Source organism: Salvelinus fontinalis, chromosome 35 (assembly GCF_029448725.1).
Source record: "Salvelinus fontinalis isolate EN_2023a chromosome 35, ASM2944872v1, whole genome shotgun sequence".
Classification (NCBI taxonomy): Eukaryota; Metazoa; Chordata; class Actinopteri; order Salmoniformes; family Salmonidae; genus Salvelinus; species Salvelinus fontinalis.
The window spans coordinates 2,336,701-2,479,930 of record NC_074699.1 but is presented as its reverse complement, the minus strand read 5'-3'; the positions used below and the strand labels follow the sequence as shown (position 1 = coordinate 2,479,930).

At 43.0% G+C, this 143,230-nt stretch overlaps 4 protein-coding genes across 9 annotated transcripts; 2 read left to right on the top strand and 2 right to left on the bottom strand.

The window, feature by feature from the left end:
* Window positions 1–9,008: 9,008 nt before the first annotated feature.
* LOC129834212 (high choriolytic enzyme 1-like) lies at window positions 9,009–12,798 on the top strand. Of its 2 annotated transcripts, XM_055898957.1 has the most exons (10): window positions 9,009–9,688; window positions 10,105–10,204; window positions 10,308–10,347; window positions 10,553–10,630; window positions 10,716–10,868; window positions 11,014–11,131; window positions 11,299–11,477; window positions 11,852–11,933; window positions 12,100–12,224; window positions 12,501–12,798. In XM_055898957.1, exons 2-10 carry the CDS (start codon window positions 10,136–10,138, stop codon window positions 12,518–12,520), a joined length of 864 nt encoding a protein of 287 aa, XP_055754932.1. In that variant the 5' UTR covers window positions 9,009–9,688; window positions 10,105–10,135; the 3' UTR covers window positions 12,521–12,798. The 2 variants fall into 2 exon arrangements, with proteins under 2 accessions (XP_055754932.1, XP_055754933.1); XM_055898958.1 differs by lacking the exon at window positions 9,009–9,688 and having other exon boundaries at window positions 10,091–10,204.
* Window positions 12,799–38,256: 25,458 nt separating this feature from the next.
* On the top strand, window positions 38,257–45,641 carry LOC129834104 (low choriolytic enzyme-like). Its single transcript, XM_055898861.1, has 7 exons — window positions 38,257–38,338; window positions 39,320–39,394; window positions 39,491–39,652; window positions 39,739–39,856; window positions 40,120–40,298; window positions 40,575–40,644; window positions 45,470–45,641. Exons 1-7 carry the CDS (start codon window positions 38,257–38,259, stop codon window positions 45,639–45,641), a joined length of 858 nt encoding a protein of 285 aa, XP_055754836.1.
* Window positions 45,642–46,761: 1,120 nt separating this feature from the next.
* LOC129834210 (FAS-associated death domain protein-like) lies at window positions 46,762–48,858 on the bottom strand. The gene is made up of 2 exons (XM_055898955.1): window positions 48,350–48,858; window positions 46,762–47,911 (listed from the first exon to the last, which is right to left on the bottom strand). The coding sequence occupies exons 1-2, from the start codon at window positions 48,648–48,650 to the stop codon at window positions 47,622–47,624; spliced, it is 591 nt and encodes a 196-aa protein (XP_055754930.1). The 5' UTR covers window positions 48,651–48,858; the 3' UTR covers window positions 46,762–47,621.
* Window positions 48,859–49,809: 951 nt separating this feature from the next.
* LOC129834209 (anoctamin-1-like) lies at window positions 49,810–110,405 on the bottom strand. 5 transcript variants are annotated; one of them, XM_055898953.1, is made up of 25 exons: window positions 110,385–110,405; window positions 106,210–106,382; window positions 85,916–86,260; window positions 81,567–81,665; window positions 80,906–81,057; window positions 78,440–78,494; window positions 77,983–78,034; window positions 77,746–77,801; window positions 77,611–77,652; window positions 74,315–74,379; window positions 73,998–74,132; window positions 73,015–73,175; window positions 71,081–71,163; window positions 69,564–69,635; window positions 68,434–68,508; window positions 62,446–62,647; window positions 62,058–62,169; window positions 61,809–61,866; window positions 61,310–61,410; window positions 60,978–61,120; window positions 58,855–59,007; window positions 58,262–58,314; window positions 57,934–58,118; window positions 52,711–52,816; window positions 49,810–52,550 (listed from the first exon to the last, which is right to left on the bottom strand). In XM_055898953.1, the coding sequence occupies exons 2-25, from the start codon at window positions 106,315–106,317 to the stop codon at window positions 52,338–52,340; spliced, it is 2,826 nt and encodes a 941-aa protein (XP_055754928.1). In that variant the 5' UTR covers window positions 106,318–106,382; window positions 110,385–110,405; the 3' UTR covers window positions 49,810–52,337. The 5 variants fall into 5 exon arrangements, with proteins under 5 accessions (XP_055754928.1, XP_055754927.1, XP_055754926.1 ...); XM_055898952.1 differs by lacking the exon at window positions 110,385–110,405 and adding an exon at window positions 110,287–110,378; XM_055898951.1 differs by lacking the exon at window positions 110,385–110,405 and adding an exon at window positions 109,654–109,885.
* Window positions 110,406–143,230: the final 32,825 nt, after the last annotated feature.

Genomic DNA, 143,230 nt, shown 5'->3' with positions numbered 1-143,230 from the left:
GACCAGTCGACCAGACCAGTTGGCTAACCAGCTGACCGTCAACCAGACCAGCGTTGACCAGCTGACCGTCGAACAGACTAGCGTTGACCAGCCGACCAGACCAGCGTTGACCTGTTAACCAGACCAGCGCTGAGACACCCGACCAGACCAGCATTGACCAGCAGACCGTTGACTAGCTGACCTTCGACCAGACCAGCGTTGACCAGCTGACCGTTGACCAGACTAGTGCTGAGCCACCTGACAAGACCAGAGCTGAGCCACCTGACCAGACCAGCCTGGACCAGACCAGCGTTAACCACCTGTTGACCAGACCAGTGCAGACCAGCCGACTGCGACCAGGCCAACATTGACCTGCTCACGGGGATGATGCTCGCTACTTCAATGAAGAAGTCAAATCAATCTTTGCCAGCATAGATGGGGGAATTTGGCCTCAATACGATGTGCAAGTGACTTCATCCTACATCATACTTCTGGGTTCTGTCCCCTAATCTTTTGAATGGGCTTGATGATTATATCCTAATATTTTAGAAAATGCAGTCATTTATTAAGATATGCAGTACCAGTCAAGGCCTTTTCTTTATTTTTACTATTTTAACATTGTAGAATAGTGAATACATCAAAACTATGATATGGAATGATATGGAATCATGTAGTAACCAAAAAACTGTTAAACAAATCAAAATATATTTTAGATTATTTTAAGTAGCCACCCTTTGCCTCGATGACAGCATTGCACACTATTGGCATTCTCTCAACTAGCTTCACCTGGAATGATTTTTCAACAGTCTTGAAGGAGTTCCCACATATGCTGAGCACTTGTTAGCTGCTTTTCCTTCACTCTGTGGTCCAGCTCATTCCAAACCATCTCAATTAGGTTGAGGTCGGGTGATTGTGGAGGCCAGGTCATCTGATGCAGCACTCCATCACTCTCCTTCTAGGTCAAATAGCCCTTACACTGCCTGGAGATGTGTTTGGTCATTGTCCTGTTGAAAAACAAATGCTAGTCCCACTAAGCGCAAACCAGATGGGATGGGGTATCGCTGCAGAATGCTGTGGTAGCCATGCTGGTTAAGTGTGCCTTGAATTCTAAATAAATCACTGACAGTATCACCAGCAAAGCACCCCCACACCATCACACCTCCTCCTGCATTCTTCACGGTGGGAACCTAACACGCAGAGATCATCCGTCCACCTACTCTGCATCTCACAAAGGCGGTTGGAAACAAAAATCTCAAATTTGGACTCATCAGACCAAAGGACAGATTTCCACCGGTCTAATGTCCATTGCTCGTGTTTCTTGGCCCAAGCAAGTCTCTTCTTATTATTGGTGTCCTTTAGTAGTTGTTTCTTTGCAGCAATTCAACCACGAAAGCTTGATTCACGCAGTCTCCTCTGAACAGTTGATGTTGTGATGTGTCTGTTACTTGAACTCTGTGAAGAATATATTTGGGTTGCCATTTCTGACGCTGGTAACTCTAATGAATTTATCCTCTGCAGCAGAGGTAACTGGGTCTTCCTTTCCTGTGGTGGTCCTCATGAGATCCAGTTTAATCATAGCGCTTGATGGTTTTTGCGACTGCACTTGAAGAAACTTTCAATGATGTACTGTCGTTTCTCTTTGCTTATTTGAGTTGTTCTTGACATAATATGGACTTGGTCTTTTACCAAATAAGGCTATGTTCTGTATACCACCCCTACCTTGTCACAACACAACTGATTGGCTCAAATGCATTAAGAAGGAAAGAAATGAACTTTTAACAAGGCACACCTGTTAATTGAAATGCATTCCAGGTGACTACGTCATGAAGATTTTTGAGAGAATGCCAAGAGTGTGCAAAGCTGTCATCAAGGCAAAGGGTGGCTGCTTTAGAGAATCTCCAATATAACATTTATTTCATTTGTTTATTTTTTTTGTTTCTACATGATTCCATATGTGTTATTTCATAGTTTTGATGTCTTCACTATTATTCGACAATGTAGAAAATAGTCAAAAGAAAGAAAACCCCTTGAATGAGTAGGTGTGTCCAATCTTTTGACTGGTACTGTATATACAATTACACTGAAGAAAAATATAATCAAATCAACGTTTATTTGTCACGTGCGCCGAATACAACAGATGTAAACCTTACAGTGAAATGCTTACTTACAGGCTCTAACCAATAGTGTGAAAAAAAGGTGTATGTAGGTAAGTAAAGAAATAAAACAACAGTAAAAATACATTTGAAAATAAGAGTAGCAAGGCTATATACAGACACCTGTTAGTCAGGCTTATTGAGGTAGTATGTACATGTAGGTATGGTTAAAGTGACTATGCATATAAGATAAACAGAGAGTAGCAGCAGCGTAAAAGAGGGGTTGGGGGGGCACACAATGCAAATAGTCCGGGTAACCATTGGTTACCTGTTCAGAAGTCTTATGGCTTGGGGGTAAAAACTGTTGAGAAGCCTTTTTGTCCTAGACTTGGCACTCCGGTACCACTTGCCATGTGGTAGTAGAGAGAACAGTCTATGGCTGGGGTGGCTGGGGTCTTTGACAATTTTTAGGCCCTTCCTCTGACACCGCCTGGTGTAGAGGTCTTGTATGGCAGGCAGCTTTGCCCCAGTGATGTATTGGGCCGTACGCACTACCCTCTGAAGTGCCTTGCGGTCAGAGGCCGAGCAATTGCCGTACCAGGCAGTGATGCAACCGGTCAGGATGCTCTCGATGTTGCAGCTATAGAACCTTTTGAGGATCTCAGGACCCATGCCAAATCTTTTTAGTTTCCTGAGGGGGAATAGGCTTTGTCGTGCCCTCTTCACGACTGTCTTGGTGTGTTTGGACCATTCTAGTTTGTTGTTGATGTGGACACCAAGGAATTTGAAGCTCTCAACCTGCTCCCGTCGATGAGTATGGGGACGTGCTCAGTGCTCCTTTTCCTGTAGTCCACAATCATCTCCTTAGTCTTGGTTACGTTGAGGGATAGGTTGTTATTCTGGCACCACCCGGCCAGGTCTCTGACCTCCTCGCTATAGGCTGTCTCGTCGTTGTCGGTGATCAGGCCTACCACTGTTGTGTTGTCTGCAAACTTAATGATGGTGTTGGACTCGAGCCTGGCCATGCAGTCGTGGGTGAACAGGGAGTACAGGAGGGGACTGAGCACGCACCCCTGGGGAGCTCCAGTGTTGAGGATCAGTGTGGCAGATGTGTTGCTACCTACCCTCACCACCTGGGGGCGACCCAGCTGGAAGCCCACGATCCAGTTGCAGAGAGGTGTTTAGTCCCAGGTTTCTTAGCTTAGTGATGAGCTTTGAGGGTACTATGGTGTTAAACGCTGAGCTGTAGTCAATGAATAGCATTCTCACATAGGTGTTCCTTTTGTCCAGGTGGGAAAGGGCAGTGTGGAGTGCATTAGAGATTGCATCATCTGTGGATCTGTTTGGACGGTATGCAAATTTGAGTGAGTCTAGGGTTTCTGGGATAATGGTGTTGATATGAGCCATGACCAGCCTTTCAAAGTACTTCATGGCTACAGACGTGAGTGCTACGGGTTTGTAGTCATTTAGGCAGGTTGCCTTTGTGTTCTTGGGCACAGGGACTATGGTGGTCTTCTTGAAGCATGTTGGTATTACAGACTCAATCAGGGACATGTTGAAAATGTCAGTGATGACACCTGCCAGTTGGTCAGCACATGCCCGGAGCACACGTCCTGGTAATCCGTCTGGCCCCACAGCCTTGTGTATGTTGACCTGTTTAAACGTCTTACTCACGTCGGCTACGGAGAGCGTGATCACACAGTCGTCCGGAACAGCTGATGCTCTCATGCATGCCTCAGTGTTGCTTGCCTCGAAGCGAGCATAGAAGTGATTTATCTCGTCTGGTAGGCTCGTGTCACTGGGCAGCTCACGGCTGTGCTTCCCTTTGTAGTCTGTAATAGTTTGCAAGCCCTGCCACATCCGACGAGCGTCAGAGCCGGTGTAGTATGATTCAATCTTATCCCTGTATTGACGCTTTGCCTGTTTGATGGTTCGTCTCAGGGCATAGCGGGATTTCTTGTAAGCTTCCGGGTTAGAGTCCCGCACCTTTTGTCTGCCCTGACATCGAGCCTGTCTGACACTCTTTACCTCTTGGACTCAGAATCTGGTTTTGACCTTTTGCTGTCTTGCCTACTCCTTTTGGATTATAAATAAACTACAAAAACTCTACCACCTGCATCTTGTGTCTGCATCTGGGTCTCGCCTTGTTCCCTTATATGATCATAACGCAGGGGCACCTTGTGCTGGGGAAAAAAGGCCACTCTCAAATGTGCAGTTTTGTCACACAACACAATGCCACAGATGTTTTGAGGGACCCAGATAATTGAATGTTAATTTCTTTACCGTAAGCTGCCTCCAACATCGTTTTCGAGTATTTGGCAGTACGTCTAACTGGCCTCACAACCCAGGACCTCCACATCCGGCTTCTTAACCTGCGGGATTGTCTGATGAAGCTGTGGGTTTGCACAACCAAAGAATATCTGAAAAACTGTCAGAAACCGTCTCAGGGAAGCTCATCTGCGTGCTCGTCGTCTTCACCAGGGTCTTGACCCGACTGCAGTTCGGCGTCGTAACTAACTTACTCACCTTCGATGTCCGCTGGAGAAGTGTGCTCTTCACGGATGAATCCCAGTTTCAACTACCTGGCAGATGGCAGACAGCGTCGTGTGGGCGAGCGGTTTTCTGATGGGGGTATGGGTGGGGAACATCACATCCACCGTGCTGACCCTTAACACAGGGGTGTGTGCTTAGTCCCCTCCTGTACTCCCTGTTCACCCACGACTGTGGCCACACACGACTCCAACACCATTTTCAAGTTCGCTGACGACACGGCAGTGGTAGGCCTGATCACCAGTGATGATGAGTCAGCCTACAGAGAGGAGGTCACTAACCTGGCAGTGTGGTGCCAGAGCAACAACCTCTCCCTCAACGTCAGCAAGACCAAGGAGCTGATCGTGGACTACAGGAAATGGGGGGACAAGCACGCCCCCATCCACATCGACGGGGCGGCAGTGCAGCAGGTAGACCGCTTCAAGTTCCTCAGGGTCCAAATCACTAAAGACTTCAAATGGTCCAAACACACACGCACAGTCGTGAAGAAGGCGTGACAGTGCCTCTTCCCCCTCAGGAGGTTGAAAAAGTTTGGCATGGGCCCTCAAATCCTGAAAAGGTTATTCAGCTGTACCATTGAGAGCATGTTGACTGGCTGCATCACTGCTTAGTATGGCAATAGCACCACCCTTGATTGCATGGTGCTACATAGGTTTGTGCAGACAGCCCAGTACATCACTGGGGCAGAGCTCCCTGCCATCCAGGACCTCTATATCAGGCGGTGTGATTAGAAGGCCTGGAAAATTGTCTAAGACCGCAACCAACCAAGCGATAGACTATTTTCTCTGCTGCTGCGTGGCAAGAGTTACCGGTGCATCAAGTCTGACACCAACAGGCTCTTGAACAGCTTCTATCCCCAAGCAATACAACTGATCAATAGCTAACAAAATAGCTACACAGACTGAGTTTACCTTGTATCTTTATTGACCTTTTATTTCAATATTTGCACTGTTTCTATGCACATTCACAGGGCCCCACAGACTCACACACACTGTCACTCCAACACAGTATCATTTGCTCACTCACACATATGCACATACAATTTATACTTACTCAACACACCCGCACACCCTGCTGCTACTCTGTTTATCTTATATCATGTTGTCTAGTCCCCTTACCCCTGTACATATCTACCTCCATTAATCCAGTATCCCTGCACATGTCAATTTGATATTGGAACGGACTTTTAAATACGTTCTATATATAATATGCTTGGTTACTTACTTACTTTATTGTGTGTTTCATATTTCCTATTCTTATTTCTCCAGTTTGTTTTTTGGAATATGTTGTTATTGATTATTGCATTGTTAGGTTATGAGTTTGCAAGAAAGGCATTTCACTGTACTTGTGCATGTGACATTAAAACTTACAATATCCAGCAACTTCACACATCCATTGAAGAGGAGTGGGACAACATTCCACAGGCCACAATCAACAGCCTGATCAACTCTATGTGAAATAGATGTGTCGCGCTGCAGGAGGCAAATGGTGGACACACTAGATACTGACTGGTTTTCTGATTCACACACCTACTTTTTTTTAAGGTATCTGTGAATAACAGATGCATATCTGTACTCCCAGTCATGTGAAATCCATAGAATAGGGCCTAAGGAATTTATGACTGATTTCCTTATATGAACTGTTCTCAGTAAAATCATTGAAATTGTTGCATGTACATTTTTGTTCAGTGTATATTTGTGTTTGTGGATGAATTTACTACTGCCAGATGCCTTTGAAACAAAAATTGCGCTGAAGACCATTGCTCTATGTTTTTACCCGTTGAATACCACTCAAAAAGCCTTCAAAAGTTCAAAAACTATAAGGCTACTTCCTGGATATCGACGTGTTACTTTCATACGGTATAGTCCCTAATATGGTTTCCAGTTATGGTGCCCAATGTGGAAGAAAATTTGACTTTGTGATGTTTGAGATTAGTGTGGGAAACGCTGGGCTAATGATATTTTTGGCCATCTCTGCAGATGAGAGTAAAGTACAAAAGCAATACAATTATGTTGGGCAGCCTGCTGCAGAATATTGCTTCGTTATTGGACAAATTCCGCCCCCCCCCCCCCCCCACTTCACACTGTTTCAAAACTTTTTCTCCATACTGAACACAACCCTGTTCTCAATTGGTCCAGTAGGTGGTAGTGTTGGAACTAACATAAGTCTAGGGGTGGGATCCCCAGATGGGTGACAGGATTTTCTCTATGCAGATTTTTTCTTAACCCTTAATAGTTATTATTATACTGTGCTCTATTCAAGAATTTCTGCTACTCTACACTGTAGGATACATTTATTTTATTGGCTACAATGACTCTACACATCTTATGAACCATAATCCAATCCGGACAGTAGCCTCAGCAAGCACTGTAAACATTTAATTAACAGAACAAGTTGAGGAGACTAAATGACTTGGTGTTTCCTTAGATTGTAAACTGTCATGCATGGTCAAAACATAGATTCCATGGTTGTAAAGATGGGTTGAGGTTTGTCCGTAATAAAGAGATGCTCTGCTTTTTTGACACCACTCTCCACAAAGCAAGTCCTGCAGGCTCTAGTTTTATCTTATCTCGATTATTGTCCAGTCATATGGTTAAGTGCTGCTAAGAAAGACCCAGTTAAGCTGCAGCTGGCCCAGAACAGAGCAGCACATCTGATTGTATTCAGAGGGCTAATATTAATATTATGCAGGCCAGTCTCTCTTGGCTAAGAGTTGAGGAAAGACTGACTGTGTCACTTCTTGTTTTTATAAGAAACATTAATGTGTGGGAAATTCTAAATTGTTTGCATAGTCAACTTACACACAGCACAGACACACACACTTACCCCACCAGACATGCCACCAGGGGTCTTTTCACAGTCCCAAGGTCCAGAACAAATTTAACGAAACGTACAGTATTATACAGACAGCAAACCTGGTTTCAAAAAACAAATAAAGCAACATCTCACGGCACAATGCCTCTCCCCCATGTTTTTTTTATATTTAACCAGACAAGTCAGTTAAGAAGAAATTCTTATTTACAATGACGACCTATACCGGCCAAACCCAGACAATGGTGGGCCAATTGTGCACCGCCCTATGGAACTCCCAATCACAGCCGGTTGTGATACGGCCTGGATTCAAACCAGGGTGTCTGTAGTAATGCCTCTAGCACTAAGATGCAGTGCCTTAAAGTTCATGTGACCTACTTGTTGTGTGTATGTACTGACATGTATGTGTAACTGATAGATGCACACACACACTACATGTTCATGTTTTTAAATGTATGTCAATTGTAAAGTCTTTGGTCTGTAATGTATTTTATGTGTCAGACCCCAGTAAGACTAGCTGTTGCCATTGGCGTCGGCTAAATGTAATGCAAAAATGTAACAGAAGGTCATTCAAATGGAAATGGTTATTTTAACCACAGTGACATCATTTACATAATTATCTACTTTACTTTGCATAATGAAAGAAAACTCAGACATGATGCAATTGTGGCTTTGATAGGCTTATGGTTTAATTGCCAATCCAAATGTGTGTAGTTGTGCAGATACATTTCCAACACAAAGACAAGCAAGTTATGAACATTGAAAACTAGCTTCAAATATGCATTTTTGTTGACTATTACTTTATGTACAGTTCTGTTTATTTTTTACATTTATACTCAACACTTTAGGTTTCAGCATTATTTAACAAGCTAAACTTAACTGTTTTCAATAGATTTTTTATTTGATCTTTAATGTATCTTCTATCTTTTATTTGAAAAATTTAATGTATATTTTTTGTGCAAGATCAAGAGAATCTCGGGACAGTAAAGCCTGAGTTTTGTCTGAATTAGTTTATTCATGTGGGTGTGCAATGAAACCACAACAATGTGCAATTAACTGAAGACATTCACTTGCATTTTTTTGCTATCTCTCACATGGTAGATGACACCATAATGTGCAATATATTTTCCCTTCTGTATTTTTAACTTGAAAATACCCATGGCCAGATTGTATGCCTTTGCAACTAGTTGTTCAAACGTGAAGTCTGTTAACATTAGGCAACAGTTTCCACAGACAAACATTAAGGGTAGTATTTCAACAGTGATTTCATAACATAAACCACTTTCTGGGAGTTTGCATAACACTCTCGACCTGCCAAATGCTACATCTGCATCTGTCATTTCTGTGTAACGTTCACTGATACCTATGTAACCTCCAAACTGGACTGCAATAGAGTTTATATATGGTGTTACTGACCAAGTTCTCAAGTGACCGTATAATGAGACCCCATAATTAGTTCTTGAAAACGAATATGGCTGACAGTAAAACATAGAATCCAAATATACTACAAAATATTTGTAATCACATACAAGGCTAAACTTCTGACCTACTGGAATTGTGATAACAGTGAATTATAAGTGAAATAATCTGTCTGTAAACAATTGTTGGAAAAATTACTTGTGTCATGCACAAAGTAGATGTTTGACAGGATTTGCCAACTTGCCAAAACTATAGTTTGTTAACAAGAAATTTGTGGAGGGGTTGAAAAACGAGTTTTAATTACTCCAACCTAAGTGTATGTAAACTTCTGACTTCAACTGTATCTGGTGTACTGTGTGAATTTAAGTATGCTCCCTCTAATTCTCTCACTCTCCCTCTCTCCTTCCCCTCCTGGAGGGCCTGAGCCCTAGGACCATGCCCCAGGACTACCTGGTCTGATGACCCCTTGCTGTCCCCAGTCCACCTGGTCATGCTGCTGCTCCCGTTTCAACTGTTCTGCCTGCAGCTATGGAACCCTGACCTGTTCACCTGATGTGCTACCTTGACCCAAACCTGCTGTTTTAAACTCTCTCTCTCTACCGCACCTGCTGATTTGACCTCTGAATTCCTGGCTATGGAAAGCCAAGGAACAATTACTCCTGATGTATTGACCTGTTGCACCCTCTACAACCACTGTGATTATTATTTGACCTTGCTGGTCCTCTATGAACGTTTGAACATCTTGGAGAACAATCTGGCCTTAATGGCCATGTACTGTTATATTCTGCACCCGGTACAGCCAGAAGAGGACTGGTCACCCCTCAGAGCCTGAATTTGTAAGTATTTTAAGTATTTTTCCTAGCCACCGTGCTTCTACATCTGCATTGCTCGCTGTTTGAGGTATAGCACTTTTAGCTAAAAAAGGCTTTATAAATAAAAAGTGCTCTTATTCCTTTATGGAAGCTCTTATTTAGTTGTTTTCAATATTTTAGTTCAATGGCAACCTTCCGTTATAGTACAGTTGTATAGTATTTATCTTATTAATTACCCATAACATGTAGGAGTATGCAAGACATCACAAAACCACAGTCCCCAAAATTTGAGAAGCATTTCCTTTTAAACCTCTTGAAGCAAGACTTTGGTTGAATTGGTCAACATCTACGGCTATTTTGCAATTTACCAGTATTCTGAGCAACGACAGCATCTGCCAGCCTACATTATATAATCTGCAGGTCTATCGTGTTCACAACAGACTGATCCTGGGCATCCTGCAGTCCTTCACCATGGCACCTGTCTTTGTGCTGTCGATTTTCATCGCTGTTCTCTGCTCAGTTCAGGGCCGATCTATAGGGGTAAGGGTCTATCTTAGACTATTGAGAAACAGCTGTGCATGATGCTTAATTATGTGCGTTGTAAACAAATATGAACATATTTCCTTCTGCTGTTGCCATACAGAAAGCTTCATTTGAAAGGAGTGAAGAGGACATGGAATATGGTATGCTCATCCTGTATTTATAAACGTTGAGCTGTTACATGACATTGTATTGGACATTGTATCATCTAAATATCATGTTTCATAAACTAAATCTAGTTGTATTAATCATTCATTGTTATAATGTAAATTACATATATTATCTTATTAAAATATGAGTTATTAGGGACACAGTTGCATTTAAGCAAATTTTTATTCCATTCCACAGACGGCACCAGCACCAACAGCATTGAGGAGGATGAATATTCTGCGTCAACGCTCATTGAGAAGGCCAACAGAAATCTTGGTAAGGCAGCCTGTACATTCCTACTCTATATTTAATGACATCAAGAATGGATCGCAGATAACCTTCACTTGGTGTTGTTTTCTAGGACAAAGACTTGATGAGCCACTAGTCATGTTTGGGGACATTGCAGTAGATACTGGGTTCATGAACGCTGACCCCTGCACAGCTCGCGGATGCAAGTGGCAGAAGTCCTCTGATGGGAACGTTTACGTGCCCTTTGTGATCTCTAATGAATACTGTAAGTATTTTGTTCTCTGAAACGATTTTATGCTGAGCCAAATGGTTTGGTTTTACTATAGTATATGAGTCTGTGTGTGTGTGCGTCTGTTTGTGTGTGCGTGTGTGTATAGAGTTTCTGACTTTCTTATTGCTCCATTGAGCAGCGGCCCGGGAGAGGGCCGTAATTGAAGGCGGGCTGCAAACCTTTGCTGCATCAACCTGCATCCGATTCTTTGCCCGAACCAATCAGAGGGACTTTGTGGACATCCAGTCTCAGTCAGGGTACGACCACTGCACATTACATTACTAGGCCTGTTATACTTGTCTTTTGCCACTCTTATTTACCTAGTATTTACATGACAATTTACTTTACTGTTTTATTGCATAAAAATAATACTTTATCACTTTTAGAAATGACCTTTGTCTTCCGTATACACCCTTGTTTGTAGCTGTTTCTCGTTTATTGGACGCCGGGGCAATGGCCAGGTGGTGTCTCTGAGTAGGCAAGGATGTGTCTTTCTGTCTGTGGTGCAGCATGAACTGCTGCATGCCTTGGGCTTCAACCATGAGCAAACACGCAGTGACCGGGATAGCAATGTTCAAATCCTGATTCAGAACGTTATTCCTGGTTAGTGCTTTATAATGCTTTATAATACTTATTTTTTACATAATTTCATAGGAAAATAATATTATTGATTGTGCATAATAATATTCCTGCCCATTTTCAGTAAGAAATCTTAGTAACACTTTTATAACTTTAATGGGAAAGCCTTATTAAACTATTTATAGTGTACTACTATTCGATTATAATAATAATACTTTAGTATTTCATTATTTGTGAACATGTAGAAACATTGAGAAGGATTGATAAGAATGATCAGCTTTACAATGAATAAGCATTTACAACATTATAATTATAATAATCTGTAAAACATTTCTTTACAAGCGTGAAAGTTATTATACTGTGTAAGAAAATTATTTATCATATATTTTCCATCCTAGGAATGGAATTCAATTTCAGAAAGATCAACACGATTAACTTGGGGACTCCTTATGACTATAATTCTGTCATGCACTACTCAAGGTAAATTAAGGAAATTCATATAAAGGTTTCCTTTACCGCAATAACAGCTGGAATGTTACATGGCTAAAATAAGAGAAATCATTTCCCCTTTCATAGTCTACTCATGTCATCCTCTAATTTCAATTGATAGCTTCAGAGCTTTCTGCTCTATGTTGTCTGGTTCCAGGTTTGCCTTCTCCAGGAACAGGCAGCCTACCATTCTTCCAATCCCTGACAATAATGCAGTTATTGGCAGGGCAACTCAGATGAGCCCCGTTGATATTCTGCGGATCAATCGTCTCTACAACTGCAGTAAGTGCTATTTTAGGAGTACCTGTTTATTATAACTGTGAAGGATAAAAGTTGTGATTATTGTACCTGCCTGTAATCTTCACCCCACCGTTGCTCAATCAATTACAAATATTTGGGAATATAGTATTTGAATTGAAGTAGTGATATTCTGTTTTTATACTGTTATAAATTGGTGTACAGCTTATTTTTTTAAGCCTTGAGCACCATCAACTCAAAAGGTGGAAATACAGTATGTTAATTATAATTGTATTTTCTCTTTCCCTTCTCTTTTACTAGCGGGGCAGCAGTTAGACTGATTTGAGAAGTGCGACGGTAGAGCGTTTGCTGAGGATTGGAACTGCAGTTATAGCTTGCTTTTCAACTTTGAACATGAACTCAATAAACAAACTATTTGTTATGCTGAAAGAATGAATTGAGACGCAGATAGCCATTTTTTGAGAAAGTATAGCTTTACGTTTGTATATCAGATCTGGTATAGCTTATCATAGATAGAACATTGGTATGGCAAAACAATGAAACAATGTACTGTAGACTACTGAAACATTATCACAATAAACATATGTAGTAATGTGTATTTGATAGCCTGCTCTATGTTTTTGGGGGGTTTATGTTTATTTTTCTGATTGCAAATGGTACATTGATGGTGATTATCATATAATGTGCATAGGTGTCTAAGTGGTTTAGTGAGTAAAACTAAAACCTTTTGTATTTTTTAGGCGAGTTAACAAGGCTATCTCACCAAAGCCTACAGTAATACCACTCGTCCAAACTCCCACATGCACAGAAAATATTTTATTATACAGGATAAAAATAATTTGACATTCTCTTACTTTTATATTTCAGAAGTTTGAAAAAATTAATGAGCTTAAAAACATTGTAGAGGGAGTGTCCAGTACAGTCAAGGATAGTAGCCTATACATTTTTTCAGTAACACTTTACAATGAGGTTCCAATTGTAAAAGGTTTATAAAGGGTTTATAATTACATTATTAATCATTTGTAAATGAATTTATAAACCATTAATAAACAGTTATACCGCATTGGTCAAAATAGTGCAACAACTAGTCAGTGTTTGCCAAATAGTGAGCCAATATCTACCTACAGTTATTAACACTTTATAAATGCACTTACACATGCTTATAAGATGAACCCTTATGTATCATCTTGCAACCTTATTTTCAATAGTTGCACAGTTGAACAATAGTTATTTTCTCACTGTTGGGTGTGATGCATTGATGCTCTGTCCCAGGAACAGAAGAGGTTGGTTTAAATGATGACCTGGCCAAATGTACATCCAGGACATTATTCAATTATCATTCCTAATATATTACCCCTTAGCAGATTATATCAACACATTTACCACTGCTCAGTGATAGTCCAAGTATGGTGAACGCTCTGGTGTGAAATGGTAACCGTAATCCCTTTGGTTGGTGAAACAGCGGAGGAGGTATCTTCTCACGTTGAATGTTTTGGTCTTCATACCCACCATTCATTGACTAAATATGTTGAACAAAGTGTTGAATCTTTTCTCATTTAGAGTACCAGTCAAAAGTTTGGACACACTTACACATTCAAGGGTTTTTCTTTATTTTTACTATTTTCTACATTGCAGAATAATAGTGAAGACATCAAAACTATGAAATAACACATATGGAATCATGTAGTAACCAAAAAGTGTTAAACAAATAAAAATATTTGTTACATTTGAGATTCTTCAAAGTAGCCACCCTTTGCCTTGATGACATCTTTGCACACTCTTGGCATTCTCTCAACCAGCTTCACCTGGAATGCTTTTCCAACAGTCTTGAAGGAGTTCCCACATATGCTGAGCACTTGTTGGCTGCTTTTCCTTCACTCTGCGGTGCAACTCATCCCAAACCATCTCAATTGGGTTAAGGTCGGGTGATTGTGGAGGCCAGGACATCTGAGGAAGCATCCCATCACTCTCCTTCTAGGTCAAATAGCCCTTACACTGCCTGGAGTCCAAATCGCAGCCAGGAGTCCAAATCTCAAATTTGGTCTCATCAGACCAAAGGACAGATTTCCACTGGTTTAATGTCCATTGCTCATGTTTCTTGGCCCATTATTATTAGTGTCCTTTAGTAGTAGTTTCTTTGCAGCAATTTGACCATGAAGGTCTGATTCATGCAGTCTCCTCTGAACAATTGATGTTGAGATGTGTCTGTTACTTGAACTCTGTGAAGCATTTATTTGGGCTGCAATTTCTGAGGCTGGTAACTCTAATGAACTTATCCTCTGCAGCAGAAGTAACTCTGGGACTTCCTTTCCTGTTTCGGTCCTCATGAGAGCCAGTTTCATCATAGTGCTCGATGGTTTTTGCGACTGCACTTGAAGAAACTTTCAAAGGTCTTGAAATTTTCCAGATTGATGTCTTAAAATATTGATGGACTGTCATTTCTCTTTGCTTATTTGAGTTGTTCTTGCTATAAAATAACTTGGTATTTTAGCAAATAGGGCTATCTTCTGTATACCAGCACTACCTTGTCACAACACAACTGATTGGCTCAAACGCATAAAGAAGGAAATTCCACAAATTAACTTTTAACAAGGCACAACAAGGCTCAACCAACCTCATGAGGTTGGTTGAGAGAATGCCAAGAGTGTGCAAAGCTATCGTCAAGGCAAAGGGTGGCTACTTTGAAGAATCTTCACTACTATTATGCAATGTAGAAATTAGTAAAGATAAAGAAAAAACCCTTGAATGTGTAAGTGTGTCCAATCTTTTGACTGGTACTGTCTGTAGTGACGATTACCCAATACTGCCTATAAGTACTGTATGTCTTAGCTCTGGTGAACTCTCAAATCATCTGTAAAGGATTTACCCACATGAATAACTGCTAAAAGTATACCTTCTTTGAAAGTGACAGCCCTACAAACATGTATAACTGAGTTATCAACATTTATAACTGCTAAAATTATACCATATTTTAAAGTGGCAATCCACTGACCATTAACAAGTAAGTTACCAACATTTATAACTACTGAAAAGATACTTTTAAAGAAAGTGGAAACCTGCTGACCATTTATTAATGAGATGCAAATATTTATAACAGCATATAATCTCCCCAATCATGCAATACATAGTAAGAACAAAATATAATTTAATAGAAGGATACATTGTGAAAACAATTTCAATTGCAATCTGTAGCCTGTCATTGGTAGTGAGTAGTTTAGCTAATTCAGATAAACATGGGGTGTCTTTTTCTCCCCTTTTTAACATTACAAATCAGACTATAAATTGACAACAGATGAACTATTTAAAAATACAACACTAACATAGGTTCTCATGGTCCCCTTCTGTGTCTTCATCTGTTTCTTTCTTGTTAAGCATTTTCCCATCCTGGAGTCTGAGACCTTATGGGAATCTGTGGGAGAGAAGAGGAATATATGACAACTTAGCATAGCATAGCTACACATAACTGTAACGGCTCTCTTTCGGTGAGTGAGTTGACCAAGGCGCAGCGGATGATGAATACATAATGTTTTAATGACAAGACGGAAAAACACGAAACGAAATACACTTGAAATGATTTACAAAATAACAAAACGAACTAGACAGACCTAAACTATGAACTTACATGAAACGAGGAACACAATAAACAGGAACGACCGAACGAACGAGACGAGACAGTACCGCGTGGTGCAAAATACACAGACACAGCGACAACCACCCACAACGAACACTGTGAAAACGCCTACCTAAATATGACTCTTAATTAGAGGAACGCCAAACACCTGCCTCTAATTAAGAGCCATACCAGGCAACCCAATAAACCAACATAGAAACAGAAAACATAGAATGCCCACCCAAACTCACGTCCTGACCAACTAACACATATAACAAACTAACAGAAATAGGTCAGGAACGTGACATAACCCCCCCCATAAGGTGCGAACTCGGGGCGCACCAGCACAAAGTCTAGGGGAGGGTCTGGTTGGGCATCTGACCACGGTGGTGGCTCAGGCTCCGGGCGAGGTCCCCACCCCACCATAGTCAATCCCAGCTTCCATCTCCCCCTATGAATGTCCACCCTCATCTTACCCCCACAAAATCCTTTTTGTAACATCGACAACAAGGGCAGCACCGGGACAGAGGGATAGATCAGGACAGAGGGATAGCTCAAGACAGAGGGATAGATCAGGATAGAGAGGTAGCTCAGAATAGAGAGGTAGCTCAGAATAGAGGGGCAACTCCGGACTGAAAAGCAGCTCCGGACAGAGAGACAGCTCTGGACTGAGGGGCAGTTCTGGGTAAATAGCCGCTCTGGGCTAAGGGACAGCTCATGGCTGGCTGACGGCTCTCGACGCTCATGGCTGGCTGACGGCTCTCGACGCTCATGGCTTTCTGACGGCTCTCGATGCTCATGGCTGGCTGGCGGCTCTCGACGCTCATGGCTGGCTGGCGGCTCTCGACGCTCATGGCTGGCTGGCGGCTCTGGCAGATCCTGTCTGGTTGGCGGCTCTGGCAGATCCTGTCTGGTTGGCGGCTCTGGCAGATCCTGTCTGGTTGGCGGCTCTGGCAGATCCTGTCTGGTTGGCGGCTCTGGCAGATCCTGTCTGGTTGGAGGCTCTGGCAGATCCTGTCTGGTTGGCGGCTCTGGCAGATCCTGTCTGGTTGGCGGCTCTGGCAGATCCTGTCTGGTTGGCGGCTCTGGCAGATCCCGTCTGCCATGAGCCTGCAAAGCCGCCCGTCTGCCATGAGCCTGCAAAGCCGCCCGTCTGCCATGAGCCTACAGAGCCGTCCGCCAGACAGGAGCCGCTAGAGCCGCCCGCCAGACAGGAGCCGCTAGAGCCGCCCGCCAGACAGGATCCGCCAGAGCCGCCAACCAGACAGGATCTGCCAGAGCCGCCAACCAGACAGGATCTGCCAGAGCCGCCAACCAGACAGGATCTGCCAGAGCTGCCAGCGAGCCATGAGCGTCGAGAGCCGTCAGCCCGCCATGAGCGTCGAGAGCCGTCAGCCCGCCATGAGCGTCGAGAGCCGTCAGCCCGCCATGAGCGTCGAGAGCCGTCAGCCTGCCATGAGCGTCGAGAGCCGTCAGCCTGCCATGAGCGTCGAGAGCCGTCAGCCTGCCATGAGCGTCGAGAGCCGTCAGCCTGCCATGAGCGTCGAGAGCCGTCAGCCAGCCATGAGCGTCGAGAGCCGTTCAGTCAGGATCTGCCTGAGTATATCAGCCGGGACCTGCCCCTTGTCCCGGTGTTGCCCCTTGTCCCGGTGCTGCCCCTTATCCCGGTGCTGCCCCTTGTACCGGTGCTGCCCCTTGTCCCGGTGCTGCCCCTTGTCCCGGTGCTGCCCCTTGTTCCGGTGCTGCCCCTTATCCCGGTGCTGCCCCTTATCCCGGTGCTGCCCCTTATCCTGGTGCTGCCCCTTATCCTGGTGCTGCCCCTTGTCCCGGTGCTGCCCCTTGTCCCGGTGCTGCCCCTTGTCCCGGTGCTGCCCCTTGTCCCGGTGCTGCCCCTTGTCCCGGTGCTGCCCCTTGTCCCGGTGCTGCCCCTTGTCCCGGTGCTGCCCCTTGTCCCGGTGCTGCCCCTTGTCCCGGTGCTGCCCCTTCTCCCGGTGCTGGCCATTCATTTAGGGGATGTTAGTTTTAGGGTGGTCATTGGGAGGGGAAGACAGAAACGGGGAGTGACTATGGTGGTGTGGGGACAGCGTCCAGAGCCGGAGCCACCACCGTGGTCAACTGCCCACCCAGACCCTCCCCTGGACTTTGTGCTGGTGCGCCCGGCGTTCGCACCTTGAGGGGGGGGTTCTGTAACGGTCCTGACCTGTTTTATGTTGTTTTTGTATGTGTTTAGGTCAGGGCATGTGTTTTGGGTGGGCAGTCTATGTTATCTGTTTCTATGTTGGTTTTGGTTGCCTGGTATGGCTCTTAATTAGAGGCAGGTGTTTTGCGTTCTCCTCTAATTAACCTCTACAGAGTACCTAACCCGGATCCGGGAGCACCCCCCACCCCACCCACACTGATTAGCATCGCTAGCATAGCGTCACAATTAAATAGTAGCATCTAAATATCATTAAATCACAAGTCCAAGACACCCAATGAAAGACACAGATCTTGTGAATAAAACCACCATTTCAGATTTTTTAAATGTTTTACAGGGAAGACACAATATGTAAATCTATTAGCTAAACACGTTAGCAAAAGACACCATTTTCTTACTCCAACAGTTTCTTACTCCATCAGGTGCTATCACCAATTCGGCTAAACTAAGATATTGATAGCCACTAACCAACAAACAAATTCATAAGATGACAGTCTGATAACATATTTATGGTATAGCATAGTTTTTTTTTTTTAAATGTGCATTTTTCAGGTATAAATCACAGTTCTACATTGCAGCTGCAATCTGATATAGTGCTGATGCAGCTAGAACAATTACAGAGACCAACGTTATATAACTAATTACTTGTCTTAAAACATTTCAGAAAAAATACACAGCGTACAGACATTGAAAGCCCAACATCTGGTGAATCCAAACAATATTTCAGATTTTTTAAATGTTTTATAGCGAAAACAAAATGTAGCGCTAAATTAGCATAACCAGGCCAGCCAGAACCAGCTGGACGCGCCCGACCAGTTCACATGCACGACAGATATATGAAATAACATCGTAAATTGGCTCTTACTATTGCTGATCTTTCATCAGAATGTTGATCAAGGTGTCCTTAGTCCTGATGAGTCGTTCAATCCATTCACAATGGCAACTTCCCCTCTTCATTTAGCCTGGGTACTGGTCGACTGGCACGGTCCCTGTCCAAAGTTAAAAAACTCAAAGAACGGAACACGGCAAAACTCCCGAAAAAATTCTAATAATCTGATTAAACTATATTGAAAAAACATACATTACGGTGATATGGTCACATGTATCAAACAAACTTCGAGACGGAGATAGTTTTCATCCGTAACGTCAGCATAACAAAAGACAATGGCACCTCTACAACGCGCATTTCAGAAAACCGGAAGTTGTCGGTCACGCTAAAGAAATAGGTCTTATTTCACGTCAGTACAAGATAAACAAAAAAATTCTCCTCTGACAACTTCCTGACACCCAGAGGAAGAAGAATGAAGTGTGTTTCGGGTCATAGGTGGCATGACCATATATAGGCAGAGCGTTGAAGCGAGCATACACATCTTGCAATCTTCTTCTGGCTCAGGGAAAGTGCTGTGAAATGACCTGTGTTTCACTCAGAGACAAAATTGGAACGGTTTTAGAAACCATAGCTTGTTTTCTATCCAATGGTATATGGTTATATGCATATAGTAACAGCAATAATTGAATAAGAGGCAGTTTAATCTGTAGAGGCAATTATGCTAATGCGAAACAGCACCCCCTGTATTCTCAAGAAGTCAAGAGTCATATTTAGGTAGGGTGTTCTCACTGTTTGTTTGTGGGTGATTGTCTTCCGTGTTTGTGTATGTCGTTGCACCACACGGGACTGTTTTCGGTTTGTTTTGTTCATCGTTGTTTTTGTGTAGCCTGTTTTCTCTATTCGTGCGTTCTTCTTGTTTCATGTAAGTTCGTCGTCTAGGTCTGTCTACACCGTTTGTTGTTTTGTTAGTTTATTCAAGTTTGTGTTTTTTCGTTAATAAATATGTGTTCAAACTCCACTGCGCCTTGGTTCGATCAATACTCCTCCTTTTCTGATGAAGAGAAGGAGGACCGCCGTTACAATAACTCTATCCTCATGATCAGGATTTATACAATTTAGTCTTAGCTAGTTATGTTATCCACTGCTAGCTAATAATAATAATATTAATAACAATATCTAGCTAGTGTTTAACTTTACTTGCTAACACTAATATCTAGATACCACAGATTAAAGGGGTTAGCTAGTTATCACAATTTTTGCTAATACACTAGCTAGTAAGTTAGTGTTAAAATTGGAACCACTAGTGTACTGTAGTGCTGAGCGATTAAGCAAAACGTTGGTTATTTTTTGTTTTTTAAACAACTTATTGACTGACATAGGTTACATTTTTTTCAGTGAGCTTGATGTGCAGTTTCTGTATAGATAAATCAGATGAAGCCTGAACTGTGCAATGTAGTATGAACTTGCTTGTTTACCTACCCGTGGGACAGACTATCACACTCGGAACTCTGACTCTCTATTGGTTACACGGACTCTTGGCCTCCCATCCTATTCCAACCACCTCTCCCCGGCTTTGTATTCATCTTACCTGATGAAATTTCTGTACAATATGATCTTGTTGCCATCTAATGCACATTCAAATGTGCATAAATCAACACTGCAGAGCTCTCCCTGTCCTATGCCGTGCTGATGATATCTGTGCATGTAAACCCTAGCCCATCTACTGTTGCTAGCCCAACTTCTGACTTGTGATCTGATATCTGCTTCACTTATTTCTGCTCTCGTAAAAGCCTGGGGTTTCTGCAATAGAAGATTATTACCTAAAATGGATCAATTGAAAATGTGGTTTCACAGCTCCAATCCAGATGTGTTGGTCATTACTGAGACGTGGTTAAGGAAGAGTGTTTTGAACACTAATGTTAACCTTTCTGGTTATAACCTTTTTCGGTAAGACAGATCTTCCAAAGGTGGTGGAGTGGCAATCTTTACCAAGGAACACCTTCAGTGCTCGGTTGTCTCCACCTGTAACGGTTCTCCTCTTCGTCTGAAGAGGAGTAGCAAGGATCGGACCAATGTGCAGCGTGGTAAGTGTTCGTCATTTTATTAAACCGAACTGAACACTACAATACAAAGTAAACAAAAAGAACAACCGAAACAGTTCCGTCTGGTAACTAATACTAAGACAGAAAACAACTACCCACAAATCATAGTAGGAAAACAGGCTACCTAAGTATGATTCTCAATCAGAGACAACGATCGACAGCTGCCTCTGATTGAGAACCATACCAGGCCAAACACAGAAATACAACAACATAGAAAAAGAACATAGACTGCCCACCCCAACTCACGCCCTGACCAAACTAAAATAGAGACATAAAAAAGGAACTAAGGTCAGGACGTGACACCACCAAAACAATTTGATTTGCTGGTTTTAAGCATTAAACTTTCAAATAGCTCTTTGTTGATGTTGCTGGGTGTTATCGTCCTCCATCAGCACCGGCCTGTACCCCACCTGCCCTAATCTCTCTCCTGGCCCCATACACTAAGTCTGAATTTGTCCTGCTAGGTGACATAAACTGGGACATGCTTAAACCACCTGAACAAGTCCTAAAGCAATGGGACTCCCTAAATCTTTCTCTGGTTATTACCAATCCCACAAGGTATGACTCCAAACACCCAGAAAAGGCTACTCTCCTTGATGTTATCCTCTCAAATAATCACAAGTTATCCTCACAAATAAGACTTGTCCTGATTTGTAATAGACACTTGCTAAAAACTTTGATGAGCAAGCCTTCCTTCATGACCTGGCCTCTGTAAATTGGTATAGAATCAGCTTGATCCCCTTTGTCGAAGATGCTTGTACCTTCTTGTTTGATATTTTCAGTGGTATTGTTAACAAACACGGCCCATAAAGAAAATGAGAATTAAAAACAGGTTCAGCCCCTGGTTCGACCGTGATCTTGCAGAGTTACTTCACCTCAAGAATTCCATTTGGCCCGGGACACGCACACTCAAGCTGACTGGCTCTCACTCAGGCAAATGAGAAATAAGTGCACTCAGGCTATCCGGAAGGCCAAAGTTAGTTACTTTATGGAGCAGTTATATCTCTGTGGGTCTAACCCCAAGAAGCTCTGGAAAACGGTTAAAGACCTGGAGAATAAACCCTTCTTCTCACAGCTGGCCATATCCCTTCTGTGGCGTGCCGTGGGCCTGGGGCCTGGGCCTTCAGTGAGGTACTACACAGTCCCACCCGAATTAATCCATCTCTTATTACCATCATTATGATGCCATGGCTCTAGACACTATACATTTAGACAGAAACGCAGTATAACCAGGCGTTGCGTCACCTTGAAATTGACAAATTGACATTTTTGGGTTAACAGTGTTTACCCAAAAACATGACACAATCAATGAGTCTTTTCAATATTTCCCTTCACCTTTTCATTGTGCAGCTCCGTTGCCCTGCGCGCATGTTCTTTGAGCTGTAGATCCACTCCGGTGTCCCCAAAAGTTTTCAAAAGCACCATTGCTTTTTTAGTGCCCAGCCGTACTTTGGTGTCTCGTTGCTGCCTTGGTTAGATAACTCAAGTTTGCAAAGCCAGTGTGGCTCCAAACACCAAATCGATCACTTGCAAATAATAGGCATTCCCAGCAGTTCAGTTTGCAGTGCTTCTCGGAGCCAAGGAGCCTGTGAGCCATTGATAGCGCTCGTAGTTGAAACTTTGAAAGTGGCGAGTGAACGAACCTGTCATGTTTTGTCTTTGATCTTCATGTCTTGTCCCTGTGCTTCCCTCTGCTGGTCTTATTAGGTTCTTTCCCTCTTTCTATTCCTCTCTCTCCTCCTCCCTTTTTTCCCTCTCCCGCTCTCTCTCTCTATCGTTCCGTTCTTGCTCCCAGCTGGTTCTCATTCTCCTAACGAACTTATTTACTCTTTCACACCTGTCCCCTATTTTGCCCTCTGATTTGAGTCCCTATTTCTCCCTCTGTTTTCTGCTTCTGTCTTTGTCGGATTCTTGTTTGAGGTTAGCTGCTCTGTGTCCTTGTTCCGCCCTGTTGTGTTTTTGCATTTGTCAGATGTTGCGTGTGAGCAGGTGTCTATGTCAGCTACGGTCTGTGCCTTCCTGAAGCGACCTGCAGTCGGTGGTCGCGTCTCCAGTCGTTCCTCTCTACTGACAAGAGGTTTTCAGTTTCCTGTTTTGGATTACCTTTGGATTATATCCAGGAACATCATTGTTTGTTTAAGACTGGAATAAAGACTCTGTTTCTATTACGTCGCTTTTGGGTCCTCCTTCATCAGCATAACAGAAGAATCCGACCAAGAATGGACCCAGCGACTATGGATTCTCTCAACACTACCGTCAAGTTCCAGGGAGCAATGCTCGGCAGACACGAGCAGGAATTGTCTGCTGCTCGTCATGCCGTTGAGACCCTGGCCGCTCAGGTCTCCGATCTCTCAGGACAGTTTCAGAGTCTTCGTCTCGTACCACAAGCTACTTCCTGGTCTTCCGAGTCTCCGGAACCTAGGGTTAATAATCCACCATGTTACTCTGGGCAGCCCACTGAGTGTCGCTCCTTTCTCACCCAGTGTGATATTGTGTTCTCTCTCCAGCCCAACACATACTCTGGAGAGAGAGCTCGGATCGCGTACGTCATATCACTCCTTACTGGGCGGGCTCGGGAGTGGGGCACAGCTATCTGGGAGGCAAGGGCTGAGTGTTCTAACGTTTATCAGAACTTTAAGGAGGAGATGATACGGGTCTTTGATCGTTCAGTTTTTGGGAAGGAGGCTTCCAGGGGTCTGGCTTCCCTATGTCAAGGTGATCGATCCATAACGGATTACTCTATAGAGTTTCGTACTCTTGCTGCATCCAGTGACTGGAACGAGCCGGCGTTGCTCGCCCGTTTTCTGGAGGGACTCCACGCTGAGGTTAAGGATGAGATTCTCTCCCGGGAGGTTCCTTCCAGCGTGGACTCTTTGATTGCACTCGCCATCCGCATAGAACGACGGGTAGATCTTCGTCACCGAGCTCGTGGAAGAGAGCTCGCGTTAACGGGGTTTCCCTTCTCCGCATCTCAACCATCTCCTTCCATCGGCTCAGAGACTGAGCCCATGCAGCTGGGAGGTATTCACATCTCGACTAAGGAGAGGGAACGGAGAATCACCAACCGCCTTTGCTTCTATTGCGGTTCTGCTGGACATTTTGTCATGTCATGTCCAGTTAAAGGCCAGAGCTCATCAGTAAGCGGAGTAGCTACTGGTGAGCGCTACTACTCAGGTCTCTCCATCAAGATCCTGTACTACTTTGTCGGTCCATCTACGCTGGACCGGGTCGGCTGCTTCCTGCAGTGCCTTGATAGACTCTGGGGCTGAGGGTTGTTTTATGGACGAAGCATGGGCTCGGAAACATGACATTCCTCTCAGAGAGTTAGGGAGGCTCACACCCATGTTCGCCTTAGATGGTAGTCCTCTCCCCAGTATCAGATGTGAGACACTACCTTTAACCCTCACAGTATGTGGTAACCACAGTGAGACCATTTCTTTTTTGATTTTTTGTTCACCTGTTACACCTGTTGTTTTGGGTCATCCCTGGCTAGTATGTCATAATCCTTCTATTAATTGGTCTAGTAATTCTATCCTATCCTGGAACGTTTCTTGTCATGTGAAGTGTTTAATGTCTGCTATCCCTCCTGTTTCTTCTGTCCCCTCTACTCAGGAGGAGCCTGGTGATGTGACAGGAGTGCCGGAGGAATATCATGATCTACGCACGGTCTTCAGTCGGTCCAGAGCCAGCTCTCTTCTTCCTCACCGGTCGTATGATTGTTGTATTGATCTCCTTCCGGGGACCACTTCCCCTCGGGGTAGATTATTCTCTCTGTCGGCTTCCGAACGTAAGGCTCTCGAGGATTATCTGTCTGCTGAAGGCATTCAGATGGATCCCGCTAAGGTCCAGGACGTCAGCGATTGGCCCGTTCCTAAGTCACGTGTCGAGTTACAGCGCTTTCTCGGTTTCGCTAATTTCTTTCGGCGTTTCATTCGTAATTTCGGTCAAGTGGCTGCCCCTCTCACAGTTCTGACTTCTGTCAAGTCTTGCTTTAAGTGGTCCGGTTCCGCCCAGGGAGCTTTTGATTTCCTCAAGAAGCGTTTTACATCCGCCCCTATCCTTGTTACTCCTGACGTCACTAAACAATTCATTGTCGAGGTTGACGTTTCAGAGGTGGGCGTGGGAGCCATTCTGTCCCAGCGCTTCCAGTCTGACGATAAGGTCCATCCTTGCGCTTACTTTTCTCATCGCTTGTCGCCATCGGAGCGCAACTATGATGTGGGTAACCGCGAACTGCTCGCCATCCGCTTAGCCTTAGGCGAATGGCGACAGTGGTTGGAGGGGGCGACCGTTCCTTTTGTCGTTTGGACTGACCATAAGAACCTTGAGTACATCCATTCTGCCAAACGACTTAATGCACGTCAAGCTCGTTGGGCGTTGTTTTTCGCTCGTTTCGAGTTCGAGATTTCCTATCGTCCGGGAAATAAGAACACCAAGCCTGATGCTTTATCCCGTCTCTTTAGTTCTCCTGTGGTTTCTACCGAACCCGAGGGGATTCTCCCTGAAGGGTGTGTTGTCGGGTTGACTGTCTGGGGAATTGAGAGACAGGTAAAGCAAGCACTCACTCACACTGCGTCGCCGCGCGCTTGTCCTAGTAACCTTCTGTTCGTTCCTGTCTCTACTCGTCTGGCTGTTCTTCAGTGGGCTCATTCTGCCAAGTTAGCTGGTCACCCCGGTGTTCGGGGTACGCTTGCTTCTATTCGCCAGCGGTTTTGGTGGCCTACTCAGGAGCGGGACACGCGCCGTTTCGTGGCTGCTTGTTCGGACTGCGCGCAGACTAAGTCAGGTAACTCTCCTCCTGCCGGTCGTCTTAGACCGCTTCCCATTCCTTCTCGACCATGGTCTCAGATCGCCTTAGACTTTAGTACCGGTCTGCCTTCGTCTGCGGGGAGGACTGTGAGAGCCGCCAATAAACGTAGGATTAAGAGTCCTAGGTATTGTCGCGGTCAGAGAGTGTGGCTTTCCACTCGTAACCTTTCCCTTACGACAGCTTCTCGCAAGTTGACTCCGCGGTTCATTGGTCCGTTTCGTGTCTCTCAGGTCGTTAATCCTGTCGCTGTGCGACTGCTTCTTCCGCGACATCTTCGTCGCGTCCACCCTGTCTTCCATGTCTCTTGTGTCAAGCCTTTTCTTCGCGCCCCCGTTCGTCTTCCCTCCCGTCCTTGTCGAGGGCGCACCTATTTACAAGGAACGGAGGATCATGGACATGCGTTCTCAGGGACGTGGTCAACAGTACTTAGTGGATGGGGAGGGTTTCGGTCCTGAGGAGAGGAGTTGGGTTCCATCTCGGGACGTGCTGGACCGTTCGTTGATTGATGATTTCCTTCGTCGCCGCCAGGGTTCCTCCTCGAGTGCGCCAGGAGGCGCTTGGTGAGTGGGGGGGTACTGTCATGTTTTGTCTTTGATCTTCATGTCTTGTCCCTGTGCTTCCCTCTGCTGGTCTTATTAGGTTCTTTCCCTCTTTCTATTCCTCTCTCTCCTCCTCCCTTTTTTCCCTCTCCCTCTCTCTCTCTCTATCGTTCCGTTCTTGCTCCCAGCTGGTTCTCATTCTCCTAACGAACTTATTTACTCTTTCACACCTGTCCCCTATTTTGCCCTCTGATTTGAGTCCCTATTTCTCCCTCTGTTTTCTGCTTCTGTCTTTGTCGGATTCTTGTTTGAGGTTAGCTGCTCTGTGTCCTTGTTCCGCCCTGTTGTGTTTTTGCATTTGTCAGATGTTGCGTGTGAGCAGGTGTCTATGTCAGCTACGGTCTGTGCCTTCCTGAAGCGACCTGCAGTCGGTGGTCGCGTCTCCAGTCGTTCCTCTCTACTGACAAGAGGTTTTCAGTTTCCTGTTTTGGATTACCTTTGGATTATATCCAGGAACATCATTGTTTGTTTAAGACTGGAATAAAGACTCTGTTTCTATTACGTCGCTTTTGGGTCCTCCTTCATCAGCATAACAGAACCCCTTTCCCGCCTGTGACAGGCTTTGTGGCGTCGGGCGACCTCTCCTTACAATGTCTAACTTTTCTTGAAAAGTTCGTCTTGAGAATGGCGTTATAATTATATCCTCGACCAAATCGATATCTTCTACTCCTTCCGCCATTGTAGGTTGAAAAAACAGCTTAGTAGTACGCAAATTAATTTGTTTATCAAATTCAGTTTCCTAGATCTCCATAGGACCTGCCTCTCAATATTGGTAATCCAATCAAAAGACGTGCACGCACTACGCCTGCTAGCTGGCTCCTGTGTAACACTGGAGCCAGCCAGCAGGCGTACAATAGCCAACTCTAAAGCTGATTGATTGACACTAAATTTTCATTTCCATTCACTATAAGCTACAAGCGCCCGCACTGTTGATTCTGAAGGCCTGAGGGCAGATTTTAGACCCCTGGCAACACATGATGGCTGAATATCAATCAAGTTTATTTTATATAACCCTTCGTACATCAGCTAATATCTCGAAGTGCTGTACAGAAACCCAGCCTAAAACCCCAAACAGCAAGCAATACAGGTGTAGAAGCATATGATTGGATAAAAGATCTAACATAAAGACCAGCCCTCCAAATCTCAACCTGGGGCTGGAAGCAGTGCAACCAAGAGGAAAGCTATGAAATGAAGAGTATAACTCTTACTCTGGGGAATAATTTAATACATATTTGTGGGAAAATATATTTAAAAAAAAATTATATTCTGATGTTTAGGCCAGCAGAGAAGGCCTTGCAGGCCCTGACGGCCCACCACTGTATCCCTTAATGTTTTTTTTATATATATTTTTTAATTGAATATTTAAACATACAATATACTTGCAGTAAAGCCGCTCAACAACTACATCACATTAGTCATCTAACAGACTCCCATCCAGAGAGACACACAGAAGCAACCAGGGTCAATGCCCTGCTCAAGGGTACGTCGACAGATCTCCCACAATGTCAAAAACGGAGACCCGAACCAGCAATCCATCAGCCCTAACGTTGTTGATGTGGTTGTTACTGACAAGGAGCACAAGACTGAGCTCTTTAATCACCACTTCATTAAGTCAGGATTCCTATTTGACTCAGCCATGCCTCCTTGCCCGTCCAAAATGTCCTAATCCCCCATCCCTTCTAATGTGACTAGCCCCGATGCTCCTCCCTCTTTTTCCCCTGCCCCGCTACAAAGTTTCTCCCTGCAGGCCGTCACTGAGTCCGAGGTGCTAAAGGAGCTCCCTAAACTTAACCCCCAAAAAACATCTGAGTCAGATGATTTAGACCCTTTCTTCTTGTTGGTTCCGTTTTCTGTGCTCCGTTTTATTTACTTAACAAATAAGGAACACTCAAAATGTGCACTTATAAATCATAACAATTTTAATCAAATACAGCTGTAGCCAGAAGTCAAAGATCAAACATCACACATACAACTGATGTCTCTCCTGAGTTCTGCCCCATAGGAATAGTCCCAAGTTATTTTATTAAGCCCGAAGTCCAGCCCCATTGATGTCACAGTAATAATAATTTACCTTCTACTCATCAGACCAATCCCATGCATACCAAGCTATACAAACTTGCAAGAGAGATAGAATAGTTCCAGTGTTTTCTAAGGGCTCAGCAAAAAATGTCCACTCCCCCAAGTTAATTTATGGAGGTATGTCTGACTAGTCTCTTATCTATTTTACTCCTCTGCAGGGTTCAGTATTTATCTTTGAAGTGCTTTCTCACAGACCCCATGCAATAATTCACACATCTCTCAGACCGTTTCTTTATAAGAGGCAGAGACCAGAAAAGACTGTGGAACAATATTAAACCTTTATAATTAATATATATATTGTTAATGTGTAGTCTAGGACCCTATAAATGTAGTGGGGGATGGGTCTTATAACCCTTCCCCTTCTATTAATACAACATAAGCATAATCAATTATTATAATACATCAAACATTTGGTGCAGCCCCTATCACGACCCCAATTTGACCCCGTCATTCTTTAAGGTTGCTGCCCCTATCATCGCCAAGCCTATCTCCAACCTTTTAAACCTGTCTCTCCTTTCTGGGGAGGTTTCCATTGCTTGGAAGGCAGCCACAGTTCGTCCTTTATTTATTTAAGGGGGAGATCAAGCTGATCCTAACTGTTATAGGCCTATTTCTACACTGCTCAAAAAAATAAAGGGAACACTTAAACAACACAATGTAACTCCAAGTCAATCACACTTCTGTGAAATCAAACTGTCCACTTAGGAAGCAACACTGATTGACAATAAATTTCACATGCTGTTGTGCAAATGGAATAGACAAAAGGTGGAAATTATAGGCAATTAGCAAGACACCCCCCAAAACAGGAGTGATTCTGCAGGTGGTGACCACAGACCACTTCTCAGTTCCTATGCTTCCTGGCTGATGTTTTAGTCACTTTTGAATGCTGGCGGTGCTCTCACTCTAGTGGTAGCATGAGACAGAGTCTACAACCCACACAAGTGGCTCAGGTAATGCAGTTCATCCAGGATGGCACATCAATGCGAACTGTGGCAAAAAGGTTTGCTGTGTCTGTCAGCGTAGTGTCCAGAGCATGCAGGCGCTACCTGGAGACAGGCCAGTACATCAGGAGACGTTGAGGAGGCCGTAGGAGGGCAACAACCCAGCAGCAGGACCGCTACCTCCGCCTTTGTGCAAGGAGGTGCACTGCCAGCACCCTGCAAAATGACCTCCAGCAGGCCACAAATGTGCATGTGTCAGCATATGGTCTCACAAGGGGTCTGAGGATCTCATCTCGGTATCTAATGGCAGTCAGGCTACCTCTGGCGAGCACATGGAGGGCTGTGCGGCCCCACAAAGAAATGCCACCCCACACCATGACTGACCCATCGCCAAACCGGTCATGCTGGAGGATGTTGCAGGCAGCAGAACGTTCTCCACGGCGTCTCCAGACTCTGTCACGTCTGTCACATGTGCTCATGTGCTCAGTGTGAACCTGCTTTCATCTGTGAAGAGCACAGTGGCAAATTTGCCAATCTTGGTGTTCTCTGGCAAATGCCAAACGTCCTGCACGGTGTTGGGCTGTAAGCACAACCCCCACCTGTGGACGTCGGGCCCTCATTCCACCCTCATGGAGTCTGTTTCTGACCGTTTGAGCAGACACATGCACATTTGTGGCCTGCTGGAGATCATTTTGCAGGGCGCTGGCAGTGCACCTCCTTGCACAAAGTCGGAGGTAGCGGTCCTGCTGCTGGGTTGTTGCCCTCCTACGGCATCCTCCACGTCTCCTGATGTACTGGCCTGTCTCCAGGTAGCGCCTGCATGCTCTGGACACTACGCTGACAGACACAGCAAACCTTTTTGCCACAGTTCGCATTGATGTGCCATCCTGGATGAACTGCACTACCTGAGCCACTTGTGTGGGTTGTAGACTCCGTCTCATGCTACCACTAGAGTGAGAGCACCGCCAGCATTCAAAAGTGACCAAAACATCAGCCAGGAACTGAGAAGTGGTCTGTGGTCACCACCTGCAGAATCACTCCTGTTTTGGGGGGTGTCTTGCTAATTGCCTATAATTTCCACCTTTTGTCTATTCCATTTGCACAACAGCATGTGAAATTTATTGTCAATCAGTGTTGCTTCCTAAGTGGACAGTTTGATTTCACAGAAGTGTGATTGACTTGGAGTTACATTGTGTTGTTTAAGTGTTCCCTTTATTTTTTTGAGCAGTGTATTTTGCTCTGTTTATCAAAAGTGTTAGAAAAACTAGTGTCAAAAATCAACTGACTGGCTAGTGTCAAAAATCAACTGACTGGCTTTCTTTATGTCTATAGTATTCTCTCTGGTATGCAATCTGGTTTCCGCTCAGGTTATGGATCCTTAAACCTTAAAGGTCCTCAATGATGTCACCCTTGCTCTTCGAAGCAATGTTGTGCTGCTATTTTTTATTGACTTGGTCAAAGCTTTGATACGGTAGACCGTTCCATTCTCGTGGGCCGGCTAAGGAGTATTAGTTTCTCTGATGGTTCTTTGGCCTGGTTTGCTAACTACCTCTCTCAAAGAATGCAGTGTATAAAGTCAGAACATCTGCTGTCTCAGCCACTGCCTGTCACCAAGGGAGTACCCCAAGGCTCAATCCTAGGCCCCACGCTCTCATCCATTTACATGCAGATGATACAGTCTTATACTCAACAGGCCCCTCCCCGGATTTTGTGTTAAACGCTCTTCAACAAATCTTTCTTAGTGTCCAACAAGCTTTCTCTGCCCTTAACCTTGTTCTGAACACCTACAAAACAAAGGTCATGTGGTCTGGTAAGAAGAATGCCCCTCTCCCCACGGGTGTGACTACTACCTCTGAGGGTTTAAAGCTTTAGGTAGTAACCTCATACAAGTATTGGGAGTATGGCTAGATGGTACACTGTCCTTCTCTCAGCACATATCAAAGCTGCAGGCTAAGGTTAAATCTAGACTTGGTTTCTTCTATCGTAATCGCTCCTCTTTCACCACAGCTGCCAAACTAACCGTGATTCAGATGACCATTTTACCCATGCTAGATTACGGAGACATAATTTATAAATCGGCAGGTAAGGGTGCTCTCGAGCGGCTAGATGTTCTTTACCATTCGGCCATCAGATTTGCCACCAATGCTCCTTATAGGACACGTCACTGCACTCTATACTTATCTGTAAACTGGTCATCTCTGTATACCTATCGCAAGACCCATTGGTTGATGCTTATTTATTAAACCCTCTTAGGCCTCACTCCCCCCTATCTGAGATATCTACTGCAGCCCTCATCCTCCACATACAACACCCGTTCTGCCAGTCACATTCTGTTAAAGGTCCCCAAAGCACACACATCTCTGGGTCGCTCTTCTTTTCAGTTTGCTGCAGCTAATGACTGGAATGAGCTGCAACAAACACTCAATCTGGACAGTTTAACCTCCATCTCTTCATTCAAAGGCTCAGTCATGGACACTCTAACTGACAGTTGTGGCTGCTTTGCATGATGTATTGTTGTTTCTACCTTCTTGCCCTTTGTGCTGTTGTCTGTGCCGAATAATGTTTGTACCATGTTTTTGTACTGCGACCACGTTGGGCTGCTGCCATGTTGTGTTGCTAGCATGTTGTTGTCATATTGTGTTGCTACCATGTGGTGTTGTCATGTGCTGCTGCCATGCTGTGTAAGATATTAGGTCTCTCTTTATGTAGTGTTGCGGTGTATTTTATTTTTTATTTTTAATCCCAGCCCCGTCCATGCAGGAGGCCTTTTGGCTTTTGGTAGGCCGTTATTGTAAATAAGAATTTTTTCTTAACTGACTTGCCTAGTTAAACAAAGATTAAATAAAAAAAGACATTAAAAAAAGTACGGAGTTGTAATTTCCATCAGGCCAATATTCTACATAGTTTAGAACAGAAAATGTGGTAATTAACTACAATGACCATAATCCACGTTTAAACTTGTCCTGTCTTTGCGGAGCAAACACAGAGACTGAGAGAAGAAAGAACAGGTGATTGAGAGTGATAGAAAACAGTTGCTCCCTGAGCCTGAAAATGCCTGATCTAAATGATTGATAGTTGATATTCAGCAGTCATATACAGTACCTTCAGAAGTATTAAGACCCATTGTCTTTATCCACAATTGGATAGGTTAAAACTGTATTCTAAAATTGATTAAATAGTTTTTTCCCCTAATCAATCTACAGACAATACCCCACAATGACAAAGCAAAAACAGGTTTTTAGAATGTTTGCTAATTTATAAAAAATAAAAAACTGAAATATCACATTTACATAAATATTCAGACCCTTTACTCAGTACTTTGTTGAAGCACCTTTGGCAGTGATTACAGCCTCAAGTCTTCTTGGGTATGACGTTACAAGCTTGGCACACATATATTTGGGGAGTTTCTTCCATTCTTCTCTGGAGATCCTCTCAAGCTCTGTCAGGTTGGATGGGAAGCATTGCTGCATAGCTTTTTGCAGGTCTCTCCAGAGATGTTCGATCAGGTTTAAGTCCGGGCTCTGGCTGGGCCACTCAAGGACATTCAAAGACTTGTCCCCGAAGCCACTCCTGCGTTGTCTTGGCTGTGTGCTTAGGGTCGTTGTCCTGTTAAAAAGTAAACCTTCACACCAGTCTGAGGTCCTGAGAGCTCTGGAGGACGTTTTCATCAAGGAACTCTCTGTACTTTGTTCCGTTCATCTTTGCCTCGATCCTGACTAGTCCCCCAGTCCCTGCCACTGAAAACATCCCCACAGCATGATTCTGCCACCACCATGCGTCATCCTGCAGCACAAACTCCAAAAAGTTCTGGGACACTGTAAAGTCCATGGAGAATAAGAGCACCTCCTCCCAGCTGCCCACTGCTCTGAGGCTAGGAAACACTGTCACCACCGATAAATCCACAATAATTGAGAACTTCAATAAGCATTTTTCTACGGCTGGCCATGCTGTCCACCTGGCCACCCCTACCCTGGTCAACAGCCCTGCACCCCCCACAGCAACTTGCACAAGCCTCCCTCATTTATCCTTCACCCAAAACCAGATATCTGATGTTCTGAAAGAGCTGCAAAATCTGGACCCCTACAAATCAGCAGGACTAGACAATCTGGACCGTCTCTTTCTAAAATTATCAGCCGGAATTGTTGCAACCCCTATTACTAACCTGTTCAACCTCTCTTTCGTATCATCTGAGATCCCCAAAGATTGGAAAGCTGCCGCGGTCATCCCTCTTCAAAGGGGGAGACACTCTAGACCCAAACTGCTACAGACCTATATCTATCCTACCCTGCCTTTCTAAGGTCTTCAAAAGTCAAGTTAACAAACAGATCACCGACCATTTTGAATCCCACCGTACCAGCATCACTACTCAGGACGGTTCTGACTTAGAATATGTGGACATCTACAAATACCTAGGTGTCTGGTTAGACTGCAAACTCTCCTTCCAGACTCACATTAAGCATCTCCAATCCAAAATGTAATCTAGAATCGGCTTCCTATTTCGTAACAAAGCATCCTTCACTCATGCTGCCAAACATACCCTCGTAAAACTGACTATCCTACTGATCCTTGACTTCGGCGATGTCATTTGCAAAATAGCCTCCAACACTCTACTCAGCAAATTGGATGCAGTCTATCACAGTGCCATCCACTTTGTCACCAAAGACCCATACAGTACCCACCACTGCGACCTGTATGCTCTCATTGGCTGGCCCTCGCTTCACTCTCGTCGCCAAACCCATTGGCTCCAGGTCATCTATAAGTCTCTGCTAGGTAAAGCCCCGCCTTATCTCAGCTCACTGGTCACCATAGCAGCACCCACTCGTAGCATGCACTCCAGCAGGTATATTTCACTGGTCACCCCCAAAGCCAATTATTTCCTCCTTTCGCCACCTTTCCTTCCAGTTCTTTGCTGCCAATGACTGGAACGAACTGCAAAAATCACTGAAGCTGGAGACTCATATCTCCATCACTAACTTTAAGCAGCAGCTGTCAGAGCAGCTCACAAATCACTGCACATGTACATAGCACATCTGTAAATAGCCCATCCAACTACCTCATCCCCATACTGTTATTTATTTTTTTGCTCCTTTGTACCCCAGTATCTCTACTTGCACATTAATCTTCTGCACATCTATCACTCCAGTCTCTATCACTCCAGTGTTTAATCGCTAAATTGCAATTATTTCACCACACTGGCCTATTTATTGCCTTTACCTCCCTCCTCTTACCTCATTTGCACACACTGTCTATAGACTTTTTCTATTGCGTTTTGACTGTATGTTTTGTTTATTCCATGTGTAACTCTGTGTTGTTGTTTGTGTCGCACTGCGTTGCTTTTTCTTGGCCAGGTTGCAGTTGTAAATGAGAACTTGTTCTCAACTTGCCTACATGGTTAAATAAAGGTGAAATAAAATAAATAAAAAATCGTAGGGATGGTGTCAGGTTTCCTCCAGATGTGATATTTGGCATTCAGGCCAAAGAGTTAAATCTTGACTTCATCAGACCAAAAAATCCTGTTTCTCATGGTCTGAGAGTCATTAGGTGCCTTTTGGCAACTCCAAGCGGGCTGTCATGTGCCTTTTACTGACGAGTGGCTCCCGTCTGGCCACTCTACCATAAAGGCCTGATAGGTGGAGTGCTGCAGAGATGGTTGTACTTATGGAAGGTTTTCCCATCTCCACAGAGGAACTCTGGAGCTCTGTCAGAGTGATCATCGGGTTCTTGGTCACCTTCCTGACGAAGGCCCTTCTCCCTCGATTGCTCAGTTTGGCCGGGCGGCCAGCTCTAGGAAGAGTCTTGGTGGTCCCAAACTTCTTCAATTTAATAATGATGGAGGCCACTGTGCTCGTGGGGACCTTCAGTGTTGCAGAAATATTTTGGTACCTTTCCCCAGATCTGTGCCTCGACACAATCCTGTCTCGGAGCTCTACGTACAATTCCTTCAACCTCATGGCTGGGTGTTTTGTCTGACATGCACTGTCAACTATGGGAACTTATATAGACAGGTATGTGCCTTTCCAAATCATGTCCAATCAATTGAATTTACAGGTGGACTCCAATCAAGTTGTAGAAACATCTCAAGGATGATCAATGGAAACAGGATGCACCTGAGCTCAATTTTGAGTCTCACAGCAAAGGGTCTGGATACATTCTAAAAACCTGTTTTCGCTTTGTCATTATCGTGTATTATGTGTAGATTGCTGAGGATTTGTATTTATTTAATCCATTTTAGAATAAGGCTGTAACGTAACAAAATGTGGAGTCAAGGGGTCTGAATACTTTCTGAAGGCACTGTAAGTATGCCTTATTTACTTTGAAGAACTACTAAAATAGTGATTTTGTCAGCAAGCATAAGCAGCAGCTCTATAGAGATGAGATGACTTGGAATGAATTAATAAAGTAATCAAATAAAACAACTAAAGTAATGTGAATAAATTATGGTGATAAGCAGTAATGGGCAGTCACTACCATCATGGGACTTGTATTAATTGTTTGATTCAGTGTTGTTACAGCATTCAACACACATAATGCATAGTGCATTAAATGTCTAAAAAAGAATCGAAACCTAAATCGAAAAACCGTGATTCTTTTGTAATAATCGAACCAAAACCGAACCGACCTCAAAAAGCACTCATCGCTCAGCACTAGTGTGCTGACAAAAGATGCAAGCTAGCTAATTTACCATCTACCTAGCTAGACAGTACCTGAGTTCAAAGGTTAGATAACTAGCTAGCTAGTGTGCTAATCCCAAAAACTAGATAAACAAATTGCATGGAAATTCTGTCATGTTGATGTTAGCTAGCGAAGCTACCTAGCCACTAAACGTGATCTACTTAGCTAGCTAACTATATCATGCCAAAGATTATCTCATGCTAAATCGTCTATCAGAATTTCTATATTCAAAAAGACGTTTTAGGTTTTACCTAATGCTAGCTAGCTAGCTAACATTTCCTAGCTAGCTCAGTAGTTTCTTTCGCACAAACTCTTCTGTCTGGCCTCTGCACACATCTCTCCATCCTTTCACGACACACTGTCACATTTATTTTTATTTTTTAAATGTAACCTTTATTTAACATGATGTCAGTACAACATTTTGGGCACGTTCCAGATCATCTTTATTTCAAGGGTGTTTCACAGATGGGCAGATCTCACAAATTCGGGGGAATTTCTCCGAAACCAGCGAACCACACCAATAATACGGCTTGAAATCTTCAGCTGAAGCCTTCATTCCTGGAATAAATAGGTGTACCAATGCATCATCAGAGTTTCAAACGTGAGGCAAGACACATCATGGGAGTTGACCATTGGTCTGAAAACCAACCATTTCTGTTCCTGGGACAGCAACAATTCATCACACACAAAAGTGAGAAAATAACTTTTGTTTAACTGTGCAACCATTAAAAAACAAGGTTGCATGATGATACACAAGGTTTCAATATTATACGTATTTGTAAGTGTATTTATAAATGATTAATAGCTGGAGGTAAATAGTGGCTCACTATTTGGCAAGCTCTATTTCGCTTTCGCACTATTTTGACCAATTATAACCCATTTATATAACCCATTTATTAATGGTTTATAATGCATTTACAAATGATTAAATAACCGTTAATAAAGGAATTACAAACCCTTGATAAACCCGTTATAAATGGAATCTTATTGTAAAGTGTTACAATTTTTTTCACTACTTAGGTCAATTTCTTAAAAACCTCTGATAATTGTGTCGGTTGCCCTTCTAGGACCTTGCTGGAAACCTTCACAATCCAGTCTGTTCTTGTTGCACACATTCAAATGACTAAACCAGGCCACCATAGAGATAGAGTGAGTATATACACACAACAGTAAGGAGATATAGCTACTTTCAGCCCCCATCCATACTTTATAAACCCTATTCTGATCTGCACAACATTTGCCTCTTTCATGAAGCTATGTGCACAAGAGTAATGTAATATCTATGTTGAATGAGAGAACCCACTGACAAGTAATGAAGTTTGTGGGCTGCCAACAAAGATTTCAGAGCAGCAGATATTCCATGAGAAGATTTCACAGTATGTTATTGTGGCTCAGTTGGTTTTTCTGCCACTTGCAACACTAGGGTTGTGGGTTGGATTCCCACAGGGGACCATTGCGAACGAAAACGTATTCACTCACTTCTGTAACTTGCTTTGGATAAGAGCGTCTGCTAAATTACTCAAATGTAAAAAAGTAATTTTAGATGCCTTTTGAAGATTGTCAACGTGTATTAGATTATTTTTTATTCTGTTCAATGAGAGAATTACAAAAAACTCCATCAATCCATTTTAACACTTGTAACACACCTGTCACACCTCAATGTATAGCTACTCTTTCTGAATATGAAAAATGCAATGGAAGAAAAAAAATCTAACTTTAAATAAGAGGCTTCATTAATTGAATTACTTATATGCATCCTGAAAAGGTAGAATGACACACAGAGAAGGGCACACCTGTTTGGAAAACCTCAAGGTCAACCATATTTAGCCATGATATGATGTCATGGTACAAAATGTTTACATGCACACCTCACACATGTCATGTTTCACACACGTTTCAAGGATTTCCTGCAGAATTTCCACATGACGTGCAGCAACCTCGAGTCAATGTGACATTTCCTTACCTGTCAGCATATATTTGTGCCCATATTCACTTATTTGGGGGTCTGTTATCTATATCTACGTGTATATTCCTGAAGAAAGAGTATAAAACTACTACTAACTACTTCCATTTCACCCATTCCTTCTCAGAGCTCTAAGGTAAGCACCGTGCTCAGTGTTCATACTGTATGTGTGTGAGCTTCAATGACTAACACTATGGCTGGTTTTAAGGATTGTCCCTATATGGTTGTATTTATCCTACAGTCCTTTTGCTGCCATGTTTGTGTTGAAGTTCACTGTGGGTCTCCTGACCCTGGCGCTGGTGTCCTCTGCCTGGGTTGAGGAACTGACCGAGGTGAGTGACACAGGATACGAAGCTACCATGCCATAAGATCGCTGCTTTGCTAAACTCAATCGAACAGTCAACGCATATTCAAAGTAACACTAGGACCTACTTGGACCCCAGTAACATTGGGACCTTAAAAATACTTCACACAATAAAGCTCCAATGGTATTATAGTTTTGGCTATATACTCCAGCATTTTGAATGTGAAATTATACAATGTCTATGAGGTTAGCATGCATATTGTCCGCTTTCATTTTAGGGTATTTTCATTCATATCGGGAGAACTGTTTAGAAATTACAGCACTTTTTGTCTAAACGTCTATTATGTGTATTAAATAAGTATTTGGTCCCATATTCCTAGCACACTGTGAAACGTGTGACTCTACACATTTGTTGCATGCATTTGCTGTTTGTTTTGGTTGTGTTTCAGATTATTTTGTGCCCAATAGAAATTAATGGTAAATAATGTATTGTGTCATTTTGGAGTCACTTCTATTGTAAATAAGAATAGAATATGTTTCTAAACACTTCTACATTAATGTCGATGCTACCATGATTACAGATAATCCTGAATGAATCGTGAATAATGATGAGTAAGAAAGTTAGACGCACAAATATCATAACCCCCCCCCCCCCCAAAATGCTAGCCTCACGTTATTGTAATGGTGAGACGTTAGCATGTCTTGGGGATATACTATTTGTGACATGGATGAAAATACCCTAAATAAAAGCTGACAGTCTGCACTTTAACCTCATAGTCATGGTATCATTTCAAATCTAAAGTGCTGGAGTACAGAGCCAAAACAAGAAGAAATGTGTCACTGTCCCAATACTTTTGGAGCTCAATGTATATTCATGTATTGTGTTCTTCATGAGTTCATATACTCTATGTTAATTGTATATGTATATCTCACATTACCAAGTATATAAATAATAAAAACAATGTCATGTCATGATTTAGCAGACTTAACAGATCCAATGTTCTTTCTTACAGAGAATGTTGTGGAAGAAGACACCTCTACTGAGCTCTCTGTTGGTGAGCTGCTGACCAGAGCCGACAGGGACCTCAGTAAATTGGTTCAATGCTCAAGGAATAAAGAGAATGCAGATTCATTATTTGGGACTAGCACCCAGAGTAACCTGTTCTCCATGTTCTTTACCCAAGCCCCCGAGGCCGATGAGCCTCCTCTGATGGTTGACATTGCCATGCCCTCTGAGAAGAATGCTAACCCCTGCACCGCCACCGGGTGTCTGTGGAAAAAGTACAGTGATGGAAGAATCTGGATGGCCTATGTCATTGCCAACACTTCTGTAAGTGTTTGCTTTTGTATGTTGAGATATTGTACAAGCAATACAATCATTTCACTACAATCATTTCCCTATCTCTTGTTGTTAATTTGATCTCTATAACAGCATCTCGTGAGATGGCCATTATCCAGCGTGGTCTTGACTCCTTCGCCGAAACCACCTGCGTCCGCTTCTTCCAGCGCCAGAACGAGAGGGACTACCTCAGCATTGAGTCTCGCAGCGGGTGAGCCTAAATTTCAATAACATGATTAAACAATTCAAATATCACATCAATACATACGTAGTTGAATTTCCCTTTGAGGATCATAATCCATGCAATATTTGTTTTTGCAAACCTGCACTGTCAGGTGATCCCCACCACTTTTATCTCTTATGAACACATTACCCTGAGGTTTCCTAAAACCCTTACAATGAACTAGATGATTAGGGTAGGCCCTACTTCTGGCATTGGATTGGTGCACCTTGACCCTCTGCTCTTCTCCCAAGATGCTACTCCTATGTTGGCCGTCAGGGTAACACCCAGACTGTGTCTCTAGCCTGCCAGGGCTGCCTGTACCACAGCACTGTCCAGCATGAGCTCCTTCATGCCCTGGGCTTTAACCACGAGCAGACCCGCAGCGACCTTGACAACCACATCCATGTCTACTGGGAGAACATAATTGATGGTCGATACCATGCATTTATCCTGTTTCCCTTTAATTGACTTTCACTTTACATGATAAGAAACTGCCTCTATCTCTAACGGCTAATTCTAACAAAAGACAATGGATTTGTTAAATTGTATATTTTGGGGGCTGCGTAATACTTGTCAGCCAACCTGCTTTTTGTTTTATGAGCTGTTGAGTCATCTATAGATATAGAGTTGTTCATTTCCGTTATCTATTGTAACTGATTGATCTTGCTCATAAAGTGGGGTGAAACACAGCCTATCAGCTCTATGAACATGAAGTACCACTTCCACAAGATCGCCAACCTTAACCAAGGTGTTAAGAGCCTCCTTAAAGGCGGGAGGTGCAGGAATCAGGTGCAGGAGAACAAGGAAGTCCCAGTGGCACAATCTTTTATTTAAGACATCCCTACTCAGCAACAACATGGGGGAGAATACGCCCAAACGAGGTCGCCACCCACAGGGAAATAAACTTCATACACGGAGGAGAAACCTCTACTCCTAAACACATACCAAACGGTACAAACTGCCGTGAAAAGAAAACCCCGTGGTGCAGACACGCACCACTAACAAAGATTCCACAGCAAACAATCCCGCACAAAGACTAGCAGGCAGCGGAGGTAAATAAACCCCCCGAAATCAACTAATAGGACACAGGTGTAAACAATACAGACAGACACAAACAAAAAAGGAAAAATGGATCGGTGGCAGTTAGTAGGCCGGCAGAGACGACCGCCGAGCACCGCCCGAACAGGGAAAGGAGCCACCTTTGGTGGAAGTCGTGACAGTACCCCATCCCTGATGCACGGCTCCCGCAGCGCGCCGACGCTGGCCTCGAGGACGACCCGGAGGACGAGGCGCAGGGCGATCCGGATGGAGGCGGTGAAACTCACTTAGCAGAGATGGGTCCAAGACGTCCTCCACCGGCACCCAGCATCTCTCCTCCAGACCGTACCTCTCCCAATCCACGAGGTACTGCAGGCCCCTCACCCGACGCCTGGAATCCAGTATGGATCGCACTGTGTACGCCGGGGCACCTTCGATGTCCAGAGAGGGCTGAGGGACCTCCCGCACCTCAGCTCCTTGAAGCGGACCAGCTACCACCGGCCTGAGGAGAGACACATGAAACGACGGGTTAAAACTGTAATAAGGGGGAGCTGTAACCTATAACACACCTCATTTATTCTCCTCAGGACTTTAAATGGCCCCACAAACCGCGGTCCCAGCTTCCGGCAGGGCAGGCGGAGAGGCAGGTTCCGGGTCGAGAGCCAGACCCGGTCCCCCGGTGCGAACACCGGGGCCTCACTGCGGTGGCGGTCAGCGCTCGCTTCTTCAGCCCGTTTCAGTTGCTCGTGGACGGCCTCCCAGGTCTCCTTCGAGCGCTTCACCCAGTCCTCCACCACAGGAGCCTCGGTCTGGCTCGGATGCCACGGTACCAGGATCGGCTGATACCCCAACACGCACTGGAAGGGCGAAAGGTTAGTTGAGGAGTGGCGGAGTGAGTTCTGGACCATCTCTGCCCATGTTACGTACCTCTCCCACTCCCCTGGCCGGTCCTGGAAATACGACCACAGAAACCTACCCACATCCTGGTTTACTCTCTCCACCTGCCCATTACTCTCTGGGTGAAAACCAGAGGTCAGGCTGACCGAGACTCCCAGATGCTCCATGAACGCCCTCCAAACCCGGGACGTGAACTGGGGACCCCGATCAGAAGCTGTCTACCGACAGGTTTGACCAAGGCCGCTGTGGAATGGGGAGGGGTTGTAACTTCCCTCTGGGCAGGTGTCTAGGAGCCTTGCACTGAGCGCACACTGAACAGGAGGAGACATAAACCCTCACGTCCTTAGCTAAAGTGGGCCACCAGTACTTCCCCTTAAGGCTTCGCACCGTCCTATCGATACCCGGATGACCAGAGGAGGGTAACGTGTGTGCCCACCGAATCAACCTATTACGAACACCAAGCGGGACGTACCTCCGTCCAGCTGGACACTGAGGTGGAGTAGGGTCTGACCGAGTTGCCCGCTCGATGTCCGCGTCCAGCTCCCACACCACCGGCGCCACCAGACAAGAGGCCGGAAGTATGGGGGTGGGATTGATGGACCGCTCCTCTGTATCATACAGACGGGACGGTGCGTCTGCCTTAGCTTTCTGGGAACCTGGTCTATACGATATCGTAAATCTGAATCTGGTGAAAAACATGGCCCACCTTGCCTGCCGAGGGTTCAGTCTCATCGCCTCCCGGATGTACTCCAGATTACGGTGGTCAGTCCAGATGAGGAAAGGGTGTTGAGTCCCCTCAAGCCAATGTCTCCACACCTTCAGAGCTTTTACAACAACCAGCAACTCCCGGCCCCCCACGTCATAGTTTCGCTCCGCCGGGCTGAGCTTCCTCGAAAAGAAGGCGCAGGGGCGGAGCTTCAGTGGCGCGCCCGAGCGCTGTGAGAGCACGGCTCCAAACCCAGCCTCGGACGCGTCCACCTCCACTATGAATGCCAAAGAGGGATCCGGATGAGCATCTGAGCTCCTAGAGTGTGCGGCTCTCCTTTATTTTCAAGTTTTCTACTCTGCTAGCCAGCACCTTGCCTAAATAGGTGTGCATTTCTTTTTCTTCTAGATAGATCCGGATGAGCCAACAAGGGAGCGTCGGTAAACAGAGTCCTCAAGCGACAAAATGCTCTGTCCGCCTCAGCCGACCACCGCAGACGCACCGGTCCCCCCTTCAGCAGTGAGGTAATGGGAGCAGCCACCTGCCCAAAACCCCGGATAAACCTGGTAGTAATTGGCAAACCCTAAAAACCGCAGCACCTCCTTTACCGTGGTGGGAGTCGGCCAATTACGCACGGCTGCAATGCCGTCACACTCCATCACCAACCCTGATGTGGAAATGCGATAACCCAGGAAGGAGACGGCCTGTTGGGAAAACACGCATTTCTCAGCCTTGACGTATAGGTCATGCTCCAACTGTCGCCCAAGTACTCTGCGCACCAGAGACACATGCGCAGCGCGTGTGGCGGAATATATCAAAATGTCATCGATATATGCCACCACACCCTGCCCGTGCAGGTCCCTGAGAATCTCGTCTACAAAGGATTGGAAGACTGCTGGGGCATTCTTCAACCCATACAGAATGACGAGGTACTCATAATGGCCGGATGTGGTACTAAATGCTGTCTTCCACTCATCTCCCTCCCAGATACACACTCCTAAGATCCAGTTTTGTGAAGAGGTGTGCTCCGTGAAATGACTCAGTCGCCGTAGCGATGAGAGGTAGTGGGTAACTCTACCGCACCGTAATAGAATTTAGACCTCTATAGTCAATGCACGGACGCAGATCTCCCTCCTTCTTCTTCACAAAAAATAAACTCGAGGAGGCGGGTGATGTGGAGGGCCGAATGTACCCCTGCCTCAGAGATTCAGAGACATATGTTTCCATAGCCACCGTCTCCTTCTGTGACAGGGGATACACGTGACTCCTGGGAAGTGCGGCGTTTACCTGGAGGTTTATCGCACAATCCCCTCATGGATGAGGTGGTAATTGGGTCGCCCTCTTTTTACAGAAGGCGATTGCCAAATCGGCATATTCGGGGGGAATGCGCACAGTGGATATTTGGTCTGGACTCTCCACCGTCGTTGCACCTATGGAAACCCACACACCTACCTGAGCACTCCTCTGACCACCCCTTTAGAGCCCTCTGTTGCCACAAAATAGTGGGATTGTGAAAGGCCAACCAGGGAATATCCAGCACCACTGGAAACGCAGGAGAATCTATGAGGAAGAGACTAATTCTCTCCTCATGACCCCCCTGCGTAACTATGTCCAGTGGAGCCGTGGCCTCCCTGACCCTAATGGTTGACTATCTAGGGAGTACACATGGAATTGTTTGTCCATCTGAACAAGGGTAATCCCTAACCTATGCGCGAAACCGAGGTCCATAAAATTCCCTGCTGCGCCTGGATCTACTAGCGCCTCATGCTGGGAATGAGGGAAAAACTCAGGGAAAGAAATTAACACATACATGTGAACAACAGGGGGCTCTGGGTTAGCCTGGTGCTGACTCACCTGGGGTGCCCGAACAGTACTCGGCCTGCCTCCAGCACCGGGTCGGCAGTGTGCCCTTTCCGACCACATCCAGTGCAGGAGGAGGCTCCTCCTCCAATCGCCCTCGCTGCAGCACCCTCTAACTATGGGGATTGGAGCAGAGGAGCTGGGGGGCGGAACCAACAGGACCCAATCCGGACGCCCGCGCGTAGCCAGCAGGTTGTCCAACCTGATGGACATGTCCACTAGCTGGTCCAGGGTGAGGGTAGCGTATCTGCATGCTAGCTCCCTGCGGACGTCCTCACGTAAGCTGCACCTATAGTGGTCAATCAGGGCCCTGTCGTTCCACCCTGCGCCGGCGGCCAAGGTCCTGAACTCCAGAGTGAAGTCTTGTGTGCTCCTTGTCTCCTGCCGTAGATGGAACAGAAGCTCACCCACCGCTCAACCCTCAGGGGGATGGTCGAACAAGGTCCGGAAGTGGAGGGTGAACTCTGGGTAGTGGTCCCTCGCCGAGTCTGGTCCATCCCAGACCGCGTTGGTCCACTCCAGAGCTTTGCCTGACAGGCAGGAGACGAGGGCGTTCACGCTCTCACCTCCCGATGGAGCCGGGTGCACGGTTGCCAGGTAAAGCTCCAGCTGGAGCAGGAAACCCTTGCACCCGGCAGCTGTCCCATCATACTCCCACGGGAGCACGAGCTGAATACCGCTGGGGCCGGATGACGCCGGAGAAGGTGGTGGTGCTGGTTGGAGTGTGGCTGGTGGAGGGGTAGGCAGGCCACCCCTCTCCCATCTCTCCATCGTCACCATCACTTGATCCATGGCGGTCCCGAGACGGTGGAGAACGGTGGTGTGGTGTTGCATGCGCTCCTCCATGGACGTGGAGAGCATGTCAGCTCCTGCTGATTCCATAAGTGGTGCGGGATTCTGTTAAGAGCCTCCTTAAAAGGAGGGAGGTGCAGGAATCAGGAGCAGGAGAACAAGGAAGTCCCAGTGGCACAATCGTTTATTTAAGACGTCCCATACCTTCCTCAGTGTCCTTTCATTCAGGCCAAGATATACTGTAGCTTCAGCAGTGACATTGTTGAGTAGGCCTAAATTGTGTTGCATTGTGATTTGTGTGGTTACAGGTATGCCTTCTCCAAGAACAACCACCCCACCATGGAGCCCATCCCCAACAACAATATGTCTTTCAGCGAGGCCACCCAGATGAGCAAGAACGACATTGACAGGCTGAACAGGCTGTATGGCTGCTGTGAGTACTGCCACACTGAACAATGTACTGTTCATGGGTTTGGATGATTAAAATCTAGGCCAAGGCTGCGTGACCGGATCAAACCTCCTCGTTCCACCCCCTTGGATGCCTCTTCCCCAGAGCTAACATAGCTCTAATATATCTAGAGCTTAATAACAATGTAAGAATTGTGACATTGAGGGTGGGAGGATATATCACATTGTACATAGCTTTATGTGTATGATTAAATAATCACTATTTTTTTCTCTTTTCCCCCCAATAGAAACAGTTGGATACCTGTGGTCTCACTTCCGATGGACTCAAGATCATTACGCTGAAGGAGTAGAGTGACCTCTAGTGGTAGAACTATTAATGTAATTTGTCTCTAATAATCACAATAAAAATCTGATCAATTGAAATCAAAAGCTTCATCTGTATCTATAATTCCATTTCAATACAGTTCTCCAATTTTTTTTATTTTTTTTATTTTACCGTTATTTTACCAGGTAAGTTGACTGAGAACACGTTCTCATTTGCAGCAACGACCTGGGGAATAGTTACAGGGGAGAGGAGGGGGATGAATGAGCCAATTGTAAACTGGGGATTATTAGGTGACCATGATGGTTTGAGGGCCAGATTGGGAATTTAGCCAGGACACCGGGGTTAACACCCCTACTCTTACGATAAGTGCCATGGGATCTTTAATGACCTCAGAGAGTCAGGACACCCGTTTAACGTCCCATCCGAAAGACGGCACCCTACACAGGGCAGTGTCCCCAATCAAGTGTCCATACAACACGCTTTACTCAACATAAGTATTCTAACATGCTGACCAGACACGTCGCGTGTGCGAGCGTCGCAAAATACATTTTGAAATCCATGTTATTCAATTATTGCACCCACTGCTCGCGTGCGCCAACGAGCGTCTGCGATGCCAAGGGCTTAAATAGAACTCCTTTCTATTTCTGAAGCAGATCGCGCTGCAAGTCCCGCCTCTCCCTTCTCCTCATTGGTTTATAGAAGCAGGTACCCACGTGCCATCTACTCATTGGTTATACCCACATGGGGGATTGAAAGACAAACTGTTTTGCCGGTCGTCGTGGTAATACTATGAAAGTTTAGATGCCAATCACATATATACGTTCAAAGATGAAAAAGCCTGGAAGGAGGAGAGATGACTAGAAACGATTCGGTTGGCCGTTTTATGTGTGGATTAATTGTCAGAGTAGAGGACCTTGTGCATTTCAGGTAAAATAACAACTCAATGTTTATATCCCAGGACAAATTAGCTAACAACAGCAAGCTAGCTAAATAGGACAAATTAGCTAGCAAGAGCAAGCTAACTAGCTAAATTGCCATACATGTTTAATGCTTTTTGACCTGTCCCCAAATTAATGTAATTGGTTCAGAGTTTGTTTTGATATTTTAACCTGTGTGTCTTGATCGCGTTTGTTGTAGTGGGACAAAATACATTTATGCACGATAGCGCACGATGGCGCATGCACACAGTCGGTTTGGGTTCCGTGTAATGCTTTGGACAAGTATTACAGCAACTATGGAACATGTTCACAGTAACCCCAAACATAAACATTTGTGGGTTTTGTTGAACTTGGAATGGCATGACTACAATCATAAACAAATCCATTTTTGACATTAACATTAAATAATTAGAAAAGTATTTTTACCAGCTTGAGGGAAACAACTTCTTCAGATTTGTTTTTATACTAATCTCAACAGTGGATACATCAATATCACATTTAAATGCACATTATCTATACAATTTTATAATATCCATAGTTTAATCAAGTTTCTCCCAAATTCCCTTACAATATGTAGTAGGAATGTATGTACCCAGAAAGCACTGGGCTACTCTCCATAAAATTATACTGGCCCATGAATATACTGGTATACCAATATTGCCAACAAATTGTGGTGATTTACTGAATCTTATAAAAGCACCAAACTCATTGTGAAAGCAATGAATAAATAATCCATTGAGTAAACAACATAAGAGGCATAAGAAAAGATGAAGATTGTTTGCCACACTTTCACTGTCCACCATTGGCATTACGTTTTTCAAGTTCTGTCTGTATCAGATCAGCAGTGTAGTTCTTATCACAGGAGCGAAGGGCCTTTATCAAAGTGTCTGTTTTGGCCTCAGCTTTCTGCATTGTCCGCCATTCCTTTAAAAGTTCCACCACTTGCTCTTCCAGGTTATTCGGGTGCTTCTGCGTGATATGGTCCAGTTTGGCCTCTGGCAGACCAAGTTTACGACCATATGTTCGCCACTTCCTTCCAATTTGGTTAGTGATCACTTCTGTTGCAATGTCAAGTTTTGCTGGGAAAAGAGAAGATGCCATGGAATGTAAATAAGTCAACTACAAAAGTCATATTTCCAACACAATGCACTATATACAGTAGGCTACACATTATCTGAGGCATACAGTTGCTTTTCATATTTGCCCTCAGAGGAAATACAATACACTGGCAAACATTTACTGTATGGGAGAGCACGTCAGAAACATAGTGACAATGTAGCCTAATATCTTCCATAGCAGTTGTGACAGGGTTCCCCAGTTAACATGTAGCCATGATCTCTGATACATTCTTACATACATTCAACAAGACATTGACCCTCTGTAGAATGACTAAGCAACACCTCCACTTTACAGTAACTGTTGAAACAGGCGTCACAGCCCAAGAACAAATTGCCTATGTTATGGTATTTCAACAATTTTCCATTAATATTCGGGAGTGGGGAAACCACTTAATTTACCTTGCTCCTCGTCGTTAGGAAGATAATTCGGTGATCCAGCATATTGACTTTCACAGTTGGTAAATTTGTCCGCAAGATCTAGGCGACCAATGTCTCTCAAAAGCGAAACTAGAAATACTGTGTTGTCAGGTCCAAGTTTATTTCTTTCCATTAGGACCATGAAAAGTTGTAAACCACTGGTCATCTTCTCGAGACGATTTTTTCCTATTTCGTTAATACACAGGAACTTCATTTTCTCCAATTGATCACCAACAAGTTCACCTGAAATCTTCAGCAAAAGGCTGTTATTAAACGTACTCATCTTGACTGTTGTGAACCAAGTAGATATCTCACGCGACAGGTCTTCTTCTTCTTTGGGATTGGGTTGGCGGGTCGCATTCAACTTTCAAGGTGCATACACTGCCACCTACTGTACTGTAGTGGGAGGCCAGGCACGGCCTAACTACTTTCAATTCTCTTAATTAGTCCTGTTCCTCTAAGAAAGTGAAATAGATCAATAGACACCACTTCCCTCCTGTTGTCTCCCCCCACTACACCACCCAAACCCCAACCCCGTCCTGCCTCTCTAACCCTTTCACACAATCTCTCCCTATCTACGTCATACAATTCACAAAATAAGCAACACATGTTCCACTGTTTCCTTCACTAAACACTCATCACACATACCTGTTTCATGTCTCCCTATCATTCACAACGTGGCATTCAAACCTCAATGCTCAAACCATAGTCTACTCCACACAACTTCCTCTCTCCTACATCCCATACTCCCCACATCATCCTTTACTGACTGATTGCATGCAGTAAAATTGCCTCACCTTACTACTAGCATCCCACTCCCTTTGCCAAAGATCCAGCCCTTTTACCCGGATCAAGGACTTGACTTCTCTGCGGCCCAGCGGGACCTGAATATCTACCCCCCCCCCCTTCTCATTACCCTCCACACCCACATGGGTGGGAACCCTACAAAAGACGATCACCACTCCCACCCTCTCCAATCCCATTAACTTCACCATCATCTCCCATCTCAAACCTACAATCATGACCATCATCTCTGCGCCATAAACTGACACAATCAGTTAACCGCTTACATGCTCCAACATTAAAATCTGGGATATACACCCCAGCCCCCACCCTTCCACTGACTGGATCCTTTGAACCATCTGTATATCCTTAAAAACAAATAAAATGGATTATCTCTACATCTCTCCACACACCTTCTCACATCCTCACCCCATCCTCTCCTAGACTCAGTCATGTCCACGTACGCCCTCTGCTTACCCCCTCCTTGCCGCACGCACGCACACACACACACAGACGACAGCTCTTGCCAATGTTTCGCTTTTGATTTACACTGGGGGTGCTTTTGTTCCATGTTCAGCGTGAAAACGTTGTATTGCATTGCTAACAGTAGACATCAATTCTATAACGAACACATGTAACAAATACATATACACTTCTCATAACTTGTATTATTTTATTGTAATTAAAATATCCTAAAACTTGTACTTTAGGCTGACAGACCTCTAGTGGAAATATAAGCCTGAAATATGAAATAAATGTAGTACTATCCTATTCAAATATAGTTGTAATGTTGCTGTACAATTCAGGCAAATATTTAAACACCAAGTTTTTCTCTACTGCTCTAGTATATCAAGATGAATATCAAGGATTGAAATATCTAAGTATCAGTTGGGAATAAGATGCCACTAGCTCAAAAGCAAGGTATTGTGGCTGCTATTCAGCATTGGCCTATAAGTCATACAATGAACATAAAATATTAGTAGTTGAAAAAAAACAAGAACATGTCCTTGCATCCGAAATTAAAATATGAGGTGATGCAATATTCTGCAATGGCCTAACAAATACATTTTAGACTATGTTAATGGCCATCAGAGTTCTTTCCATAAGCAAAATGAAAGACATCTCATATAACCAGTAGCCAGGAGTAATGTAATATTCCAAACATATTATATTGCAAGAGGTCAATGTTGATACATTTCAATACCGTAGACACATAAAATAGAAGTTGAAGACAGTTAAATATCATACATATCATTGAAAATATAAGATATATAATAATTGTTAATTGTGAATAATGTAATACATTCCAACAGTCTGGGTGGCAGGTTCCATGTCATTCCATTAAAGTGAAGTATCTACATTTATTTTCTGTTTGATCAGAAGTCTCATGGCACAAAAGAGACTATATCAAAGGTCTGTCACATTCCTAAACACAGACATAGAATTACAGATCCTACTGTATAAGAAACAGTGGTCACAAACAAGCAAAACATGACATGGTACCACAAAGGATATATATTTTTTTTCCTTTCTAGTTTGCTTTTGTGCTTCATTTGTAAATATGTCCTTGGTTTGATCATGAGGTTTTAAAAATGCTTTTAATGATGTTGATTTTCTTGTGTTAAGAAAAAATGTATGAAAGTTTCTCCTGTTTTACAAACCATATACACTGAGTGTACAAAACATTAGGAACACCTTCTCTTTCCACAACATAGACTGACCAGGTGAATCTAGGTGAAAGATATGGTCCGTTATGGATGTCACCTGATAAATCCATTTCCATCAGTGTAGATGAATGGGAGTAGACAGGTCACAGAATCATTTTTAAGCCTTGAGACAATTGAGACATGGATAGTTTGTGTGCCATTTAGAGGATGAACTGGCAAAACAATCGATTTAAGTCCCTTTGAACGGGGATGGTAGTAAGTTCCAGGCGCACAGGTTTGAGTGTTTCAAGAATTGCAACGCTGCGTTTTTTTTAATGCTCAACAGTTTCTCTTGTGAATCAAGAATGGTTCAGCACCCAAAGGACATCCAGCCAATTTGACACAACTGTGGGAAGCATTGGAGTCAACATGGGCCAGTAACCCTGTGGAATGCTTTCCACACCTTGTTGAGTCCATACCCTGATGAATTGAGGCTGTTCTGAGGGCGAAAGGGGTGCAAGTCAATAATGTTTTGTAGACTGTGTATATTGATAGGATTCAATATTGACTATGTATTGGATATGCATTAAATAGTACAGTTTACTTACAATTTAAATACAAAATGAGCTGACAAAATACCTTCTTCCTTTCCTTGAAATAGTCGTTGACATGATCATCGATGCTTGGCTACTGTTTGACAAATAAAAGTAATCTCGCTCTTTTTTCCATAATAATATCATCACGTAGACTATATACGCAGTCTAGCCAACAGCGCGCAGATACGTTGTCTAGAGCGCACTTGCCAGTACCAGAATTGGCACACTCGCTATATAAAGTATAAAACATTTTTGTGAGAAAACATCAGTAAATTTGAAAATGTGATGGAAACCTTTAACTTGTAGGCTATTTTGTGTTCGGTATGTTGGAATTTAACCACAAAATATATTCTTATGTGCACTAAGTCATCATGCACATACTTTCATCTGCAACATGTACATTTGATGGAAACATCTCTGGTGGGAAAATGTGCATATTGTTTTTATGCAGATTGTAGAATATTTGCATGAAAATCTGTCGCCAATATGATGGAAACCTAGCCCATGATAGATATGATTTAGTATAATAACAAACAGGACATAAAACACATGACAGAAGGGAAAATTGGCATGGTAAACAAGCAGAATGGCAAGCTCCTTTACCTGATCTCAGTGTCTTAAAAAGGCAAAAGTTACAAAATAAAAACATTAGCTAGCAAAATTGCATATTCAAAAAAGATCTACATCTTTTCCTGCATTGTATAATTTTTGTGCAAAAGAGAAAAAGAGCCCTCTGAGCCTTCTGCCTGATACCTGGTTCACCAAAGGTTGGGCAATAATTTGTTATAAGTCAGAAGGGGTGCACGTGCAGAAGCCTGCCAATAACTGCCTCCCTCTTTTCTTGAGTAGGTCACTGTGTATGTGGAGTGTCCAAGTCCAGACAGGGGGGCTGAAGGTTTTTGAACAGACCAGATGAACGGGCAGATGGAGCCGCCCACCAGGGCACTAGCAGTTAGAAGGTGTATGTGAGGCAGGGCGAGATCGGGGCTGAAGAGGACTTTGGTTGGCGTGGCTGTCTCGGAGGAGCTTTTTGCCCTCTTCCTCCTTCATGAAGAGCTCCACCATGAGGATCTTCTCCTTGTGGATCTGCAGACTTATGTCCTTGGGGATGTCTGGGATCAGCCAGTCAACAAAGTCACTCATCAGCATCACCACATTCTAGAAGGAGAAAAGATGGTACGGATCGAGGCATTTCTTTCACAATTCCTTCAATAACATTCCAAAAACAGTCATTCAAAAGGATATGACAAAATGCTTTCATCATAAAAAGATTGAACCCTCAATGACTCATATGTTTGTTTTTGTTTAGGCATCTGACCTGAAAAACAACGACAAAGGCCAGCCGGCAAGCCAGTATAGCCCAGAACTCCTTGGAGAGGTCATAGGGTGTGTTGGACCACGGTGTCTCTCTGTAGTCCTTGTATCTGGAGAGGGGATAGAATTGGCAAAATGATTTACTATAAATGACAACGCATCCAACCAGTATGATAGACTTCACACACATTCTCATGATGTAACACCTATTTGAAACAAGGCACAGTAAACATGTCGTCCCCCCACGAATGATGCAGCGCCCCCCACTTGGGACAATTAATGGCAACAATTTCAAACGGGGGAGATTATACGGACACGCCTGGTGCCCAAATTGATGATGAAAGTCGACTGGAGACAAATGGATTCGGTTCAGTCAGTTGTCCTGATGAGCCCTTCCCAGCTAGCTAGTTGATGCTGGCTAGCTGGCAACAACAGCAGCATGGCTCTAGTTAAAACTTGTAAAAGAAAGTTGTGTTTTTTTTTGATGGGCGAGGGAGAAAACACTTGCAGTATTGGTTACCATCTGGATGTCATCGTGACATGCCAATAAGCTAACGTAATGACAAGTCGGTGTGAATGACAAGAGCAACAGTGTTATATCGAGGTATTTCCCAGTTACCAATGTTGCTTCACCGGTCAGCTGTATCACATGTCGCTGGCGGTAGCTACGTTAGCTACTTTAAGGAAAATATTTTTCATGTATTTTTATTTTATGTTTAGCTCAAATAATATAATTAAAAAATATGCATTAAGGTGTCATGTCAGAAACATGGCAAAAGAAATTGTAGACATTAATAAATGCTTATTTTTTACAATGGTGGGGTAGCGTCAAGACGGATGTGCGGGGGCTTCAAAACAGCGCACTCTGTCAGTCATCTATATATATGCACTGAACAAAAATATAAACGCAACATGCAACAATATCAAAGATTTTACTGAGTTACAGTTCATGTAAGGAAATCAGTCAATTTAAATAAATTCATTAGGCCCTAATCTATGGATTCCACAACTGGGAATACAGATATGCATTTGTTGGTCAAAGATACCTTAAAAAAAATGTAGGGGCGTGGATCAGAGAACCAGTCAGCATCTTGTGTGCCTCATGCAGCGCGACACATCTCCTTCACATAGAGTTGATCAGGCTGTTGATTGTGGCCTGTGGAATGTTGTCCCACTCCTCTTCAATGGCTGTGGGAAGTTGCTGGATATTGGCGGGAACTGGAACACGCTGTCGTAAATGTAGGTCCAGAGCATCCCAAACGTGCTCAATGGGTGACATGTCTGATGAGTATGCAGGCCATGGAAGACCTGGGACATTTCCAGCTTCCAGGAATTGTTTACAGATCCTTGCGATATCGGGCTGTATATAAACATGCTGAATCATGAGGTGATGGCGGCAGATGAATGGCACAACAATGGGCCTCAGGATCTTGTCACGGTATCTCTGTGCATTCAAATTGCCATCGATAAAATGCAATTTGTTACTTGTCCGTAGCTTATGCCTGCCCCTACCATAACCCCACTGCCACCATGGAGCAATCTGTTCACAATGTTGACATCAGCAAACCGCTCGCCCACACGACGCTATACACACTGTCTGCCATCTGCCAGGTACTGTTGAAACTGGGATTCATAATTTGTCCACTGAAGTAGGTTATGACGCCGAACTGCAGTCAAGTCAAGACCCTGGCGAGGACTACGAGTACGCAAATGAGCTTCCCTAAAACGTTTCTGACAGTTTGTGCTGAATTTTTTTGTTTTTGTGAACCCCCAGTTTCATTACCTGTCCAGGTGGCTGGTCTCAGATAATCCTGCAGGTGAAGAAGCTGGATGTGGAGGTCCTGGGCTAGCATGGTTACACATGGTTTTCCGTTTGTGAGGCCGGTTGGACTTACTGCCAAATTCTTTAAAATGACGGCTTTTGGTAGAGAAATGAACATTCAAATGAATGGCAACATCTCTGGTGGACATTCATGCAATATGCATGACAATTGCGCCCTTCCTCAAAACTTGAGACATCTGTGACATTGTGTTTTGTGACAACACTGCACCTTTTAGAGTGACCTTTAATTGTCCCCAGCACAAGGTGCACCTGTTTAAGGATCATGGTGTTTAATCAGCTTCTTGATATGCCACACCTGTCAGGTGGATGGATTATCTTGGCAAAGGAGAATTGCTCACTAACAGGGATGTAAACACATTTTTTGCACATAATTTGAGAGAAATAAGCTTTTTGTGCATATGAAAAATGTCTAGGATTTTTTATTTCAGCTCATGAAACATGGGACCAAAACTTTACATGTTGCGTTTATATTTTTGTTCAGAGTATATAGATCATTGTGCACAGTGTTTCCTTCTCTCCCGCTTGCCGACTGCCAAGCACTGCTGAGGGAAGTAGCTTGACAGTGTAGCCAATATCATTATGCCAGTATGACAGCTAAAACACATTTATTGGAGTGATTTTCACCCAAAATGTACAAAATGTACATTAACATCTATATTTTGGGAAGGGAAAAACAAACAATTACTCTGAAAAAACAGAATGATTCTGGACACTCTCCCAAGTCCCCACTATGGCAGACAAGTTTTAAATGATCACTGAATTTTCTAGCCACAAGCATAAACTAGCTAGCTGGGGAAGGATCATTAGGATTACTGACTGAACTGACTGAACCCAATCTGTTCGTCCCTGCTCAACTCTCACTGAACACTCTCACTGCGTTACATACGTGTCTGTATATCCTCTCCCAATTCAACCTAGACTAACTGAAAGTAACAAAACACGTGGCCGTTATAGTGCCACCGTGTGGTTGATATGAATGTTCTTGAGTCTTGAGAAGGGTTGCAAAGGGACAATATATTACTGGAAACTTGTGAAGTTTACCAGTATACAACCAGAATGTTGGTTTCATTCAAGGATTATATGTAATCTATCACAAGACAGACTATTACAGGTGTCTGTAGTTATCTTTGGCCCTCTGTGCCCTCTGTGTGGTGAAATATATGAAATAATGATTCTTTTTTTATAGAACAACAAAGCTGTTAAACATTATCCTAAACCATCCTAAACCATCAAGTGAATACCATTGGTATTTAATATGAGGGTTTCAGCATGATCCCTTTTATTACATGTATTTATTCTGTATTTATTTTTCACTGAAGCTGGAGACTCATATCTCCCTCACTAGCTTTAAGGACCAGCTGTCAGAGCAGCTCGCAGATCACTGCACCTGTACATAGCTCATCTGTAAACAGCCCATCTACCTACCTCATCCCCATACTGTATTTATTTATTTATCTTGCTCCTTTGCACCCCAATATTTCTACTTGCACATTAATCTTCTGCACATCTACCATTCCAGTGTTTAATTGCTATATTGTAATTTACTTCGCCACCATGGCCTATTTATTGCCTTACCTCCCTTATCTTACCTCATTTGCACTCACTGTATGTAGACTTTTTGTTTTATTTTTTTCTAATGTATTATTGACTGTATGTTTTGTTTATTCCATGCGTAACTCTGTGTTGTTGTATGTGTCGAACTGCTATGCTTTATCTTGGCCAGGTCGTAGTTGTAAATGAGAACTAGTTATCAACTAGCCTACCTGGTTAAATAAAGGTTAAATAAATAAAATAAATAAATAAAATAAAAATACTATGTCAATATGTACACTATATATAAAAAAGTATGTAGACACTGCTTCAAATGAGTGGATTCGGCTTTTTCAGCCACACCCGTTGCTGACAGGTGTATAAAATCAAGCACACAGCCATCCAATCTCCATAGACAAGCATTGGCAGTAGAATGGCCTTACTGAAGAGCTCAGTGACTTTCAACATGGCACCGTCATAAGATGCCACCTTTCGAAAAAGTCAGTTCGTCAAATTTATGCCCTGCTAGAGCTGCACCGGTCAAATGTCAGTGGTGTTATTGTGAAGTGAAAACGTCTAGGAGCAACAACGTCTCAGCCGCAAAGTGGTAGGCCTCACAAACTCACAGAATAGGACCGCCGAGTGCTGAAAATCGTCTGTCCTCAGTTGCAACACTCACTACCGAGTTCCAAACTGCCTCTGGAAGCAATGTCAGCACAAGAACTGTTCATCAGAGCTTCATGAAATGGGTTTCCATGGCCGAGCAGCTGCATACAAGCCTAAGATCACTATGCAATGCAAAGCGTCGTCTGAAAGTGTGTAAAGCTCGCTGTCATTGGACTCTGGAGCAGTGGAAACGCGTTCTCTGGAGTGATGAATCACGCTTCACCATCTGGTAGTCTGACGGACGAATCTGAGTTTGACGGATGCCAGGAGAACGCTACCTGCCCGAATGCATAGTGCCAACTGTAAAGTTTGGGGGAGGTGGTATAATGGTCTGGGGCTGTTTGCCATGGTTAGGGATAGGCCCCTTAGTTCCAGGGAAGGGAAATCTTAACACCACAGCATACAATGACATTCTAGACGATTCTGTGCTTCTAACTTTGTGGCAACAGTTTGGGGAAGGCCCTTTCAGGTTTTAGCATGACAATTCCCCCAGGCTCAAAGTGTGGTCCATACAGAAATGGTTTGTCGAGATCGGTGTGGAAGAACTTGACTGGCCTGCACAGAGCCCTAACCTCAACTCCATCGAACACATTTGGGAGGAATTGGAACGCCGACTGCGAGTCAGGCCTAATCGCCCAACACCAGTGCCCGACCTCACTAATGTTCTTGTGGCTGAATGGAAGCAAGTGCCCGCAGCAATGTTCCAGCATCTAGTGGAAAGCCTTCCCAGAAGAGTGGAGGCTGTTATAGCAGCAAAGGGGGGACCAACTCTATATTAATGCCCATGATCTTGGAATGAGATGTTCAACATTATCAAACTGGTGGCAGTTGTGAAAAAAGTCAGTAGTTGGAAGACTTGCAGAGTTTACTGAAAATAATGCCATTGTTGATTAGATGCTTTTTTCATTAATTGAGCTATTTTTCTCTTGAACCATCTGGTCTATCTAAAATAAACTCATGGACAATATGGACATAGATACACTACCGGTCAAAAGTTTTAGAACACCTACTCATTCAAGGGTTTTCCTTTATTTTGACTATTTTCTACATGGCAAGACATCATTCACCCAAGTTTCATAAAAAGTGGTGTCTGAGATGTCTGAGATACACACACGTACGGACGGAGACAGATTCATAGTCCCCTTCCTGATTTCATCGAGGGGGACAATAATATTTTGAATGTCTTACCTGCATATCTGCACTTCATACCCCAGGTGCATAGGCTGCAGAGGGGCAGTGCCAGGCTGGAAGTCACTGACGTTGAAGTAGGACAGAGTGTGGTTGACAAAGCCATGCATGGAGCCATCAGGGCTGTACATGTACTGGTAGACTAGTCGAGGGATGAAGTCTGACGTAAAGGAAATCACAAACGCCTGGAGAGAGCAGACAGAGGAGAGGGGAGAGGTGTTATGACCAAAATTATCTTCAAATGTCAACATTGTATAATCTTGATGACAGACCTGGAAATAATGAGCACTTTTTAAATGTTTTTATTCCTGTGAAGGTATGTACTTACATTTACAATGACTGCTACTTTGCTGAGCCCTCTCAGAAGATTATACCAGATGCCTGAGAGAAGAAATAAGATATGGATATTTGCCCGAAACACCAATAACTGGGTAGACAAGCGGGCTTTATATGTACCTACTTTAATTAAACATGGTAGGTGCAATGGTTTATTAATTGGTTGACAAAATGTATTATGGTCACACCATAAATGTGCACCCCTAGAAAAACATTGACAAAAATAAATGTATATCCCATTGATAGTCACTGAATGGATATAATGATAAGGGGTTTTAAGGATCATTCGATTTTACTGCATTATTGTAGTATAAAAAAGAATTGCATTCAAACCAAATAGCCACAGTATTTGGTCAAAGTCAGAGACTGACTCAATGATGTAATCACACAAACAATACCAAAACATTTGTGAGGGACCTGTGTTTTCAGATGGGAAACTCCTGCTACCTATTTCAATTTGGTATCTATCATGTATTGCCAATTCTGGGAATCTCCAATTAAGTCAAATTCAATTTGAAAAGTGGAAGAAATTTTATTATAACATCAATGGACCAGTGCTGTTAAAGTGTGGAGATGGAAACCTACCAATGTCTTTGGCTCTGGCTGCAATGGGCCTCCTGACCTCTGTGACAAACTTCTTAGCATCAAGACGGATCTCGATGATGTTGTTGAGCAGAGCAAAGAGTGGCGCCAGGGGAAAGGAGGCCACAAACAGGGTCACCATCCCAAACTGGATGACTGCGAGTTAAAAAACAAAACAGATATATTCAAATGGACATTATGACCACAAGGAAATCAACACAAAGCATGCTGGGTAGATTAACTCTCAAATTAGATGACTGGAGCACGAGTATAGAGGGAAGTGGAAAGAGGAGCACAAGCCTAAAATAATCTACTTCTAATACCATACTACGCTATATATGTGTTTCCATTTTTTTCCATTTGAAATACACAGTACATACTACAAGGAGAACATATGAGAGATGTCTAAGCAAAGATTAATGAGATGGTGGAATGAGGGCACGCCATGTTCCTGCACTTGCTTTCGGATGGCCAGTCAGAAACTTTACTGAAATGTATTGGGTAAAACTTCCAGAGATCCAATCCAAAAACTTTTTTTTTTTTTTTTATGTGCCCACTTCACACTCTGAATGGGTTCAAACACTCTGGCCTTTTGTGCCTGCATCCATATATTAATCCTAGCTGGTTTTCAGTTGAGTACCCTTGAAAAAGCCACTTAAACAGGCATGCCTAAAAACCGAAAGATGGACTGAATCTTTGAGTCGGTGTAGATAGGATTGCTATGCCACAACAATATGACTGTGCTTCTATAGCTGCTACTGAGACATGAACAATTTCTAGTTGATAAAGTTGTACGGTATAACTAGTATAAATAACAACTAGACATACTGAACTAACCCTGGAATCATCACCATAATCCTTCTTTATGGTTTCTGTGTATCAGGGTATGGTCATGGAACTGCATTATCAACACTTTAGTTCAAAATACTGTGAATGAATTCCATACAGTAATTATTCATGGTTTATCCACTGCACGGATAGTGAGAGGGAGCAGTAATATTTCTAATGACTGATGTGGTGTGGGAAAGGGAAAAGGTATACCTAGTCAGTTTTACAACTGAAATGTGTCTTTCGCAATGCCTTAATCGACATCTACGTCATCGGCGCCCGGGGAACAATGAGTGAACTGCCTTGCTCAGGGGCAGAACGACAGATTTTTACCTTGTCAGCTCAGGGATTCGATCCAGCAACCTTTTTGTTACTGGCCCAACGCTCCTGGTATACAGTAAGTAATGTAGTAGTATAAGTACGTTATGGCACAGATGTACAGACGTTTGAGGTTTGCCCCCATCTTCGTCTTATACAATGTCTCTTTGCAATGTACACGCTGTAGGGATTGTCCGGTTATTCAGTCTGATGCTGCAAGGAAAGAAGCCGCTGATAAAGACATCTAAGGACTAAAGTAAAATCAGGTCAACTAAATCCACTTATGCTGATTACGTGGGCATTATAGACAGAATGGTTCACTGCTTCTCCACTGAAGATTATCTCATGCAGAGAATATGCATTTTTAGAAAGGGTTCCACATCGGAGGTTTTACAACTAATCAGGCTCTAACACCGTGAGCGGCATGAAGTAACATGTCTTATCGTTAAATCAAATGTCACGCTCTGCTGTCGATGAAGGGATTACTGCGTAAAGAGAAGTGGTTACTGAGGATAACATTTTCTGGCTTGCTAATTCCAGTAATCAGTGACATTTATAAAAATTGCCAATTTCATACAAACATGGTTGTATCGTCCCTGCCTAAAAAACCCCCACAAAGACCTGACCTCAATAGCAAGAGCTTAAAAGATAAAAATAATTGGTAAACTAATGTACACGCTACATTAGCTGACTAATTATGTATGTCGTGCACAGTACATTAGAAGTAATTCATTGGCAGCAATTAGTTGACCTTAAAAGGGAAAAGCCAATCAGACGTGCTTATCACACCCCTAGAATTAAATAGTATATCTATGATCTCTATGATCCTTTGCGCCAAATCTCTACTCACGGCACACTGCAGTAGTTAATTTTCCTTCTGTCTAATGTGATAAGGAGAATTTGGAATAGGGTGGCCTGAGGGCGGCTGATCCTCAGGAAGCTGTCAGGAGCTTTACTGGACAGACTGACATATGACTCACTCATCTCCATGTACTCTGGGCTGAGGCCCACGAAGGGACCCAAGAAGTGGTCCTTCTCATGACGCTGTAGGGTCATGTTATAGTCCTCCTGCTGCTGAGAGTCCATTTCAGACTTCCGTTGCCTGATCAGCTTCTTGATTTTACTGTAGCGAGCAGAGAAAAAAAATGGTAGTAAAATGAGCCTGAGCATCTTTCTTTTAGTGCTTGTGTGTTTGTGTGTGTGTATGTGTGCCCGCATGTGTGTGTGAGTGGGTGTGGTGTGTGTGAGTGGGTGTGTGATTATGTCCTAGTTTCATCCAGACAGTATGGCACCTGCTCTGTACTGTACTTACGGGATGCCGATTTCAAACAGATTGTTCTGGATGAGCTGTTTGCCCAGCATGGTGATGCAGAGCTGAATACACAGCTCCATCAGACAACCTGCGTGGGCACACTGGTGTACAGACGAGACAGCAGTCAACCCAGTCAGACACACAGATAACAGAGGTAATCTCCATCTAACAGACTGGAAGGGCTAGCCTATAATTGTTACACTTCTGCTTTCTCTGATAGGTTGGTGAGCTTTGATGCTATCTACAATGCCAATTGTCTTTAGGATAGGGCTCAAGGGAACCAGGCCTGGAACCTATACAACTGCCCTGGGATACCTAAAGAGGATCTTGCCCCTGTTACTTCGTAAATAAGGGAGGGTTATAACCATTACAGCATGTGGTAATATTTCCATTGATTATCCAGCATTGAATCATGAAGCATTTGGACTTATTTTGGTCAACATTTAAAAGCATTCTGGTCAATGTTTAAAGACAAGCAAAGACGAACACAGTTGATTACCTCCTCCATCCTGTATGACCCGATAACATACACATAGTCCCCAGGACGCCCAACCATTCTGTGGACATACAGGTTGAAAAAAGGCAACATTCATTGGCCACTATCCTTAAGAGGTGTAAAACACAATAAAAAACAAATGATTAAACATAATCAGGTTTTATGGTGAAAGTGTATCAATGGCGGATATCTGCTAAGATGTTTGAGTTGTGGAGAAGCTTATTAGTCAAATAGAGTAGAAGAAAGTTCAACCTGCCCCTGAAGAAGGCCAGGTAGACGATGGGGGAGAAGGCATTGGCAAACTTCAGAACAAAGGTCTTGATTATCAGCCTCTCCTCAAAACTCTTGTCAGTCTTTGGCACCTCTGAGAATACAAACACAATGAGTTTATATCACCTGATTGATAAAAAACTGAAGAGGATTCAGTGATCAAGGGGGTTATAATCCAGAACTGTAGTTTTTGTAACCGACACCGAAAAGTAGTTGAGAAAGGTAGTTATAAATGTATTAAAACTGGGTAAATACTGTCAATACAGATAGCACTCCCGGATAGACTGCAGGGCCTAATACACAGGGTGAGCTTTGCTAATATGGTATGGTTGTGTGATCACAGCATCCTTTTCATAGTTGAGGGACTAACCAAGAAGAGTGAGCCAGCGAGCTAAGGCACCGTAGACCTCATCCATGATGATGATAATCACCAGGTTGATGACAGCAGCCGTGCCCTTGACAGTTGCCCGGATGTTGGTGCGAGCCGTGGGATTGGAGCTCATGTGTAAGGCAGCCCTGATGGAGATTCTGTACAGGATGACCCCGAACACTACGACAAAGGTCACACCAACCTGCAGAGGAGACAAGAGAAGACAAACTTCGACTTCATGAGCTGTTTAAGACCAGCACCACACCCTAATAAGGTATATATTTTTTTTTTATCTTAATCATATCACAAATCAACTTTTACCAGTTGAATGTAAACACAAATAAAATACATTTTTGTATTTCAATGTTTCTGAAATATTGTGTTAAAATATTGTAACGGTCCTGACCTGTTTTATGTTGTTTTTTATGTGTTTATGGTCAGGGCATGTGTTTTGGGTGGGCAGTCTATGTTATCTGTTTCTATGTTGGTTTTGGGTTGCCTGGTATGGCTCTTGATTAGAGGCAGGTGGTTTGCATTTTCCTCTAATTAAGAGTCATATTTAGGTAGGGCGTTCTCACTGTTTGTTGGTGGGTGATTGTCTTCCGTGTCTGTGTCGTGTCGATACCATACGGGACTGTTTGGCTGTTCGTTCATATTGATGTCGTCTGTTTCCTGTCCGTGAGTTTATGTTTAGTTATGTAAGTTTATGTTCAGGTTTCGTCGACGTCGTTTTCTTGTTTTGTAAATTTGAAAGTGTTTTGTGTTTCGTGTTGCCATCGTCGTGTAAATAAAAGGATGGCTTATTTCCCTGAAGCTGCATTTTGGTCTGATGATCCTTCTCTCCTCTCCTCGTCCGAGGATGAGGAGAGCGACAGCCCTTACAGAATCACCCACCTCGCTAAGACCAAGCGGCAAGGGAAAACTCAATGGAGTAAGGGACAGGTAAACCAGGACTCATGGACATGGGAGGAAATATTGGATGGAAAGGGACCATGGACTCAACCAGGAGAATATCGCCGCCCTAAAGCTGAGCTGGAGGCAGCGAAGGCAGAGAGGCGGAGATATGAAGAGGCAGCAAGGAGACGTGGCTGGAAGCCCGAAAAGCCATGGGAGCAGCAGGAGGCACTGAGGAGAGCAGAGGCTACCGGAGAGAGGAACCGGAGCTATGAGGGAACGCGTCTGGCACGGAAGCCCAAAAAGCCCGTAAGTAATTCCCAAAAAATTATTGGGGGGGGGCTAGGAGGTAGTGGGCCAAGGGCAGGTAGGAGACCTGCGCCCACTTCCCAGGCTTACCGTGGAGAGCGGGAGTACGGGCAGGCGCCGTGTTACGCAGTAGAGCGCACGGTGTCTCCTGTACGAGTGCATAGCCCAGTGCGGGTTATTCCACCTCCCCGCACTGGTAGGGCTAGATTGGGTATTGAGCCAGGTGTCATGAGGCCGGCTCAACGCGTCTGGTCTCCAGTGCGTCTCCTCGGGCCGGCATACATGGCACCTGCCTTACGCATGGTTTCCCCGGTTCGCCTACATAGTCCGGTGCGGGTTATTCCACCTCCCCGCACTGGTCGGGCGACCGGGAGCATTCAACCAGGTAAGGTTGGGCAGGCTCAATGCTCAAGAGTGCCAGTACTCTCCACGGTCCGGTATTTCCGGCGCCACCTCCCCGCCCCAGCCTAGTACCTACAGTGCCTACACTACGCACTAGGCTACCAGTGCGTCTCCTGAGCCCAGTTCCTCCTCCACGCACTCTCTCTGTAGTGCGTGTATCTAGCCCGGTGCCTCCAGTTCCGGCACCACGCACTAAGCCACCTGTGCGTCTCCAGAGCCCTGTACACACTGTATCTTCTCCCCCTACTAATCCTGATGTGCTTGTCCTCAGCCCGGTGTCACCAGTGCCGGTGCCTCGCATCAGTTACAGAGTGGGCTTTGAGAATACAGTGTGCCCTGTCCCTGCTCCCCGCACTAGTAGGAAGGTGCTTATCCTTAGCCCGGTGCCTCCAGTTCCGGCACCACGCACCAGGTCTACAGTGCGCCGTATCCGGCCAGAGCCATCCGTCTCCCCAGCGCCATCTGAGCCATCCGTCTCCCCAGCGCCATCTGAGCCATCCGTCTCCCCAGCGCCATCTGAGCCATCCGTCAGCCCGCCATGAGCGTCGAGAGCCGTCAGCCTGCCATGAGCGTCGAGAGCCGTCAGCCAGACAGGATCTGCCAGAGCCGCCAACCAGACAGGATCTGCCAGAGCCGCCAACCAGACAGGATTTGCCAGAGCCGCCAGCGAGCCATGAGCAGCCAGAGCCGTCAGAGAGCCATGAGCTGCCAGAGCCGTCAGAGAGCCATGAGCAGCCAGAGCCGTCAGAGAGCCATGAGCAGCCAGAGCCGTCAGAGAGCCATGAGCGTCGAGAGCCGTCAGCCTGCCATGAGCGTCGAGAGCCGTCAGCCTGCCATGAGCGTCGAGAGCCGTCAGCCTGCCATGAGCGTCGAGAGCCGTCAGCCTGCCATGAGCGTCGAGAGCCGTCAGCCTGCCATGAGCGTCGAGAGCCGTCAGCCTGCATAGACCTGCCAGAGTCCCTCAGCCAGGATCTGCCAGAGTGTATCAGCCGGGACCTGCCCCTTGTCCCGGTGTTGCCCCTTGTCCCGGTGTTGCCCCTTGTCCCGGTGCTGCCCCTTGTCCCGGTGCTGCCCCTTGTCCCGGTGCTGCCCCTTATCCCGGTGCTGCCCCTTGTTCCGGTGCTGCCCCTTATCCCGGTGCTGCCCCTTGTCCCGGTGCTGCCCCTTATCCCGGTGCTGCCCCTTATCCCGGTGCTGCCCCTTATCCCGGTGCTGCCCCTTATCCCGGTGCTGCCCCTTGTCCCGGTGCTGCCCCTTGTCCCGGTGCTGCCCCTTGTCCCGGTGCTGCCCCTTGTCCCGGTGCTGCCCCTTGTCCCGGTGCTGCCCTTTCTCCTGGTGCTGGCCGTTTATTTAGGGGATGTGAGTTTTAGGGTGGTCATTGGGAGGGGAAGACAGAAGCAGGGAGTGACTATGGTGGTGTGGGGACAGCGTCCTGAGCCGGAGCCACCACCGTGGTCAACTGCCCACCCAGACCCTCCCCTGGACTTTGTGCTGGTGCACCCGGCGTTCGCACCTTGAGGGGGGGGTTCTGTAACGGTCCTGACCTGTTTTATGTTGTTTTTTATGTGTTTATGGTCAGGGCATGTGTTTTGGGTGGGCAGTCTATGTTATCTGTTTCTATGTTGGTTTTGGGTTGCCTGGTATGGCTCTTGATTAGAGGCAGGTGGTTTGCATTTTCCTCTAATTAAGAGTCATATTTAGGTAGGGCGTTCTCACTGTTTGTTGGTGGGTGATTGTCTTCCGTGTCTGTGTCGTGTCGATACCATACGGGACTGTTTGGCTGTTCGTTCATTTTGATGTCGTCTGTTTCCTGTCCGTGAGTTTATGTTTAGTTATGTAAGTTTATGTTCAGGTTTCGTCGACGTCGTTTTCTTGTTTTGTAAATTTGAAAGTGTTTTGTGTTTCGTGTTGCCATCGTCGTGTAAATAAAAGGATGGCTTATTTCCCTGAAGCTGCATTTTGGTCTGATGATCCTTCTCTCCTCTCCTCGTCCGAGGATGAGGAGAGCGACAGCCCTTACAAATATGCTAATTATGTACCGAATTAAATATGCACATATTTGCATACAATTAAAATTAACTTTTCTGGACACTGGATGATGTCAGCCTAAATATTTTTGTTTCATTTTGTCAAGACACTCCATGACTGGACTTGTCCAGAGCAGATTGTGGATAATACTTTTTTTCAGCTTTCAATCTGTAAAATACTAAAGAAGAATTAGCACTGAATTATCACAGTGAATTATTGTAATGTTTGTTTATGTGTCAATTAATCCCATAAGGGATGGGTTGCCAACTGGCGATTTGATACGAAAATACATTTAATTCATTCATTCATATACAGTGCCTTCGGAAAGTATTCAGATCCCTTGACTTTTTCTACGTTACAGCCTTATTCTAAAATGGATTAAATAAATAAAAATCCTCAGGAATCTACACACAATACCTCATAATGACAAAGCGATAACAAGTTGAGAAATTTTGAAAATGTATAAAAGTAAAAGTATTCAGACACTTTGCTATGAGACTCGAAATTGAGCTGAGCTGCATCCTGTTTCCATTGATCATCCCTGAGATGTTTCTACAACTTAATTGGAGTCCACCTGTGGTAAATTCAATTGATTTAACATGATTTGGTAAGGCACACACCTGTCTATATAAGGTCCCACAGTTGACAGTGCATGTCAGAGCAAACACCAAGCCATGTGGTCGAAGGAATTGTCTGTAGAGCTCCGAGACAGGATTGTGTCGAGGCACAGATTTGGGGTAGGGTACCAAAACATTTCTGAATCATTGAAGGTCTCCAAGAACACAGTGGCCTCCATCATTCTTAAATGGACGAAGTTTGCAACTACCAAGATTCTTCCTAGAGCTGGCCGCCCGGCCAAACAAAGTAATTGGGGAAGAAGGGCCTTGGTCTGGGAGGTGATCAAGAACCCGATGGTCACTCTGACAGAGCTCCAGAGTTCCTCTGTGGAGATGGGACAACCTTCCAGAATTAGAACCATCTCTGCAGCACTCCACCAATCAGGCCTTTATGGTAGTGGCCAGAAGGAAGCCACACCTCAGTAAAATGCATATGACAGCCCGCTTGGAGTTTGCCAAAAGGCACCTAAAGGATCTCAGACCATGAGAAACAAGATTCTCTGGTCTGATGAAGCCAAGATTCAACTAATTGGCCTGAATACCAAGCGTCACGTCTGGAGAAAACCTGGCACCATCCCTATGGTGTAGCATGGTGGTGGAAGCATCATACTGTGGGCATGTTTTCAGCTGCAGGGACTGGGAAACTAGTCAGGATCAAGGCAAAGATGAACAGAGCAAAGTACAGAGATATCCTTGATGAAAACCTGCTTCAGAGTGTTCAGGACCTCAGACTGAGGCGAAGGTTCACCTTCCAACAGGAGGACAACGACCCTAAGCACACAGCCAAGACAACGCAGGAGTGGCATTGGGACAAGTCTCTGAATGTGGCTCAGCCAGAGCCCGGACTTGAACCCAATCCAACATCTCTGGAGAGACCGTAAAATATCTGTGCAGCAATGCTCCCCATCCAACCTGACAGAGCTTGAGAGGATCTGCAAAGAGGAATGGGAGAAACTCCCCAAATACAGGTGTTCCAAGCTTGTAGCTTCATACCCAAGAAGACTCAAGGCTGTAGTTGCTACTCAAAGGTGCTTCAACAAAGTACTGAGTAAAGGGTCTGAATACTTACATAAATGTGATATCATTATTTTTTATTTTTGATAAATTAACACATATTTCTGCCCCAGAATCTCCCATAAATGTTCAATTGGGTTGAGATCTGGTGACTGAGACGGCCATGGCATACATTGTTTTCATGATCGACAAACCATTGTGACCACTCGTGCCCTGTGGATGGGGGCATTGTCATCCGATGGGGGCATAGCTATGGTAGCCAAAATAATACATGACCCTAAGCATGATGGGATTGCTTAATTAACTCAGAAATCACACCTGTGTGGAAGCATCTGCTTTCAATATACTTTGTATCCCTCATTTACTTAAGTGTTTCCTTTATTCTGGCAGTTACCTGTAGGCCTAATTTTGTGTGTGTGTGTGTGTGTGTGTGTGTGTGTGTGTGTGTGTGTGTGTGTGTGTGTGTGTGTGTGTGTGTGTGTGTGTGTGTGTGTGTGTGTGTGTGTGTGTGTGTGTGTGTGTGTGTGTGTGTGTGTGTGTGTGTGTGTGTGTGTGTGTGTGTGTGTGTGTGTGTGTGTGTGTGTGTGTGTGTGTGTGTGTGTGTGTGTGTGTGTGTGTGTGTGTACAGAAGATCTGCATAGCTTTCAATTGCCAGACTAGTGACGTCCCTGTATCTAATACCAGAGACTAACGAGCCATGTGGGCCCTGGGCACATCAACTTACCATAAAAAGCATAGTGAAAAGTCCCGTCATATATGCTGGTGCACGGTCTGTACATGTCAGTTTCACTTTTTTATCCTGAAACAGAGTAATTAATACATAATCAAGTGAGAAATAAGAGCAAACATAAAGAAGCAAAAAAGCAGTAGTATCTGTCTGACAGCGACCGTGACCTCAGCAGTGATTGCTTACGCTGACACAGCCCTTTTCAAACAAGTCTGAGGGACTCTCGCCCCGAGCGGACTGACGCCGCTCCAATCAAGCACACATAATGGGAGCTCCCGGACACGTAACTGTGCAGTCAAATCACATCTCAATGTGTATAAAAAAAAAAGAGGATCAGCGACTTCAGACCGTGTTTTCAGATGAGCAAGGGAAAGTAATGACCCCTTCGAGGTCTGATGAGAAAGGAGCTGACATGCCTGAGCTGCAGTTTTGCTGCTGAACAGAGAAAGCCAGACATAAACAACCACCCTGGCATGTGTTGATATCCAACATGTGCTAACTGTTGTTATGCAGCAGTACATAGAGACAGCAAAGGTTGTTCATCTTACAATAGACTGCAGAGCATCCAAGTAATACAAGAGTTGATAGCTGATATCTGAGGGTGGAGGTATGGGTTGTGGTCAACTCCAGGATACATTATATTTTTACAGCCTAGGAGAAGATGAGACGCGCATGTGGAGACAGTGACAGTAGAATTGAGGTAATCGATATAGGAGTACAACTTTAGATTGGCATGCTTCTGTGACATTAAATCAAGTTCCGGACTACGTTGATAACTTTACAATGGTGGAGTTCACGTGGGGAACACAAAGTGGAGGCGACAAATGCCATGTGTGTTTGCGAAAGGGAAATGTCGCCCAGAGAATAGAGAGAGGGGAGAAGCACTCTGTGTGCTTCTATTATGATGGTTCCAGTCCCCATCTCTGACACTATAAATCAAGCGCACCAGCGCGAACAGACACTTGATGCAGCAAAATAATAGACAAACACTGAACACATGAATAATCTTCAATAATTTATTTATTCTATGCACGGATGCATACATAGAATAAATAAATTATTGAATAATATTGATAGTGTGTTGTTTAACAGCCCACCAAGAGGCACAGACATAGGACAAGGCTTACCTTGGGAGACATATCCTGTTTCTTCAGGGTCTTCTGCATGACTTGGATCTCATACTCAGCCCTATGGTGGCCCTAGGGGGGGGGGCAGATACACATGAATTAACATGCTCGTCCAGCGGTATCACCTTAGCGGTATCAACACATTTTCCTCAAGATGGAGGAACTGACATCATCCAGGTCTAATGCCGTTTTTACCAGTTGTCAAGTACATAGCAACACCCACACAGAAAGCTCTGTCATCTGCTAGGTGTTTCAGCTCAGTGCGGTGTGGGGTACCACCACCGACATTTCTAGCATACAGGAGGAAATGTGTGGCAGAACAATGTTAGGTATCTGTAAGAGGGGATGCAGGCTTTCAAAAATAAGTTTGGCATTCATGCATTTGGAAATGTTTACTTTACCCTCATTCTGATAAGGACACCTATTAGAATACCTCTACGGGTTATATTCATTATCTTGCCTGTCTACTTAACAACCTTACCCCCATCTACCAGTCACCATAAACAGTCATTGCAGTCATTTGATATTAAACAGAAGCAAGCCCATATCTGTGCGAGCAGACAGAAACGGAGAAGGTAAAGCGAGTGTCTTTTTTTTTAACCATCACTGACATGCAAAGAGCCAAGGGAGAACCACAGCAGTCAGTCACGAAACACAGTTTACCAGATACCCTGGTGGTAAGGCAGGTATAAGGGAAACAATTGCTACCATCAGGAGGTGCTGCCTAGTGCCTAAATGTTTTAAAAAAAAGACGAGGACAGAGGATGTTAAGAAGCACCTTAGTGTGTGTGAGAGAGAGAGAAAGAAAGAGCAGATATTCCTTTTATATTTAGCCAAAAAATGGCTTCTTTATACTGCCTATTCATTATATCTAGAAAGGGGTGGGGGTAGAAAACGTAGTACATTAAATTCTGCCTCAAGACCTAGTCATTGTTGCGGTATTGTCTTGATCTTAACTCCTATTTCTTGAGTTTTATTTGTTGTTTAATCTATATTATTACTTTCATCACTACACTGTTGGGAAAGAGCTCACAAGTAAGCATTTCACTGTACTGTTTTACACCCGTTGTATCCTGTGCACGTGGCGAATAAACGTTGAAACTTGAAATGATGGCCACTAGGCTACTCCCACCCCTCACCCCTCAAAGTGACAAATAAGGGACTGTTTGATAGGGGGTCATATAAACAATGCCTTATTATTTTTTTACATACCATGATTTCTTTCTGAAATAGATAAGAGTGTTCGGGGGGGGGAGAGTGATATAAACCTTGTCGGGGGAAGTTGGTTAGTATTGAGTAACAGCAGCTGTAGAGAAAGCTGCAAGAAAATTAAGTTCACAAATAAATAAAATCAATTTCAAACCTTGTGCATCTGCTTCAGGAACCACCATAATATAAAACATAAAACAATATAAAAAACATGATTAAGAGGAGAAATCATTTTTCATTGTTTATTGTATCAGATGTTCTTGTCCAAATTGGTCAAAACAGGTTCCAAAACAAGGGCACAGGCTCACCTCTTCCTCTTCAAAGCCAGTCAAATCCCAGATGTAATTTAGTCTCATTTGCCTTCTCTTCCAGTGCTCCATGAACATGGCAGCTGGGAAACAAAACACAACTCATCCTTAAAATCAGTCCCTCCAGGATTTTGCAATCAAAATTTGTTTAGCAAAATCAACAATAGCCAGCGTATTATGCGTAGTCTCGGAAACCACACACTCGGCAACAGTGACCAGGGTCTGGTTTCAGTGATGGACTCTTTTGGCATAGAGGAACTACGTCTCTACCTACATCACTACTCTATCGTTCAGACAGAAAACTCTCCCAACAAATCACGAGGCAGACAAGTCAGAACGTCGCGATTCAAAACAAAAGTTTGAAGGCAAAACCTTTGCAGTGGTTTTAGTAAAATGTAATTGATGCAAACTAGCCACTAGTGAAATGCACTCATTAAAAATAACCTCTGATCTCCATCTTGCTGGCTACTATTTTGTATTTTATTAAAGTGTGACGACTGACATCGGCAATGTTGAAGTTCCTCTATGCCCAGGGATCCCCTCCCAGGCAAACCGGCGGGCCAGGGACCCCCATCATACGTTAGCAAATTTTTTTAATAATATGGCAACATATTAAAATGAACAGATTTATTTGATAGTTTTTTATTATTTTGACCTCGCAACATAATTGGAAGAGAAAGTGTAAACTAGCATAGCCCATTAGCTAGAAAGGTAACTTAAAACTCATAAGAGCAGCTGTTTAAACAAAGGTTAGCCATGTGTTGGCAAAAATACATATCCAATCCAAGAAAGCTTACCAGGAGCCAGTGGCACTAGCCACACTGTAGCCTATTCGAGGTTAAAGTCTGTCAGATACACCAGTGAGTGTAATTTGCTCCAATTAGTTTAATTTGCTCCATATTAGCAGTTGAGCAATAAAGTTGATATCATTAGAAAGAAGAGATTCTCCTCTTTTCTATTGTACTTATGTAATTCAAAATTCCTTTATTCTGTTGTTGCTAGCGATACACTGGGAAGAAAAATGCGGACCCCCTGCAGTACCTCCACGGACCCCTGGTTGAATACCCCTGCTACTGTGTATGCCAAAATAGTCCAACATTGAAACCAGACCCTAGGTCTAGTCACTGCCTAAGGTTTGGTTTTTCGAGACTATTATGCAAGAGCTTGCAAATTTGACCAATTACTGCAATATTACAACATAAAACAGTCAAATCATTTCAGTTGTATTGCATTAAAACTGACTGATCACTGCATAACAAAGAGGACTCGCAATGTCAACCAATCACGGCACATTTACCACATAATATGGTTCAAACAAGCCACACGTCAAACTTTTTCCTTCATCAGCCTATTTGTGACAAATTGGACAAAATCATTGCATATTGCAATGAACAATATTATAATTGCCGCAGTATAATAGGCATTTTTGGCCACAAGTAATTTTTTTTAAATCACCACGAAATCCTGGAGGGACTGCTTAATGACTACAGTACGAGAAAGACGTAGCAAAGTGAATGGACCAGGGTTTAAACTTCAACTATAGTCCAAAAGATCAACATCTCTGAAACTCAAACAGGTTATGATCTTATCTCCTCTTAATATAGGAACCTACAATCCGAACCTTTACCACAATTTTAACTCAAAAGACTGTCTTCTAATGGCAACTGACACTGGTCTCCCGTGGCCCTGCACAGCCTGGTCTCATAGAATAGACGTAACATAGTAAATGTAAATCCAGGACACTCAAATTAGTATTACATGTTATGTTTGGTATGGTTACATAAGACCGATGGTTATTTAAGTAAAAAACAAAAAGTAGGTTGGCTCTGAGACCAGGTTGCCCTGCAGGACTCTGCCTGGTCCTGTGGTCTGTAGCAGATGGCATTGTTTTATTGGCAGAAGATGAGAGAGAGAACATGGGAGGGATGGCTCACCCCAGAGGGCCATGAAGATGGAGAAGAAGACAGTGGCCGGGTTGTCAAAAAGATGGCTGGCCCTGGCCGTGCCGCATGCGGTCTTCAGCTTCCAGTAGCTGCAAGCGCGGTCACACAGTGGGCACATGGTGATGTTGTTTCTCGCATCACAAATCTCCATGCTGTGTGGGAGAAGAACATTTGAGGAAAATCTCAGTAAAAGTGATCTAACCATAATGATCAGCATAAACTCAGTTACCAGTTTTAGAGGCTATAGAGTCCAACAGCAACGAGGAATGAACGAATGTACTAGTGCACAAAAAAGACTAATCCTTGCATACGCCAGTTCCCGCAAAGGTTATTATTTATAACATTTTGAATTTGACGGGAAAGTGTGTGCGTATCTCCACGCAAATCTCAGACCATGCGTATGCACAACTTCTACTGGTTAATCAACAGTATTGCAAACAAATATTGTCATTGCGGGAAATGGAGGTGGTTGATGAACAGTAATTATAATAATGGTAGGCTAATAACAACACAGGTCTAATGACAAAACGGATGCTTTTGCCATTGGTAAGAAGATCACATAGCAGCATTTATTTACTGCTACACAACAAATATTAAGCTACCATTCCGTTGCTCATTTAATAGACAGGTAGCCTATGACAGTATGGGTAGGCTACAGTATTGCTGTGCAATAGGAGCACAACATAATGGCCTATTTAATCTCAGAGCCTTATAACGTGTCTTGCATAGAAGGGCTGGCTGTAGGCAGCATTTACTTTAAATACCAAGAACGCACAGACTCCAAATGAAAAGCAATAACAAAACATTGCGGCATATCTGTGCAAGGCAACTGTTACAACACTGTGTTTAGCAACTCTTGAGTTTCTGATAAACCCTCCCTAGTGCTTCCATGCCATTAGAAATCTAAACGTATTGGTGTAGTTGTACGTGTAGTTATAAGTGACGTTGTTTGTAGTTGTGGGAGGTCAGTGTACCTGGGAATGTCATTGTCCACAGTGGCACAGCCGTACAGGAACACTATGGCCCCCACTATGGCAGCTGGGATCAGCATCTGGGTGTAAACCCCCAGCCAGGCAAAGTACAGGCCAATCTTCTCCCCAAAGTACTTCCTGCAGGAGAGGAAGGAAAGCAGCACTGAGTACATACATCAGGAATCAATTCAGATATGGTGATTAACTAACATTAACTCAAGCACATGATATAATGCTTTGTCTGTTTGATTGCTACAATACAGTATAGTATGTACTCTCTGCATTGTCATGTCCTAGAATTTAGAGCAGGATTCTCTCACCTGATTAACCCAATTGGTTGGTACTTGTAGAAGACACTGTAGCTTGCCCATTCTTCATACAAGATCTGACAAGACAATAACGGGTAAAACAACATCTTTAATTAAACAAAATACTTAGAGGCAAATCCATGATGGACTTTAAAAAAATGTAATTACTATTTAATCTAGCTTCTTATCTTACTTCTGAGACTCATTATAAAACAGAGGATAAGTCGGTTTGGGCTCATAAATGATTGAAATTCATCTTGCAGATTATGCATTTAAAAAAGGCTGATAGGAAACGGTCAGTCCCATCACAAAGCCCTTATGAAATATTGCATGGCCGTTACTAGTCACAGCTGTGCTGTGATCTCAATGCTATATTTGCAGCCTGAGTTTTGCCAAAGGCAAAGTACATTATGTCTGTGTGATTGAGTACATCTGCACACAGAATCAGTGCCATTAAGGCCTAGGGGCCGGTTGCATAAAACCCCTTCAGTTTATTTTCCCACAATATTTTCCCTTAAAGTTTCCTTAACTTTAGTCAGTTGCAGAACACGTTTTAAAACCTCTTAAGGATCCGCCCCTTTTTTTAAATTTTTGCCAAAAATGACATACCCAAATCAGGACCTGAAGCAAGGATATACATATTCTTGATACCATTTGAAAGTAAACACTTTGAAGTTTGTGGAAATGTTAAATTACTATAGGAGAATATAACACATTTGATCTGGTAAAAGATAATACAAAGAAAGAAATATGCATTTTTTGGTATTTGTTTTTGTACCATCATCTTTGAAATGCAAGAGAAAGGTCATAATGTATTATGCCAGCCCAGGGGCAATTTAGATTTTGCCCACTAGATGGCAGCAGTGCATTAGCAAAGGTTTTGACTGATCCAATGAACCATTGCATTTCTGTTCAAAATTTTGTACCAAGACTGCCCAAATGTGCCTAATTGGTTTATTAATACATTTTCAAGTTCATAACTGTGCATTCTCCTCAAACAATAGCATGGTACTCTTCCACTGTAATGGCTACTGTAAATTGGACAACGCAGTTAGATTAACAAGAATTTAAGATTTCTGCCAATATCAGATATGTCTATGTCCTGGGAAATGTTCTTGTTACTTACAACCTCCTGCTAATCACATTAGCCTACGTCAGCTCAACTATCCCGCGGGGGACCAACTGATCCTGTAGAGGTTAACATGTTAAACTCTGACCCCCTCTGGTGGCATTATCTAAATTATGCATAATAATGTATACTATTCTCATTAAGTAAAAATGGAAGAACTGTGGGATTCTGATAAAGGTATCAGAAATAATGTTACTGGGCCTCCCGAGTGGTACAGCGGTCTAAGGCACTGTGCTAGATTGCATTGCAGTGCTAGAGGCGTCACTACAGACCCGGGTTCAATCCCGGGATGTGTCACAACCGGCCGTGATTGGAAGTCCCATAAGGCGGGCACAATTGTCCCAGCATCGTCTGGGTTGGGGGAAGGTTTGGCCGGAGGGGCTTTCCTTGGCTCATCACGCTCTACCAACTCCTTGTGGTGGGCCGGGAGCCTGCAGGCTGACCTTGGTCGCCAGTTGAACTGTTGGTCGCCAGTTCTGGCTGGCTTCCGGGTTAAGTGGGCGGGTGTTAAGAAGCGCGGTTTGGCGGGAGAACGCATGACTCGACCTTCGCCTCCCTAGTTCGTTGGGGAGTTGCAGCGATGAGACAAAATCGAAATTGGGGAGAAAAAGGGGGTAATAAACAAACAAAACAAAAAAATAATAATGTGACTACTACAGAGCCTGAGATACTAGCTAGCTAACAGGACTACTAGCTTGCTTGCTCACAAGACTAGCCAAGTCAGCTGCGTTGTTGCTTGCATGCGATTGGCTATGGTCTTCAGGGTGGCGCTCAGCCCGGGAGACAGTGCTGCCTGTCAGGCATCATTCTGGGCTTGAATGCCCCACAAGCCCTGAGCTCAAGGTAAGGAACATTTAGCTTGCTAACATTCTAACTTATAAACTGATAATGAGCTCCAAAGACAAATGAAAGCATGATGTTAGCATGAAACGTACCATCCCTTAGTGTAGCAATCAATAAAAACGTATGTGCTGATCCACTGTGGACTCTGCCGCCTCAGCCATACTGTCAATCTATCATCTTTACGTCCACTCCTATTGATAGAGTTTATCTCGTGATCTCGACAAAACAACTTTCATGTCATGATCATAAGATAAATAAGTTGCGATCTCGATAACGAGGGAATTATTCTTATTCATGTGTCCTCTCTGCACTTTTGTACTTAAGGGAACCACTTAAGATGTTTCATGAAACCGGGCCCAGGATCAGCATGTAGGGACAGGGTGCTGTGGTCTGCGTCGTCTGACAGGTCAAGATCATCCTTGAGCATCAAATGTTATTTAGACGACTCTTATATTGCTACTCAGTAGTCGCTAGTGTGCATCTACATGACATTATATAAGTAAATTTCACTGTTGGTCTCATGTTGTACTCCTCTGCCTGTCAGACATGAGGTTTCACTAATAAAGTGCCATCGCTCTCAGGCAGGGAAATGGGCACCCAGGGGTCCTGCCATCAGAGTCTCACAAATATTTTTTTTACTGAACAGTGAACTGTAGTCCCAATGGCACAGCACCAAACAGAGCTTCAGTAGGTTACCATCCTCCACCCCAATGGCTCTGTCTGTTCCCAAACAGAGCTCCCACTTTGCAAGACAAATGAGTGATGCCTGTGACTCATCATAGACCAGCGTAACACAGGACTGGAAAAACAACAAACCATGGAACAACTCATAACAACATCACCTCTAAAATGTGATCATGCCATCATCTCAAGGAGATAAGTCATTTCTGTGAAAGAGCACTCAATTTGCTCTGTGCACGGACTACAGAAGATGGGTGGGAAAAGACATACCACTGCCATATGGCAGCTTGGAAATTCTTTAGATTGTCTTTGCTCTGGGCTTAAATCGCTTAGATTCGACCAGACTCGTTGTTGTACAATGCTCGAGGATGGTGAAAAGGGATTATGCCTGTTGCCGTGGTGACACTTTCAATACAGTGTAATTATTCTCTAAGCCAAATGGGGCTTTTCCTCTCCATCGTTGCTGAGGGCTTGCGTTTAGGCAGCATTTGAATTCTGTGCTTTAACCTTTTCAATATGCTGTCGCTAACGACAAGACTTTCCTCTCCTCACAATAAAATGGTTTATGATAATCGCTAACAGTGACACAAATGATGGATTAGTTGGTGATTTCATTGATTGCATATTGACATGACCGATGATTTGCTCGTCTCACCTTTCTGTCATTGGCCTCCGGCCCCATGCCGTCAACATCCCCCTGCAAGACAAGTAATGACACAATGAGTGGTGTCTGGTCACAGAGCGCTTGGCTTTGCATGGGTATTGATAATATGTGTAGTAATATACCCACATCGTGAAGAGGGTACGCAGCAGTGTAAACACCATTGCCAAGGAGACTGGTGATTCCTGTAAATGTCATTTTCCAGAGATCAAATTTACGATCAAACAGAAGGCACACAATAGCAATAATATTCTACTACAGCATACTAGTGGTGTCTAGAAAGATAAGACAGATTTAATTTACAACCCTAAAGGATCCACATTCATTGTAATATCCACGAGAGAGAGGGGACGTGGCTCGGCTTACCCATGGTGTATTTGGCTTTCGTGCATCTTGTACGTTTCAACACTTCATAAACCTAAATGGGTAAAAAAAACATGAAAATAAATACAAAAATACTTCTGCAATGTATTAAGATGATCTCAGGTAATAATCACATCCAAATAGGGCAGAAATCCTGTCTTGTGCAATGAATTTGTTAAGAAAGGGACCTCAACTCCTGGTCATTAATGAACAACTCAAAATGCATTGATGGGCAAGTTGTTTTCAAACTTCCTGGCTATCTCCAAAGTCATTTTAGCTCAGTATTGACGTTTCTCTGGAGCGGTAAAGTTCTACACCATCTCCACTGGGAGCAACATCCGCTGATTGAGAAAGAATCCAATGGAAAGTAAATCACATGAACAAAACAAATACGTTTACTTGTGGTGTGAAGGGCTTTTTATTGACTTGCCCATCATTCAAGCAGATCTATAGTACTTACTATTGAGGCCCTGGTTTTGCTGTCGAAGAAAGACTCTCTGTCTGAGAGATCAAACCTGTTAATACAGAAGACAGAGGAGCCTTCTGTCAGTGGTTTCTTTAACGAGCCATGTACTCAACCGGCAGAAACTATGTTACTGTTCCGTGCAGACACATCATATTAGATTTGTAGGTACGCGGACAGCAATGGTTTTTTTTTGAGGCCAAGATGACATACACATGTGTTGTCATTAGTTAGACCAGACATACAATACAAGGTGGTTACAAGGAGAATATGGTTGCAACATGTCTTGGTAGCTAGGGTTAGTCAGCAGCCTGGCCTACACAGTGTTCATTGAGAGTCAGCTCAAAATAGCCTGTAACCTCTATGCCCACTCTCGTGAATAAAATCTAGCTTGTTTACTAGCCTCGCTCAAAACACATTAAATTATGGTGCTTTTTACAATACATAATATTCTAACATCCAAACGCGGATGAATTATTCCTTGAACATCAGAGGATAAGTCTCTGTTTAAAAAGAATATTGAACCGCAGTGTGGATGTCTTCCGGACAACATCTTTGTTCAGATCTTGTATCCGTTGATTTTGGGCCTGTTGATTGCACCTCTACATTATTACCGTCATGGCACAGTGGGGCCATTAACCATGTCAAAAATGACAAAGAGCTCAAGACTGGTGAAGACTGCGGGGGTAGAAGAACAATTTCAATTCCATTTATTTCAGCTCAGCCATATCCCATTATGGGGAAATGCACCTACTGAGATGAATAATTACAGGTAGCAGCCTGTATCATTCATACATAATCACATATTCTGCACTTAAAAGCATCCAGCTCACTAATTACAATCTTTAACACTAAAACTGCTGGGCCGTGTGGGACCCCCCCTTCAAGCAAATGAGCAGTCATTTTGACTGCGACATTCTTACAGTGTAATTCATATTTCATATACGCTATCGCAAAAAGTATCATTTGGTTGTGTTTATGAAGGTCTAAGGTAACAGAATACTCTTTATTGTATTTCAAATAACAATTGCATTTTCATTTGTTTATGTTACTGTAGACTATACAGTATGTAAAGAATTATTATTTTTTTAAACACAAAAACGCAGGTGTTCAATCAATTTTTTTAGTGGGGTGCCTTTGTTACAGCTATGAAACAGAAAGCATACAGTACCTCCATTGAACACACTAACAGATTATTTTTATAATGACCCCCCCCCCCACCAAAAAATACCCCAACCACCAAGGCGCGCAGTCAGCAAGACGCACAATCTAATGATGAAAACATCAGTAGCCTAAACATCATTATAAGTGGGATTGATAAATAGTGAAAATCAGCGCATAAGCAATAATGGCATTATAAGAAGTGTCGATATGACAGTAGTGAAAAATAGTCAATTATCTATTCGCTGGATACCATGGCGAATTTGTTTGTTTCTTTGTCATCAAAATGGAGGTAACGCATGATCTCTCTGAATCAATCCCGTGACATGTTTTCTCAAAATAAAAGTATCCCATTCAAGTCTGATCAAAAGCTCCCCATACACAAGCTCTTTCCACCGAATACTCCACGGACGTACAGGATTAAAATGAACACTTCCAGGTCATCAACAGACAGATCCTTACTCCGTAATAACATTTGGTGTTGATAATCTCCATGTAGCAGTGTCATTGGCTTGTTCTATCTAAATGGTGCCATCCCTTCCACTCTCCTCTCTCACTGTTCCATTTGGTTGTGGCGGGGGAACCTACGCAATGCACACCATTTGGGCTTTTTTTTTTGCACTTAAGCCTAGAAGGTGTAGGTTATTCAGGCTGCGGCTCAGAATCAGAAGAACAATCATCATGATTCATTTCTTCCCCGCCATCTGAGTCATTTTCATTCGGATCTTGTAGCATCGCTAAGGCAACATGTTCATCCATTCATCTAGGTCTTCTTGCCATTGTAAATTACGCACGCTCTCACTATGTACACTATGTACTCCCCCAATATATATATTTTTAAATGGCATGTCCTCATAAAACTGGTTATAACTCCAGTTCTGTTTGTCATATTGCGATTCTAACAACGGCAGTGTGTTATGTAGACCTATTTAGGAAAAGTCAAGGACGGAGGCGGGCAAAACGGAAAAAATGGCAGCTTAATAATTGTTTTAAAACTTATGAGCAGTCAAAATTACTGCTTTAGCGGTTCTAGTGTCAATAACGCCACAACCAGTGCTGTAATGATTTAAATAGCTATACTGTGGCATTGTACCCATGTCTTGCATTGAAAATACAGTTCTTTCCAATTGCAATAAACATTTCAAGCCACTTTGAATTTCTCACATGCATAGAACTGGGAGGACACCCATTAACCTTTGAGCTCTGCATCGTTGATCACTTGTCAGAATGCACTTAATGTTCAATGATGAGACTAAACCCCTGAACCAATGCCACAGGTCTCAGTGCTACTACTATACTCACAGGTGCTGCTTTTCCCGGGAGAACGGGTGGGAAAGATGCTTCACATTTTGGGCTCTATTCGGCTCCACTTTAGGATGAAGTGGTGCAGTCACTTTGCGGATGAACAGATTGATCCTCTCCACCACATTACTTCCCTGTTTGACCTCGTACACCTGAAGGGAACGGGAAAACAGGAAGAAAGCACGTTGAGAAATGAAAGGCTATCAGTTACATTATTCTTGTTTGTTTGAACAATTTAGTCATTTCACAGACCCTCTTATCCAGAGCGACTTACAATTAGTGCCTTCATCTTATGATAGCTAGGTGAGACAACAAGCCATCACTATCGTATCAAGGACATGTTCCCTCAACAATGTGTTTATCAGCAACGTCAGTGCGAGTAGAAAAAGACAAGTCCATTTTTTATTTTTGGGGGGGAGAGGGATGGGGAGGGTAGCGCCGGGGCGCTGTGAGAGTTATTTAAGGTACTCTTTAAAAAAGGATAGGGTTTTAGACATTTCAGAAGTTGTGCAGGGACTCTGCTGTCCTGACTTTAGGGGGAAGCCTGTTCGAGCATTGGGGTGCTAAGAGAGGGAAGAACTTTGACTGGCCTGAGCGGGAGCTGCCTTCTCATAGAAACTGACCAGTGATCTACAGTGATCCATCTAAAGGCAGGCCATACCTTTTTGGTGGGCATCTTGAGCTTTATGAATTCTGCCTCCCGACAGAGCACATTCCAGGGAGCATGGATCTTCAGGAAGCCAATTCCTGGGATTTTGTTCTGGGAAACAGAGAACGTGATGTTGAATAAAATAATAATAATAAGGCAAAAGACTTTCATGGATATTTTAATGTGTGATGAAATAAGTTTCCCCTGTTTTATCTGCGAGATATATGTGTCCCTAGAATGAAGCTACTGTCACATCTTTAAGGACTAATCAGTCTCTCCAAGGTAAAGCACAGCAATGATACTGCAGCATTATAACTGAAAAAAAAGTCGCAATGCTACAATAGCAAGGATTGTTGTTGGTTTGAGTCAGCCAAAGGCTGTATCCACTTGAATAGAAAACCATGTCTCATAGTCTAATATATTCCGGATAAAAGTTCTCTCTCCACAATCTCCTCTATCAAAAACAACAGTGGTTATGTAAGTCCCTCTCATATGCTCCTGACCTACATCCTCACACCTCCCAGCCCACTTCAGGGTCCTGGCCCTGTCTGTTGAGAACACTGTGGCAGACTACACTTTTCACAGTAAAATCAAGCAGAACAGATCCTGCCAATTCTATTTTGGGGCTTTGGTTCGATTATCCACAAACAACCCTCATTCATGGACAAAGTAAATTAATAAAATAAAACGGGGAGGGTTGTTCCGACTTACTCAACAAAGCATACAGATGTTGTCAATAAGTATGAAATCCTTTTGAATTTGCCTTAATATCACTCAAAACAAATCTTCTCCCATGTGAGCAACAATCACTAAATGGTAAGAGACCTCTTCATGCATGCAATGGGAACCCAACTCCCACAGAACCACATGCCTCCTACCATTTTTCTGCAAAATGTCACGTAACAGACATTACAAAACACATATCAACGATAAAAGATAGAACAGTAAACACATGTCAAATCTTTACTTCAGTGGTTTCAGTAGTGGTTTGCAAAATGGAGTGGTTAGGAACTAGGCCTTACCATTACTCTTTCATACGGGGAAGTTTCCCATGGTTTTTAAATCCCAAATATGTTTTATGCTGTATACTGTAGGTATTTCAATCTGAATGGGAGACACAATGGCTGCGGTCCAAACACTTAAAAGACACACCCTCGTCCACTTACCATCGCCTTGTGCTCTTTGGGGAATCCCCGTTGCCATCTTGGAGGGTGGGTCAAATGATTAGCCAAGCAAGGGAAGTTTGCAACGTAAGCCCCTCAGCCCTCGTTTTTAGTAGGCTTTGCGAGTGTACAATTATGTTCCCTCCGGGGCCTGAAACTCCCCATGTGTCACGCCCTGATCTGTTTCGCCCATCTTCCCCATTATCCCCTGTGTATTTATACCTGTGTTCTCTGTTTGTCTGTTGCCAGTTCGTTTTGTTCGTAGAACCTACCAGCGTTTTGTTTTCCCTGCTCCTGCCTGTTTTCCTGCTCCTGACCGTTCTGCCAGCCCTGACCCTGAGCCCGCCTGCTGTCCTGTACGTTACACCCTCTCTGGATTATTGACCCGTGCCTGCCTTGACCTGTCGTTTGCCTGCCCCTGTTCAAGGAATAAACTTTTGTTTTCATCACTTTTCTTCACTGTCTGCACCTGGGTCATACCTTGTGATACCATAATTCAATTCGCAACGATTGTACATCCGCTAAGAAAAGTTTGCGAAAACTCAATGGAGAAGTCAACATACAAGTGTAAGTAAAAACAAAAGCAAATAAGTTAGAAATTGTGTTACTAATGCACATGATGGCAAAAACACATCTAATAAAAAGTAAATATGGCTTTTTTAAAATATCTTTTGGAAGTTCCATCTAGGCAGGCTAATGTTAGTTAGCTAATTAATTTACCAGCCATCATACAGTAGGCGTATATTAATAATCAATTATTTAATATACAGTTGAAGTCGGAAGTTTACATACACTTAGGTTGGAGTCATTAAAACTCGTTTTTCAACCACTCCACAAATTTCTTGTTAACAAACTATAGTTTTGGCAAGTCGGTTAGGACATCTACTTTGTGCATTTTCCTACAATTGTTTACAGACAGTTTATTTCACTTATAATTCACTGTATTACAATTTCAGTGGGTCAGAAGTTTACATACACTAAGTTGACTGTGCCTTTAAACAGCTTGGAAAATTCACGAAAATTATGTCATGGCTTTAGAAGCTTCTGATATGCTAATTGACATAATTCGAGTCAACTGGAGGTGTACCTATGGATGTATTTCACGGCTTACTTTCAAACTCAGTGCCTCTTAGCTTGACATCATGGAAAAATCTAAAGAAATCAGCCAAGACCTAAAGAATTGTTTTGTAGACCTCCACAACTCTGGTTCATCCTTGGGAGCAATTTCCAAACGCCTGAAGGTACCACGTTCATCTGTACAAACAATAGTACGCAAGTATAAACACCATGGGACCACACAGCCGTCATACCTCTCAGGAAGGAGACGCGTTCTGTCTCCTAGAGATGAACGTACTTTGGTGCGATAAGTGCAAATCAATCCCAGAACAACAGCAAAGGACCTTGTGAAGATGCTGGAGGAAACAGGTACAAAAGTATCAATATCCACAGTAAAACGAGTCCTATATCGACATAACCTGAAAGGCCGCTCAGCAAGGAAGAAGCCACTGCTCCAAAACCACCATAAAAAAGCCAGACTACAGTTTGCAACTGCACATGCGGACAAAGATCATACTTTTTGGAGAAATGTCCTCTGGTCTGATGAAACAAAAATAGAACGGTTTGGCCATAATGACCATCGTTATGTTTGGAGGAAAAAGGGGGAGGCTTTGAAGCCAAAGAACACCATCCCAACCGTGAAGCACGGGGGTGGCAGTATCATGTTGTGGGGGTGCTTTGCTGCAGGAGGGACTTGTGCACTTCACAAAATAGATGGCATCATGAGGCAGGAAAAGGTATTGGAGTGGCCATCAAAAGCCCTGACCTCAATCCTATAGAAAATGTGTGGGCAGAACTGAAAAAGCGTGTGCGAGCAAGGAGGCATACAAACCTGACTCAGTTACACCAGCTCTGTCAGGAGGAATGGGCCAAAATTCACCCATTTTATTATGGGAAGCTTGTGGAAGGCTACCCAAAAACGTTTGACCCAAGTTAAACAATTTAAAGGCAATGCTACAAAATTCTAATTGAGTGTATATAAACTTCTGACCCACTGGGAATGTGATGAAAGAACTAAAAGCTGAAATAAATCATTCTCTCTACTATTATTTCACATTCTTAAAATAAAGTGGTGATACTAACTGACCTCAAACAGGGAATTTGTACTAGGATTAAATGTCAGGAATTGTGAAAAACTGAGTTTAAATGTATTTGGCTAAGGTGTATGTAAACTTCCGACTTCAAGTGTAGGTAGACATGCACTCATAATTGACTGTAGCCCATATAAAGTACCCACAAGCTACCGGTGGCTGAAAACACAATCATCACGGGATGAACAAGTGATGAATTTCCGGCCGAGGGTGGTCCATTTAAAAATCATTCCTTCCTCCCTTGCCCCTTGCCCTGCAAGTGTATACTCGTCAGACGTCATGATACGTCATCAGAAGTGTTCACTTAATTTAAGGACTGAGGGGATAGGGTGAGTCTTTAAAGTGTTTGGTCCGCAGACAATTTATCTTGGGTCTTGATCAATGTAACAATTTATGATAAATGAGTAATGATTAATGGGTCAATAGCCACTCTCTAGAGTGTATATAATAACCTATGACATTAGGCCTTCTTTTGCTTGTAAGGCTGAAAACAATTACTCCCTTTGTAGAGAAAATCTATTGCACACGCTGCCCTTATCAGATCTATATTTGATGAAAGCTGTTCATTTGATAAAGATCAATAATGTGACGAATGCAGGTCAATTGTAGATTTGAAAAATCATATCTGATCACAGTAAACCCTCAACGCAAGAGGAAGTTCAATGTGCTTTGTTCCAGTATGAAGAAGATACATGATACAATCGCTACATGAACACTAGATGGACAAATGTCAACCAGTCAATATAAGGAGGAATGGAGAATTAAGTCGCATTCAATGGAACAACATGACCTCAAAGACAATATCTGAACATTGATTGCCAAGATGTGAAAGAATGCAGCTTCAAGCAAGCATCTAGTCTAAATGCACAACCACACCAGGGCTTGAATATTACGCCAGAGTCTACTACAAAATAGGTTGCTCAACATTTTTGGGATCATTTTAGGTTAGGCAGTCTAATTGCTAGGTTATTCCAAAAAGACCTTGAGATGTTCTACTGTTGAGGTTTTCAAACGTGTGGGGAAACCACACAGTCCAAGGCCACTAACTCACCCCCTCATCCTTCTCTAGCTCCAGGCCCATCTCTCGAAGGTTATCCTCAAACTCAGTCTGGCGGAAGCGCTTGTCATCCTCATGGTAGTCAAGCCGATGCTTGTGGGCAGCAACCTCAGGGTCTTCTTTGGGTGGTGGCGTGTCCCGACCTCTCATCATGCTCAGACTGCGGCGCAGGCTCCTGAGGATGCGGTAATCCCCGAAGTGGGATGTCTTGCGACGAAAACTCTGGGGTTTCTGGATATGATATGTGAGAACATAGTCCACCCGCCGCTGGCCATCCTGGAATGTAGGCCCCTGATTTGGGCCTGAGGCTGCCTCATCTGACTTGAGGGAGTTCAAGGGCTGAGAAGAGAGAGAGGGGGATTATAGTTTTAATGGAGACATGTTCGCAGATCATGAGGAGAAAGGCATGTGTCATTCTAGCCTGTGAGAGTTTGTTGTGTGTACATTTGTTTATCTTTTAAATTGCAATAGCTTAAGCCTTGTGGACAGTCAAATCCCCTCCACCGTGATAAATCAGTGCACTCAACCACATCTCTGCTACTGCCTTCTTCAAGGAGTGGGAATTTAATAATTTTGTACAGATTAAAGGCTGCCCCTCAAAAGATGACAAAATAAACTTTGCACCCTGCAACACATTACGTTAGACTTTCTCATAACACTGTCCTAATCCAACTCATGAAGACATACTGTACCTGAAGACCAGTGACCAAATCAATTATACGCTACTTGACAGTACGACTCACAGTACGACTCATATGGTAACAAAGTGACTCTGGTGTTTGTCTTCGCCTGTGACCTAAAAACATTTTTGCTTCATTGTCCTTGAATACATTATTTGTTAGTGTGAAATGTTCGTGTGAAATTAGATTTGGCAGCAAATTGAAGTAAGGCTTTAAATTAAATGGAGCGTTTAAAAAAAATATATATATATAGTGTCAGTCAAAAGTTTGGACACACCTAGTCATTCAAGGGTTTTTCTTTATTTTTACTCTTTTGTAGAATAATAGTGAAGACATTAAAACTATGACATATATGGAGTCATGTAGTAACCAAAAAAGTGTTAACCAAATCAAAATATATTTTCAATTTTAGATTCTTCAAAGTAGCCACCCTTTGCCTGGATGACAGCTTTGCACACTCTTAGCATTCTCTCAACCAGATTCAACTGGAATGATTTTCCAACAATTTCGAAGGAGTTCCCACATATGCTGACTACTTGTTGGCTACTTTTTCTTCACTCTACGGTCCAACTCATCCCAAACCATCTCAATTGGGTTGAGGTCAGGTGATTGTGAAGGCCAGGTCATCTGTTGCAGCACTCCATCACTCTCCTTCTTGGTAAAATAGCCCTTACACAGCCTGGAAGAAGGTTGGGTCATTGTCCTGGTGAAAAACAAATGATAGCCCCACTAAGCGCAAACCAGATCGGATGGCGTATCGTTGCAGAATGCTGTGGTAGCCATGCTGGGTAAGTGTGCCTTGAATTCTAAATAAATCACAGACAGTGTCACCAGCAAAGCACCCCCACACCGTCACACCTCCTCCTCCATGCTTCACGGTGGGAACCACACATGCAGAGATCATCCGTTCACCTACTCGGCGTCTCACAAAGACACGGCGGTTGGAACCAAAAATCTCAAATTTGGACTCATCAGGCCAAAGGACAGATTTCCACCGGTCTAATGTCCATTGCTCGTGTTTCTTGGCCAAAGCAAGTCTCTTCTTCTTATTGGTGTCCTTTAGTAGTGGTTTCTTTGCAGCAGTCTGATCACGAAGGCCTGATTCATGCAGTCTCCTCTGAACAGTTGATGTTGTGATGTGTCTGTTGAATTCTGTGAAGCATTTATTTGGGATGCAATTTCTGAGCCTGGTAACTCTAATCAGCGTATCCTCTGCAGCAGAGGTAACTCTGGGTCTTCCTTTCCTGTGGCAGTCCTCATGAAAGCTAGTTTCATCATAGCACTTGATGGTTTTTGTGGCTGCACTTGAAGAAACTTTCAAAGTTCTTGAGATTTTCTGGATTGACTGACCTTCATGTCTTAAAGTAATGATGGACTGTCGTTTCTCTTTGCTTATTTGAGCTGTTCTTGCCATAATATGGACTTGGTCTTTTACCAGAGAGGGATATCTTCTGTTTACCAACCCTACCTTGTCGCAACACAACTGATTGGCTCACATTAAAAAGGAAGGAAATCCCACATATTAACTTTTAACAAGGCACACCTGTTAATTGAAATGCATTCCAGGTGACTACCTCATGAAGCTGGTTGAGAGAATGCCAAGAGTGTGCAAAGCTGTCATCAAGGCAAAGGGTGTGTAATGACTGTACTGTGAGGAGCCAGATGGGTCGTATCAGCTTTTCAGTGGATGACTTCGGCCAGACCCTCTCACCCACAGAAGGGGAGAATGGAGCTGGAGCTGGGGGGTTGACAGTTCACACCCTATTGTAAAATCAGGGATAAGAACTTTCAGCTATCTCCCTCTCCAAAATCACACAGGAATGTGCTTTTGTTTTCACAGACATTTCCCGCCGAAACTCTAACACGTTCTAAAGCGAATACTGTAACAATATTTCTAACATAGAATGTGGGGAATGGTCAGAGGCGATCGAAAGAATAATAATGTCATTTCGGTTGTTATTTTGTGATGTCATAAAAAAATTATAAAGGAAATACTGTAACTTGAAAAGTATACACACGACATGTATGAAGTCTCCATCCTCCCCGTTGTGTATGAAATATGAAAAATTATGAAAGTGTTTTTGTTGACCTTTTCATACTGGAGTTCCAAATATCTCTAATATCTCTTTTATGCATGTGAGTATAATATATTTGTGTGTAATCCTTATAACCGCGGACACATGAGGTAACGTTACTAATTTCATATAACCTTTATGGTGTTATATTCAATCGTGCTTATGTAGCTAGCTACATTCTTCTATTAGCTCTGTAAAACAATGCTAATTGCGTCAGAGAAGTATTAGCTTTGTGTTGTATTTTGAAGCTACCCTGGCCTTATGACCATGGTTTGTTATCATTCAGCCTATTTAGCATAGCTTTGTTCTGCCCTGCCCTGCCCTTGTGGAGCAGATTCTTACTGTTATAACTCATATTTGTGATTTTGTCAATGCAATATGTTATTTTTATAGCAGTGTTATTATGTTGCTTCTTTGTAATATTGTTTTTTTGCTATATCCTGATATTGTATTCTAATTAGTAATAATTCCTCTTTACTCTGTACTTTTAGAAACCACACACACAAACAGTATTGTCAATATCATAACTGGAAGTGGACATCTTTCGAGTGGAAGATTGAGGACAGCTTTTGTATGATGTGTAGACTATGTCCTGGACAAATCCTGTCTTCATGTTGCATGACAAACATGACAAAGAACTTGACCCCAAACCTGTGCCTTTTGGAGGGAATATATTGATGGAACGCCAGCTGACCCTTCCATAACATCAGGGACTCATCAATGCATAGGTCCTTCTATTGCACAAAGACCCGACCAAATGCTGATGTCAGGCTGATAAGAACATTTGCTATTTTTTGTAACGGGTCATACGGGTCATTTAGGTTGGCATTAGCATTGTTGACAAAATGCAGGCATCGCAGCAGAACTAGGAAGCGGTCTTTTGAAAAGAGGTTGGCAAAGACGGGAGTTACAAACATAGGATCTGTGCTCCAGTATTATCTTAGGGAGTTCTTCTTTACTATTCCCATGAGAAGGAATGTCACCAGGTGTAACGGCTTTCCTCTTCCTCTTCATCCGAAGAGGAGGAGCATGGATTGAACCAAAATGCAGCGTTGTGATATGACATGATTTATTAAAGTAAAGACGAAAAAACACGAAAACACTTTAACAAACTACAAAACAACAAACGACGTAGACGCACCTGAACATATGAACTTACATGACACGAAGAACGCATGAAACAGGAACAGACTACATAAACCGAACAAACGAACAAACAAACAAACAAACAAACAAACAAACAAACAAACAAACAAACAAACAAACAAACAAACAAACAAACAAACAAACAAACCGAGACAGTCCCGTGTGGCGCGACAAACACAGACACAGGAGACAACCACCCACAACAAACAATGTGAAAACACCTACCTTAATATGGCTCTCAATCAGAGGAAATGAAAACCACCTGCCTCTAATTGAGAGCCATATCAGGTCACCCTTTAACCAACATAGAAACACATAACATAGACTACCCACCAAAACTCACGCCCTGACTGACTAACACATACAAAATGACAGAAAAACGGTCAGGAACGTGACACCAGGAAGGTATATATTTCACTAGTTGTGGTTGACACCCATTTAGTGAGTTTCCCCCTCACTCCTGGCTCTCTCTTCTCCTGTAGCTCCAAGGCATAGCAATTGGTCTCCTCTACTATGTCTCCCAACAGCTTCTCTGTCAGAAACAGCTTGAAGCACTGCCTCAGGGGGAATGGAAAGGGGCTTTGCACTCCAGACTGGGACTCATCAAAGCAAACAGCAGGGCCAGGAGGGGTGAAATGGCTGGCGGCCTTCCAGCTACCACAGAACTTCTGTACTGCATCCACTGTCAGTCTGCCTACATCACCACCAGCATCTTCAAAGGGACCTGGGACTTTGTCAGTGGACAAGGGGTCCTCAGATTTAGGGTTCTCAATGGCTACAAGGTTGAGGGCAGCTCCTCACTGTCACTATCAGAATCTGATTCCTGACTTTCATACTCAGACTCATTGTCAGAATTTATAAAAATCTCTGGAATTTCCCCAGTTGTGAGTTGTCTCCTTTTGAGAGACATTACTAATGCTACAGCTTATCTCACTATCTACTTACATAAACAACAACACTGAATGTCTCAGAGTGGGAGTGAGAGGTTACGTGATTGACTGCCGGCACGCGCCACTTGTATCAGTACATCACTATCACAAAATGTTTAATGTGGTAATTATTTATTAATTTACTGTTTTATTCACGTTTTCAAGTACTGATGACAAATCATGCATTCTGATTCTTACATAGATTGTAATGGACACATATTATGTGTGTAACATACTTTTTTGAAGGTTGCACTGATTATGATGAGCTAAGCTAATTCCAGCTATGTGTGGAGCCATGTTTGTTGACATACAATGAATTCTGGGTTTCACGTAAATGTCTGTCGGACCAAAGCTGCTATAACAAAATGAGGTGAGGGAGGGTTCACTCAGTTTTCGAATAAACTCCCGGAAGTGAAAGATGTGATGTGAAAAATGGTAGACAACACACCCTCTTCAACATGCATACTATAGACAAAACTAATCTTGTCTCCTCAAATGATCTTTAGTTGATGCGAAAAAACAAACATGGGGGCACGCACATGGTCGGATTACTTTCGATTTCTAGAAAGTGTTTTACTCAATTATTTCTATCAATGGTGAGCTCACCCCGTGATGTGATTTATTATAAATAGTAATTGCTATTAGCTAATTCATATTGTAGTTTCTGTCAACCGAGTGTTATAAAAATATGACCGCTTGTGTAACCTCAATCTTTCCTCATTTAGCACTAGGACAAATGTAGTCTACATTTTCTGGTTTGGATGATTGTGTTATGCTGTAGCTACTGTGAATGTCTGAACATTGCATCGAAAATTGGTCAAATTCTGGTCAAATAAGGACTGTGTTTGTGCAAAATGTTTCTGTGAAAAAACAGTGTGGCCAGCTCAAATGCTGATTGTTGCGTCATTCGAAACTGGACGTTCTAAATAAGCGTTCTAATCAGACCGGTTTGAGCGTACGCTACAGGGACCACTGTAGAATGATCACACAAGTTTGTTGGTATGTATGAAAAGGTTAAGAGAGGGATGTGATCTTAGAAACTATAACCAAAGTGAGATGGTTTGTGATGAGTCGGGAACGCAGAGTGAAGGAGAAGCAACCAACAAGTGCTCAGCATATGTGGGAACTCCTTCAAGACCGTTGGAAAAGCATTCCAGGTGAAGCTGGTTGAGAGAATGTCAAGAGTGTGCAAAGCTGTCATCAAGGCAAAGGGTGGATATTTGAAGAATCTCAAATGTAAAATAAATGTTGATTTGTTTTACACTAACTTGGTTACTACATGATTCCATGTTTTATTTCATAGTTTTGATGTCTTCACTATTATTCTACAATGTAGAAAATTGTAAAAATAAAGAAAAACCCTTGAGTGGGTAGGTGTTTTACATTTTTTGACCGGTAGTGTAGATAGAAATAGTTTTTGCAGCTTTTAACGACTCAAAACCTAAACTTTAAATTTAAAATAATAATGAGCAAGCTATCAGAGGGGGTGGCCCCCATTCTCCCGCTAATTAATGAACCCTCACCCATAGAAAGATTGATCGCTGATCTCAGCAGCGATATAAACCCAAACTATACCATAAGAAGAAAAAAACGTGCAGAAATTGCGACAGACGCGCTCCAGAATAAAACTTCAGGCGCAGGCATTGTAAAGGTTCTCTCCAGTATAGCCCTGATATATGGCCACCAGCAGAGATTGACATCGGTCCTGTACCACAGTACACAGCAGAAGCACGAGCAAGAAACGGTTGACATATAGGGACAGGTGGAGAGAACCGGGAAATGAATGACAAAAGACGGAAAAAAAATACTGCTAACCGAGGACCTGCGTTTGAGAACGGAAAAATTAAAAGAAATGACAAAAACGTATGACGACGAACGAGCACAAACTCTTGAACAAAATCTTCTTCCACAGGAACAAAATCGTCTTCTACATTAACAACTCGATTTAGCCAAAAATAAATACGATGAAGTCCATGCAAAACTAGATAAATCTGACGAGTTATCCGCAAACAGGGACGCTCAACTTGATAACATGCATGCAGTTTTGATGAACAACACTCAAAGCAAAAATGTTCTAGTCCAAATACTGCAGACCAAAGACGATCAGTTAATGAACACAATGACCAAGTTGGATGACAAAACAGTGGAACTCATGGAAGTCTCTGACCAAGTGATTGATGAGAGAACCCAGGTGAGCAAGATTTTAAAAATTATCTCTATTCAAGCGGAAAAAATCTCATCATTGAATCTTTCGCTCCGCACTCAAGACCTCTACCTGCAAACCATAACAGATAAGAATGAGACTGAACAGAGCCAGTGTCTAAAATAAGTACTCTAAGCGCCCAAGTGGACTCTGCTATGCAGCAGATTACCACCCTTAGGTACCATCTGCAGGAATTCCAAATGGTAAAGCGTGACTACCCAACAAAGCAACCAAGCTCGCAACCGGAGTTCGGTACACAAAGGAGTGAAGACGACAGGAGGTTTCTGACTTTACCTCTCCCAGGTGTCCCTCAGTCTTTTCCTCTTGGCCATTTGGTACAGAGTGATATGGAGCTATCTCGCCAACAAAGCCAAAGCTTGGTTTCTTCTCTTGGCCTTTTGGTCCAAAATCTCCCACAGGATGAAGCCAACCCTCTCCATGTTACGGAACGCCTTGACAACATCTTCAAAAACCTCTGCACTTTTGACCCCGTTCCAGGGAAGCCAAACGACACTGAGACACTCTTAGCAAATATAGAGGACGCCTCTGATGGCTACCCCAATGCTACGGGCACTGACAGGCTTTACCTGTTGAAGCGAACATCGAATAAACATTTGATGAGGTTCATCTGTCTACAACAGCAACACGTGCTGCAAACACGACAGCTCGCTGGCTAACACTATCAAACAAGCTCAGAATGAACTCCGAAAAACATACTATCATAGGCTTCGTTCAGCTTACTTTGGTCTACTCACTGAAACAGGAATGAAAGAGCGATTACCATTCAAACAAGTGTTTCTGTCGAACCAATAACCACCATGGTCAAAATAACTATAAAGAACGTTGCCAGCGAAACGACTACCGCTACAATCAAGTTGATCGCTACGTTCCTGCACACAACCCACACAAAGGGTCAGGGCACAAGAGTAACAAAGGATAACAACAGGTTCAATAATGATCAAAACGTAGACCAATACTCTCTAGAAGCTCTGCTAAGAGAAGTACAAAAGCGGCAAAAATTTGACAGAGGAAAAAGCTAAGACACCATGACCAGGCGTGGATTTGCAGGAGAACATCTCCGCCGAAATTAAGACCATTAGTGAGGACGTAAACGATCAAATTACCCCCACTCTCACTCGAAACCTTATCCAGGGCCTGCTCGATCAAGAATCAAGCCCACGGGCTTTGACTATAGACTCAAATACAAATGTTGCGACGCACGGGGGCGCTGGTGAGCAGCACGTTTTCTCGGTGTTCCTGTCTAGAGCGAACAATTTACTATTAATACTTGGCCAACACCTCCCCAACTGTGTTAATTTTGTAACATTTAATTTGGAATCAAACCTAATTTACAAATATGGCAATTTTTTCTGTAATATTTGGCCTTTTCATTGTAAAATGTCGAAACAACCACGGCCATGAGTCACAAAAGAGCAGGCCTCTACTAAAGCCTCAGGCTCACTGGACACTGACTCTGATCCCCCCGACTTAGCCAAGGTAATGGCGGCTATCATTAAGTCTGAACAGACTGTCTTGGCTAAGGTGTCACTATCCCACTGACCTCTCCGCACAAATAGCCATTCTCGCCACTGAGTTCAACACAAAGATCGAATCCGTTAAAGACGACTTGGCGAAACATGACACCCGTATGAATTTCCCGGAAGGTGGCTTAAATACTTTCTCCGACAAAGTGGTGACAATGGAAGAGCAAGTCACCCGGCTTTCATCAGATGTCGTCAAACTAACTTCCAAGGTCAAAGACCTCGAGAACAGACAGCGCGGGGACGGTCGCATTTTTGTCGTGAGAGAGGGCCGTGAGACCGGAGGCGGATTGCGGCCTACCCTGTCCATAGCTAAATTGCTCCAGGAAATTCTAGACCTCAATTACGCCCCCACCCTTGACCGTGCGCACAGAAGCCTACAGTCTGCACCGAAGAATGGGGAGCTGCCCAGACCCATCATAGTTAAATTCCACTACCTTCAGGAGAAGGAGGATATCTTCCGTAAGACATGGCGAGCGGCTCCCATCACCTACGGCGGCCAGAATATTTGTATTTACCCAAACTACACGGCGGCAGCCATGAAGAAGAGCACCGCTGTCTGTGCACCAAGTTCGGCATTCTTTACCCAGCTGTACTGAAGATCACTTCTCCCTCCTGCGAGCAGAAGACATTCTTTAGACCCAACCAGGGCCAAAGAATACATAGTCAAGCACCTACATCCACCAGAGGACAGGTGACATACAACTAACTAGCTATTGTAGGCCCATAATCTGCCCCTGCGCTAACCATGCTAACGCGACAAAGGACCAACTAGTGAACTAATTTTCATTAGAAACGTGCCTCCACCCTGCCAAAAAAGGACAATTATACTTCCAGTAACTTAACGTTATGAACAATGATGATATGTATAGGGTGAAATGTTCTCACACGGACAATATAGATTGAATAGTATTTTATTTACAGTACATGGCACAATTAGCTTTTACCAACTAGCTGCGGCTGTACAGCCTCAGTTCTAGGTGGTGCGGTACTAATTAGCCTAGTTGCTACCTAAGGCTAGCCACTGAGCTCTCTTTCCATGCCTTAATAGGATACTCTAATAACATACTGTGAGCATGTTTAAAACATACTCCCAAAGGAACATGTGTATTATTCTTTACTATTTGACTGGTTGGTCATGCTTGGTGCTTAGTGCTTAGTGGAGGCAGGTTGTATAGCTGAGCGAGCAGTGCAGGACGGGTATTAATCACCAAGCGTTTGCCAATCATTTTTCGGTGTTCTGGGTTGTTAGGATGTTCAACCGAGGGTTACATTTATACAAATGTTGAATTATACTGGGTTTGTTTTCCTATTTACTTATTATTTAAATATTTTCATTATATATCTTTTTTTCTTCTTAAGTCATCCCAATGGGATGGGGTTGGTGGGGGGAACATATACCGCCTTTTTTATATATTGTTTGACTATCCTTCAAATATGCATATTGCATAAGATACATTAGAAAACTGAGGTGGTTCCCTCCTGAATCCCTTCCCTATGTGTAAACTTGACTATGTTCGCCCTGGATAGAGTACTACTGAGGTTGTTTAACATGGTAGTATTTTGCTCTGGTCTAGGAGAGGTAGATGCAACCTTTCAACAGGGGGAAGGCCAGCATAGTAGTCCAAGGTTTTTTTCTGAGTATTTTGTTGTTCTTTTCTTTATATTTTATTACTCTGACCTTTCAGCACACTGGCCATGTGATCGTACCAACATTCATTTCTAATTACTATAGCTATGCATAATTCACATACTCTCGGCTCCACTTGTTTTATCAGCTTCAACTTAAAAGGAATTAACCATATGGCCAAGCGTAGCCGAGTGTTGGCTCATCTTAAGTCTAATTCCGGACATTGTTTTTCTCCAAGAGACTCACCTCCGGTCCAGCGACCATGATTAACTAAAGACAGGATGGGTAGACCATATATTTCACTCCAACTTTGTTGCTAAGGCCAGAGGGGCAGCCAACCTTATCAGAAAAGGCACCCCGTTTGTCTCCTCCAAAGTTATTTCAGATACTAATGGCAGATATATTATAGTGACCGGGAAATTGTTTAGCACACAGGTTATTCTGGCTAACCTCCATGGTCCTAATTGGGATGACGCTAAATTTTTCTCTGACCCATTGCAACACTTCCTGACCTTAACTCTCATCACTTGATACTGGGCAGTGATTTCAATTGTGTATTGCATCCAAGTCTAGACAGATCCAGACCGAAGCCCAACAATATAATTTCTAAATCAGGCGCAGTAATCAACTCATTTCTAGAATCTTATAATTTGTCTGATCCATGTAGGAGGAGCATTCCCTAAACATTACTCTTTTTTTTCTCCAGTCCACCGCTCATACTGTAGGATTGACTTTTTCCTACTGGACAATATCATTCTTCCTTTTGTAACTAATAGTCAATATCACAGCATCATTATCTCAGACTCTAGCTAGATATGCGCTTTCTGGACAGTACTCTGTCACAACGAGCGTGGCAACTTGACCCACTACTACTATCCTGTGGTGCGTTAAAAAAATACATATCAACTCATATTGATGTATTTTTACTGATCAACTACACCCCTGACGTGTTTTACTCTACTATGTGGGAGTCGTTAAAAGAATATCTAAGGGGACAAATTATTTCATACTTTGTTGTATGACAACAAAGAGCACACTAGATTTGGACAACAGATATGCCTCTTCTCTGACTCCTGAACTCTACAAAGTAAGACTGCTACACCAATCAGAATTTGACAATCTCTCCACTAAATAAACGGAGCAGCTTCTGTTTAAGTCGAGGCAGACATTTTATGAACATGGAGAGAAAGCTGACAAGTTGTTATCTCATCAGCTTCCACAATCCGATGGTAGCAGCACCATACCTGAAATCTGTGTTGCAGCTTATTTAACGTCTACCAATACCAAACAAATCAACAATCAATTTAAGCAATTCTACTCTGCTCTTTACTCGTAGTATTCCTGACACATTTCGTATGCATGCATTTCTAGACAATCTGGACATCCCCTGTCTCAATTCAGATAAACAAACCAACATGGATGCCTCACTAAGTGATAATGAAGCTACTCTGGCAACCCAGTCCATGCAGAGTGGTAAAGCTCCTGGGCCTGATGGTTTCCTATTGAGTTTTATAAAGCATTCTCTTCTAAACTATCCCCTATCCTCAGCTCAATGTACAATGAAATCCTTTATAGTCAGAAACTGCCACAGACACCTACCCAGGCGAGTATTTCGGTTTTGCTTATAAAGGACAAGCCTTCTGTGCTGCAATTTTAAAATTCTCACTAAGGTCCTCTCACGCCGTTTAGAGACAGTGATGCCCAATATAATAATTAACTCTGACAGGTAGGCAATCTTTCTATAATATGCGCTGGCTATTTAATGTTCTTTATTCTGCCCACTCAACTCAACAGCCAGAGGTTGTCATCTCTCTTGATGCTGAAAAGGTTTTCGACCGGGTTGAGTGGGAATATCTATTTACAGTACTAGAGAGACTTGGGTTTGGCCCGTCATTCCTTTCCTGGATTAAGATTTTGTACTCGTTCCCAGTGGCTTCCGTTCGCACCAACAATGTTACCTCTAGCTACTTCCCTCTTCACAGGGGGGCCAGGCAGGGTTGCTGTTTATCCCCTTTCCTATTGATATGGCTATTGAGCCTCTTGCTATTGCCCTGTGGGTGGAGGAGAGGATTAAGGAAATACTAAGGGGCGACATAACTCTCGTTTATACATTTCTAACCCTGTGGAGTCTATACCCTATCTCTTGTACATGCTACAAGGCAGAAGGAATTGGGTATGTCAACTTCCCACTTAAGGTGGAGCATCAGGTCTTTACTTATTTGGGGATAAATGTCATATGCTCATTCAAGGCTCTGTTTAAACATAACTTCAAAACACTCCTGGAGCGCACTAAGCAGGATTTCATAAAGTGGTCTTCCCATTTCATCAGCAGATCACATTAATTCTGTTAAGATGACTATACTACCTAGATTTTTGTACTTATTCCAAATGATTCCCATTTTTCTCCCACAGTCGATGTTCAAACAACTGGACAGCTACATTTCCAACTTCATTTGGAATAAGTCAAATACAGGAATGAGAAAGGTATATCTAAAGAGACCTAAGCCCGCAGGCCTTCCACATTTTGTACACTAATACAAGTCATGCAAATATATCTAAATGTGTTTTTGGGTTTCTACATTTTAAAACAATGATGGTTCAACTTGGGCCCTCATGGAGCTACAGCCGTCCAACTTCTCCTGTCTCGCTCCTGTGCTCCCCACTGTCCATGAACTTTGGCACCCATGTTTTGAATCTCATTGTCAAGAACACCCTTAAAATCGGGTCCCAATTCCGAAATCACTTTAGCCTTAAATAAGCAAGCAACTTCTCTCCATTAACATCTAATCATATCTTCCCAGCGTCACAGACTGACACGGCATTCCAGTTCTGGCATAGGAACGGTCTGGTGTTATTTGTGACCTATTTGTTGACAACATATTCATCTCATTCGATACTCTGAGGGATGACCATAATGTTCCCAATGCCCACTTTTTTAGATATCAGGGTTACAACGGTTTTTGGGGTTTGCCAACTTCTACACTGCTTCATCAGGAACTTCAGCTCCGTCGCCATCCCTCTCACCTCTCTCCTCAAGGGTGTGCCTCGTAGGTTGGTGTGGAGACCAGCAGCCGACAAGGCCTTTCGTCTCCTCAAGGGACGTTTCGCCTCCACCCCATTGCTTAAACACCCAGATCCCACGTTTTCCTTTGTGGTTGAGGTGGACGCGTCAGAGGTGAGCGTGGGGGCAGTTTTGTCTCAACGACAGGGTAACCCATTCAAATTGTATCCATGTGCATTATTCTCTAAGAAACTGAGGAATTACGACGTCGGCGATCGTGAGCTCCTGGTGGTTAAGTTGGCATTAGAAGAGTGGAGACACTGGCTGGAGGGTGCCAAGGAACCTTTCGTCATCCTCACCGACCATCGGAACCTGGAGCAGACTGAATCCGCAACAAGCCAGGTGGGAACTTTTCTTCACCAGGTTCGACTTCATACTGACCTATCGCCCAGGTTCCAAGAACATCAAGGCTGATGCCTTGTCCCGTATCTACGATTCGGGAGAGGGTCCTGTCCAGAGTGCACCTATAATCTCATCCTCCCGAGTCGTAGGTCCAGTGGCCTGGGACGTAGATGTGGACATCCGCCATGCGTCAGAGAGGGAGCCCGCATCCCTGAACTGTCCTCCTGAGCGCATTTACGTTCCCACAGGGATAAATGATCGGCTGCTGACCTGGGCACACACAGCTGTCGTCGCTAGACATCCAGGTATTTCTTGCACTATCCACTCCATCGCTGAGAAGTACTGGTGGCCCACCTTGGCGCAGGATGTAACTCGTTATGTCAACTCCTGTTCCGAATGTGCCCAAACCAAGTCCCCCCGGAATGCACCAGCAGGAAAGATCCTGCCGCTTCCCGTGCCTCAACGACCCTGGTCTCATTTATCCATTGACTTTATAACCGATCTCCCCTCCTCTGACGGTTTCACCACCATTCTGGTGGTAATGGATAGATTTTCAAAGTCATGTCGTTTAATCCCTTTTCCTGGTCTTCCCACTGCTCCCCAGGTCGCTGAGGCACTCTTCCAGCAGGTCTTCCAGCTTTATGGCCTTCCGGAGGACATAGTCTCCGACCGTGGCCCCCAATTCACATCACGAGTATGGAGTGTCTTCATGGAGAAGCTCGGGGTTACGTTCAGCCTCAATTCCGAGTACCGGCTTCAGTCTAACGTGCAGGGGAAGAGGATGAACCAGGAGCTAGGCTGGTTCCTGAGGAGTCACTGCCATGACCGGCAGGGTGAGTGGGCACGATTCCTTCCATGGGCAGTGTACGCCCAGAACTTGCTGCGTCACTCCTCCACCGGGTTGACCCCCTTCCAGTGTGTTCTGGGTTTTCAGCCGGCCGTGGACCCCGGGCCAGACCGAAGCTCCTGCGGTTGATGAGTGGTTCTATCGTCAAAAGGAACAGGCAGACCGTGTGCTGTTCATTGTCAAAAGGAACAGGCCACCGCAGTGAGACCCATGTGTTCCACCCTGGGATCGCGTCTGGCTCTCTACCAGGAACCTCCCTGCAAGAAACTGAGCCCCTGGTTTGCGGGGCCATTCAAGGGTCAACGAGGTGACGTATAGGTTACACTTGCCCAGTCACTATCATATCTCACCCTTATTTCATGTCTCCCTTCTCAGGGCGGTGGTTCCTGTTCCCCTAGCTGATGCTGTCCCCCACGACACATTTTGGTTGTTATTTTGTGATGTCATTAAAAATGTTATAAAGGAAATACTGTAACTTGAAAAGTATATTATTTAATGTATTTATTTATTTAATTTGAACCTTTATTTAACAAGGAAGGGCCCATTGAGATTTGAAATCTCTTTTTCAAGAGCGCTCTGGCCAAGATAGGCAGCACCAAGTCATTACACAATTACAGACAGACAACATGAAAAACTACAAATAATCTAGTAAAAACCATATAATTCACAAGAGTATAACAAAATCATAAAACAGCAAATTAAAAACATTGACAGGTCAGGGAATTAGCCTCAAAATCCTTCATCATTGATTTAAAAACACCAATCGACAGTGCTAACTGCGCCACCAGAGTCTCTGGGTTCGCCCCCAGGCTCTGTCGCAGCCGGCCGCGACCGGGAGGTCCGTGGGCCGACGCACAATTGGGCTAGCGTCGTCCGGGTTAGGGAGGGTTTGGCCGGTAGGGATTTCCTTGTCTCATCGCGCTCCAGCGACTCCTGTGGCGGGCTGGGCGCAGTGCGCGCTAACCAAGGGGCCAGGTGCACGGTGTTTCCTCCGACACATTGGTGCGGCTGGCTTCCGGGTTGGAGGCGCGCTGTGTTAAAGAAGCAGTGCGGCTTGGTTGGGTTGTGCCTCGGAGGACGCATGGCTTTCGACCTTCGTCTCTCCCGAGCCCGTACGGGAGTTGTAGCAATGAGACAAGATAGTAATTACTAGCGATTGGATACCACGAAAATTGGGGAGAAAAGGGGATAAAATAAAAAAATAAAATAAAATAAAAAACACCAATCGAGTTCTTCCAGTTTAAGAGTATTTTGTAAGGCGTTCCAAGCCGATGGTGCAGAGTACATACAAGCCCTTTTACCAAATTCAGTTTGGACATTTGGAACAGTTAGCAGGATAAAGTCCTGCGAACGAAGAGAGTACCCACTACATTTCTGAACAATAAAAATGCCCAAATAAAAATGGTAGTAAACCCAAAATGGCTTTGTAAATTAAAAGTATACCAGTGACTGAGCCTACGAGTGACTAGAGAAGGCCAGCCAACCCTGGTATACAAAGCGCAGTGGCACATAAGGGTTTTGCAGTTTAAAATACATTTCAATGCACCGTGGTAAAGGGTGTCAATTGATCTCATACACTGAGCAGAAGCATTAATTTACAAAAATATCCCCAAAATCTAGTGAAGGCATAAATGTAGCTGATACTAGCCTCCTCCTAGCTTCAAAAGAAAAACAGGCCTTATTCCTAAAATAAAATCTCAACTTCAGCTTCAATTCTTTTGTAAGTTGTTGAATATACAATATAAAAGAGAGGCCGTCGTCAATTAAAATTCCAAGATATTTACATGAGGTTACAGTCTCAATCTCATTGCCGTGACAGGTACTGATTGGTGAAAGGTTCAGATATCTATTTCTTGCTTTAGAAAACACTAAATAGATCTCTGAACTTTTCACCTATTACTACCTGTCAGGGCAATGAGATTGAGACTGTAACCGCATATAAATATCTTGGAATTTTAATTGATGACGGTCTCTATACACTACATGTATGAAGTTTCCATTATGTATGAAATATGAAAAACAATTAAAGTATTTTTGTTAAGAGAGGGATGTGATCTTAGAAACTATGAGGAAATTGTTTCTATTACTTTGTACACGTGAGTAGTCACCGCCCCCTTGAGTGAGGTCAGAGAGTGTCAGCCTGACGAACCGCTCCTTTTGAAGAACTGTATAAAACGAGGGGTTAAGAATTAACATATCAGACCAGAGAGGCGTGTAGCTGCAGCTCATTGAACTCTGAAATCTCAACACGAGGTAGAGACGATAATGTCACCTCCTGGACAATCACTTGTACGGCTGATTAGCTGCCCTAAGTAAAGTATCTAGAAAAGTGAACTTAAGTGGGACCATTCTAATACTCTTCTCAAATCACTGTAGTACGCTACTCTCATCACCCAATGGGAACCATCGACATGGCTGGCTAGACTATCTTCAAAGAGGCAGTTTCAGGAGCGAATGGAAGGGAAATCAACTTTGTAGTTCTGTTCAGGACTACACGATGAACCAAAAACATTTACACGTAAATACATTCATGATTTTTTACTCCAAACGGGTGGCAGTTCGTGTGCAAAGTATATGATTACTGTGAGAGTAGTTTCTAAATGTACCAAAGTATTATGTCTCTGTCCCTCTCTCTCTCTCTCGCCCTCCCAATCTCTTTTGTAACAAGCCGCAATATTATGTCAGTCTGCTAGGGACCTGTTTCTAATGTATTAAGGGTGTATGTTTATCCTGTGTTATCATTTAGTTAGCTAATAAATAAATAATTAAACCAATTTGTGTAGTACTGAATCATACTGTAAGTAAGGCTGGGGTTTTTGCAGATGCAGGAGGTCAGAACTGTTCAGAATGATGATATGATTAATATGTTGACTGTTTTTTGGATGTGATAGGTAAAGACCTTTAGAGTTTTATTTGGGAGATAGTAACTCTTTAAACAACCTCTCTCGTGGTGCCCCAAATCCTAATTAGTTAATTGTTAAATTATTAATTTAATTGGGTAACATTAAACATAGTTAGTTGATTAGATAAATAACAGTCATCAGATTAATGAAAGTATAGTCATGACAGGTGGCTACTTCGAAGAATCTCAAACGTAAAATATATTTCAATTTATATAACACTTTTTTTCATTACTACATGATTCCATATGTATTATTTCATAGTTTTGATGTGTTCACTATTATTCTACAATGTAGAAAATAGTCAAAATAAAGAAAAACTCTTGAATGAGTAGGTGTGTTCAAACTTTTGACTGGTACTGTACAACAGAAACAAAAACGAACATCAAAAACAAAACTATATCTAAAAATGCAAACAAACAAAACAAACAGGGCAGATCCGAGTTCCCCTTGGCCACCCCTGTCAAAACGTGCCCTTGAACCCCCCCACCTTGAGCCCCTGGCCCGTCGAGGCCCCCGTCCCTGGCCCAAGGGATAATAGATGATAAATGTTGAAGGTAACATTGTCCCCATTTACAAAATCAAAAAGATGTATGTTTTACAGATGAGGATTGTGTAAATGACGCATGTATTGTATTTCATCTTTCAAGAATGGACTGCACTTGTCCACATTGAACTCATGACCTTGTCAAATAAAATGTACTGCGTCTGATAACAGCTGATATCTGAAAAGCTAAATGCCATATAGCATGTTATATACAAACACCACATCTTTCACTCTGAAATAATCCTACTCTGCGGGGAAGGGTTCATGAATACAATGCTATACAGTCATGTTTACACATGTATATATTAAGTTCAAATATTTTCCCCTTGTGCTATATAGATGGGTTACTGCAAAATAACTGTCAGGTATAGTGACACACATTGATATATAATAGGGATATAGGTATTTCTAACTTAAAATAACTAATTCAAAATGGATTGTATGCATTAACAGAAACTAAATGCGTGTAGATATTGTTTTATGGACTCTAGTTTGAATGGCCTCACCTGTATGTTCTCTCTACTGGTACGGCACACCCAAACACAATATTTGCTCTGCAATTATTTGCTTGAAATTCATCGCTTTTGTTGAGAACAAACCGTAGCTTTCTTATGGAAAACAAACCTATATTTTATAATCGAGAGACAAAAGAGCTCTAGTTGTTGGAAAACATCTCAATACAAGCATCCCACTGGACGACAAGCCTCAGCCCCCTCAGAACAGGAAGTCACAGCAAAGGTCACTCCTCACAGGGGAAAATAAGGATGTGGTTACGACATGTTACAGATACAGGAACGGAGAGAACCAGAACCCTTCCTTCAACCACCCACCTCCTAACTCCTGTGCTGTGAGAAAAAACAGCATGCATATCAATAGTGTTATTACTCAGCCACAGGCCCTCTAATCTAGGGAGGCATGCATATCTTCTTTCACATTTGCATATAAACCTTTACAGCTGTATAGCTACTAGATCTAAGCCATCTAACTATCATGCCGATTCACTAACAGCAGAGTCCTGTGGGAGAGGTTTGAACATAACATCCGTAGGGTCACTATAGGATAGCTGAATAACAATACTGCATAATTTTTTATATCCTAATGAATACATAAACTAATTCTGGAAATAGGTCCTCACAACATCAAAACATCCATCAGTGTCTGTTTTAGCAGTCACTTGATACAGAACAATACATCCGTATTCCGCACTGATTTAATTGACTCGGTGTTCCAAACAATGTACTTGACCTTTCTTGCCTGCTTTAGGTGCGTAGATGAGCTTGCTTATTAATTCCAGTGTGTCTGTGATTAGATAGATCAAGACCGCAATTACTGTCCAAATGACCCTCTGACCCAATGGAAGGTCCACAAGTTTGACCTAATACAGTTTCCACAGTGATGGGGCAGTATTCCTCATCAAGAGAGGAACACCAACTCGGACTTTTTAACCTTCTACACTACTAACACAGGGCAGTACATAAGGGCGACTTCCTATGATAATTCATTATTTGCACCATTTCTTTCTTCAAAATGGGGCGGCAGGTAGCCTAGGGGTTAGAGTGTTGGACTTGTAACCGAAAGGTTGCAAGATTGAATCCCCGAGCTGACAAGGTACAAATATGTCGTTCTGCTCCTGAACAAGGCAGTTAACCCACTGTTCCTAGGCCGTCATTGAAAACAAGAATTTGTTCTTAACGGACTTGCCTAGTTAAACAAAGATAAATTAAATAAAGCCAGTTGAACAGTGCCGAAAAGATTATTTTGAATGGTTTTAGGTTATTAACATACAGTAATTATACACAGTTCCTCTTAGTGTCGGTAATTATGACGACTGAAGATCCAAACAAAGATTCCACCCATGATTAGATATGCCCATCAGCTGTTTGCACACTTTGAACTACTTTATTAAATGCTTTGATCTTGAGAAATAAAAAGTTAAACGATTTTGTGTTATACCCCACAAGACATGCTATCAGAGGTCTCTTCACAATTCCCAAGTCAAGAACAGACTATGAGAGGTGCACATCAGGTAGCTGATGCAAGCAGTAGAATCAGATAAAGAAAACACATAAAAATACACCTTATTGAACAGTGGAGACTGTGTAGAGATACACACACAGGTACACACATACGCATATGCACACACACACACATTCTATCCACATAAAACAAAAGATAAAACAGTACATCATATAACATTATTACACCACTACATATCTACAATACAAAATGTATAATACCACCATACAACAATATTACAATGCACGTGTGTGATGTAAGTGCCTTCACGTGTTTGGACCCCAGGAAGAGTAGCTGCTGCCTTGGCAAAAGCTAATGGGTATCCCTAATAAATACAAATACAAATTCTCAACATAGAGAAGACCACTTACGATGGAATCATACTTGTTATATTTGCTATCGCCACCATCCTTAGTGTTCCCAAAGTCAGCTGCCTTCTCCTCGCGGGATACAGGGATATAATAGTCATTCCTCCTCATGGTGCCTTGCTCTTCCAACTCAGGGAGAAGACTACCAGAGAGGTCGTGTACTAGGAAAGTTTGACCTGTTTGGGAGGAAAGAGATATGATTAGTATGGAACAATATAATGTAAGTATTTGATACTCTGATATGTGCTTCCAGGTCAAATGGTGCTAAGAGTGTACAGTCCAGCTCAATGGCATGAGAAGCATGATAAGCACCCCACCATTGTACAGTATATTGTCTGATGAGGTTCTTGACAGCCACATAAAATAACCCATTCATTTCTAGGGTAAACTAACAATGTGGACTGGCCACCCCTCATAGCCTGGTTCCTCTCTACATTTCTTCCTAGGTTTTGGCCTTTCTAGGGAGTTTTTCCTAGCCACCGTGCTTCTACACCTGCATTGCTTGCTGTTTGGGGTTTTAGGCTGGGTTTTTGTACAGCACTTTGAGATATCAGCTGATGTAAGAAGGGCTATATAAATAAATTTGATTTGATTTGGATGAGGAAGTACCCATATAGTTGACTATAATCACTGAGAATCTGACCATAGTTTAATTGCACTCAACATCTACGTGCATGTTGTGTGAATGTTGAGCAAAAAGGTTTTTTCAAAGAGCTAATGTAAAGGCACTGGTTGTGTAAGCACGTCCATGAATCTCTCATGGCCTAAAGGCTCATGTTGCCCCGGTTTACCGATTGGTCTTTTGTTCATTTGTCACCCCACATGCCTGTATGACGATATTTCTATAAATATTTGAATATCTGAGCGTACCTAGACAACGTACAGATCTGGTCTTTGATCACAAAACATTAAGAATCCTTTTACATTGAGAAAACCTTTTAGAGGGAATACAATGGAACCCTACCAAGTAGCTGCCTTTTCTTGGACAACGACTTACAAGGATTCCCCTACCCGTGGCAATGCTAGGGACAGCTTCTGACAGTCAAAGACTCATATATGATGTAAGTCAAGTCCTTGTAATAACCTTCACAGATAAGGGCCCTTGGGTGCTCTTTTTGAGAGAAAAAAGGAGTGTGTGCTGAAATTAGCAGGAGCCTGATATGGACCATAATAGGTTGAAGGATTACATTATATAATTACACTGACAGCTCCATTCAATCAAAACTAGTGACCTGATGTTGTCTTGCACTGCAAAATTGTATGCTGGAATTTACCATTCAGTAATATTCAGTAATGATACAAAACATATTTTGTATCTATCCATAAAGATGCTATATTGATCAAAATTGCCAAATAGTAAAGTCATTTTTTTCGATTTAGAAGCTTGATTTGTTATATCAACATGAAACAAAACTATGTGAACTTATTGAGAGCTGAAGGAATATGATGTGATGGAGTAGCTAAAATAATATTAAATTACACCAATTAGATTTCCCATCTATGAACCAGTCTTCATACTTCTCAGAAAGAACATCTTTCTTTGCTAATTCCATTCCTCATCCCATTCAACATTTAGAATAATTCAATAGTAGTCGTAGATAGCTACTGTATATAACAAAAGCTATCAAAAACATATTTATTAACATATTTGTTTTTATGAATTCAAGTTAGAATGGTTTGGATGACAGTATAAGGCATGCTTAAATGGAGTCGTGCTTCCATAAATATATCCGTCTGCGCGTCTTTCTCTATCAGCTACTGTAGCCGAGGGTGTGAACACCGTGAACACTTGTCTCGGAATACTGCTCAGCACTGACAGCCAGGTAAACAAACCTCTCAAAGCTACATTACAGTAGGCTATAACCTTACAGTGAATGGTCATTATGACAAATGTGTAATAAACCGTTTCCAACCCCCAAAAATGTCTAAAATATAAACATGCAAAAAGGATGTGTTAAAAATACATCGAGTGGGCTTCCATATAATTAAAGATTAGGCTACAGCCTGCCTTCTTACATTTTACATCTACTTTAGTCATTTAGCAGACACTTATCAAGAGCGACTTACAGGATCAATTAGGGTTAAATGTCTTGCTCAAAGGCACATGGACAGATCTTTCACCCAGTCGGCTTGGGGATTCTAACCAGCGACCTTACTGGCCAACGCTCTTAACCGCTAACCTGCCGCATATCCATCCATCGAATGTAGCTCTATACCTTATGCAACCATATCCTACCTGTGGTGCGCTTCTTCTTTATTGGAGCTTGTACATTTAGAAAATAATTTCAAATGAACCATTAATCAAACAGCATTAACTTACCAGAGACTTTATCAAGACTGTTTATGATTTGCATCGGATCATCATCATCCTCACCATGTCTCTCCATTTGAACAGACTATTTACACCCGTGATCTCAACAGATTTCCTCTCTCTTTCCTCCACGCTCTGAAAACCATATAGTCGATGCCTTCACTGCGCCCGTGGGCTCAATGCTGTGGTGTGGCATGGAAACGATGGGTTTCCCACAGAACGTCCCCCTGCCTCCCCACGAAGGCTAGCCTACTACAGAGGCGCTCTCTCTCTCTCTCTCTCTCTCTCTCTCTCTCTCCCTCTCCTCTCTCCTCTCCCTCTATCTCTCTCTCTCTCTCTCCCTCTCCTCTCTCTCCTCTCTCTCTCTCTCTCTCTCTCTCCCTCTCTCTCTCTCTCCTCTCTCTCTCTCTCTCTCACTCTCTCTCTCTCTCTCTCTCTCTCTCTCTCTCTCTCTCTCTCTCTCTCTCTCTCTCACTCTCTCTCTCTCTCTCTCTCTCTCTCTCTCTCTCTCTCTCTCTCTCTCTCTCTCTCTCTCTCTCTCTCTCTCTCTCTCTCTCTCTCTCTCTCATCTCTCTCTCTCTCTCTCTCTCTCTCTCTCTCTCTCTCTCTCTCTCTCTCTCTCTCTCTCTAAACAAGAGATAGAATCCATACGCGTTACGAACTACATCATGTCCATTATGTGCCCTCCCACAACACGTCGTGCAAAATAGCTGTAATATATTTCAGTGCAGTGCATCAATAGGATGGTCAATATGGTTGTGAGAGCACCAGCAAGAGACAGCTGGTGCCGCCCACGCCACGATATGATGTCTCCTCCAACATGGGTAGGTGTGAGGCTATCCGTCAAACACAGGGGATGTTTCATGCTTGAAATACATGATTTACGACACACTAATTTGACTGAGCAAAGCGGCAACATCTTACGGTTATGTGGTTATATGATTTCTAATAATGTAATGATTTGACCTGCACCTTATTGGCCTGTACTGTCATGCACTCAGATTATCATACTCGTATCAAAAACTCGATGACTGATTTTGTGAACCCCCAAAATCAGCAAATGGACTTAATCAATGGTTACATTTTCAATGAAAGAACCCAGTATAGAGGAATTCAAATGAGGGCATTTCATTTACCTCGAGCCTGGCGACCACGTCGATACCTGGTGACAACAGTCCGTGCGCAACGCAATGCTTGTGTGTCCAATGAGTTTAGGCTACTCTCTCTTCAAATAGGAACCCAGAGTGACAGTCACAGATGAAGCGTTGACGAAAAATGTCAGAAGTAGCCTAGACCATGTACAGCATGTCAAATGTAGATGCCCAATCGCCCACTATATCTAACTTTTATGCGGGACATTCTCGATCCCCGCGGAATTTGAATTTTACGCAGCCTGAGTGGAAACGACTTCGTTCTGTATGATGCTTAAATTTGCCAGGCGCATCATTATAGTACAATTGTAAATCTCCATAACAAAATATTTTAAACGTTTTTGTATATGTAGCAATAGTTCGTCGTGATCAAAAACACACTTGATCGCCTATATCCGTGTACGATGTTAGGCCTATATTTACATGTGGATAATCCGTTTTTGAAACATTCTGGAAAGTATACTCTTTACGATTAGGCTACCAGGATGCCACAGGGAAAAACTGGTATTTTATAGGGAAACCCCCACCCCGAAATCAAGGCGCATCTGGGCTTTGAACCAACTTGGTCAAACCAAACAATATTTACTGAAATTACTGAAAGACAGCAATTAGGCCTACCTTAGTTAAGCACAATAAAGCAATGATGTCCAGAAACACAAGTCAACAAAACTTCACTTCCCCACATGATTCCAGGATCACTTTTGTCGCCGACTCACCTGTGTCAAAGATGATCTGTTAAAATGACAAGATACTCGAATGACCGCTCTAATAATGGAATAACATGTCCTCAATGATTACGGGCAAGTGCGGTCAGGTGGGACCATTCTAGCCAATGAGAGGGCAGATAGTTGTGCCTGTTGTTCACACGCGTAGGCTAAGTCGTTTTTCTCAAAGTTGCCAGAATGCCACTTGCATTCACTTATGTCAATACATCTGTAAAACCCTAAACATTACGAAACTTATATTTGATGAAATACGACTTACCTAAATTCGACACTCTCTTATAGACCACCAGGCTCATCTCACGCGGACAGATTTTGAGTGGAGTAAATACTCTCCCTTCGCCTCTTCCTCTCTGCCTGTGTCTACCTGTTCGCAACGTCCCTGCTACACCCTCCTTGAGAATCAGGAAATGTCAAATTGTCGTCGTCACCTTAGTGACACAACAAACAATAACCTACATAGTTTGGCATTGAATTAAGCTTACAAATAGTCTTGCAAGTCTGTGAATCAGAATAATTATATATCAATATCAGGTAGGCCTAGGATGACAGTAGGAAACGCAATTCAACACATTAGGAATGTTTTCAAATGTAATCTCTGCACACACATTCCAGCCTGGGCGTGTAGGGACTCTTATGAAGCAGGGAATAAGAACCAAAAGGATGGCATTCCCAGCTGTTCTCAGATCAGAGCCAGAGTACCTGAGACTTCTAACTAAAGTGAATGTACATGCATAGAAAGTATAATATTGCACATAATTCACATCTGGATTCAACCACCTGTTCTTTAAAAAGTAGCCCGTGTCTGCATACAGTCTTGTTTAAAATGTTGAAGATACTGATGGGAAATGGAATGGAAATACCTGTTGAGGGGATGGATGTAATTAGTTTTTCAAAAATCTGAATATATTTCCCTACCAAATGCTTCTGCAACAACAGTGACTTTACATATGTAAAATGTTTCCCGCAGTGATCTGGTGAAATGCTGGTGCATAAACTACAGGCCTATCTCAATTGATAACCACTAGCATTAAACACAGTAATTACTATATACAAGTGGAATACAGAATAAAAGGGATATCATTCTGGATGGTAACAAAAATAATTTCCCCTTCAAATTTATCCAAGCATTGGTATCCTTGTATTGTTCATTTGATGAGTTGTCTGTAGTCTTTTCATGATATCAGTCCTTTGATAGAGGCTGTGGTCTTCTCAAGCCACAATCCCAATGAATGTATCCATTCATTAACTTTATGTAGTAATCAACTGAATCAATTTGTGTTTTGCCTCAGCTAACAGTTTGGTATGGTGGAAATGGACTGGGAGACTAGTCAGGATCGAGGGAAATATGACCGGAGCAAAGTACAGAGAGATCCTTAATGAAAACCTGCTTCAGAGCGCTCAGGACCTCAGACCGGGGCAAAGGTTTACCTTCCAACAGGACAATGACCTTAAGCACACAGCCAAAACAACGTAGGATGGGCTACGGTACAAGTCTCTGAATGTCCTTGAGTGGCCCAGCAAGAGCCCGGACTTGAACCCGATCAAATATTTCCTGGAGAGACTCAAAAATAGTTGTGCAGCGACGCTCCCCATCCAACATGACAGAGCTTGAGAGGATCTTCAGAGAAGGGAGAAACTCCCCAAATACAAAAATACTTGCGAAAGTATTCAGCCCCTTGGCATTTTTCCTATTTTGTTGCCTTACAACCTGGAATTAAAATAGATTTTTTGGGGGTTTGTATCATGTGATTTACACAACATGCCTACCACTTTGAAGATGCAAAATATTTTTTCTTGTGGAACAAACAAGAAATAACACAAAAAAACAGAACTTGAGTGTGCATAACTATTCTCCCCCCCAAAGTCAATACGTTGTAGAGCCACCTTTTGCAGCAATTACAGCTGCAAGTCTCTTGGGGTATGTGTCTCTCAACTTGGCACATCTAGCCACTGGGATTTTTGCCCATTCTTCAATTCTGCTCCAGCTCCTTCAAGTTGGATGTGTTCCACTGGTGTACAGCAATCTTTAAGTCATACCACAGATTCTCAATTGGATTGAGGTCTAGACTTTGACTAGGCCATTCCAAGACATTTAAATGTTTCCTCTTAAACCACTCAGGTGTTGCTTTAGCAGTATGCTTAGGGTCATTATCCTGCTGGAAGGTCCCAGTCTCAAATCTCTGGAAGACTGAAACATGTTTCCCTCAATAATTTCCCTGTATTTAGCGCCATCCGTCATTCCTTCAATTCTGACCAGTTTCCCAGTCCCTGTCGATGAAAAACATCCTTACAGCATGATGCTGCCACCACCATGCTTCACTGTGGGGATGGTGTTCTCAGGGTGATGAGAGGTGTTGGGTTTGCACCAGACATAGCGTTTCCATGATGTCCAAAAAGCTACATTTTAGTCTCACCTGATCAGAGTACCTTCTCCCATATGTTTGGGGAGTCTCCCACATGCCTTTTGGCGAACACCAATCGTGTTTGCTTATTTTTTTCTTTAAGCGATGGCTTTTTTTCTGGCCACTCTTCCGTAAAGCCCAGCTCTGTGGAGTGTACAGCTTAAAGTGGTCCTATGGACAGATACTCCAATCTCTGCTGTGGAGCTTTGCAGCTCTTTCAGGGTTATATTTTGTCTCTTTGTTTCATTCTCTGATTAATGCCCTCCTTGCCTGGTCCGTAAGTTTTGGTGGGTTGGCCTCTCTTGACAGGTTTGTTATGGTGCCATTTTCTTTCAATTTTTTAATAATGGATTTAATGGTGCTCCGTGGGATGTTCAAATTTCAGATATTTTTTTATAATCCAACCCTGATCTGTACTTCTCCACAACTTTGTCCCTGACCTGTTTGGAGAGCTCCTTGGTCTTCATGGTGCCGCTTACTTGGTGGTGCACCTTGCTTAGTGGTGTTGCAGACTCTGGGACTCTTTCAGAACAGGTGTATATATACTGAGACCATGTGACACTTAAATAAAGTCCACCTGTGTGCAATCTAACTAATTATGTGACTTCTGAAGGTAATTTATTGCACCAGATCTTATTTAGGGGCTTCATAGCAAAGGGGGTGAATAAATATGCACGCACCACTTTTCCATATTTTTAAAAATGTATTATTTTTTTATTTTTTTAAATTATTTTTTTCATTTCACTTCACCAATTTGGACTATTTTGTGTATGTCCATTACACGAAATCCAAATAAAAATCAATTTAAATTACAGGTTGTATGGAATCAAAATAGGAAATACGCCAAGGGGGATGAATACTTTTACAAGGCACTGCACAAGTGTGCCAAGCTTGTAGCGTCACACCCAAGAACAGCCAAGTCTGTAATCGCTGCCAAAGGAGCATCAACAAATCAAATCAAATGTTGTTGGTTACATACACATGGTTAGCAGATGTTAATGCGAGTGTAGCGAAATGCTTGTGCTTCTAGTTCCGACAGTGCAGTAATATCTAACAAGTAAACTAACAATTCCGCAACAACTACCTAATACACACAAATCTAAGTAAAGGGATGGAATAAGAATATGTACACTACCGGTCAAAAGTTTTAGAACACCTACTCATTCAAGGGTTTTTCTTTACTTGTACTATTTTCTACATTGTAGAATAATAGTGAAGACATCAAAACTTTGAAATAACACTTATGGAATCATGTAGTAACCCTTTTTTTTAACAAATCAAAATGTATATTTATATTTGAGATTCTTCAAATAACCACCCTTTGCCTTGATGACAGCTCTGCACACTCTTGGCATTCTCTCAACCAGCTTCATGAGGTAGTCACCTGGAATACATTTCAATTAATTAAGTATGCCTTCTTAAAAATGTATTTGTGGAGTTTATTTCCTTCTTAATGCGTTTGAGCCAATCAATTTTGTTCTGACAAGGTAGGGGGGGTATACAGAAGATAGCCCTATTTGGTTAAAGACCAAGTCCATATTATGGCAAGAACATCTCAAACAAGCAAAGAGAAACGACAATTACTTTAAGACATGACGGTCAGTCAATACGGAACATTTCAAGAACTTTGAAAGTTTCTCCCATTTGCAGTCACCATTTGCAGTCACAAAAACCATCAAGCGCTATGATGATAAATGCTTCACAGAGTTCAAGTAACAGACACATCTCAACACCAACTGTTCAGAGGAGACTGTGTGAATCAGGCCTTCATGGTCGAATTGCTGCAATGACACCACTACTAAAGGACACCAATAAGAAGAGACATGCTTGGGCCAAGAAACATCAGCAATGGACATTAGATCAATGGAAATGTGTCCTTTGGTCTGGAGTCCAAATTGGTGATTTTTGGTTCCAAACAGGGTGTCTTTGTGAGACGCTGTGTGGGTGAATGTGATTTATTTAGAATTCAAGGCACACTTAACCAGCATGGCTACCACAGCATTCTGCAGCAATACGCCATCCCATCTGGTTTGTGCATAGTGGGACTATGATTTATTTTTCAACAGGACAATGACCCAACACACCTCCCAGGATGTGTAAGGGCTATTTTACCAAGAAGGAGAGTGAATTGGTACTGCATCAGATGACCTGGCCTCCACAATGCCCCGATCTCAACCAAATTGAGATGGTTTGGGATGAGTCGGACCGCAGAGTGAAGGAAAAGCATCCAACAAGTGCTCAGCATATGTGGGAAATTCTTTAAGACTGTTGGAAAATAATTCCAGATGAAGCTGGTTGAGAGAATGCCAAGAGTGTGCAAAGCTGTCATCAAGGCCAAGGGTGGCTATTTGAAGAATCTCAAATGTAAAATATATTCGATTTGTTTAACACTTTTCTGGTTACTACAAGATTCCATATGTGTTAATACATAGTTTTGATGTCTTCACTATTTTTCTACAATGTAGAAAATAGTACAAATAAAGAAAAACCCTTGAATGAGTAGGTGTTCTAACCGGTAGTGTACATATGGATGAGCGATGACCGAGCAGCACAGGCAAGATGCAATACGTGGTATAGTATACAGTATGTACATGTACACATGAGATGAGTAACGCAAGATATGTAAACATCTCTTTCAAATACTAATTGTGGTCTCTCACTATGGGGCCACACCCTTTTAGGCAGAGTCACAGGAAGCTCCAGTCACACAATGTCTGTCAGAGAACCCCACTCCGTATAAGGTGCCACGCTCACATCCTCTACTTTATGATTTTTTTTCTTCCTTACTGCAAAGGTAAGATCTCTATCTCTCCTCAGCATGACTTGAACCACTTCTGTCCTGCTTAACTGTTCACAGGTGACCTGTTCAGCCACCGAGCCAGGACTAGCTCCACAGCTAAGGTTGGCCAGCAAACGATTAAAGCTCACTCTTTCTACTAGTTATTTCTATCTACAGTTTGTAGCATTACTTCTCTCCTCGTTTAGCTTATCAGCGCCCGCACTAGCTAGACTAACTGCTAGTTACACAGCAGGGAAGTAAAGTCAAAAGAGGCTCTCTAGACTGAATAGCAACATGGTTCTCTTCAGCTAACACTGTGCTAGCTATAGCTAAGCTAGTAGTCCACTGGGTGACCACTTAGCTAGATAATGCCAATTACAAGAACCTCACAGCTAAGCATCGTCTAGCACGTGCATAACCCGGTTAACATGCTCAGGCAGCTCTCGGTGACCCGAGTCCTTTGAGTGTTGTACAGCGTTATCTATAACTGGTCAGTGTCAGCTTAAGCCAGGCTTCTAGCCCTTGCGGCGAATGCCAGCTCGGTATAAGCTACTGTCTGACAAATTGCTAGCCTAACTCTCGTATATAGTTCGCCTAGCACCCAGTTGCTTGTGCTTACTGTTTGAACCAGTCCCACTACTCAGTGATTCAGTCCACGAGAGAGCATAAAACAGGCTAGCTAAGGCGGCAAGGCTAGCATTACCACTGCTAACCTGAGCTAAGCTAAACTCTCACGCGGAGTACCTCAGCTAGCACACGGCTAACTTAGCTCTCTTGCATAGATCACCTACGTTCAGTCGGTCGTCCTTGTTTACTTAACTGGTCCCACCCACAAGGTCCTCCGGTCCAAGAGACTCTAAAACCAAGCCAGCTACTGCGTCAAGGCTAGTTTTTACAATCTCTAGCCAAAGCTGGGCTAAAACATGGTTTGTTCTGGGCACAAGTGCCCTCCAAGCTAAAGCTCTCCCCCCGGTACCGCTTTAAGTTCAAGCCGAGGCTGGACGGGTAAATATCAGTTGCCACCATGCACTGTTCCCACACCATGCTTACAGCACCCTGCCTCCAGAAATATATCACTCTATGTCCCCTTGCAAAGGTGCACAGAGCCTTGATATATCTATAAAATCCTACCTCTGTGGGATTTTATAGACTTGTGGAAGGCTTGTGGAAGGCTCTCTGCATTCAGGGGCTCCAGACCCCACCGACGCAGTCCTGGGGCAAGGTGTCCTTCACTGCAGCCTCTTCGAAGTCCTGACCTAGGGATCCGTCCCCAGCGGCGGAGAGGAGCACGGCACAGCTCATACAGTGTTCGGCCCTGCCCCTTCTCGGGCTGAAGACATACCACCCCCCCCCCCCCCCCCCCCCCCCCCAAAGAGGAAGAGGGGTTTTCCAGAGTTGGGCTTGACACGAGAACTGCTCTCCCTGTCTCCTGGGTGCCGCCCCAAGGGGCATGGCACCTCCCATTAAGTTGGCACGGGTATGCTACCCTGGTGAGGCTTGAGGGTTTCTTTGCTACCGTGTTCAGGACCACTCAAGGGCATCGCTTGCAGCATCTACGTATAGAGACGCATTATCCGGTACGTTGGTTACCCCTCATTTATTTGAGACTTCTACAAGATGGGACCCTGGCGCCTTATAATGAATGGGGTTCCCCACTTTTCACCATGCTTCCTGTCGGTTTCCGATAGATGTTGTGTGATTGGAGCTTCCTCTGACTCTGCCTAGAAGGGCGTAATCCCCAGATTTGAGTGAGGTCTCTCACTTATCAGAGAACCAGGGTTACACAAGCACCCTTAAATTACAGCTGTTAGGTGTCTATTGTACAACCTTCTTAATTAAAGACGCGTTAAAGGTTTTGTGTAATTTCAGCCGGTTGTTTTGAAAGTAGCGCTCACAAGCCAAAATGGGTTCGCAAAAATTGTGCACAGTTGTGTACAACGTCATCCATGTTGTATGATATGTTACATCTTGAAAAAAATAAGATATATACACTGAGTATACCAAACATTAGGAACACCTTCCTAACACCTAGGAACACCTTCCTAATATTGAGTTACAAAATTGGAGTGCCCATCCACTGGCACGCACAGGTTGAATCAATGTTGTTTCCACATCATTTCAATTAAATTACATTGAAATATGGAATAGATGTTGAATGGACGTCTGTGCCCAGTGGGCACCCCTGGTTTAGAGCTTAGCTCTGACTGCAGGTTTCCTGCACCGTGCCCATAGTCAGCGCACACCTTCCGCTTGAGAAGCATTACATTTCAACCATCAACGGTCCAAGTATACCAGACTTTTTGAGCTACTCTAGAACAATTTTATAAATGGCGACATTTTCTATATGTCACAATGGTCTCTGGGGTGTAACTTGATTTGCTAATGTTACACTTGTGAGTTCTGTTTGTTGTAATCACAGAACTAGAATTCATTACATATTTTGGGGGGTTGAAATGATGTGGAAACAACATGGATTCAACCAGTTTTTGCCAAGTGGGAGGTGTGTCATTTGGGTCCTCTACAAGTTCGACCCAAATGGTAAATGCTTAGTGGGCTGGTAAATGCTTGCGCATGCAGGGCCAGATTAATAAATTATAGGCCTTGGGGCTTTGTTTTTTTTCCATCCCTGCAAGTTATAAGACCAGCATTTCATAAACTTCACAGTGGAAATGCTTCAGTTTTCTGCCATATGACTGGTTTTACATTTGTTGTAAGGATCGACGCTGGAGACGAGAAGCGGGTACAGGGAGTGAACATTTAATGAACAACGGACATGAAACAGAACAGGAACAGCATCTGGACAGGGGAAAAATAATTACATCAATGCTGAAACAGGGAACAAAGTGAGGAGCAGACAGGTATAGAGGGGGTAATCAACAAAGTAATGGAGTCCAGGTGAGTCCCATATTGCGCAGCTGCGCGTATTGATGGTGACAGGTGTGCGTAATGAAGGGCAGCCTGGTGCCCTCGAGCGCCAGACAGGAAGAGCGGGAGCTGGTGTGACAGCACCGCCCGGTGTCCCACCTGGGCGAGCCTGATGGGCCGGCAGAGGCATGGGCGCTGGACAAGACAGACGAGCCGGCTGAGACGTGGGAGCCTGGCGAACTTTCTGAGGGTAATGATGGTGACAGGTGTGCGTAATGAACGGCAACCTGGTGCCCTCAAGCGCCATAGAAGGAGAGCAGGAACAGGCGTGACATTTGTATCTATCGATCATAAGGTACACATAGAATGTAGCCTATGGACAATGCGTTCAGAATGGAGCTCAATGGAAGATAGTCATTAAAACGTCTTATGGCTGCAAGGCAAAGTTTTGAGTAGCCAGTGAAATCGTGCCCATTTCAAACGGCCTCCTACTCAAATCTTGCTCGTACAATATGAATATTATTATTCTTTTTGGATAGAAAACACTTTCGAGTTTCTAAAAGAGTTTGAATTATTTCTCTGAGTGAAACAGAAGTCCTTCTGCAGCACTTTTCCTGACCAGGAAGTGAAATGTCAGAAATCGATGCTCTTTTCAACTTGATGCCTATACATGGTCTTAACACTTAGGAGTCTGCTGACACTCTATACGTCTTAATATTGGTGTAAAGAGGATGTCAGAGAATAATTTTTTTTGCTCCTCTTGGTCTGTGGTGGAAAAAAACCTATTTCTTTGACGTGACCGTCCACTTCCGGTACTCTGAAGGAAGTCGGATTGACTTCTGTTTTGCCTTGGTAACGAACGGCTAACGTCTCCGGCTCGATTTTTTTTTTGATACATGTGACCATATCATCGTAATGTATGTTTTTTCAATATAGTTTAATCAGATTATTGAAACTTTATTCGGGAGTTTTGCCGTGTTCCGTCCTCTGACTGTGTTTACGTTGGAGAAATTTATGCCACTCGGCTAGTGCCAATGCTAATTGAAGAGGGACATTTGCCATTCTGAATCGAAACAACGACTCATCTGGACAGAGGACACGTTCTTCAACATTCTGATGAAAGATCAGCAAAAGTAAGACCCATTTTATGATGTTATTTCATATATCTGTCGTCCATGTGAACTGGCCGTGGGCGCCCAATTATTTCTGTCTATTGTAGCTACGCTAATATAGCGATACATTTTGTTTGCGCTGTAAAACATTTAATAAATCGGAAATATTGTTTGGAATCACAAGATGCCTGTCTTTCAATTGCTGCAGACTATGTATTTTTCAGAAATGTTTTATGATGAGTAATTAGCTATTTGACGTTGGTGTCTGTAAATATTATGGCTGCTTTCGGTGCCATTTCGGATTGTAGCTGAAATGTAAACTATGGTTTATACATGAAATATGCAAATTTTTCGAACAAAACATATGCTATACAATAAATATGTTATCAGACTGTCATCTGATGAATTTGTTTCTTGGTTAGTGGCTATTTATATCTTTATTTGGTCGAAATTGTGATAGCACCTGATGGAGTAAGAAACTGATGGAGTTAAAAAGTTGTGTCTTTTGCTAACGTGGTTAGCTAATAGATTTACATATTTTGTCTTCCCTGTAAAACATTTTAAAAATCGGACATGTTGGCTTGATTCACAAGATGTGCACCTTTCATCGGGTGTCTTGGACTTGTTAATGTGTGAAAGTTAAATATTAAAAAAAAAATAGATTTTGAATTTCCCGCCCTGCACTTTGAGCTGGATGTTGTCATAAGTGTACCGGTGTCGGGCTGCCCCCGTAAAAGGTTAAAACATAGGCATATAGCCTCCCGAGTGGTGTAGCGGTCTAAGGCACTGCATCGCAATTCGTGCAACTGTGGTGGTGTCACTTGTTTAGCTATTTATCTGCTTTAAAGAGTGAAAATACTTAAGCATTTATTCATACTAGCAGGTCTCCCATGAAAAAGTGATGTTGACTTCAATGTGACATCCAGGTAATTAAAGCTAAATTGTTCTGTGCACTCTCACTATATAGAAGTGTGTGGTTCAGTGCCAGATTTTTTACAGAAAATAGACATAGAATAGAATGAGCAATTCTCAATCAGATGAGACACACCTGGTCTCATTCATTTATAGATGTTACTTAGATTGAGAATGATTTCATGGTGTAACGATGTGCTGCTGTTTTTAAACACACAGCAAACAAAGAGCTGCCTCCAGCTCCAGCCACAACAAAAGAGGATTCCTCTGAAGAGTTCCTGCTGATGTCACACACAAGCGCACACTTGATTTAGGATAGTGTAGAATAAGACTTTGCCACACAGCCACACCACCACTGCCCTTGAAAGCTTCTCCACTGGACCCATCAAGAGATGAGGTTGCCTCTTCATCTTGGACCACGGGCGATGGACAGAGCCCATTAGAGCTGCCAGTGATGTACTACTGGCCAGGCACCACGGGGAGGAAGAGATCCTGAAGTGGGTAGTTCTGCTTTGTTCTTAACACCAGCCCAGAGAAGCTCCTAGAGACACCCAGCTGTGACATTATGTTACTGCAGAGAGTAAAATGGTCAGTGTCCTAGTCACGTCCCCTGCCACCTGCACTTACACAGCAGAAAGCCACACCAATTCAAGAATGCCATTTGAGGAGGATTTTGCTGCCGCTGCCTTTTTTCAATGGGGGCTGGAGGCCTCAAAGCAGAGGGAGGCAGTGAGGAAGGAGCGAACTGAGAAAATCCTTAGAGCAGAATCCCTCCGTCCGTCTGTACAGGTTCTGCCACCAGTCACTGAAGCAAGGCCCCAACAGCCATCACACACACACACACACACACACACACACACACACACACACACACACACACACACACACACACACACACACACACACACACACACACACACCAGCTTTCCTTGAGTGGCAGGAAAATATCTACTGCCTAGCCAAAGTGTTTTCCCTGTACCTGGCACAGGGCATTGGCGGGAGCTCCAACAGTCTGCCTTTTATGAGACTGAAAAGTAGAGATGGATGGTGGGGAAGGGGGAGTGACTCTACACACACACAGAAATAAATAGGAGCTGAAAATCTATTTCCATTGATGGAAGTAGTTTGGACTCTTGTTCGATATGTATTTATTTCACAGGTACTGTTCATTCTTTTACATTACTGTACATACATTGCTGTACTTAAACTTAGTACTTAAAGTGCTTAAACTACTTAGTACTTAAAAATACTACTTAAGTTTATGTACTTTAAGTATTTTTACTTAAGTCATTTTTTGGGGTGTCTGTACTTTACTTTACTATTTATGTTTGACAAATTTTACTTTTACTTTACTATATTCCTAATGAAAGTATTGTACTTTTACTCAAGTAGTATTTTACTGGGTGACCTTCACTTCTACTTGAGTCATTTTCTTTTAAACATTGTGTTGTCTTGACCCACCACTATGTTTAACAGCAGAGAAACTTCCTAAATGATATGTTTTCAACTTGAAATTTGATGACTTTTCCCGGAGTCACCCCAACATTTGAAAAAGTGAAACATCGCCTTTGTTCGTATTTCCATCAAAGCTGTACACCATCAGGGTACAAAGATTGCCGGGTCAAAAATGACCCTAAGACAGTTATAAAATAATTGACACACCAAAAAAAAAACACAGACACACACGAGAAATTGAGATTGTGTGTGCTACTGATTGAATTCAGCCAGTTGCTGCTGAAGAGGAAGATCACCATGGTTGGCACAGTTAGAAAGAACTAGCCTGAGTTCCCCCCTGTACTCCTCGCAACAAGGGGGAAAGAGGGCTTCTCATCAAAGTTTACCTTCACCCCCACCCCCACTCTAGTTTCTTACCTCCCAAAGAGGAACAAGAATGTGATCCTCCTGAGCACACTTCACAAAACAGTAGAGATCAGTGATCGTGAGGACAGGAAGACAGCCATCATCCTGGACTACAACCACAACAAAGGAGGCGTGGACAACCTGAACAAGGTGATTGGAACTTATTGGAACAGCTGTAGGAGGATGACTGCCCGCTGGCCCCTGGTCATCTTCCATAACTTCATTGATGTGTCCTCATGCAATGCCTTCGTGATATGGAACAAGAGCAACCCTATCTGGATGCCTGATAAGCGAAACAAGAGGAGGGTGTTCCTGGAACAGCTGGTAAAGGCACTTGTAACCCCAAAACATTCAAAGAAAGCACCACCCCCACACAGCAGCCTCTGCAGCGCTTGTGAAAGCTGTTCAGGGGGCTGAATCTTGTTCTGATCCACCCGAGGCTGCAGCTGGGGCAGGCAATAAGAGATGCCAATTCTGCGCCCCCAAGAAGGACTGTAAAACAAATACTATGTGCTGCACATGTTATAAATACATCTGCAAAGTCCATGCACACACACTTGCATACTGTCCTCCATGTGCAAATTAGACTTGATTGATTTATGTTCTTCATGTTTTTGTTTTGTATCTATTATCTTATTCTTATTTATACACCTTGTGGGTGGGGGTAATGGTTTAAAAAAAATGGGAGAAGACTAGTATTTTGTAGTTGAATTCCTCATTGTACAGTATATGCGAATATATCACTATGTTGCCAAAAAAGTTCAAGACTTGTTTCCCTTCAATAAAATGCATTCAAAACTAGTTTCTGCAACTTTCTTAGGATATACAAGTGCTATCTCTTGCAAAAAAAATGTTTACACCAAAGCAGTACCTTTAGCAATAATAATAAACCTCTACTTTAGTAAAGAAAATAATTTACAGGTGTGTTGTAATAAAATGAGTGGTGTCCACTGATTAAATGCAGTCTTTCTGCATTGTGAAGAGGGAAAACCCAGATATTCACAAAGTTTGTGATGAATGACAGGTTGTTTCTTCATGCAAAATAGATTTGGGGTTTAAAATTCAATTAAGCTGCTTTATTTTAGGGGTTTAGTGAAGGCCTGTCATTATTTTTACCCTTAAGACAAGTGGAGTATACATAATATTAAGATTACACAAGGGTAAAGGTAACTTTACTTTTCATCAAGTATGATTTCATTAAATTAAACCTTAACATAAAGCAATTTTCTCAATTTTTTTATATTGTCTTTATATGCATTACAATGGTAGATGTAACGTCCTCCAAATGCAAGACGTCCTCCAGCGATATCTGAACTTTTACCTTTGAGCAATATCCCAACTATAAATACAGTAAAGTACACAGTATACAAATTAAATTTAACAAGTGTTTTTTTTAGACACAATGTTTTAGTCATTCAAGGTGTTGGTCTGATGGGAATTTGATGTCATCTTGCTTGAGGAACAATACAGGAAAAACATAGAACAAATGAGGATAGCCCCCATTTTCTTCATGTCATGACTTACCTGGACCACCAATTGAGATGTGCCTCTAAGTAAATCAGGTGTTACATGAGGTGGAAAGCAGATGCTTTATCTTTTCTTAAAATGGCACTCAATGTATTTACATTCACATAAACTGTTTACACTAAACAGACCTAAAAACAACTATCAAGGTTTGTTGCATGAAGAAATTAATAAATAGGTGTTGATCATGAAGCATGGAGCTGCCGAGGTAGAATATTGAAAGTGTGTTTATCTTCAGATATTTGGTTTTAACTTTACATCTCACAGGATATAGATGCCATGCTCTGAAGAGGCACTCTATGCTGTAAAATTAAATAATCACAGTCGGTCCCTGCTTCTCCCGTAAAACTAGTTATTCACAGTGGGTTCCCTCCTCCTGTAAAACTATTTGGTCTCAGGGAATTGTAAGTTATTAGAATAAAGAATTGAAGACAAAAACATTTTATAAACTGATTAAACTTTATTAAAACTTGTAATGTAATTATTGTTTTAAGTACAGTGCACCAACTTCTGACGGAATAAACTCATGTTTATTTTAATAAACAGAGTAAACTTTTATCATATGATTCATGTTGAGTACAGTGTAACAAGTATTGTAAATAATCATGTGTCCCTGGGTGGGATCGAACTATATCTCAAAACAAGGCATTAAAGGTCAAAAAAGGCAATTAAAATCTTGTTGTGGCTATGCACGACAAGCCAGCACCCGAGGTCTGGTGTTGCCTATCCCTACTCTAAACAAACCACATTTTCTCTGCCACTCCTTTGGCTTTGTCATATTTCCCTACACCTTGTTTGACATTGTTTTGGACACACCCTTCATTGAACAAGGGAAAAAAAAGTGAGGACTTAAAGAGGAGTTTCTGTTTACATTGAGTGCAGTTGTGAGTGTGAAGTTGGGGGGGGGGGGGGGGGGGGGGTAGCTAGCAGACTAACCGGCTAATGTTAGCAATTAGCATTTACAGGATAGGTACTGTTTGGGGTAGCACAGAGAATTTTTAACCAACCTTAACTTGTCGATACTTTGTTCTCGAATCGGCGAAACACATACAGTTGATGTCGGACGTTTACATACACCTTGGCCAAATACATTTAAACTCCGTTTTTAACAATTCCTAGTAAAAATTCCCGGTCTTAGGTCAGTTAGGATCACCACTTTATTTTAAGAATGTGAAATGTCCGAATAATAGTAGAGAGAATGATTTATTCCAGCTTTTATTTCTTTCATCACATTCCCAGTGGGTCAGAACTTTACATACACTCAATTAGTATTTGGTAGCATTGCCTATAAATTATTTAACTTGGGTCAAACGTTTCAGGTAGCCTTCCACAAGCTTCCCACAATAAGTTGGGTGAATTTTGGCCCATTCCTCCTGACAGAGCTGGTGGAAATGAGTCAGGTTTGTAGGCCTCCTTGCTCGCACACGCTTTTTCAGTTCTGCCCACAAATTTTCTATAGGATTGAGGTCAGGGCTTTGTGATGGCCACTCCAATACCTTGACTTTGTTGTCCTTAAGCTATTTTGCCACATCACTGGAAGTATGCTTGGGATCATTGTCCGTTTGGAAGACTCATTTGCGACCAAGCTTTAACTTCCTGACTGATGTCTTGAGATTTTGCTTCAATATATCCACATAATTTTCCTGCCTCATGATGCCATCTATTTTGTGAAGTGCACCAGTCCCTCCTGCAGCAAAGCACCCCCACAACATGATGCTGCCACACCCGTGCTTCACGGTTGGGATGGTGTTCTTCGGCTTGCAAGCGTCCCCTTTTTCCTCCAAACATGCCGATGGTCATTATGGCCAAACAGTTCTATTTTTGTTTCATCAGACCAGAGGACATTTCTCCAAAAAGTGTGATTTTTGTCCCCATGTGCAGTTGCAAACCACAGTCTGGCTTTTTCTACGGCGGTTTTGGAGCAGTGGCTTCTTCCTTGCTGAGCGGCCTTTCAGGTTATGTCAATATAGGACTCGTTTTACTGTGGATTTAGATACTTTTGTACCTGTTTCCTCCAGCATCTTCACAAGGTCCTTTGCTGTTGTTCTGGGATTGATTTGCACTTTTCGCACCAAAGTACGATCATCTCTAGGAGACTGAATGCGTCTCCTTCCTGCACGGTGTGACGGCTGCGTTGTCCCATGGTGTTTATACTTGCGTACTATTGTTTGTACAGATGAACATGGTACCTACAGGCTTTTGGAAATTGCTCCGAAGGATGTAGCAGACTTGTGGAGGTCTACAATTTCTTTTCTGAGGTCTTGGCTGATTTCTTTTGATTTTCCCATTATGTCAAGCAAAGGGGCACTGGGTTTGAAGGTAGGCCTTGAAATACATCCACAGGTACACCTCCAATTGACTCAAATTCTGTCAATTAGTCTATCAGAAGCTTCTAAAACCATGACATAATTTCCTGGCATTTTCCAAGCTATTTAAAGGCACAGTCAACTTAGTGTATGTAAACTTCTGACCCACTGGAAATGTGATACCGTGAATTATAAGTGAAATAATTGTTGGGAAAATTACTTGTGTCATGCACAAAGTAGATGTCCTAACTGAAATGCCAAAACTATAATTTGTTAACAAGAAATTTGTGGAGTGGTTGAAAAATGAGTTTAAAAGACTCTAACCTAAGTGTATGTAAACTTTTGACTTCAACTGTATCTAAAATGTCCGTGTCCAGTTGCAGGATTTTTGTTATTAAAATAAATACATGTTTTGCGCCTGCTGAGTCCACTGAGGCAAGAAGACCTCTCGAGTCAGCTAAGGTGTGGAAGCCCGACGAGCTAGCTGAGGCACCCCCGGTTCCATCGGCAACAGCACCCAGACCCGACGTGTCAGCATTCTGTAAGGATCAATGCTGGAGACGAGAAGCAGGTAAAGGGAGTGACCACTTAATGAAACAACTGACGTGACATTCATCTCGTGACATTCATCTCTATCGATCATAAGGTACAACTAGAATGTAGCCTATGGACAATACGTTCAGAATGGAGCTCAATGGAAGATGGTCATCAAAACATAGGCATATAGCCTCCCGAGTGGTGTAGCGGTCTAAGGCACTTCATCGCAATTCATACAACTGTGGTGGTGTCACTTGTTTAGCTATTTATCTGTTTTAAAGAGTGAAAATACTTAAGCATTTATTCATACCAGCAGGTCTCCCATGAAAAAGTGATGTTGACTTCAATGGGACATCCAGGTAATTAAAGCTAAAATGTTCTGTGCACTCTCACTAGATAGAAGTGTGTGGTTCAGTGGCAGATTTTCTAAAGAAAATAGACATAGAAGGTATCAGCAATTCTCAAATCAGATGAGACACACCTGGTCTCATTCATAGATGTTACTTAGATTGAGAATGGTTTCCAAATCTTTTATTGCTTATGGTTTAACGATGTGCTGTTATTTTAAAACACACAGAAAACAAAAAGCTGCCACCATTGTGGGTGCCGTATAGACAATGGTGGTAAATATCTCATTCAAATCTAATTTAATTCATAAATGTGGCCACTTAAGTTGTGTGGATATCTTTCAAGTTGATATTTAGATTTAGAGTAACTGACATGAATTGGAGCATGACCAGGCTTAGTCTACACTCAGGTGGAACAACGGATATGTAATGCATTTGCCAACAACTGTTGTGCCAATTAATGCATATCACAATGGTCGAGAGGTGCGTACACACTGTAATCTACATCTGTTGTTAAACTTGAGTGATGACTAAGCCCAAGAGGTTTTGTAACCTCACGTGATTAAGCCTATGTCAATACAGATCGGAATGTTTGATATCCTTTTTACTCTACACTGTTGATAGTAGTTGATGCCAAAGCTAATCACTGAATGTCCTACTACAAGGACTCAGTCAGCTTGACAAACTTCTGTGTCATATGAACACACACACCAGGGATTGCCAGGGCGGGTAAACTGATCAGTCGGGACAAGTTTATATTGTGCATTTAGTGACTGAATGCAACAAAAAAGAAAAGCACAGCAACATGATTGATCACACAGTTCATCTTTATGAGGCTGTCCTGATCCGCTCCCCTTTGACACCAGCTCCAGCCACATCAAAAGAGGATTCCTCTGATGAGTTCCTGCTGGATACAGGTAATTCGAATGACATCACACACATGTTGTGTGCAGGCACAAACCCATTGTCTCTCACACACACACAGAAGCGCACACTTGATTTAGGTTAGTGTATAATAAAGACTTTGTCATTAAAGTAATATTGATAAGATCTTCCAAGCACACCTCTGCCAGTCACACCACCACTGCCCTTGAAAGCTTCTCCACTGGACCCATCAAGAGATGAGGTTGTGTTACACCCCTGAAAAAGGGTAGAACGAATCACGAGAGCGTGATACGGAATGTTTACTCATGGAACGTTTAGTGCAATCATTTTACAAAAGTAACACATTTTACAGAATAACAGATCTACAGGAAATAGAGTTTTGTAGGGTACAAGGCTTATTCAAATCATAACAGCATACACTGTACATCACTGAAACAAATACTATTTTCAATATAACTGTCAAGCAAAGCTTTAACTCAGTAAACCAAAACACAATTTATCAACAGGCAATAAAGTGTTTGAAAAACCATTACACAAATATCACCGCAAAATATCTTATTAACAATGCACAGGTTCATTCACAATCGACATAAAATGGCAGCTACGTAGCAGTACCTAGCAGTGCGTAGCTAGCTGCAACCGAGCACGGCTCATATTACTCTGCAAACTTAACTAACTTCCTCAATATGTTACTAAAACAAACCTTAAACACTCTTGACATGTTAGCAAGTTATTACATTTAAATTACTCTTTTTAATCATCAATAACGTACCTGAAAAAGGGTAGAAAGAATCACGAGAGCGTGATACGGAATGTTTACTCATGGAACGTTTAGTGCAATGAGAGAAAGACCGCGAATTCTCCGTGAACTTGAGTGGAGACCAGAGCAATCGATCTCAGGCTCATAGATTAAGAGCATTTAGTAGATCACAGATTAACACTTTTATCCACGACAACATAAAGTAATCAACATAACGTTTACACATTCCTCTCACAATTCGTACCCTTTGTATGCTTGACGGATTTTAACAGAATTATATAAATGTTATCAATCTATCAACTAATACTGAATGCATGATCTTCTTAACCTTAGATGTTTTAAGATCCTCACATACTATGAATTTACTAATACTTTTTAATGTATAACAGGCTATTAGTATTTCCTTTAACCTGTCACAGTTGCCTCTTCATCTTGGACCACGGGCGATGGACAGAGCCCATTAGAGCTGCCAATGATGGCCTACTGGCCAGGCACCCCGGGGAGGAAAATATCCTGAAGTGGGGAGATCTGCTTTGCTCTTAACACCAGCCCAAAGAAGCTCCTAGAGACACACAGCTGTGACATGTTACTGCAGAGAGTAAAATGGTCAATGTCCCAGTCGCGTCCCCTGCCACCTGCACTTACACAGCAGAAAGCCTCACCAACTCAAGGATGCTATTTGACGATTTTGCTGCCGCTGCCTTCCTTCAATGGGAGCTGGAGGACTCAAAGCAGAGGGAGGCAGTGAGGAAGGAGCGAACTGAGAAAATCCTTAGAGCAGAATTCCTCCGTCTGTCTGTGCAGGTTCTGCCACCAGTCGCTGAAACAAGGCACACAAACCGGCTTTCATTGAGTGGCAGGAAAATATCTACTGCCTAGCCAAAGTGTTTTCCCTGTACCTGGCACAGGGCATTGGCGGGAACTCCAACAGTCTACTTTTTATGAGACTGAAAAGTAGAAATGGATGGTGGGGAAGGGGGAGGGATTCTACACACACAGAGAAATAAATAGGAGCTGAAAATCTATTTACATTGATGGAAGTAGTTTGGACTCTTGTTCGATTTATATTTATTTCACATTACTGTACATACATTGCTGTATATATTATCAGTGCTGTAAAGTACTTATTTTACTTACTTACTTACTTACTTACTTAATATTTTTACTTAAGTCGTTTTTTGGGCTATCTATATTTGACACATTTTACTTCACTACATTCCAAAAGAAAATATTGTACTTCTGATAAAATAATTTATATGTTGAAAGATAATGATTAAATAATACCACTCTGAAACCATATAATTGTATGAAATTGATTAGAATCATAAAATTATAATCTGATGATGTGTGTAGTTTTAGTCAGAATTAGATTAAACAATGTATCTGTATAGTGGAAAAGCACAGACTGTCTGAGCAAGGCGTAGCTTAGGATTTGAACTTGTATGTGTGTGCCTAAGAAAATACAGAAGAACAATTAAACTGTGTTTGAACCGACCTGGCTAGGCCTCTAAGAAACTTATGATAGCATAGGGAGTACTTCTCAAGGTTTCCCTAATCTCGAGGGAATGGAACTGTCGGCTGGGTAGTGATACACAGTGTTGAGAACTATGGAGAAGGATAAAACTCACCTACTGTTTGTGTGTATGTATGTGTGTAGGATACCTACTGTTTGTGTGGAAGTATGTGCACAGCTATAAAAATGCATGTCTTTGTATAATGGGCTTCAGAGCGTTCTCGTGAATAAACTGCACTATCTTTTTGCATAAGCTGAGTCTTTAATTATTATTAAACCCATGGTCTTACAGATCTCTGGGATTGGTCAGAGCTATTTATTGTCAGTTAATATCATTGGGATTGAAAATTCTCGTGACAACTTCTTACTCCATACATTTTCCCTGATACCCAACAATAATCATTACATTTTGCATGCTTAGCAGGAAAGGAAAATGGTCCAATTAACGTACTTATCAGGAGAACATTCCTGGTCATCCCTACTGCCTCTGATCTGGCTGACTCACTAAACACAAATGCTTTGTATGTAAATTATGTCTGAGTGTTGGAATGTGCCACTAGCTTTCTGTAAAAAAAACACATTGTGCCATCTGGTTTACTTAAGTACAAATAATTTCAAATTCCTTATATTAAGTATCAAACGTAAGTGTATTTAAACCAATGTCACGCCCTGACCGTAGAGACCTTTTTATGTCTCTATTTTGGTTTGGTCAGGGTGTGATTTGGGTGGGCATTCTATATTCATTTTCTATGTTTGTATTTCTTTGTTGTTTGGCCAGGTGTGGTTCTCAATCAGAGGCAGCTGTCTATTGTTGTCTCTGATTGAGAACCATACTTAGGTACCTTTTTCCCACATGGTTTTTGTGGGTAGTTATTTTTTGTTTTGTGTTTCTGCACCTGACGGGACTGTTTCGGTTTTCATTTATTCTCTGGTTATTTTTGTTAGTGTTCAGTTCTGAAATAAAAGCATGAACACTTACCACGCTGCACTTTGGTCCACTCCCTCTTCTTCAGATGGCCGTGACAACCAAATACTTTTAGACTTTTACTCAAATAGTATTTTACTGGGTGAACTTCACTTCTACTTGAGTCATTTTCTATTAAGGTACCTTTACTTTTACTCAAGTATGATTTCATAAAATTAAACATCAACGTAAAGCAATCTTCACTTGTTTTTTATATTGTCTTTATGTGCATTACAATGGTAGATGTAACGTCATCCAAATGCAAGACGTCCTCCAGCTGTCACGGATCCCCCCGGGTACTGTTGCTCATTCCGTGCACCAGTTCCGGACGTCTACGTTACCGGCCTTCTAGGCGTCACTGAACTGTCTAATTAGGCACACCTAGCTCCAATTCCCCCTGATTAGTATGTGCCCTCTGTTCTCCAGTGTTTGGTCGGTTATTGTTCCCGTTGGTCTTGTCGTCACGGCTTTCGTGCATTTATGTCGGGTCTTGTCCCGTGTATTTATTAGAGGTTTACCTCGCTCGTTTGGGTTACATCTGTGTTTTTGTATACGTGTTTGTTTTGGACTTCGTCCCTGTGCCTTTTTATGGCATGTTGTAGTTAGGTGGAGTAGTAAAACCCCCTATTACGTATACCTGCGCCTGTCTCCAATAATCTATACAGCGTGACACCAGCGATGTCTGAACTTTTACTTTTGAGCGATATCCCAGCTATAAATACAGTAAAGTACACAGGTTACAAAATACATTTAACAAGTGTTTAGACAACATTTTAGTCATTCAAGGTGTTGGTCTGAGGGGAATCTGATGTCATCTTGCTTGAGGAACAATAGAGAACAAATGAGTTAAGCCCCCACGTTTGCTGCAGTGCCTTGCAAAAGTATTCATCCCGTTGGCGTTTTTCCTATTTCGTTGCATTACAACCTGTAATTTAAGTAGATTTTTATTTGGATGTCATGTAATGGACATGAAAAACAGTCCAAATTAGTGAGGTGAAAAAAAAAATCAAATTTAAAAAAAACACGGAAAAGTGGTGCGTGCATATGTATTCACCCCTTTGCTCTGAAGCCCCTAAATAAGATCTGGTGCAATCAATTACCTTCAGAAGTCACATAATTATTTAAATAAAGTCAACCTGTGTGCAATCTAAGTGTCACATGGTCTCAGTGTATATACAAACACACCTGTTCGGAAAGAGTCCCAGAGTCTGCAACACCACTAAGCAAGGGGCACCACCAAGCAAGTGGCACCATGAGAAAATTTGAAAGAATTTGTCACCACAAACCTGCCAAGAGAGGGCCGCCCACCAAAACTCAAACCAGGCAAGGAGGGCATTAATCAGAGAGGCAACAAATACACCAAAGATAACTGTGAAGGAGCTGCAAACCGCCACAGCGGAGATTGGAGTATCTGTCTATAGGACCACTTTAAGCTGTACACTCCAGAGCTGGGCTTTAAGGAACAGTGGCCAGAAAAAGCCATTGCTTTAAAAAAAATTGGTGTTCGCCAAAAGGCATGTGGGAGACTCCCCAAACATATGGAAGAATGTACTCTGGTCAGGTGAGAATAAAATTGAGCTTTTTGACCATCAAGGGAAACGTTATGTCTGGCGCAAACCCAATACCTATCATCACCCCGAGAACACCATCCCCACAGTAAAGCATGGTGGTGGCAGAATCATGCTGTGGAGATGTTTTTCTTTGGCAGGGACTGGGAAACTGGTCAGAATGATGATGGCGCTAAATACAGGGAAATTCTTAAGGTAAAACCTGTTTCAGACTTCCAGAGATTTGAGACTGGGACAGATGTTCACCTTCCAGCAGGACAATGACCCTAAGCATACTGCTAATGCAACACTCGAGTGGTTTAAGGGGAAATATTTAAATGTCTTGGAATGGCCTAGTCAAAGCCCAGACCTCAATCCAATTGAGAATCTGTGGTACGACTTAAAGATTGCTGTTCACCAGTGGAACCCATCCAACTTGAAGGAGCTGAAAGCAGTTTTGCCTTGAAGAATGGGCAAAAATCCCAGTGGCTAGATGTGCCAAGCTTATAGAGACATACCCGAAGAGACTTGCAAACTATTGACTTTTGGGGGGTGAATAGTTATGCACACTCAAGTTCTGTTTGTGTTATTTCTTGTTTGTTTCTCAAAAAATATTTTGCATCTTCAAAGGGGTTGGCATGTTGTGTAAATAAAACCATACAACCCCCCAAAAAATCTATTTAAATTCCAGGTTGTAAGGCAACAAAATAGGAAAAATGCCAAGGGGGTGAATACTTTCACATGCCACTGTATGTCATGACTTACCTGGACCACCTATTGAGTTGTGCCGCTAAGTACATCAGTTGTTACATGAGGTGAAAAGCAGACGAGTGCCATTAAAACTTCTTGTCAATAGGGGGGCGCTATTTTCACTTTGGAAAAAATCGTGCCCGATTTAAACGACCTCGTACTCTATTCTAGATCATACAATATGCATATTATTATTACTATTGGATAGAAAACTCAAGTTTCTAAAACTGTTTGAATTATATCTGTGAGTAAAACAGAACTCATTTGGCAGCAAACTTCAAGACAGGAAGTGAAAATTCTGAAAATGGGGCTCTGTTTCAGGGCCTGCCTATTCAACTGGCTTATATTTATCGATATACATGCACTTCATACGCCTTCCACTAGATGTCAACAGGCAGTGGAAGGTGGAATGGGGTGTCTAGCTTGATCTGAGGTCGAACAAGAGCTTTTTTCCTTTCTCTACCAAGGCGCACGAAGCACCTCGATATTGTCTTTTGATAAGTGTTCGGTGTGTGGAGTGGCTTTGTAAGAAGCATTTTAAGGTCCTGGAGGGGCCTAGCCAGTCTCCAGATCTCAACCCCATAGAAAATCTTTGGAGGGAGTTGAAAGTCCGTGTTGCCCAGAAACAGCCCCAAAACATCACTGCTCTAGAGGAGATCTGCATGGAGGAATGGGCCAAAATACCAGCAACAGTGTGTGAAAACCTTGTGAAGACTTACAGAAAACATTTGACCTCTGTCATTGCCAACAAAGGGTATATAACAAAGTATTGAGAAACTTTTGTTATTGACCAAATACTTATTTTCCACCATAATTTGCAATTAAATTCATAAAAAATCCTACAATGTGATTTTCTGGGAAGAAAAATTCTCATTTTCTCTGTCATAGTTGAAGTGTACCTATGATGAAAATTACAGGCCTCTCTCATCTTTTTAAGTGGGAGAACGAGCACAATTGGTGGCTGACTAAATACTTTTTTGCCCCACTGTAGATACCTTGCTCTGAGAGGCTATCAGGATAAGGTAAGACCCAGATGCAGCCCGTGATGAAGTAACAAAGTTTATTACCTCAGAGGCAAAGGTACAGGACGGCAGGCATGCTCAGGGGCCGGCAGAGTGGTCAGGTGAGTGAGTTCAGGGTCAGGACAGGCAAGGGTCAAAAACCAGGAGGGCGAGAAAAAGAGTCTGGGAACTGGGAAAAAACAGGAGCTGACAGGACAAATGCTGGTAAGCTTGACAAACAAGACAAACTGGAAACAGACAAACATAAAACACAGGTATAAGTACACAGGGGAGGACGGGCGACACCTAGAGGGGGGTGGAGACAAGCACAAAGACAGGTGAAACAGATCAGGGCATGACAGAGGCATTCAGTTAATCAGTGGGTCCCCGTCTCTCCTGTAAAACTAGTTATACACAGTGGATTCCCTTCTCTAAAACTATTTGGTCTCAGGGAAGTTTACGTTATTATAAAATAATTGAAGACAAACATTTCATAAACTGAAATAATAAAAGTTTAAACTTGTAATAAGTATTTTAAAACAGTAAACTTTTGTCCTATGATTCATTTTGAGTACTGTGTAACAAGTATTGTAAATAATCATGTCCCTGGGTGGGATCGAACCATGTCTCAAAACAAGGCAGAAAAGGTCACAAATCTTGCTACGGCTATACATGACTGGCCGGCCTCCGAGGGCCACTCATTTTGTCTTTGTCATATTTCTCTAAACTTTTTGGGACACAATGTGAGGACTGGAAGAGGCATTTCTGCTTCCATTGAGTGCAGAACATCTTCCTTGGGCTGTGTGTGTAGTTGTGGGGGAGGGTAGCTAGCAGACTAACGGGCTACTGCAATGCTCAATTAGCCTTTACGGGATAGGTACTGTTGTATGCTGAGAGTCCGGAAGCAAGTCCAGGCGTCCCCGAGGATCAGGAGTGGACGGGTCTCCTCCGTAGAGGCACAGGAACCTGACGAGCAGCCTGAAGCGCTGGAGCCTGGCGAGACAGCTGTGGAATGGGAGCCTGCCGAGCCCACCGAGTCTTGAAAACATGACAAGCTAGCCAAGGCATGGAAGCCTGACAAGATAGCTGAGACATCCTCAGTAGACTCGCCAACAGACGCTCGACCCGCCAACCGAGTCTTGACACCCCGATGTACCGGCATGAAAGCCTGAAGAGCCGGCTGAGGCATCCTCGGTTGCTCTGGCAGCGGAACCCAGACCCGACTCACCAACACAAAAAAACATTCCCTGATGCTTACCTTTGTTGAGGTGTTATTCTGTAACATTGTACGCTGAGAGTCAGGAAGCAAGTTCAGGGAGTGAATACATTTAATAAATAAGAAAACACAAATAGCGCACCGACATGAAACAGAAACAATAACGCCTGGGGAAGGAACCAAAGGGAGTGACATAAATAGGGCAGGTAATCAAGGAGGTGATGGAGTCCAGGTGTCAATAAGCGCTGGTGCGCGTGACAGGCGTGAGTAATAATCAGCAGTCTGGTGACCTAGAGGCCAGAGAGGGAGTATATGTGACAATTGTTTGGGGTAGCACAGATAATTTTCAACCAACCTTAACTTGTCGATACTATCTTCGTTCTCGATTCGGCCAAACATATATCTTCTAAATCTTCTATACTCCCATGAAAACGCTGGACAAGCAGAAGATTGGACAGTTTCACAAATGCTTCCTTCCAGTCAACATCTGACAGACCCTCCCAGCCTGAATTACTTTCTCGCTCGTTCACTCGCACAGGCGCACATACACATATACACAGCAAAGAATACAATTAACTGCACTAGCTCCGCTTCCACTTTCACCCATGCCCTGTGGCCTTTTGATTAGTGTAAGCAATCTCTGCATGGATGATCGTACTTCTGCTAAACAGGTCAAACAAAGAGATGGGTAGGGATGAATGTTGTATGCTACCAGTGTTCCTTAATTTTAATACTCTGATGGTTGACATTCACAGATGGCAAAGAATGTAATTTTAACAACTGGAGTTTGTTTGGGAGGGAAGATCTATGTTCATATCTCATTCAGATTACCAGCTATGAAAGTGTTTACTGTTAAAAAAAAAACGTTTTATTTGGTTTCGGCTGAGAACAGCACGAATGTGTTTTTAAGCCTATCTTTCATCATCAGTAAAACATTATTTACTTAACCTCAAAGTCAAGTCAAGGTTAATCTGTCAGTTACAAAGTCAAAACAAATATCCTAATATTTTGATTGCAGCAAAATCACCAGCCATGGTTTTGCACAACATGGCTCCTCCTAATTCTCCATGGGAAGCGTTTTGAGTGTCCTCCTCACACCACCAAACACTCTCGTCTAAAATAAGTGTATTAACCATTTCCCATGCACTGTCATTTCCTGTTGGCCCCCACACATCATGTCATGACAAGGCTGAAACTAAAACAAGCTGGCAGATCCAACCCCTTAGAGCAGACAATGAGAGTGAGAACATTTTCTCACAGATAGAGTGTCAATCGAGATTGATAGAGCACCGCTGGATGTGGGAGTGGTTTAAAAAAAACTGGAACGGAATGCTGTGTTTTTTATGTTATTTTTAAATCATCACTCTGTCTAATAAATCACAGTGTGTATTTATTTCATGAACATAGCTCAAAATATATTTTTATCATTTATTTCCCTGAGTCTCCTTTTGCCATTGAAATGCTCAGTCTGATCATGTGGGCATGCTCATACAAATTGGAAATATATTTACATACAGTACACAGCCCTGATTGGCGGACATGTTCATCTACTCTAGAGCAGGCCTGGGCAATTATTTTCCACATAAGAATATCTTTTTGCCATTTCGGGCCAGAATCATACTACAGGATTATACATTATACATCATGTGTATGACTGTAAATCACATCCAGATATGCTACATATTTAACTTTTTAACATGCACAGAAATAAACCACATCCATGTCCTCTTTTTGGTAGGTATTTTCATTATTTCACATGCAATGTGAAAGTACACTGTGCATTCAGCACCACGTACAGAACTCTTGTTAATGGGTAAGAGAGAGAGCTCAACATTACTTTTAAACTACTCAATCAGTGTGAGGAGTGAAGTCTCTGATGGGCATTTACTAGAGCAGTGAAGTCAGGTATAGTTTCGGACATCGCTATATGCAGGATTGCTGAGAGGTGAGAGTCAGTAGGAGATGATTTGTGCCTTGACTTGTTACGTTTCGTCTGTTCACATACATAGCTTGACCCAAACAGTACAAACATCTTCTGAGCATGACTCCTAATCTTTGGAAAGTATTGCTCATCAAGAGATGCATAGAACCTCGTCAGTGACATTGTTTTGAATAGTTCTCCGATCGCTGCATCGGACTGAAGATTGATGAGCTCAAGTTGCAGGTCAGTGGGAGCGTTATCCACATTGAAGTTGAAAGGAGAGGAATACAACAGCATGTCATTTTCCAACACTTTGACATCCTCAAAACGCCAAGAAAACTCACCATTCAAAGCACGCATAAGCGATGTATACTTCTCCCGCTGATCATCTGAAAGGGAACAGACTAGTAGTGTCGGAAGGTGGGTGAGATTATTGGCTTCTACTTGGCGGGTCAGGAGGAGTAATTTTCCCTTGAAGGCTTTGACAAGGCTGTACATCTGATGTGCAGAAAAGCCCTTCCTTTGTAATTTGGAATTCAGTTCATTCATGAGGGCCATGATGTCCATGGTGAAGGTAAGCCCTGATACCTCAATAATTAAATATTTCGATGTTCACTCTTGCTCGAACACCCTACATTCACTGTCTACTTTCCTTTTCTTTGAAATCATTGAAAAACTAATTTTTGCGCATTTTTCTAGCTAGCTACTATTTGTAACTGTGACATGTGTGTCAGCCTGTCAGTCACTGTCTGTCCTCGTGCAGTTGTTATTTATACGTGCCTTCAAAATAAATGTCCCACAAGCGGTGAGAGTTGAATCATTACACAAAGACGAGTATTCATTGGGCTTTTAATTTGAATAACAAATCCGTTTTTCAAAACTTTATCGCAAATTCTTTATGTGATCTGAGTGTTCAAATATGCATTAATAAATAAGCCTTAACAACAGTAGATAATAACACCTCACATACTTGGGTCAATCATGGCAAAAAAAATAGCTTGATGTCAAAATGTTACCTTAATACATGATGCCCAGACACTTTGATGTCTCTTACAGACTATCTTCCAATAGGGAAGCTTTTAAAATGTATTACGGATATCACCCACAGTTGTTGCCTTTTAGAGTATTTGTTTTTCCTCTGCCTTTATGGCTGCAAGTGGACTTTAGAGAGGTAGTATACTGTGGTCGAATAACCTGAAAAGAGTGCCTCCCACATGTTAGGGCACGGCTTTTTCTAACATCATCACATTGTGTAAACATAAAACACCATGTCTGGCAACTTGTGGAAAGGCATTTATGACTACTGTTTAGAGTAGACATAGTGATCCCCCATAAAATAACACTTCAGTTGCCCTTAGGGCATCACACTAACCAAAGTGATTAACTTGTGTGTCTGAGAATTAGCCTGTGATATTTGCCTCCAAGTCTCCAGAAAGGGGAGAGCCAAAGCATCACAAAATGGAAGTAGCCAGACTCCACTACACTGCCACTATACTTGAGGCGAGTAGTGTATGTTTCTATTTTTGGGACAGCAATTCCTTTAAAGGGGCAGTGCTGTTTTTTTTACAAACCTTTAATATACAAAAAGTATAAAGTATAAAAAAGTATAAAAAAGTTATGGCCTATAATTCTTGGCCTGGATCTCCGGAAAACCAAAAGATTTTGCAGTTACACACAGTATAATACAACGAGGGTCAGACGGAAATAATAGCAGTCGTGTAGGCCAAATTGTAGAAAAACAATATTAATGGGAATGTATGTACAGCGGAGGTGATTTTGACTACCCTGCCATGAACCTTAGTCACTGTTACTAGCCGGCTACCACCTGGTACTCTACCCTTCACCTTAGAGACTGCTGCCCTATGTACAGTATATAGTATAGGAACACTGGTCACTTTAATAATGTTTACATACTGTTTTACCCACTTCATATGTAAATAGTGTATTCTAGGCAAGGCTCGTCCGTTATAACTACAGCTGTCCGCACCTTTTATATTCATATACTGTCCATACTGTCTGTACATACATACTGTATATACAGTGCCTTCGGAAAGTATTCAGACCCCTTGACTTTTTCCATGTTTTGTTACGTTACAGCCTTATTCTAAAATGGATTAAGTAAAACAATTCCTTTAGCAATCTACACGCAATACCCCATAATGACAATGCAAAAACTGTTTTTTGAAATTTTTGGGAAATGTATTAACATAAACACCTTATTTACATAAGTATTTAGACCCTTTGCTATGAGACTCAAAATTGAGCTCTGGTGCATCCTGTTTCCATTGATCATCATTGAGATGTTTCTACAACTTGATTAGAATCCACCTGTGGTAAATTCAATTGATTGGACGTGATTTGGAAAGGCATACACCAGTCTATATAAGGTCCCACAGTTGACAGTGCATGTCAGAGCAAAAAACAAGCCACGAGGTCGAAGGAATTGTCCGTAGCTCTCCGAGACAGGATTGTGTCGAGGCAAAGATCTGCATCATTGAAGGTCCCCAATAACACAGTGGCCTCCATCATTCTTAAATGGAAGAAGTTTGGAACTACCAAGACTCTTCCTAAAGCTGGATAAACTGAGAATTCGTGACCAAGAACCCGATCGTGACCAGGAACCCGACTGCCCCCGGTGATGCGTTGTAAACTACCTGCCCTCCAGGACACCTACACCACCCGATGTCACAGGAAGGTCAAAAAGATCATCAAGGATAACAACCACCCGAGCCACTGCCTGTTCACCCCGCTATCATCCAGAAGGTGAGGTCAGTACAGGTGCATCAAAGCGGGGACCGAGAGACTGAAAAAAAGCTTCTATCTCAAGGCCATCAGACTGTTAAACAGCCTTCACTAACATTGAGTGGCTGCTGCCAATATACTGACTCAACTCTAGCCACTTTAATAATGGAAAAATGTATGTAATAAATGTATCACTAGCCACTTTATATAATGTTTACATACCCTACATTACTCATATGTATATACTGTACTCTATACCATCTACTGCATCTTGCCTATGCCGTTCGGCCATCACTCATTCATATATTTGTATGTACATATTCTTATTCATTCCTTTACACTTGTGTGTATAAGGTAGTAGTTGTGGAATTGTTAGGTTAGATTACTTGTTAGATATTACTGCATGGTCGGAACTAGAAGCACAAGCATTTCGCTACACTTGCATTAACATCTGCTAGCCATGTGTATGTGACAAATAAAATTTGATTTGATGGTCACTCTGACAGAGCTCCAGAGTACCTCTATGGATATGGGAGAATCTTCCAGAAGGACAACCATCTCTGCAGCACTCCACCAATCAGGCCTTTATGGTAGAGTGGCCAGATGGAAGCCACTCCTCAGTAAAAGGCACAAGACAGCCCACTTGGAGTTTGCCAAAAGGCACCAAAAGACTCTCAGACCATGAGAAACAACATTCTCTGGTCTGATGAAACCAAGATTGAACTCTTTGGCCTGAATGCCAAGCTTTCAGGTCTGGAGAAAACCTGGCACCATATCTTCGGTGAAGCATAGTGGTGGCAGCATCATGCTGTGGGAATGTTTTTCAGCGGCAGGGACTGGGAGACCAGTCAGGATCGAGGGAAAGATGAACGGAGCAAAGTACCGAGAGATCCTTGATGAAAACCTGCTCCAGAGCGCTCAGGACCTCAGACTGGAGTTAAGGTTCACCTTCCAACAGGACAACGGCCATAAGCACACAGTCAAGACAATGCAGGGGTGGCTTCAGGACAATTAACTCTACCTACATGTACATACTACCTCAACTAACCGGTGCCTCCACATATTGACTCTGTACCCGCACCCCGCTGTATATATTGTTATTTTTTTACTGCTGCTCTTTAATTACTTGTTACTTTTATCTCTTATTCTTATCCGTATTTTTTGAAACTGCACTGTCGGTTATGGGCTTGTAAGTAAGCATTTCACTGTAACGTTGTATTCGGTTGTATTCACTGTACCTGTTGTATTCAGCGCATGTGACGAATAAAATTTGATTTGATTTGAAGTCTCTGAATGTACTTGAGTGGCACAGCCAGAACCCGGACTTGAACCCAATCCAAAATCTCTGGAGAGACCTGACGCTCCCCATCCACTTGACAGGACTTGAGAGGATCTGCAGAGAAGAATGGGAGAAACTCCCCAAATACAGGTGTGCCAAGCTTGTAGCGTCATACACAAGAGGACTCGAGGCAGTGCTTCAAAGTACTGAGTAAAGGGTCTGAATAATTATGTAAATGTGATATTTCAGTATGTATTTTTATACCTCTGAAAACTTTTCGAAAAAACTGTTTTTGCTTTGTCATTATGGGGTATTGTGTGTAGATTGATGAGAGAATTTTTTTTTAGAATAAGGCTGTAACGTATCAAAATGTGTAAAAGGTCAATGGGTCTGAATACTTTCATAAGGCACTGTAAATATATACACTGCTCAAAAAAATAAAGGGAACACTTAAACAACACAATGTAACTCCAAGTCAATCACACTTCTGTGAAATCAAACTGTCCACTTAGGAAGCAACACTGATTGACAATAAATTTCACATGCTGTTGTGCAAATGGAATAGACAAAAGGTGGAAATTATAGGCAATTAGCAAGACACCCCCAATAAAGGAGTGGTTCTGCAGGTGGTGACCACAGATTCCTTGCTTCCTCGCTGATGTTTTAGTCACTTTTGAATGCTGGCGGTGCTTTCACTCTAGTGGTAGCATGAGACGGAGTCTACAACCCACACAAGTGGCTCAGGTAGTGCAGCTCATCCAGGATGGCACATCAATGCGAGCTGTGGCAAGAAGGTTTGCTGTGTCTGTCGGCCGTAAGAGAGCAACAACCCAGCAGCAGGACCGCTACCTCCGCCTTTGTGCAAGGAAGAGCACTGCCAGAGCCCTGCAAAATGACCTCCAGCAGGCCACAAATGTGCATGTGTCTGCTCAAACGGTCAGAAACAGACTCCATGAGGGTGGTATGAGGGCCCGACGTCCACAGGTGGGGGTTGTGTTTACAGCCCAACACCGTGCAGGACGTTTGGCATTTGCCAGAGAACACCAAGATTGGCAAATTCGCCACTGGCTCTTCACAGATGAAAGCAGGTTGATACTGAGCACATGTGACAGACGTGACAGAGTCTGGAGACGCCGTGGAGAATGTTCTGCTGCCTGCAACATCCTCCAGCATGACCGGTTTGGCGGTGGGTCAGTCATGGTGTGGGGTGGCATTTCTTTGGGGGGCCGTACAGCCCTCCATGTGCTCGCCAGAGGTAGCCTGACTGCCATTAGGTACCGAGATGAGATCCTCAGAGCCCTTGTGAGACCATATGCTGGTGCCTTTGGCCCTGGGTTCCTCCTAATGCAAGACAATGCTAGACCTCATGTGGCTGGAGTGTGTCAGCAGTTCCTGCAAGAGGAAGGCATTGATGCTATGGACTGGCCCGCCCTGGGCAGAGCCAGAGGAGTGTCGCCGCCACAAAGCGGAGGTGGAGGCAGCAAAAGCAGAGAGGCGGCATTATGAGGCACTAGCAAGGCAGAGCTGTCAATCGTTGTCCCTGATTGAGAATCATATATAGGTGGCTTGTTTTGTGTTGGGATTTTGTGGGTGGTTGTCTCCTGTGTCAGTGTTT

Bases quoted from the DNA above. Each gene is read 5' to 3' on its own strand.
- LOC129834212 (XM_055898957.1), top strand. From the start codon at position 10,136: ATGGCACCTGTCTTTGTGCTGTCGATTTTCATCGCTGTTCTCTGCTCA. The intron at 10,205-10,307 runs GTAAGGGTCTAT...GTTGCCATACAG, and splicing joins TTCAGGGCCGATCTATAGGG to AAAGCTTCATTTGAAAGGAG. The intron at 10,869-11,013 runs GTAAGTATTTTG...TCCATTGAGCAG, and splicing joins TGTGATCTCTAATGAATACT to CGGCCCGGGAGAGGGCCGTA.
- LOC129834104 (XM_055898861.1), top strand. From the start codon at position 38,257: ATGTTTGTGTTGAAGTTCACTGTGGGTCTCCTGACCCTGGCGCTGGTG. The intron at 38,339-39,319 runs GTGACACAGGAT...TCTTTCTTACAG, and splicing joins TGAGGAACTGACCGAGGTGA to AGAATGTTGTGGAAGAAGAC. The intron at 39,857-40,119 runs GTGAGCCTAAAT...TCTTCTCCCAAG, and splicing joins AGCATTGAGTCTCGCAGCGG to ATGCTACTCCTATGTTGGCC.
- LOC129834210 (XM_055898955.1), bottom strand. From the start codon at position 48,650: ATGAGTACGTTTAATAACAGCCTTTTGCTGAAGATTTCAGGTGAACTT. The intron at 47,912-48,349 runs GTAAATTAAGTG...CTCTTTTCCCAG, and splicing joins TCCTAACGACGAGGAGCAAG to CAAAACTTGACATTGCAACA.
- LOC129834209 (XM_055898950.1), bottom strand. From the start codon at position 108,593: ATGGAGAGACATGGTGAGGATGATGATGATCCGATGCAAATCATAAAC. The intron at 78,495-80,905 runs GTGAGTATAGTA...CTGTATTAACAG, and splicing joins TCCCGGGAAAAGCAGCACCT to GTTTGATCTCTCAGACAGAG. The intron at 62,648-68,433 runs GTAAGTTGATGT...TCTCCTCTGCAG, and splicing joins TTTTCACTATGCTTTTTATG to GTTGGTGTGACCTTTGTCGT.